The sequence below is a fragment of the Phyllobates terribilis genome, unplaced genomic scaffold, assembly GCF_046119375.1.
Source record: "Phyllobates terribilis strain yellow unplaced genomic scaffold, ASM4611937v1 Scaffold_5__5_contigs__length_657084704, whole genome shotgun sequence".
NCBI lineage: Eukaryota > Metazoa > Chordata > Amphibia > Anura > Dendrobatidae > Phyllobates > Phyllobates terribilis.
The window spans coordinates 114,532,620-114,676,798 of NW_027362765.1; the positions used below are offsets into that span (position 1 = coordinate 114,532,620).

Sequence of the window (144,179 nt, forward strand, 5' to 3'; positions counted from 1 at the left end):
ACCTACTTTATATTATTTGTGTGCCAGGTGACTTGTGAACGATTCTCCCATTGTTGGTATAGCAATGAAACGTGGTTGGATGTGCCCTTGAGGTTGCCCATGGCCCTTACTATGGACTGTGGGTGATGCCACAGCGTCCACCATTGGGGTAGGTCCAGGAATCAGCCGGCGGTCAGGAAGTTGCACATATCCGCTGGTGTCAGCTGCATGCTTCTCTTTCCTCTTTTTTTGCTTTTGTCATTTTTTTTTTAATTTTATTTTTAGAGAACCACAACATAAGCGAACACGACGGGGGGCAGGAAGTCTGCGCTCAGAAGCCCCTCACGCATCGGAGCGACTCGGTGTTTAGTTGTTTTTTTTTCCTTTACAGTAACCTAAACTGAACTGGTTGCTATGGACACACTGTCTGACAACCCCATGTAACTTCCATAGCAACCAGATTGTCAGGCATTTCCACTGAAAGCTGGGCTGTCTACGGGAATTTGTCAAGCCAGCACCCGTCCCAAGCGGCATTACCAAAAACAAATTTAGATAGACATCCCCTTTAAGATCTTAAAACTATGATCACCATATATGATCCATGTAGACTACATGTACGGACTGTCTGGTGTAGACAACCCTTTATCGGGGCTAGACTAGCCTCACCAGCAGATCACAGGGGAGTCTAGCCAAGCACAACATCTCCAGGGAGCTTGTATGTTCTCCTCATGTTCACGCAAACCCTGTAGGAAATCATAGTGATGTTGCCCTCATGCCCTACAACAAGGTATAACTGCTTTTTGTACACATACCGGTCCAGGAGATGTTTAGATTCTCACAATCTATAAATTGTGAATTTTCATCATCAGCATTCTGCCAGTATAATAGGTCCTGGAACTTCCTTTTCTTCACTTCCCAGCATGCATTGTGTCTTAATATCCCCAGACTGGAAATGTTACATCTCTGTTGTGCCTGTATACAGTAGAGCAGGAGCAAAGACTTCCTATAATCCGTCTCCTGTCTCTTTGCTGGTAGTAATGGATTACACTTGGTTACAGGCAGTGGACAGCAAGTTACACAGGAGGGAGAGGGTCTTTTGTGGGGTGAGACAACATAATTATTAAAGTGATAGGCAGATTGGCCATTAACCACATTATTTATGAAATGGGACCAAGTCTGAAAGTAGAGCGACCATTAAAAATGAGCATATATCGATCAATATAATTGGTTAGAATGTGGCTAGTGAATCATGCAAATGAGCTGACCATCATCATGTCATCAGATTTTACAATGCAAACTGTATCTTGGACCTGACAATGTTGGTGTATTTACTTTGAAAATCCATATCAGTATAACACTGCTATAACAATAAACATTTTATGAGTCCCAAGTAGTGAGAGAGCTCAGGAGCCCCAGGTCCCGATTCATTAAGATTGAAGTTTCATACCCCAGTCATAATGACGGACGTACAGGAGTAAAACGCATCAAGAGGTGCGCACCACTAAATGAGTTTGGCGCATCTTACCAGCTGCTTGTGCCTCACAAGATCTGTTACTCTAGTTAGGGATTGGAGTAATATTTTTGAAGTAAGACCCCGGCACTATTGATGAATTTGACCGGCAGGTGTAGCTACACACCAAGCCGCCCTGGCTCCTACTCCTCTCCACTCATTTTGGCAGAGCTGCTTGCAACTGTCATGAAAATGTAAACAAATATCGACTTTTCCAAGTGTTTTATTTCAGTTTTCTGCCCCAAAAAAGGCTTTGATAAATCAACGACCAAAGTGTTTTCAGTCTCTGCCTACCAAGCCTGACAGCTGCAGCTTCTCCTGAGCAGTGTGAGGTTTCAACAGGGAGGAGGATCCCTGAGGGGTTTGTTTGTCTTTCTAAATCCATGTCAGAATGGTTGAATAAATCTTTGTGAAATAAGTGCACAAGCCTCATCAGGTCCAAATGAACTATCTAATAATGTATGCAATTTCTATTGTGAAATCTGGTGACAGATCCATTTTAATGTGACAGTGTAAAACACGTCAGCTAAAAAGTTGAACCTGACATTTCACATTTTTAGCAGATAGTACGTCCTCCGTCAGCGTGAAATGGTAAAAATCGGTCATCTTCTTATATCGGTGGTGGCCGTGCCCTCCTACTTTTAGGACCACACTTGAGTTTGCAGCGTCCGTCACCAGTAGAGGATAAATGTTATGGACCTTTTATTGAAGAGCCTCCCTCCACATTGTGGGCCTGAGGTGTAGAGGCGCAGTTACAGCCCAAATTACAATGCCACCTTTGACCACAGTTTGGTTTACAAGGCTCCTCACCCCTAGATGAATCCTGTGGACCTTTTATGTTCACACCTCTATGGATCACAGTTGGTTTTCTCGTCTTCATCGTAGACTGCAGTGACATTAAAAATCAAGAGCGACTTCTGAATAACAGGAAAACAGAAGCTCGTCTTCTCTAAAACTGAAGCTAAAAAGGTGAAGAAATATTCCTGGGTGTGAGCGAGAACCTGAACGTCCTAACAGCAGATCAGCAAGACGGCTTTCTTGGAAAACCTTAGATGTCTCAGGAGGCGCCGCAGCCCTACCTTCCTGAGTGAGAAGTTTTACTTTTTTTTTGTATATGAATATTTTTGTAATATTCTGGTTGGTATTTTAAGCTTTTTTTTTTTTTTTTTTCTTGTCTTATCAGCGCTTGCACAGACCAGTCCACCTTGCCAAGAACTTCCTGGACTGTGAGCCAGATGTGCTGCAGCTGAGCGTGTGGTGACTGTGCAGAGCTCGCGGAGCTGGAGAGCAGTCAGCAGCGGTGAGAGGGGACGCTGGCACCGCTGCCCAGGCATGGAGGTGACCGTCCAGGGCCTCTCAAAAAAGGTAAGTCACACAACCGGAGACGTGGGACAGCTCTGTGGTGGCTGCTGGACAGAAGGTGGAGAGGGATACGGATTATCCGCACAGTCAGCGCGCCGTGTTCTCATCAGTCATTGGTAGAATTTTCATTAGTTATATTTAATAAAACAATTTCTGCATTATAATATATAATGTTTCATATGGGCTCCCTGGCGTAAGATTCACCCCCTAGAAGAAAACAAAACAGCAATACTGCAATGTACGGGGCAAATCATCTAAAGGTAACCGGCCCGATCACATAGAGCCACAAAGCTAAATGAGGCAGTGAATCTATGTATCCGTAAAAAAAGGGCGAGAGCTCCAAAAATGATGGGAAGAAACGTGGAGGTTTATCAGCCCATCTGGTGACCTTTCAGTATCCCAGAACCTTCCCAGAAAGGGTTATTCTCCTAATTTATTGGAGTGATATCCCCTTATTTCATCTTTATATTATTGCCACAGTTGGATTCTATTTCAGGCCATACACCCAAAGTTTCATTTTCTGGTGCTTTTCCATTGGTTATTTATCTATCGTATCTATGTATCTACAGTATCTATATCTATCTCATAGCTCTCTATCTACTTTATGTATCTGTGTCTACTGTATCTATCTACTGTATCTATGTATTTATCTATCTCTATATCTATCTACTGTATTTATCTATTTACTGTATTTATCTATCATATCTCTCTCATAGCTCTCTATCTACTTTATGTATCTGTGTCTACTATATCTACTGTATCTATCTATGGATCTATTTATCTACTGTATCTACTGTATCTATGTATTTATCTCTATATCTATCTCCTGTATCTATTTACTGTATTTATCTATCTATTGTATCTATCTATTATCTATCTCATAGCTCTCTATCTACTTTATGTATCTGTGTCTACTGTATGGATCTATCTACTGGATCTATCTATTTATCTATCTATGTATCTATTTATGTATCTATTATCTATCTATGGATCTATCTATGGATCTATCTATTTATCTATCTATGGATCTATCTATGTATCTATTATCTATCTATTTATGTATCTATGTATCTATTTATGTATCTATTATCTATCTATGGATCTATCTATTTATCTATCTATCTATCTATCTATGGATCTATCTATGGATCTATCTATGGATCTATCTATGGATCTATCTATGTATCTATTATCTATCTATCTATCTATCTATGGATCTATCTATGGATCTATTATCTATCTATGTATCTATCTATTTATGTATCTATCTATTTATCTATCTATGGATCTATCTATGTATCTATTATCTATCTATGGATCTATCTATTTATGTATCTATTTATCTATCTATGTATGGATCTATCTATCTTGGAGCAGCTACAACTTTAGAAAGAGTGACTATAGGATAAAGTGTATATAGTGACACCTTACTGATGCTGGTGGCGCGGTTGTACGTGGTTGGTTATTACTATGTATGTCACATAGGGTATGTTCTGTTATACACATTATACAATGTTACTTGTGACTTGGAGCAGCAGATGTCATTTTCCCTCTAAACCTAGTGAAGGCCGAGAGGAGATTTGTGGTAACTGCGGAAAAGTACGACCTATCGAAACCTGATCACCTCTGTCTATAGTCTATACTGCGCCGAAACCTTCTGTCCGCTGCTGATAGAGACTGATATCAGTCACACATCTATCTAACACTCTCAATTTCAATCAGACTGCCGCTTTCATTTTACAAGAGCTGTTTAATCTCTTAAAGGGGTTTTCTGGTTAAAAAAGGAAAAGTTCCCCAGGGGCTTGCAGCTATAAAAATAATAAACCAAGTAATAATCACCTACTGTCACCCACCTTGATCCAGCACAAACTGCTCGGTGGCAATTCGACAGGAAGAGGAGAGAAACGTCAGCGTTTCAACAGTAGGACCGCTGCTGCGTGTGATTGGCTGCAGTGGTCAGGTGACTTGAGTAGCGCATTATTGTTTTTCTGATGTCGTGTTGCAGCCAGTTACCCAGCTGCAGCGATTTTTCTGCTGGTGATTGCTGATGTTCGCTATTGCCTGGATCCCGATGGGTGCCAGTAGGTATCACTTAGGGCTCATCCAGACGTCTGTGAAGCATGGTACGAGCACGGACCCCAAAGCACAGACTGGCTGCAGATACAACAGATTGTATCGTCCTATTCCAAGCCTAAAATAGCTAATATCAGGGAGCAATGGACTGTATTCACCCGTCCTGCAGACATCATCTCACCGGGCTGAAAAGGCTGATAACAGAAAGTAATAGATTGTGTTCACTTACGCTGGAAATGGAGAGAATACATTCTGCAGGGTAACTATTTTTCGGCTTGTTGTCACCTCTTCTCTTTCTTGCCATGATGGGCCACATACCTCATCTGGACACTTCTGGCTGATCTCCTGAGCTAGGAGAGAACTGGCCGTCTGTGGTTTATTACTCGCAGACTTCACTCCATGTGGTGGTGATAGAAAGCAGCAGTAATATTCCCCACAGTGCCAACGCCACATCCAACAAAATCCTATTACTTCTTGGACGGAGCTTTCATTTAACACAAGTGTGAGGCCGACAAGCGAAAATATCCAAATGCAGAAATCGGTGCGGAAAATCTGGGAACACGTCCGAAGAATATCTCCAGCAGGAGCATCGGGAGGTCCAGTGCCTCCACTAGGGAACAGACAGTAGCAGAGGCGGCCATTCATCATCCAGGAAAATACAAAACTGTGTCTATTAAAGGGATCATCACAATCCCTAGAGTGGTCTAAACCTGAAATACATTGTCCCCCATCTGTAATTCTTGCTGTGATTAATTTCCCCACAGCAGCACAAGAGGGGATCCTGATCAGAAGACCCCCTTCTATCAACATAGAATTCCCTAAAAGGGTCATGAAAATTTGTTTAAAGCGCACCTGTCAGCAGTAAACTACATACACTGTCAGTTTGGCAATGTTACACTGATTAAAATGATGCCTTGGTTGATGAAATCCTTCCTTTGGTTCTTAAGTAATCTTTACTTTCAGTTTGGAGATAATGATATGCTCGTGCTTCGGGGCGGCCCGTGGGGTGGGCTCTATCTGGTGCTCTGCTTACATATTCATCTGTATGCTCTTATGACAGGCCGCCCCAAAGCACAAGTATATCATTATCTCCAAACTGAAAGTAAAGATTACACAACAACCACAGGACTGATTTCATCAGCCAAGGTATAATTTTATTCAGTGTAATGTCACCCACCTGACAGTGTATATAGTTTGCTGAGTACAATCCTGCTGACAGGTGCGCTTTAATCGAGACAATATCTTTAGGCTATGTGCCCACGCTGCTGAAATGAAGCAGAAAATTTCTGCTTCATTTCTGCATGTCCTCTCCCGGATAAATACATGCGGAATTCCGCACGCGTTTATAGTGCGTTTATCGCGCGATTTCCACATGCGGAATTGCCTTGTGTTTTTTCTTGCATTGCAAAGGCAATTCCGCTTGCGGAAACGCAAAATTAATTGACATGCTGCGGATTTTTCCCCGCATCATAAACGCTGCGGAAAAATCCGCAGCATGTGCATAGAACTTGCGGAATCCCCTTGGGGAACATGGGGGGCGGATTACCTAGCGTTTCACAAGCATTTACGCTGCGGAAATTCCGTAGCATATACGCTTGAAAAACGCTACATGGGCACATACCCTTAGGCTGGATGCACCTAATGGCCTCATACATTTTAAGAGCTACACCAGGAATTTCAACTACCAGTTCCAATCTATAGAGCAACATTATAGTATTCTTGTACATAGGGGGCAGTATTATAGTAGTTATATTCTTGTACATAGGAGCAGTATTATAGTAGTTATATTCTTGTATATAGAGGCAGTATTATAGTAGTTATGTTCTTGTACATAGAGGCCAGTATTATAGTAGTTATATTCTTGTACATAGGGGGCAGTATTATAGTAGTTATATTCTTGTATATAGAGGCAGTATTATAGTAGTTATGTTCTTGTACATAGAGGCCAGTATTATAGTAGTTATATTCTTGTACATAGGGGGCAGTATTATAGTAGTTATATTCTTGTACATAGGGGGCAGTATTATAGTAGTTATATTCTTGTACATAGGGGTCAGTATTATAGTAGTTATATTCTTGTACATAGAGGTCAGTATTATAGTAGTTATATTCTTGTACATAGGAGCAGTATTATAGTAGTTATATTCTTGTACATAGGGGGCAGTATTATAGTAGTTATATTATTGTACATAGAGGCCAGTATTATAGTAGTTATATTCTTCTACATAGAGGCTAGTATTATAGTAGTTATATTCTTGTACATAGGGGGAAGTATTTTAGTAGTTATATTTATGTAGGAGACAGTATTATAGTAGTTATATCTTTGTACATAGGAGCAGTATTATAGTAGTTATATTCTTGTACATAGGGGACAGTATTATAGTAATTATATTCTTGTACATAGGGGCCAGTATTATAGTAGTTATATTCTTGTACATAGGGGGAAGTATTATAGTAGTTATATTCTTGTACATAGGGGCAGTATTGTAGTAGTTATATTTATGTAGAGACAGTATTATAGTAATATTTTTGTACGTAGGAGACAGTATTACAGATGCATCTCACTAAATTAGAATATCATCAAAAAGTTAATTTATTTCAGTTCTTCAATACAAAAAGTGAAATTCGTATACAGTGGGTACGGAAAGTATTCAGACCCCTTCAATTTTTTCACTCTTTGTTTCATTGCAGCCATTTGGTAAATTCTAAAAAGTTCATTTTTTTCTCATTAAAGTACACTCTGCACCCCATCTTGACTGAAAAAAACAGAAATGTAGAAATTTTTGCAAATTTATTAAAAAAGAAAAACTGAAATATCACATGGTCATAAGTATTCAGACCCTTTACTCAGACACTCATATTTAAGTCGCATGCTGAATTTTGGTCCACTCCTCTTTGCAGATCATCTCTAAATCATTCAGATTTTGAGGCAGTCGCTTGGCAACTCGGAGCTTCAACTCCCTCCATAAGTTTTCTATGGGATTAAGATCTGGAGACCGGCTAGGCCACTCCATGACCTTAATGTGCTTCTTTTTGAGCCACTCCTTTGTTGCCTTGGCTGTATGTTTTGGGTCATTGTCTTGCTAGAAGACCCAGCCACGACCCATCTTCAATGCTCTTACTGAGGGAAGGAGGTTGTCACTCAGGATTTTACGGTACATGACTCCATCCATTCTCCCATTGATGCGGTGAAGTAGTCCTGTGCCCTTAGCAGAGAAACACCCCCAAAACATAATGTTTCCACCTCCATGCTTGACAGTGGGGATGGTGTTCTTTGGGTCATAGGCAGCATTTCTCTTCCTCCAAACATGGCGAGTTGAGTTAATGCAAAGAGCTCAATTTTTGTCTCATGTGACCACAGCACCTTCTCCAAATAACTCACAGAATCATCCAGATGTTCATTGGCAAACTTCAGATGGATCTGCACATGTGCCTTCTTGAGCAGGGGGACCTTGTGGGCACTGCAGGACTTTAAACCTTTAAAGCATAATGTCTTACCAATGGTTTTCTTGGTGACTGCGGTCCCAGCCGCCTTGAGATCATTAACAAGTTAGTGTAGTTTTCGGCTGATCTCTCACCTTCCTCATGATCAAGGATACCCCACAAGGTGAGATTTTGCATGGTGCCCCAGATCAATGTCGATTGCCGACATTTTGTATTTCTTCCATTTTCTTACTATTGCACCAACAGTTGTCTCCTTCTCACCCATCGTTTTACTTACGGTTTTGTAGCGCATTCCAGCTTTGTGCAGGTCTATGATCTTGTCCCTGACATTCTTAGAAAGCTTTTTGGTCTTGCCCATGTTGTAGAGGTTAGAGTCTGACTGATTAATTGAGTCTGTGGACAGGAGTCTTTTATACAGGTGACTATGTAAGACAGCTGTCTTTAATGCAGGTAACGAGTTGATTAGGAGCGTCTAACTGGTCTGTAGGAGCCAGAACTCATAATGGTTTCTAGGGGATCAAATACTTATTTCTCACTGCAAAATGCAAATAAATTTATCTAATTTATACAATGTGATTTTCTATCTCTCAATGTTAAAATTAACCTATCCTTAAAATTATAGACTGTTCATGTCTTTGTCAGTGGGCAAACTTACAAAAACAGCAAGGGATCAAATAATTATTTCCTTCACTGTACATAGGGGCAGTATTATAATAGTTATATTTTTGTACATAGGGGGCAGTAGTATAGTAGTTATATTCTTGTACATAGGGGTCAGTATTATACTAGCTATATTCTTGAACATAGGAGCAGTATTATAGTAGTTATATTCTTGTACGTAGGGGTCAGTATTATAGTAATATTCTTGTACACAAGTGTCAATATAATAGTAGTTATATTTTTGCACAGAGGGGACCGTATTATAGTGGTTATATTTTTGTCCATAAGGGGCAGTATTATAGTAGTTATATTCTTGTACGTAGGAGCAGTATTATAGTAGTTGTATTCTTATACATAGGGGAGCAGTATTATAGTGGTTATAGTCCTGTACATAGGGGGCAGTATTATAGTAGTTATATTCTTGTACATAGGGGCAGTATTATAGTAGTTATAGTCATGTACATAGGGGGCAGTATTATAGTAGTTATATTCTTGTACATAGGGGGCAGTATTATAGTAGTTATATTCTTGTACATAGGAGGCAGTATTATACTAGCTATATTCTTGAACATAGGAGCAGTATTATAGTAGTTATATTCTTGTACGTAGGGGTCAGTATTATAGTAATATTCTTGTACACAAGTGTCAATATAATAGTAGTTATATTTTTGCACAGAGGGGACCGTATTATAGTGGTTATATTTTTGTCCATAAGGGGCAGTATTATAGTAGTTATATTCTTGTACGTAGGAGCAGTATTATAGTAGTTGTATTCTTATACATAGGGGAGCAGTATTATAGTGGTTATAGTCCTGTACATAGGGGGCAGTATTATAGTAGTTATATTCTTGTACATAGGGGCAGTATTATAGTAGTTATAGTCATGTACATAGGGGGCAGTATTATAGTAGTTATATTCTTGTACATAGGGGGCAGTATTATAGTAGTTATATTCTTGTACATAGGGGGCAGTATTATAGTAGTTATATTCTTGTACATAGGGGGCAGTATTATAGTAGTTATATTCTTGTACATAGGGGCTGTATTATAGTAGTAATATTCTTGTACATAGGGGGCAGTAGTATAGTAGTGATATTCTTGTACATAGGGGTCAGTATAATTGTAGCTATATCCTTGTACAGAGGGGACAGTATTATACTAGCTATATTCTTGAACATAGGAGCAGTATTATAGTAGTTATATTCTTGTACGTAGGGGTCAGTATTATAGTAATATTCTTGTACACAGGTGTCAGTATAATAGTGGTTATATTCTTGCACAGAGGGGACAGTATTATAGTGCCTGTATTTTTGGCCATAAGGGCAGTATTATAGTAGTTATATTCTTGTACGTAGGAGCAGTATTGTAGTAGTTTATACATAGGGGAACAGTATTATAGTAGTTATATTCTTTTACATTTGTACATAGGGGGCAGTATTATAGTAGTTATATTCTTGTACACAGCGTCAGTATAATAATAGTTATATTCTTGTACAGAGGGGACAGTATTATAGTGGTTATATTTTTGTCCATAAGGGCAGTATTATAGTAGTCCTATTTTTGTACATAGGGGCAGTATTATAGTAGTTATATTCTTGTACATAGGGGCAGTATTATAGTAGTTATATTCTTTTACATAGGGGGCGGTATTATAGTAGTTATATTCCTGTACATAGGGGCAATATTATAGTAGTTATATTCCTGTACATAGGAGCAGTATTATAGTAGTTATATTCTTGTACATAGGGGGCAGTATTATAGTAGTTATATTTTTGTACATAGGGGCAGTATTATAGTAGTTATATTCTTGTACATAGGCGGCAGCATTATAGTAGTTATATTCTTGTACATAGGGGGCAGTATTATAGTAGTTATATTCTTGTACATAGGGGGCGGTATTATAGTAGTTATATTCCTGTACATAGGGGCAGTATTACAGCAGTTATTGTAGTCCCAGATATTCTACTTCGTTTATCAGAACTTAATAGTGTAAAGCAATAAATCATCACAGGCAACCTTGCTACACAGGAATGTGCTCAGTAGTAATTTCTTACTCCATTCTTCTTGGCAGCTCATTCAAAGTGCCATACCCAGCAGGGGGTGACACAGAGCAATGTACTATGCTTTGCTCAGGTTAAACAATCAATGTTGCATGAAATATAATTAATACAATTCTGCCTTTTTGTAAATATCATCTCTTCAGTTGAAGATTTTTGTGTATATATACACACCCTGTTTGTGGTGTACCTTACACGCTATGGTATATACAGACATTTCCTCCTGTTGCATTTTACGCTACTTTGTTACTTTCAAAACCTCCTACTTTAAAACCACAATAAAAGTTGTTGCCAAGGTAGAATCACTGCTTATACCTGAGACTCAACTAATATTGGGGAAATGCAAATCCTGCCTCTACGTACAAGAATATAACTACTATAATGCTGCCCCTATATACAAGAATATAACTACTATAATACTGCCCACTATATACAGGAATATAACTACTATAATACTGCCCCCTATGTACAAGAATATAACTACTATAATACTGCCCCCTATGTACAAGAATATAACTACTATAATACTGCTCCTATGTACAAGAATATAACTACTATAATACTGCTTCCTATGTACAAGAATATAACTACTATGATACTGCCCCCATGTGCAAGAATATAATTACTATAATACTGCTCCTATGTACAGGAATATAACTACTATAATACTGCTTCCTATGTACAAGAATATAACTACTATGATACTGCCCCCATGTGCAAGAATATAATTACTATAATACTGCTCCTATGTACAGGAATATAACTACTATAATACTGCACCCTATGTACAAGAATATAACTATTATAATACTGCCCCCATGTGCAAGAATATAATTACTATAATACTGCCCCTATGTACATCCCCTTGACAAAGGAAGGAGCGCCGAAACGCGCGTCGGGGAGCCACACAGCGTGCAGCCTCTACGTTTAAACAAGGTGAATCATGTTTTCTCTCTTTTTTTGATATGTCTTCTGTGAGCTATTTACATCTATGGCGGGTGGATTTTAGGTTTAGGTTTATATGTGAGGCTCAATTTGTGGCCATGTTTACCTTGTCATGATACCTCCTTCCAGCCCCCATATATATGCATATACATGCAATCCTCACATGGTCCCCTTCTGCGACACAAATGTAATTGAATATAATGATATATAATGGATGTGATATCTGCACCCTGTGGCGACACCTGGTGTTTGTTCTTAATTATGTTTTAATTATCTATGTGTAATTCCTTTTGACATATGTTGTGCCACCGTAGTCCTGTATGACTATAATGATCTTTTTAAAAAAAGTTTTCCTTAATAAAGTGATTTTCTATTTTTTCAATATATTGGCCATACATTCGTAGTATTTCTTACTTGGGCACCTCGTTATATATGTTCTTTATACGAATGGCCCGAGATGTACGGTTCTAAGAGTAGGTTGTAGTATGGAGATTATTCAGATATTTATGATATATATACAAAGCCACCTTATACTCGGTTCTAATCTTCCTTCTGAAGAATATAACTACTATAATACTACCCCTATGTACAAGAATATAACTACTATAATACTGCCCCCTATGTACAAGAATATAACTACTATAATACTGCCCCCTATGTACAAGAATATAACTACTATAATACTGCCTCCTATGTACAAGAATATAACTAATAAAATACTGCCCTCTATGTACAAGAATATAACTACTAAAATACTGCCCTCTATGTACAAGAATATAACTACTATAATACTACCCCTATGTACAAGAATATAACTACTATAATACTGCCCCTATGTACAAGAATATAACTACTATAATACTGCCCCTATGTACAAGAATATAACTACTATAATACTGTCCCTATGTACAAGAATATAACTACTATAATACTGCCCCTATGTACAAGAATATAACTACTATAATACTGCTCCTATGTACAAGAATATAACTAATATAGTACTGTTCCTATGTACAAGAATATAACTACTATACTACTGCCCCCTATGTACAAGAATATAACTACTATAATACTGCCCCTATATACAAGAATATAACTACTATAATACTGCCCACTATATACAGGAATATAACTACTATAATACTGACCCCTATGTACAAGAATATAACTACTATAATACTGCCCCCTATGTACAAGAATATAACTACTATAATACTGCCCCCTATGTACAAGAATATAACTACTATAATACTGCCCCTATGTACAAGAATATAACTACTATAATACTGCCCCTATGTACAAGAATATAACTACTATAATACTGCCCCTATGTACAGGAATATAACTACTATAATACTGCCCCTATGTACAAGAATATAACTAATATAATACTGCCCCTATGTACAAGAATATAACTACTATAATACTGCCCCTATGTACAAGAATATAACTACTACAATACTGTCCCCTATGTACAAGAATATAACTACTATAATGCTGCCCCTATGTACAAGAATATAACTACTATAATACTGCCCCTATGTACAAGAATATAACTAATATAATACTGCCCCTATGTACAAGAATATAACTACTATAATACTGCCCCTATGTACAAGAATATAACTACTATAATACTGTCCCCTATGTACAAGAATATAACTACTATAATACTGCTCCTATGTACAAGAATATAGCTAATATAATACTGCCCCCTATGTACAAGAATATAACTACTATAATACTGCCCACTATATACAGGAATATAACTACTATAATACTGCCCCCTATGTACAAGAATATAACTACTATAATACTGCCCCTATGTACAAGAATATAACTACTAACTACCACACGCACAGGTTTTATCTTTCTCTGTTTTTATCTGCCCTCGATGTGGATCAGTAGTGCTGCCAGTACATTCCTATACATTAGGACCATAAACTAACATTTGGCTCCTCCAGCCTGATAGCTTCTGTGCTGTCCCAGTGCAGTTTTAGTTAGGTCTGTAAACTGGACCTGCAGTCTCTGATCCTGGCACTGCTCACACAGCTGATGTGGTTGTTGCAGTATATCAGTCTGGGTGATCCTACAAACTGCACAGTGCCATAAATCTCTCCCTTCCTGATAGCGCCTACATATACCTATTTGTGTCTGGTTTGTGTCTGGTATCTCAGCTTGGCTTCTTGAAGTGAGTGAAGCTTAACTGCAATACCACACACAACCTGTGGACAGATGTCGCGATTTTTATTGATGAAAAATAGCTATCCCTCTTAATTGTATGGCAGAATGAGGCTCCCACAAGCTAGAGCGAAGATCTTAAGGAAGTAACTAAAGGGAAGAGTGGCAGAAAGTCTTCATAATAAGTGAGTGTAATGGGAATCTGCGTTCACCAGAACTTCCAATGAATTTATTTTTCAGTTTTCCTTTGAAGGAGGAAACCCCCAAGTGACATCACTAAGATAAACCTCCTTTATATTAGTGTCCTTTTAAGATGATACATTGTGGTTTGGTTGCCATGTCACAATGTACCAGGTTGATTTTGTCGTCGGTGCTTCTTACGCATTTTATCCCAGAACCAGCCGAGTCCAAATGTAAAGATTATACCCAGATCCGACAATTATTGCAATATTTTATGCAAGTCAGGATAAAAAAATGGTTCATACAATATGCCATAACTTTATGGGTCTGGATCAGACATTTTTAGTACCAGGGACAAAACGATTATTGTGGCATCCTGGATAAGAGATACCAGTCCATTGGTTCCATTTGTGTAAGTTCGGTCAGACTGAAAAAGTAGGTCCAGACCTGAGCTTTCATTTCAGTAAAATCCCGTACAGCAGTGATTAAAGCCCTAGAGCCAGCCAAAATCAACTAAACTGCTTCCTACAATGCCAACAAGAGACTGAGGGGGCGCCACAGAGCCAACCAATTGACCAGGCGACCAGTTAGAGGGCTTTTGTGAAACTCTTCTTCCTTACTTTTCCTTATTTAAAAAGTCTGTGGGGCAAAAGACTGAGTGTGCGCATATGTTTAGAATGGGGAGAGAAGAGTAGGCCATGTCTGGCGGCTTTTCTGTCCGGAGTACAAAATTATCGGACGTGTTGAAATCCAACAACCCAAACCTTCTTTACCCCCATACATATTAGATGGTCGTCCTTTCCGCTTTAGTGTTACACACCTGTCCTGAGCATCCCGGGCTCTGCTTCCTTCCTCTAGGTCGATTACCCTCTGCTGTGCTACGCCTCAGATTTTGCAAGTTGCCCGGCGTGGATCAATGACATCATCTCCCTAGACCTATTTAAGGCCCATTGATACACACCCCTGTATCTTGTGATTGAGACTGTAGACCTGTATGTTTGGTGTGCTTCACCCTCTGTGCATACGGTGCTTTACTTCCATCTCTAATGGGTTCTACTTCATCCATCCTGCTGCTCCTGAGATTCCTGTGCGTGCCTTCTGCCTAGTCCTCACTGCCCTTGTGCCTTCCAGCTTGCTGCATCAACGCCCAGGGTCCGTGTGCCCACCCGGACCTGAGGCTTAGAGGTTCCACCTCACCTGGTGAGCCAATCATTTAGTCAGATGTTTCCTCAGATCACCTATGAGTGTTCTCCACTTAGCCATCAAGCAGAATAAACTGGGCATCAACAAAAGGCTGGGTGGCATACAGGGATCAGAGCCTCCAGTAAGCGACGTGTGCTGAGGTGGCTACATTGGCACATGAGGCGTTAGAGTGTGACCCCTGGGAGATAGGTCCAGTGTCCACATGGCGGTGGCATCACACCCCGGACTTGCCTCAGGTCCTCACAACCCTGGCTGTCTGTGTACATGTCCTCAGCTGTAATGTGATTTCCTGATTACCAGCAGCGAGTATTTTGGGGTCTCCGACCTCACTTATATCAGTCTGTGGTTAAATAATTCAGAAATTGCCATGATGTGAGACGCTGCTGTGTGGTGCGGAGAGGAGCACTGGGGAATATCATCAAGAAACTGTTTTATAAGTTGGAAGATTCAGGCAAAACATACACAAACCATAGGGTCATAATTCAGGTTCTCTGATAAATTTATTAAGGGGTCTTCTTAAAGGGATCCCTGGCTGGAATCACGAGTAACATATTATTTTTTTCTGCTATGAGAATCTATTCATTTTAATGGACACCAACAGCCCTTAGGAGCTGTGGTTTATCTCAACAGATTTGGTCAGAAAGTATGGGTGGTGGAGGTCCTCCATGTGGTCCCTTTCTATAATCCATCCTTATAATTTCCATTAGCAGTCCTCCAGACCTATGGTTTATCTCAACAGATTTGGTCAGAAAGTATGGGTGGTGGAGGTCCTCCAGGTGGTCCCTTTCTATAATCCATCCTTATAATTTCCATTAGCAGTCCTCCAGACCTATGGTTTATCTCAACAGATTTGGTCAGAAAGTATGGGTGGTGGAGGTCCTCCAGGTGGTCCCTTTCTATAATTCACCCGTATAATTACCATATACATTAGCAGTCCTCCAGAGTTGTGGTTCAGATGAACAGGTCTGAGATCTGTTGAGATCAACAGGTCTGGTCAGAAAGTATGGGTGGCTCCTGGTGGTCCCTTTCTATAATCCACCCTTATAATTTCCATGTACACTAGCAGTCCTCCAGCACAGAGCGCAATGCGATGAACAGTCCATAAGGGATGTTATATTTCATGCCATTCTTAATCTTTAAAGGGGTCAATTAGAAACTCCTATAGACCAATGTGTTCTTGAGGTTGAACATGCGCTTATCAGGGCTGCCATAGAAGGGCATCAGCAGGCATCACAACCTGGATGGTTCAGACCCTGGACTGATAAATCCTTCAGCTCTCATTGATGACCCTGCCCATCCCTTTACTGTTGATCATTATCCCATTGACCAGTGCTACATGAAAGCTGAGCATTGCAGACTTCCTATGATAAGCCCCTCTCCCAATTCTCTCCAGGGCTGAGGAGGGCTCCTCTGGAGGCCTGGTCTATTTACTTAGTATTTCTTTCCTCCCCATACCAGGAATTCTTGTATCCTCCAGCATAAGCATTGCAGTGCCTCCTTATCTCCAGCAGCCCTATCATACATTACATGAAAGCTACTGCTCAGAGGCAGCAATCTGCCCAGATAAGGTGGCCGGAGTCAGTCTGCTGGAATGAAATGCGTGGGGTGCAACCGAACCAATCTGATACATAGTTATGTGACAGCCGCCCGCAATCCATCAACTTCTGCTGATGGTGGAAGGAAAATGGCCATCCAGACCACGTGTGTGGGGATATTAGGGGAGGGTTTATTAATTCACACATAAAGGATACATGGCAAGCTGAGATACACCCACCCATGACTGTACCACCCATGATTGGATTAGATATACTGATTTCCTACTTTGTCACACCAAGCCCTGATTGTATCACATGAATGGGTTAGATACACCGGCACATGACAGTATCACGTATGAATGGATTAGATACACAGGCACATGACCGTATCACATATGAATGGATTAGATACACAGGCATATGACAGTATCACGTATGAATGGATTAGATATACCGGCACATGACAGTATCACATATGAGTGGATTAGATACACAGGCATATGACAGTATCACGTATGAATGGATTAGATACACAGGCACATGACCGTATCACATATGAATGGATTAGATACACAGGCATATGACAGTATCACGTATGAATGGATTAGATATACCGGCACATGACAGTATCACATATGAATGGATTAGATACACAGGCATATGACAGTATCACGTATGAATGGATTAGATATACCGGCACATGACAGTATCACATATGAGTGGATTAGATACACTGGCACATGACAGTATCACATATGAGTGGATTAGATACACCAGCACATGACAGTATCACATATGAGTGGATTAGATACGCCAGTCCATGACTGTTTAACACAATGATTAAATAGACTGGCTTGGCAGACAATTTCATGGATGATTGACTTAGATACAGCTTCTGTATAGGCTGTATCACACATGATAGGATTAGATACACTGGCCCATGACCATATCGCACCTGATAGGATTAGATGCATAGTATAATACTCTTAGAAATATGATTCTGCAGATAGTATCAAAAATGGCAGGAAGACTTAGATACTTTTTTCAGAAACCGTTCTGTGTATCTACACCAGTTGTGTGATACTATGACACGGAAAGAAGTATCGCATATGAAAGGTTTAGATAGAGAGGCTCAGCAAACAATGTCATATGATAAGTTTAGATACTCCAAACACTATCCCACATAGATACAGCGGATCAGCAGACAGTATGCCATATGGTATACTTAGATACAGTGGCAGTACCTCCGCAAACAATATGACTCAGAAACTCCGTTTTGTGAAATAATCTTACTCAAAACTTAGATACCGTGCTTCTGGATAATGTATAATAATAGGTTCAGATACAGTGTGTCTCAGCAGACAGTATCCCATCTCATGGGCTTAGATACAGACCAGCATATGTCAGTGGTAACTTTTGCTTCAGTTCACTGTACACTCGTCATGTTCCAGTTCTACGTTTCCACCATAATGAAATTATTGCCGTATACAGACGTATTTGGATTTTTCACAATAATTTAGCCACTAGGTGGAGGTAGTTTATGGGTGTACCAGGATAATACTGAACTTCTGTAACCAAAAAATATTACAACTACTACCAAGAACTAGTCGTAAATGGCTGAAAAAGGAGGTCTGGACACTGAGACGATGCACAAACCCGCTACCCTCCAGATCTCAGGATTGTGCAGGAAAAGCAGTTAGATTTGGGAGATAGGGAGTAAATCCTGCTTACACAGGTCAGGGGTGCATGCAGATTTGTACATTTTTTGGGGGGAGGAAGGGCAGCTCATTGTGACAGATTTAATGGCAAACAGAAGACCCTGGACTAGGAAATGATTAATATGGGAATCCTAGGAAACAGCCGCATGGGAAAAGATCATTGACCTAGGGAGGCTTAAGAAGCAGGCCCACCTAGATCCTGAGGACTCCGGTCAATGATCATTTACATTATGCCACCTGACAGCGTTCTTAGCGCACATACCTGTTCCACATTGCTACAGAGATCTAATGTGCATCCATTATAACACACTGACATCATGAAGGGTGCATAGACTTCTGCAACCAGTTAGTGCATCGAAAAGAAAAAAATAAATTGAAAATCTCCTGCCATTCCTCCTTCAACTTCTCTGCAGACTTATGTGTCTCCATGGTTACAGACTACAAACAAACCCTATATGTAGTCAGATGACCTAAAGATGGCCATACAAATTAGATGGCTTCCTGATACACAATGCTTTGGCCAATAGCCATCTCAGCCGACTCTCCCATACACAGTAATGCTCTGCTGAATGAGTGCTCCTGTGTTTTCTATGAAAAGGCCACCCAACTGAGATGTCTTGGGGGGAACAATGGGATCGGCAGTCTGAAATCAGACATGTCCGATCAACATCTCTCACGACCATCAGTCGACCAGCGCCCCCATACAAATCGGAACATCAGCTCAACCTGTTGATATTGGTGAGTTCAGCTGACAATTAGTCTAGTGTGTATGGGGTCCTTAAATTCGGCGGCATCGGACGACAGCTCACTGTATGGGGCCATGCTGATTTTTCCTCAACCCACAGAGTCCGGGAAAAGAAGGATCTGGCGAATCAAGTTTTCAAGTTCTTAGTATGGGGAACTCGAAAGATAGCAGTCAGCCAAACGTTCGTTCAGCCAGCTATTATGTCATGTGTATGGTGGGCTTTACAGTCATGTTCTACTCCACACCTTCTGTCCCTCAGAGACCGTAAAGGATGGGGGACATAAACTGCAGGGTCTAGTCATGGAGACACACAGGATTGGCTTTGCATAGGAGCGGTATATCCAAAAAGGTAGGAGATTTTCCTCTAAGTCTATCTGTGGGGGCATTGGAGTAATAATAAAATTGGTTATAAAGGTCTACACAACAACTAAAAAATATCAGAAACATGGCAAAACTACATCTACTGGAAAACTCAGATCTGGTCATTTCTTTTTGAGCATTGTAGGAAGGGCAGAGGTCATCTTTGCTTTGCGAAAATTTGACTTTTGGAACGATAAAGATTAGAACTGGGGGCGCTCTTGCATTACTAGTTATGGAAATTAAGGGGGATGAGCACTGTGGTGAAAAATGGTACTGCAAGCAACAAATGTTAGCGTAACAAACTGCATTCAGAATTGAAGTAAATGTCTCCTAAAAATTGCAAATGTTTCATTGTAATCAAAATAAGGGCCTCTAAAAATGTAATGATCCTTATTAAATAGGATTACATTAGATCCCTTTAAGAATGGAAGAATGCACATGAGTTATCAGTGACTACAGGACCCGGACTTGCTGTCTCCTCTATTAAAAGATTTATCAGTGATTGACAGGTTACAGGTACCATCAAAGCAATGTAATAGAGTTCTCACACTGAGCCTGAGACATCAAAGCCTCGCACCCAGCATTTATCAGGCGCATCCTGGGCTCACAATGCACCATAGCCTTGTCTGATGGACAGTAAATAAGCCGCCATGATTACCCTGATTGTAATGTCCTCAGCCGTCTGTCTCGAAATCTAATTACAGAAGATTGAATTTAATATATTAACATCTCATTAGTGCCCCTTGTTCTGCGGTGATTAACCCTTATACCTAGAGAGTAGTTATTGTAATAAACTGATTAGTGATCGCTGGATGATTAGAGGCCAGAAACGCGTGGAAAGCTACAGAAGGTAAACATGAATTCGCATTGTTAAAAGTTTTCTTGTGCTGTGTTCAGATTAGCATTTTGAGTCTAACTTTAGCTGGAGTGATAAAGCTGCTCATTTTTGTATCAAGTTTATTCAGCCAATCTCACGTGGATTTTCATCTGTACTCTATGCCTGAAACGCGTATGGCTCCAGTGTAGGACCGCTGTTTGCATAGGGATTAAGTACTTTCAATTATGCAGTGTTAAGAAGAGTGATTATGATTTGAATATCACAAGATGTAGCTAACATGCTGATTACTGGTCTCTGGATAATTGGAGGCCTGAAACGCGTGTATAGAGTTTTATTAAGAACTTATAATGAATGTGAAGAGCTGAAATCATTGTGAATGCTCTGAAATACATGCATGTATGGATCTATTTAATGTTTATTGTGTATGCCATTAATGTCTGAAACGTGTATGGATTCTGTGTAGGTTAATTTTGTCTATAGGGAGTTAAGTACTTAAAAGCGTATACTGAACTAGCAAGTGTGACTATTAATAACCCTAAATGCATTTAATAAGCTGATTAGTGGTCTTTAGATGATTGGAGGTATGAAATATGTGTAGGCTTTTTAATATAGATTTATTAGGCATATACCAATTTTAAATTATTATAAATGCTCTGAAACGCGTGTGTTGGATTTGTTTAATGTGTATGCTATGATTTTCTGAAACGCATATGGCTCATGTGTGGGTTAGCTGTATGTATAGGGATATAGTAGGTACTTTCATTGCATAAGAGATGTAGGTGAGAGTGCCCATGAACACCTCAACACACTTGTAATGAGCTGATTAGCAATCCCTAGATTATTGGAGGCCTGAAAAGCGTGTAGGCATTTATATAGGGATTTAATAAATTCTTTTACTGTACAAAGTTGACATTCATAATCATGAATGCCCAAAATGTTGAGCATAGGATTTTTTTTTGTGTGTAGGTTATGAATGCCTGAAACGCGTTTGGTTTCCGTGTACTTCTGCCTATTATATGTATGGTCTATTACAGAGCTATTTCAACGTGTACACACAGTTTTCATGGTTGATCATGAACAGTTGATTAGCACGTGTCTGCTATTCAGCGTTGTACTGCGTATAAGGACTTCAATGTACACGCACAATTTGCATGATGATTGTTAATTCCCAAAACGCATTTGGATATGGTGTGCTGTTTCCTTCTTTTGTGGATTTACCAGTTTACAATAATGTTATGAAAACCCCAAAATGCATATGGTTACTTCCTAGTGTAAGGATGTGATATGTGTGGTTTTATTGAATAATTTAAAGGTGTGTGCACCATTTACCTGGGTGGGCATCAATGGCCAAAACGCGTTAAACATCTTCCTTGACTGGGGATTTACTGGGGTTTTTCAAAGAGAATAAGTAATTTGCAGAGATGATGGATGCCAAAAATTAGATGACTACCACTTGGCAGAGAACTGTGTACAGGAAATTATGGAGTATTTACAACAAGTGTGCATTGTTTGCATGGACAAATGCGTGAAACGCGTTTCACTACTGATTTTACTAAGCTCTTTAAACAAATGATCATTGTGTGGCTACAACCAACTTGGCCAATATTGAACGATTTTGGCAGGTTATGGTCACCTGATATAGTCAATTACATCCCAAAAATGTGCTGACCAGTTAAAACTTTCATTCTACACCAGTGATGGCTATATTATTTTAAGGCATCTGTCCTAGTGATTAAAGCTCTGTTATAGTGACTTAAGGAGTGTCAATACTTCTTGTGCACTTATCAACTGACTTTATTTATATAGTGGTGAACCCCTTTAAGGGAATTGGCTTGTTCATAGTAATTTCTTCACTTTGGGGGCAGTGAAGTAGGGAGCCGGGGACAGGACCCATGGCGATCGGCTGGTCGCTTAGCTGCCTCTTTCTGAAAACAGTTGTTTCTGAAGAGATCATCCCTTTAACTTTTAGGCTGCCAGAGATCAACTGTTGCATTTAGTATAGCCACTAGGGGCAGGAGTGAGTAGGGCCTATGCATTTCTATGAAGTGCAGGTGACTCTGTGACTAAATTATAGCTTTGTAGTTTCTAAAAATGGCCGCTGTGATAGAATGCCCTTGGGAAGGAAGGATGCAAGATAATTTCTCAGCTCATGAATCTCAGACGATGCAAGAATTAGAAGGAATGGTAAAGTTATGGGGGTTATCCTGGATTATTCCCTAATGGTAATATACGGGTACGGTGCTCACTTCCGCCACCCTCTGTTTGCCCTTGTTGCCATACACCAGCTATATTTCTATGGGTCATCTTAAATTAGCCTGTAAATTATAAATCCTCCAGTGAGGCCACGACTTTCCATCATCTGTCCAGCTCTGGCCGCCACCTATATATAGTGGAGTATGGGGGTCAGGAAATAGAGGCCGGCCTCATCTATATATGACAAGGAACGCACCAGGCGGATTATCACAGACCAGGTGGCGTATATTCCTGCCCCTCCATGACACAGTCAGCTATTCATGTGGCTATGATGGTGTATCTAAGCGTATCCTGTGTGAGTATGGTATCCATCCCAGCTCATCATGTGGGATACCGTCTGCTGAGCTGCTTTTATCTAAGCCCTTAATGTGTATTACTGTCTGCTCAGACGAAGTATCCAAGCTAATCGTGTGCGACACGGTCTGATTAGCTGCTGTATCTAACTCTTAATGTGTGCTATTGTCTTCTGACCAGCTGTATCCAAACCTGTCATGTGTGATACTGTCTGCACAGCTTTGCATCCAAACCCATCATGCTTGATGCTGTTTGCTGAGGTGCTGTCTCTAAGCCTATCATGTGTGATACTGACTGCTGAGCTGCTGCATCTAAATATGTGTGGTACGGTCTGCTGAGATATCCAAGCCATTATTGTGTGATTGTCTGCCCAGCTGATGTATCCAAGCAATTAATGTGTGCTATGTCTGCTCTGCTGCTGTATCTAAGCCATTAATCTGTGATACTGTTTGCTCTGCTGCTGTATCTAAGCCACTAATGTGTGCTACTGTCTGCTTAGCTGCTGTATCTAAGCCACTAATGTGTGATACTGTCTGCTCAGCTGCTGCATCTAAGCCACTAATGCTGAGCTAATACAGCTAAGCCTATCCAGGCCCATTTATAAGCACAAAACCTAAGACCTGGGATGATCCTGGACTTGGGGGACATCTGGTCGCTCAGTGGGGGCTGTGAAGGGTTACCTGCAGGTTACTTGTCAGAGAGGTGATGATGAGCATTTACTTCAAAGACAAACAACTTGTCAGGGGTGAAATATAGCAAATGGCCACAGGGGAAGGAGAGGGAACAGACGCCTCTCCTTCCCCTGTGGCCTCAGGGACAGATCTAGTCTCCCTCACATTACGCCTGCAGCCCGGGATTCTGGGAAGATTTGGGGTGACACCAACCACAGCGGGAAGAGTGGTTATAGGAAGTTTCACCCCCAGGTACATTTCGCCCCCAGGTACATTTCGCCCCTATCATTTTGCCCCCAGGAAGATTCGCCCCCGCACATTTCGCCCCCACACGTTTTGCCCCCGGATCGGGGCGAACTGGGGGTGATATGTGCGGGGGTGAAATGTGCGGGGGCAAAACATCCTGGGGGTCAAATGCTGGGGACGAAATGTACCCGGGGGCCAAATGTACCCGGGGGCGAACTGCTGGGGGCGAAACATCCAATTCCCGGGAAGAGTAACCCCTAAAATCTGCAGCATCCATATATTTCTAAAGGGGCACATGATCCACCACACCAGCTGACGGCAATGGTCAGCTAACTAGCGCCCAGTTTTAACCCTAATAAAGGTGTGACCTCACAATGCCCCCAAATGTCATCATTAAGGAGGGCCGATCACTTGCAATAGATATGTAATATTGTACCTGCTGTAAATCCCCGCTGTTCTCCGGATTTCGGCGTTGCTTTTCTTTCCGCACCTCTCCGTTCCTGAGATATGGCCCCATCCCCTCTGTATGTAAATCTAATCTTGTTATTCAAGTGGGCGTGTCCCTCAAGAAGACATCCACAGGAGAATTGAGAAGCACGCCCTCTTGGCTATCAAGACTAGATTTATATACAGGGAAGAGGGGGCCATATTTCAGGAACGGAGAGGCTCAAGAACAAAAGAAAAACAATGCAGGATTCAGGAGTACAGCGGCTTTTATACCAGGTAAAATCATTGCATTTTATGGCAGGTGACTGGTCCGCTTTACCATTGATCCAAGAGGGATGTGACTATGCGCCGTCCTTCTGTCACCATTGTATGCATGGTAATATAAATGGTACTATTGTATGTGCACAAGAATTGATCGTGCCATTACATGATTAAAGCAACAAAACTTTTATATAGATACTAATATAACTGGTACTACTATTATTGGTTAGTACTGCTACATGGGCACTGCTATGTATAGTGCTATTATATAAATGTTAATATGGAGGCACTAGCATATGGCAAATGATAAAAGCAGCGTTATTAAATATAAACTGCTAGGAGTGGTCCTAAAAGATGGTCACTGATATGACTGGTACTTTTACATGGACACTGCTACACCGGCACTGTTCTTGGACACTAATATGGTAGGTGCAATTATCTGGACCCGGATAAGACTGGTACTATAATACAGGTGATTTAGCTAAACCATATGTTGCAAACTATTACATTGGCACTGCTATAACTATTGGCACTACTATATGGACACTAATACGGATCCTTACTGTATATGCTATTATACAAGAACTAGTAGAGATGGCACTATTACACACACGTGTATACGACTGAGACATGAGCTGGTAGTGACATAGGGATACTGTTAGGACTGGCACTTATATATAGATACAAATATGTTTGTGCCAACAAGTAATATATGGACAATAATATGTAACTGGAAATGTTTTATGGGCATTTCTATATGGGTACTACCACTATTGCTTGCGTAGCTTTATGACAGAGTCTCCAAATTGACAACAGCCAGCCATACATAATAGATGGCTTTTGGTCAAATGAAGCTTTGGCAGCCATCTCAACCGTATGTCCCATACACAGGAGCGCTCGCTCGGCCAAATATTTTTTACGAGAAAGCCGACAACAGTCTCTGCCGGAACAAAGTGATCGTAGGTTTGAAATAGGACATGCCCGATCGACATATAACCCCGATGATCATTTGGCTGGTGCCCTCATACACATTAGAGTGTCAGCTCAACCCGCCGATATTGGTGGGTTCATCTGACATTAATCTAATGTGTACGAGCGGGCTTAAGAATATCCTTCCTTCCATAAAGTCTTGGCAAAACAGTCCTGTGTTTTCAATGGGGAGAGGGAAGCAGGCCGTTGGCAGCTGCTTATCTTCCATGGAAGCAAAAGGATCAACCATTGAAATTCCATTTGCCCAATCCTTCCCCCCACATCATCTGGAAAGGACTAGTCAGGGAAGTCCCTCAAATCAGATGGTCGGCGAGTTTGTCTTAACCTCATGGTACAGTTGGCAACCTTCAAGCAGTGGCACCTCACATGGTAGGAGCATGGAGGAGAACAGAGCAGCACTCTACAAGGCCTAACAGTCAGCAGTGCATGGAGGACTACCACTGCAGGAACCTTGCACACCGAGAGTAAGGACCACCAGGACTCACCCTTAAAGACAGCCAGTGGCAGTAGCCTTCAGTTACTTGGCATCAGGGCTGATTCTCTCAGGCACCATGTCGCCTACCAGTTAGACTACTATACCGCCCTTTAAGGGAATCTATCAGCAGGTTTTTGCTACCTCATCTTAGAGCAGCATAATGTAGGATAATAGACCCTGATACCAGCGATGTATCACTTAGATTACTGGGTGCAGCAATTGTGTCACAATCAGTGTTCTTAGATGTAGCATAAAGCAGAGCTCAGAAAGCTAACCCCACCCACATCAGGCTCTCCATGTACAATGACGTGAAAACGTTTTTGCCCCTTCCTGATTTCTTATTCTTTTGCATGTTTATCACACTTAAATGTTTCAGATCACAAAACAAATTTAGGTATTAGACAAAGATAACACAAAATGCAGTTTTTAAATGAAGGTCTTTATTATTAAGGGAAAAAGAAATCCAAACCTACAGGGCCCTGTGTGAAAAAGTGATTGCTGCGGCCCCCTGCCCCTTAAAACATAAATTAACTGTGGTTTATCACATCTTTGGGAAGCTGAGTTCAATTTCCCTAGCCACACACAGGCCTGATTACGGCCACACCTGTTTTCAATCAAGAAATCACTTAAATAGGTCCTGCCTGACAAAGTGAAGTGGATCAAAAGATCCTCCAAAGCTACACATCATGCTGCGATCCAAAGAAATTCAGGAACAAATGAGAAACAAAGTAATTGAGATCTATCAGTCTGGAAAAGGTTATAAAACCATTTCTAAAGCTTTGGGACTCCATCGAACCACAGTGAGAGCCACTATCCACAAATGGCGAAAACATGGAACAGTGGTGAACCTTCCCAGGAGTGGTCTGCCGACCAAAATTAACCCAAGAGCGTAGCGACGTCTCATCCAAGAGGTCACAAAAGACCCCACAACAACATCCAAAGAACTGCAGGCCTCACTTGCTTCAGTTAAGGTCAGTGTTCATGACTCCACCATAAGAAAGAGACTGGCCAAAAATGGCATGCATGGCAGAGTTTCAAGATGAAAACCACTGCTGAGCAAAAAGAACATAAAGGCTCGCCTCAGTTTTGCCAGAAAACATCTTGATGATCACCAAGACTTTTGAGAGAATACTCTGTGGACTGATGAGACAAAAGTTTAACTTTTTGGAAGTTCTATGTCTCAGTACATCTGGCGCAGAAGTAACACAGCATTTCAGAAAAGGAACATCATACCAACAGTAAAATATGGTGGTGGTAGTGTGATGGTCTGGGTCTGTTTTGCTTCTTCAGGATCTGGAAGACTTGCTGTGGTAAATGAAACCATGAATTCTGCCGTCTACCAAAAAATTCTGAAGGAGAATGTCCGGCCATCTGTTCATGACCTCGAGCTGAAACGCACTTGAGTTATGCAGCAGGACAATGATCCAAAACACACCAGCAAGTCCACCTCTGAATGGCTTAAGGAAAACAAAATTAAGACTTTGGAGTGGCCTGATCAAAATCCTGACCTTAATCCGATTGAGATGCTGTGGCATGACCTTTAAAAGGCAGTTCATGCTTGGAAACCCTCCAATGTAGCTGAATTACAACAATGTTGCAAAAGATGAGTGGGCTACAATTCCTCCAGAACGTTGTAATGGATTCATTGCCAGTTATCGCAAATGCTTCATTGCAGTTGTTGCTGCTAAGGGTGGCCCAACCAGTTATTAGGTTTAGGGGGCAATCACTTCTTCACACAGGACCCTGTCGGTTTGGATTTCTTTTTCCCTTAATAAAGACCTTCATTTAAAAGCTGCATTTTGTGTTTACTTGTGTTATCTTTGTCTAATATTTACATTTGTTTTGTGATCTGAAACATTTCAGTGTGACAAACATACAAAAGAATAAGAAATCGGGAAGGGGGCAAACACTTTTTTACACCACTGTACATTGCCTATTGACAGTGAGCTGCTTATCAGAGGAGGGGGCATGGTTGGACCACTTGGCACTTAGTCTGGGCAATGATAATCTCCTGGTGATAAAACCTTCATTGTAAGTAAACAGCACACAGCCTAATAAATGACACATCACTGGAATCAGTATCCCAGCCCCTACCTCATGTTGTACTCATATTACATAGTAAAACCTGCTAACAGGCAAACATTATTTCAATAAGTCATGTGCATAAATATAATTTATCTCAATGTCACTTGCCCAATATAAAACATGGCAACATTTATTAATATATTTTCTGCAAATGACAACAAGCAAGACAGAAGGCACAACATAGTTTCTATACCTTACAAAGTATTGATGTCCATACACACCCAACATGACACCTTTTATACAGTGCCGCCTCTTTACTTGGTGCCCAGCTTCCTAGAGTAGAACATGAATAAATGATTAGATAACATATTTTCTTCCTAAGCTGATTTATCTCCCCTTGTACACAACTGCCTCAGCTTTATTATTAGCTTCTGTAACTTCCTGTGTGAGTCTGCATCCAACAGCAGCGTGCGTCCGAGCAGAGATCTCCAGGGTGCAAGCAAAAATACTGAATGTTCTGTGGGTGTGCGGAGACCCAAAGAAGGAAAAGAACAGATGAGCCAATGTAAAAAGCCCATTATGCGTATTCAGTCTAGTTGTAATCTTGTACATAGGAGCAGTATTATAGTAGTTATATTCTTGTACTTAGGGGCAGTATTATAGTAGTTATATTCTTGTACATAGGGGGCAGTATTATAGTAGTTATATTTTTGTACATAGGAGCAGTATTATAGTAGTTATATTCTTGTAAATAGGGGGCAGTATTATAGTAGTTATATTCTTGTATATAGGAGCAGTATTATAGTAGTTATATTCTTGTACATAGTGGGCAGTATTATAGTAGTTATATTGTTGTACATAGGGGCGGTATTATAGTAGTTATATTCTTGTACATAGGAGCAGTATTATAGTAGTTATATTCTTGTATATAGGAGCAGTATTATAGTAGTTATATTCTTGTACATAGTGGGCAGTATTATAGTAATTATATTTTTGTTCATGGGGCAGTATTATAGTAGTTATATTCTTGTGTATAGGGGCAGTATTATAGTAGTTATATTCTTGTATATAGGGGCAGTATTATAGTAGTTATATTCTTGTATATAGGGGCAGTATTATAGTAGTTATATTCTTGTATATAGGGGCAGTATTATAGTAGTTATATTCTTGTATATAGGAGCAGTATTATAGTAGTTATATTCTTGTACATAGTGGGCAGTATTATAGTAATTATATTTTTGTTCATGGGGCAGTACAGTAGTTATACTCTCTTACATAAGAGCAAAATTTTGCTTTACATTTATATATAATTATGGTAGGGTATGAGATATATTTTTGTCTTGCTTCTTTTTTGCTAGTGTGAACATGCCTCTGTTTCTTGTATGTCTGCCATCTTAGACCTCAGTTCACATTGTCTGGTTTTTTGACTTGTTTGCATTCTGTGCAATTTAAGGGTGTGGCATGCCCTTTGTTGAGCTGATTGGTATATATGTAGCTTACCACGGGCCTAGGTGGTCTGGAGTTGGGACCCGGTCCTATTTGTCTACCCTTTTATATGCATTACTTCAACTTTGATATACAGTAAGGTTTTTAATATAGGCAGTATAGGTACCGTCCCAATTTAGGGTCACCTTGCCGCTGGTGGGACGGCTTGTATACTTTTTTTGATCAAAAATAGTTCACTAAGTACCCTATATTTATTATGCAATTTTGCTTTACATTTATATATAATTATGGTAGGGTATGAGATATATTTTTGTCTTGCTTCTTTTTTGCTAGTGTGAACATGCCTCTGTTTCTTGTATGTCTGCCATCTTAGACCTCAGTTCACATTGTCTGGTTCTCTTACATAAGAGACAGAAGTTTAGTTTTCTTCATTATGACCACCATTTCTGGGACGTAGAGAAATATGCTCAGAATTGTCACTTTCTCCGCTCCTCTTTGCATCATACGCAGCATATTGCTCATCAGCGGGTGACACTGGACAATGAAATATATGCTTCCTCCTGAGGCATGATGACAGTTAGAAACCCCTGCAAAAAAACACAATAGAGGAACTATTTGTGATTGTACTTTTTCTTAGTTTGTTTTTTACCTCTTCTGAGTTGCTTCATCCCCCAGGAGTTGTATTTTCCAAGGTGCTGTGCTCTCCTACATGGGTTTCGGGTCAGTGAATAGCCTCCTGGTTGGAGGTTTGTGTCAGGGGACATTCCTGGAAGTGAGACCCTCCATTACCTCGGCTTAGCTTCCCCTCACTTCCAGGAATGCCTGTAACCTGTCAATCTGCAGCCATGTGTTTGTGCTTAGCTGGGAATTAGTGAGGTGTGGGGAAGCTGTATACTGCTCCCCTTTACCCCTGTGATTGTGAATACCAATCCTGGTGCTTGGAAACCAAAGAATCCGCGATCACACGATCAGCCTGCAATTTCTTACTTACATTTTATTCTCACAGATGATGTGTTGTGTAATGTCATTTTTGTGGGGCTGCAATGATTACGGGGGGCCTTTTCCTCTGATTTATTTTTTTTTTTTATAAAAACATAACTATAATGAATATTATATTTAAATATATTTATTTTATGGATAGATTAAAATATGACCGCAAAATATTAGTAGTTATTTTATTGCCTATTCTAAGGGTATTTTATTTTGTCAGTCCCTCTAAGGCGATATAAAGTAGACGTGGCACTGCTGGTAGATGGTGCACAAGTAGGATCCAATCCCATATGTAGCCATATGAAAAACTCGTTACTCAATTTGTGATCAATAAAGATTGCATTTTATTTGTAGTGTTTTCCAGACGAGACGTTTCGGTCTACACCTCGACCTTCATCAGTCAGCTGGAATTGAAAAAACTGCTGGAGACAATGTCCTACCATTGGGACTCCCGCACATCAGACCTTCCTTTCCATATGACTGGCAGGCAACAATCCTCTATTGTAACGCCCAGCCGTCACGAGGGGGGTGACAACTTTATTACTGCACACCTGTGTACAGTAGACACCATTCACCTTCATGTTTGTTTATTCGGGATAATTATAAGGGTCTTACGTCTCCTCTGGCCCTATACATGGGGTAGTAGCAAACAGTGGTCTACGTTCTTGTATAATGGGCAGGTTGTTTTAAAATGTGCGCCCTCCAGCTCCACTTTATGGTCTGGAGTGAAGGTGTCAAGTCTTGTTGTCAAACCTAATTGAATTATTAGAAGAAACGCTAAGCATGGAGGACACAGGAAATAATGTTCTTCATCCCTTTAAGCCCCCACATCCATTGTCACCTGGCTTTCTAGGGTTCTGATTGGCCGGATGATTAAGTACACAGTTAGATAAATCCCATAAAAATCCCATTATACGGTCCACAGTTGGTCCGCTGCTTGACTACACATCTATTTTGAGTCTTGAATCTTCGTTGGATCGGTCATGATGGTTATCAGCTTTCCCAGATACAGATAAAATACATAATCAACTTTCTTATGGGAATGTGATTATTTGTGCAATCGGACATATGCTGTAAGTAGAAGTTATTATTGGAGGAGCAGAGCAATAATAAAGTATAAAGAACATGGATCCAAAGTGTCTAATGCCAAACAGATGTGGACTGAGGACGACCGAGAATGGAGCAAGGTGCTGTGTGGGGTGTCTAGGTATCTGTCCCCCCTATGTGTAGCTCCTGCACTGTATGGACACATATATTGGGACGCTCCTCTTAATCATTGAATTCAGGCTTTTCGCTCAGTCCCATTGCCCCTGGTATATAATATCCAGCCCCTCGCCATGCCGTCAGCCATCACTAACATGTAACAGAACAACTGATGGTGCAGAGCTTACTGATACCAGCGCGGTCCTGTATTAGGAACCACAGGTGTAACAGGTCAGTACATCACATTTCTTCCTCCTAAATATTCCCCCATCACCTGTGAATGATATTATTAAGAAGTGGAAGGAATCGCAGCGACTCAGCCACGAAGTGGAGACCCTGTAACATTACAGATTGGGGTCACCGAGTGCTGAGGGGCAGAGGGCAGAAATATCTCCAACTCCATAACTGCAGAGTCCAGACCTCCTCTGGCATCAGACCAAAAACTGTCCCCCGGCTGCTTCATGACCGAGCAGCTGCATGCAGCCTTACATCACCAAGCACAATGCCAAGTGACCGATGAAATGGTGCAAAGCTGTCACCAGACTTTGGAGCAGTGGAGACGTGTTCTGTACAGTGACGGATCACACTTATATCTGGCATCTGATGGAGTCTGGGTTTGGTGAATACCAGGAGAACGTTACCTGCCTGACTGCATTGTGCCAGCTGTAGAGTTTGGAGGAGAAAGGATAATGTTGTGGGGTTATTTTTTAACAGTTGGTCAATGCCCCTTAGTTCCAGTCAGTGGCGTACCGCGAATGGCGGCAGGCCACGCGACTGATATGGGGCCCGTGAGCTGGGGGGGCCCCATAGCAGTCGCCCCCCCTCCTGCACTCCCCACTCAGCTGCTTGATTGCCGCAGACATCCACCGGTTGTGTGTTATAGTAATGACACGGCAGGGGCGACACTGCGCCTTTAATTGTGCTTGTGTCGCCCCTGCCGTCATTACTAGCAGACACAGCGCACTGCGCGTGGCCATGCCTGAAAACAGTGCCGGGGGGCAGCGACGTCAATCAAGCAGCGGAGAGGGGGGCCCCGATGAAGAAGGGGTCCTGATGAAGGGAGGCCCTGACGAAGGGAGGCCCCGAGGGGGGCCCTGATGAAGTGCCGTCAATTAAGCAGCGCCGGTGGAGCAGGAGGGGGGCCCTGGTGAAGTGCCGGCAATCAAACACCGCCAGAGGTCCTCCCTGCGGAGATGCTGGGGAAGCGGTGTGGGCCCCAATGGCGAGTGGGCCCCTCTGATGGTCCAGGGCCTGTGATGGCCATCAGACAAGCCGGCGGCCCTGCACAGCTGGACCGGACACAGGCCAAGGGGCAGGTGAGTGAGGCTTGTCGCCAGATTCCCCAATCTCCATATTAAATATATTTCTAATGTTTCTTATGTGTATGTCAGTGTGTATGACTGCGTACTGTGTGTGTGTGCATGTCTGCGTCCTTTGTGCGCGCGCACGTGACTGTGTGTGTGCATGTCTGCGTACTGTGTGTGTGCATGTCTGCGTACTGTGTGTGTGCATGTCTGCGTACTGTGTGTGTGCGCGTGTCTGCGTACTGTGTGTGTACGCACGCGTGTCTGCGTACTGTGTGTGTGCGCGTGTCCGCGTACTGTGTGTGCGTGTCTGGGTACTGTGTGTGTGCATGTCTGCATACTGTGTGCACGCATCTGCGTACTGTGTGTGCACGCATCTGCGTACTGTGTGTGTGTGCGTGTCTGCATACTGTGTGTGCGTCTGCGTACTGTGTGTGCGCGCGTCTGCGTACTGTGTGCGTATGTCTGCATACTGTGTGCGCGTGCGTGTCTGCATACTGTGTGCGTATGTCTGTGTACTGTGTGTGCGCGTGTGTCTGCGTACTGTGTGTGCGTGTCTGCGTACTGTGTGTGTGCGTGTCTGCGTACTGTGTGTGTGCGCGCGTGTCTGCGTACTGTGTGTGTGCGTGTCTGCCTACTGTGCATGTCTGCGTACTGTGTGTGTGCGCGTGTCTGCGTACTGTGTGTGTGCGTGTCTGCGTACTGTGTGCGTGCGTGTCTGCGTACTGTGTGTGTGTGTGCGTGTCTGCGTACTGTGTGTGTGTGTGTGTGTGTGCGTGTCTGCGTACTGTGTGTGCGTACTGTGTGTGTGTGTCTGCGTACTGTGTGTGTGCATGTCTGCATACTGTGTGCGTATGTCTGCGTACTGTGTGCGCGTGCGTGTCTGCATACTGTGTGCGTATGTCTGCGTACTGTGTGTGCGCGTGTCTGCGTACTGTGTGTGTGTGCGCGTGTCTGCGTACTGTGTGTGTGCGTGTCTGCGTACTGTGTGTGCATGTCTGCGTACTGTGTGTGCGCGTGTCTGCGTACTGTGTGTGTGCGTGTCTGCGTACTGTGCATGTCTGCGTACTGTGTGTGTGCGCGTGTCTGCATACGGTGTGTGTGTGCGCGTGTCTGCGTACTGTGTGTGTGTGCGTGTCTGCGTACTGTGTGCGCATGTCTGCGTACTGTGTGCGTGCTTGTCTGCGTACTGTGTGTGTGTGCGTGTCTGCGTACTGTGTGTGTGTGCGTGTCTGTGTACTGTGTGTGTGTGTGTGCGTGCGTGTCTGTGTACTGTGTGTGTGTGTGTCTGCGTACTGTGTGTGTGCGTACGTGTCTGCGCGTACTGTGTGTGTCTGCGTACTGTGTGTGTGTGCGTGTCTGCTTACTGTGTGTGTGTGCGTGCGTGTCTGCGTACTGTGTGCGCGTGTCTGCGTACTGTGTGTGTGTGTGCATGTCTGCGTACTGTGTGTGCGTGTCTGCATACTGTGTGTGCGTGCGTGCGTGCGTGTCTGCGTACTGTGTGCGCGTGTCTGCGTACTGTGTGCGTGCGTGTCTGCGTACTGTGTGTGTGTGTGTGTGCGTGTCTGCGTACTGTGTGTGTGTGCGTGTCTGTGTACTGTGTGTGTGTGTGCGTACTGTGTGTGTGTGCGTGCATGCGTGTCTGCGTACTGTGTGTGTGTGCGCGTGGCTGTGTGCGTGTCTGCGTACTGTGTGTGTGTGTGCATGTTTGCATATGTGAAGGATGAGAGGACAGCCTGGGCCCTGTGTTGTATACCTATATTTCTCTGCCATATCTGTGCATCATGAATGCTGTAGGTATTAAAGGGGCCACTGAGACTCTTTCGCCCAGGGCCCACGAAAACCTGGAGTCGGCCCTGGTTGAAATCAATGATGGAGTAGGGCATGTCATGTGACACTCCCTTTCCTATCATTCCTCCTCTGCGTCTGATGCAGCGGCATGATGATGCGCCACGCTGGGTCAGACAGTGGAGCTGGCTGCTGCTGAGGTGATGACAGAGACGCGCTGCCCAGACTGAAGCAGCGGGGAACGAGGAGCGGTAAGTATGTATTTATTTATAAATCAGTGAGTACTGATAAAACTGGAGGACTGGGGGCTGCATTTTACCCTATGGTGGGGGGAGCTGCATTTTACCCTATGGGGGGCTGCATTATACTGCGTACAGGACCATGGGGTGCATTATACTGTGTGGAGGATCATAGGGAGCGCATTATACTGTGTTGAGGACTATTGGGAGTGCATTATACTGCGTGGAGGACCATGGGGAGTACATTATACTGTGTGGAGGACCATGGCAAATGCATTATACTGCATACAGGACCATGGAGAGAGCATTATACTGCGTAGACAACCATGGCGAGTGCATTATACTGCGTGGAGGACCATGGCGAGTGCATTATACTGTATGGAGGACCATGGCGAGTGCATTATACTGTGTGGAGGACCATGACGAGTGTCTTATACCGTGTGGAGGACCATGACGAGTGTCTTATACCGTGTGGAGGACCATGGCGAGTGTCTTATACCGTGTGGAGGACCATGGCGAGTGTCTTATACCGTGTGGAGGACCATGGCGAATGCATTATACTGTGTGGAGGACCATGGCGAGTGCATTATACTGCATACAGAACCATGGGGAGAACATTATACTACGTGGAGGACCATGGGGAGTTCATTATACTGCGTGGAGAACCATGGCGAGTGAATTATACTGTGTAGAGGACCATGGCGAGTGCATTATACTGTGTGGAGGACCATGGCGAGTGCATTATAGTGTGGTGAGGACCATGGCGAGTGTCTTTTACTGTGTGGAGGACCATAGCGAGTGTCTTATACTGTGTGGAGGACCATGGCGAGTGCATTATATTGTGTGGAGGACCATGGTGAGTGTCTTATACTACGTGGAGGACCATGGGGAGTTCATTATACTGAGTGGAGGACCATGGTGAGTGCCTTATACTGTATGGAGGATCATGGCGAGTGCATTATACTGTGTGGAGGACCATGGCGAGTGCCTTATACTGTATGGAGGACCATGGCGAGTGCATTATACTCTGTGGAGTGTGGAGAGGTGTGGGGCCATTATATTGTATGTAAGCCCATTATACTGCATGGAGGGCTGTGTGGGGGTCACAGTTGGGGGATCATACTGTGTTGGGGTCACCATACTTTGCCTTGGGAGTTGAGGTGGGGTACAATAGGGTCATTATACTGTGAATGTAGAGGAATTCACCATGGGGGTATCATACTGTGTTTGGGGGGCACTTTTGTTGGCATCATACTTTATGGGGCTATGAAAAAGGAATCTAGGACTTCAGCAGGTGGAAAATTACTATGTAAAGGCTGGAAAGTTGTGAGATCTGCTCTTCTGTGACCCCGACAATTATTTACTATTTTTTTGGGGGGGTAGGTGTTGGGGGGTAATTAGAACTTCTGCTATGGGGCCCCATGATTTCTATGTACGCCCCTGGTTCCAGTGACGTGGAAACAATGTTTACAACATATTTTGAACAATTGTAGCATCCAACTTTCTGGGAACAGTTTGGGAAGGCCCTTTTTCTGTTCCCCATGACTGTGCCACAGTGAGAAAACGAGGTCCATAAAAACATGGCTGGGGGAGCTTGGTGGGAAGAACATGACCGGCTGTACAGAGCTCCGATCTCAACCCCATCCAACACCTTTGAAAGGAACTATAATAGAGACTGTGAGCCCGGCTTCTGCTACAACATCAGTGTCTGACCTCAAAAACTTCTTTTGGATGCATGGGCAAAATTGTAAAATCTTGTACAACTTTTCATAGAAGCGTGCAACCTGCAAAGGGACCAACTCCATAATAATGTCTATGGATGTGGAATCGGAGATCCTAAAAGCTCCAGTAGGTGTAATGTGGAGGGGGCACAATACATTTGTAGATACATTGTATCTGTTGATAAAGAATAATCGTATTGGAAAAACTGTAAAGTTTTCTCTCCTGACTCCCAGATGCATGCATTCTCTGCCGGGCATGCATGTGTTTTCAATGGGGAGAGAGAAGTAAGCTGCTGCTAGAGACCCCTATCCCTTCCAGACACCTTTAGGGGTGTTGCATACACATGCACAACCCATACATACCAGTTGATCGGTCACCTTCTCTGAAAATAGCAGGTGCAACTAACTTTTCCAATAAGTTTGGAAGCATTCACTTCCTAAGAGTAGTTTCCTGGTGCTAGGTGCTACTTTATTTGTTAGTTATATATGGAGATGGCTACTCTTAGTAAGCACCTGTACACACCAGTTTTCTGTTTTGGATGTGATGGTCAGTTTTTTCTGTTTATATGTATAGGCCTTCTGACTGAGCACTCCGCCTCTAGGCCACAGGCAGTTTTAATTGCAGCAGGATCTTATTATCCCACAAACATGCAGACTTTAGTCTCTAAGAAAGGAGTTCACATTGATAGGGTACTGGTATTTTAAGAAATGCCTTAACGTGGCTACCAGGTCCACATGAATTGACCAATTGATGCGCTAAGATTTCTCAGTTATTTCTATTCTCTACAGCAGTAATACTATTCATATTTCATATATTTCATGTTCGCATACTTAGCGTTGCAGAGTGCTACTTTGTTTGTTAGTCTTTGGTTCAGTCCTACAGTTCTATGATGGAAACATATTAGATTTACTGTATTAGGAGATGCTGGATTGAAATAGGCCGTGCGAACAAATCAAGCACAATAGCACATCCAATATGCAGTTTGGAAGGTGACAGTGCGGTTTATTCTCAACGTGTTTCGAAGTTCTCAGACTTATTCAGGAGAAGCACAAGGATTGAGGCCATATGCCCACGTAGTGTTCTTGTAGCGTTTTTGCGGCGTTTTTACGGCCGCGAAAACGCTTGTAAAACATTCTGCAATGCAAAGCAATGTGAATTCGGATCTGCTGTGCACATGATGTGCCGAATTCGCATTGCGTTGCAAAACGCAGCATTACCCTTTTCTACCGCGATTACGCCGCAAATTCGCAGCAATTGAGGAACATTGAAACGCAGCAAACCCGCAGGTATATGTGGATTTGCTGCATTTCAATTAAATTAAATGCCCGCGAATTTGCAGCGTAATCGCGGTGCATGTGGTACCCGGGATGAAGAGGAGACCACAATTCCTCTTCATCCTGGCTACCACGCGGTGAAAAAAAGAAACAAAAAAGTTAAAAATAAAAAAAAAACTTTATACTCACCTCTCCGGTCTGCTCCAGGCGGCGTCCTCTCTCCTCGACGTCCCGCGGTGTACTGTCAGGACCTGCGGTGACGTCATTTAATCAGCTGATGGTCAGCATCTGAAACAACGGATACTGGAAGCCTGTGCTAGCATTTCTTCTGCAGTGTTGCTATCATTGTGTCAAGAGTGGGAGAAGAGGGTTGCATTGACAATCCAACACAATGGGCAGCACGTTGAACACATTTTATAAGTGGTCAGAAACTTGTAATAAACTCATGAAATAATAAAGTTACGTTAAAACCAAGCACACCATTGTTTTTCTTATGAAATTCTCAATAAGTTTGATGTGTCACATGACCCTCTTCCCATTGAAAAATATAAAGTTGGATCCAAAATGGCCGACTTCAGAATGACTGCCATGGTCACCACTGATCTGGAAAAGTTTTCCCCTCCCATATACTAATGTGCCACAAACAGGAAGTTGATATCACCAACCATTCCCATTTAATTTAGGTGTATCCATATAAATGGCCCACCCTGTATATACCAGGATGTGGGATATATATACCAGGATGGTGCACATAAATACCAAGATGGGGGACATATATACCAGGATGGAGATATATACCAGGATGGTGAACATACATACCAAGATGGAGGACATATATACCAGTATGGGGGATATATATACCAGAATGGGGTCCAGGATAGGGGACACATATACCAGGATGAGGCCAGGATAAGGTACATATATACCAGGATAAGGGACAGATATACCAGGATGGTGAACATGCATACCAGGATGGGGGACATATATACCAGTATGGGGGATATATATACCAGAATGGGGCCCAGGATAGGGGACACATATATACCAGGATATGGTACATATATACCAGGATAAGGGACATATATACCAGGAAGGGGAACATATATACCAGGATAAGGGACATATATACTAGGAAGGGGAACATATATACCAGGATGGAGGACATATATATTTATCAGGATGAGGGACATCTATACTAGGATGGTAAAAATACATACCAAGATGGGGGACATATATACCAGGATGGGGGATATATATACCAGGATGGTTAACATACATACCAAGATGGGGGACATATATGCCAGGATAAGGGACATATATACCAGGATGGGGGAAATATATACCAGAATGGAGGACATATATATACCAGGATGAGGAACATATATACCAGGATGAGGCCAGGATAAGGGACATATATACTAGGATGGGCCCAGGATAAGGGTCAGATATACCAGGATGGGGCCCAGGATAAAGGGCATATATACCAGGACAGAGGACATACTGTATATATACAAGGATGAGGGACATCTATACTACAACCCCTGGCAAAAATTATGGAATCACCGAGCTCGGAGAATGTTCATTCAGTTGTTTAATGTTGTTGAAAAAAAGCAGATCACAGACATGGCACAAAACTAAAGTCATTTCAAATGGCAACTTTAGGGCTTTAAGAAACACTAAAAGAAATCAAGATTAAAAATGTGGTACTCAGTAAGGGTAATTTTTTTCAGACCAAGCAGAGAGAAAAAATTATGGAATCATGAAAAACAAACACACAAAAGAACACTCCAATACATCACTAGTATTTTGTTGCACCACCTCTGGCTTTAATAACAGCTTGCAGTCTCTGAGGCATGGACTTAATGAGTGACAAACAGTACTCTTCATCAATCTGGCTCCAACTTTCTCTGATTGCTGTTGCCAGATCAGTTTTGCAGGTTGGAGCCTTGTCATGGACCATTTTCTTCAACTTCCACCAAAGATTTTCAATTGGATTGAGATCCGGACTATTTGCAGGCCATGATATTGACCTTATGTGTCTTCTTTCAAGGAATGTTTTCACAGTTTTTGCTCTATGGCAGGATGCATTATCATCTTGAAAAATGATGTCATCATCCCCAAACATCCTTTCAATTGATGGGATAAGAAAACTGTCCAAAATATCAATGTAAACTTGGGCATTTATTGAAGATGTAATGACAGCCATCTCTCCAGTGCCTTTACCTGACATGCAGCCCCATATCATCAATGACTGTGGAAATTTGCATGCTCTCTTTATGCAGTCATCTTTATAAATCTCATTGGAACGACACCAAACAAAAGTTCCAGCATCATCACCTTGCCCAATGCAGATTCACGATTCATCACTGAATATGACTTTCATCCAGTCATCCACAGTCCACGATTGCTTTTCCTTAGCCCATTGTAACATTGCTTTTTTTCTGTTTAGGTGTTAATGGTGGCTTATGTTTAGCTTTTCTGTATCTAAATCCCATTTCCTTTAGGCCATGTGCACACGATGCAGAAATGCTCCAGATTTTTCCTGAGCGTTTCTGCATCTCCCTGGCAGAAAAAACGCATGCGGATTGTACATGCGGATTGTACATGCGGATTGTACATGCGGATTGTGCATGCGTTTTTCCTGCCAGGGAGATGCGGAAATGAAGCGTTCTTCACATGCATTTCCTCATGTGGGTTGTCAAGCGCTTTCCAAGCGGTTTTAGCATCACTTGGAAAGTGCTTGTCAACTTGGTCACACTATATAAATCCATGCAACCGGCATGAATTTATATAGTGTGACCGTAAAAGAATGATAAAAAATAAAAAAATAAATCTATACTTATCTTCTGATGGCCCCCACAGTCTTGCTTTGCTCCGTTCTCCCTTGCCGGCATATCGCGGTACACTACACTGAAGGACCTGCCGTCACATGACTAAATGACGTCAGCGCAGGTCCTTCAGTCCACCGCGATCTGCCGGCAAGGGAGGACGAGCGCAGCGGGGGCCATCAGAAGGTAAATATAATATTTATTTTTTATCTTATTCTTTTTTTCACAGGTTCTATGGTACCCGGGTCCGGAGGAGAGTCTCCTGTCCTCCACGCCCGGGTACCATCCGCACATTGAAACGCATGGAATGCGCATCCACAGATGCAGTGGTGCGTAATCCATGCGTTTCAATGCAAGTCAATGGCGGCGAAAACGCAGCATTTCCGCAAAATAATTGGTAGTGCTGCGTTTTTTTCCGCAATGATAATCCGCAGTGGAAATTTCCGCAGCATGTGCACAGCACATGCGGATTATCATTGGGGACCATGGCAGGCCTTCTACCATGCGTTTTTTAAGTGTTTTTGCAGCGTTTTTGCCGCTGTGGAAACGCTTAAAAAACGCATCGTGGGCACACAGCCTTAGGCGGTTTCTTACAGTTTGGTCACAGACATTGACATTGATGATTTACCTTCTTTTAAGAGTTTGATAATCCTGTCCTTTGTTTCAATTTACATCTCTCGTGTTGGAGCCATGATTCATGTCAGTCCACTTGGTGCAACAGCTCTCCAAGGTGTGGTCACTCCTTTTTAGATGCAGACTAACGAGCAGATCTAATTTGATGCAGGTGTTAGTTTTGGAAATGAAAATTTACAGGGTGATTCCATAATTTTTTCCTCAGAACTCACATGTAAAGCGCCATGGAATAAATGGCACTCTAATAATAAATAATAATAAATAATAATTGAGTGATTCCATAAATTTTTTCCTCTGCTTGGTCTGAAAAAAATTACCCTTACTGAATACCACATTTTTAATCTTGATTTCTTTTAGTGTTTCTTAGAGCCCTAAAGTTGCCATTTGAAATGACTTTAGTTTTGTGCCATGTCTGTGATCTGCATTTTTTCAACAACATTAAACAACTGAATGAACATCCTCCGAGCCCAGTGATTCCATAATTTTTGCCAGGGGTTGTATAATGAGCCAAGGATGAGGAACATATATACCAGGAAGGAGCCCAAGATTAGGGACATTATTTCATAATGGGGGAGGAGGTAAGGGGGCCACATCTATCTCCAAAGCAGGTTCAGTTGTGCATTATGATGAGCTATTGAATTGCAAAGGGACCATATATTGTTCTTGCACAGGGGCCCTCTTTTCTCTTTGTCCGCCAGTGCTTCAGCTGTTATATTCTGGGAGTTGTAGTTTTGCAACAGTTGATGAGCTACAGGTTGGAGATGTTTAGCAGTCATAGGCTACCTAGGATTTCCTAGATCACTGGGGGTAGATATGGTTGCTATACAGGTAAAGTTCAATGCTTTCTTATAGCATGGTGGCTCAGTGGTTAGCACTATAGCCTTGCAGCGCTGGGGTCCCGAGTTCAAATCCCACCAAGAACAACATGCTTAAGGAGTCGGTATTTTCTCCCCGTGTTTGCGTGGGTTTCCTCTGGGTTCTCCGACTTCCTCCCACATTCCAAAGACATAGTATGGGGAAAGTAGATTGTGATCCCCAATGGGGAAAGTGCTGATAATGTAGGTAAAGTGTTGCGGAATTAATGGTGTTATATAAGTGAGTAAAATAAAAGTCTAACATATAGCTCAGCATGGCATTGTGTGTGTGTGTGTGTGTGTGTGTGTGTGTGTGTGTGTGTGTGTGTGTGTGTGTGTGTGTGTGTGTGTGAGCCCGGTGGCCAGTGTCCACAGGCCGGGGCTTTCATCTACATTATAATGCAGGGGTCTGGGCCAATAGCTGGCGGTGGGAGGGGGGATGCTGGAACTCTATCCCATTCATCTCTGAGTGAGTCTCAGTCAGGACAAAGCTGCAGCTCCAAACACTTCCCACAACCTCACACTGGATACTATTACCTCCCCTGGCATGGACTATTAAACCCCTGGGCAGAAGATGAAGGTTACAGTAAGTGCTGAACTTTCTGATTCCTATCAATATCCTGCGGCCTCTAGAAAAAGGAAGAAACAATAATCAGGACAGGGGTCTACTAGTTTTGGAGGATTTTTCCTTCAGGGTGGCAGAATTGTGCAAAGGAAGTTTATTTCATTGACTTTTGTGCATTGTAACATTTATTCTTTTTATATCTTTTTTTTTGCAAACTTTTTGTACTTCTAAATATTGTTTTTATTTATGCATTTATTTTTACTGTGATGGCTTTTTTTTACGTTTACTTGATTTGATTTTCATTTTCTTTATTAGATTTATTATTATTTTCACTTTTGAAGCAACATCCATGTCGATTTTTTTTTATCTTACTCTATACTATATCCCCTCTATGTATTTCCCTGGATCTCCTGACAGTCAGAGCATCCTGGGGGTTGTAGTTGCCCAACCTCGGAGAGCCACAGGTTACACATTACTGATCTAATAGTATCAGGTTGAAATTATATGGACCTGGGCAATGGCACAGGAATGTTGCAATGTGTATTCCGTACTGTCAATATATTAAGACCAGAAGGTTTGGTATAGGTTTTTTTGGAAAATCCTATTGATTGTAGTGCAATGGAAAAATTTGTGCCAGGAATCAAGAAACAGATTCCCATTGGTTGCAATAATTATATTGTCTCTATCGTGCAACTTTGTATTGTCCACCTCAGTCTCATTGCTACAAGGTGACTTGTAAGGCAAAGGGGTCCCTAAGGTGATTGGTCCCTATAACAGGGCAGCAGCACTATAAATAATATGTAAAATTTGGAAGTGAATTTATATAAGGGTCAGGGTTCCCCTATGCTTTTTTTTCTTGCATTTTATATATATATATATATATATATATATATGTGTGTGTGTGTGTGTGTATATATTATATATTTGCATTGCATGACAGAGAAGGGTTAAACACCATACCGAAGGGAAAGAACTGATGGACCCGATCCCACATTCCATTTTCCTGCAAGAAAAATGTGTAGTTTTTTTTCCCTTTTCTGTTGCACAATGTTTGAAAATGAAGATTTCAGATTTTCTTGAAAAAAAAATAAAAAGGGAAAAGGTCATTTCAATACTTTATTTATGCAAGTGAAGCAGTAAGGTCTTTATATTTAGAGCTGAGGAATGAGAGAAGATCGGTGACACATGCAGCTAGTTCCTGGAGGAACTGCCACATACCTGACTGGTGAGTACAAAGGCTGACTCACTGGAGGGTGACGGTGCCGCTGGGCACACTGAATAAATGTCATCGGCCAGGCTAATGCATTTTTATATTCTCTGAGCAGTGGGGCTTGCAATCAAATCCATTACGTGGCAGTGATGTGTGAATTTGAATAAGACACGTAGGATAGTTTCTAGATGAGTTCTTCGCTTTGGAGAAGATGGGACAATGGCCCTTTAAATGGTCACATGTTTTGTATCAGGCATGCTCTATAACATAACATGTGTCACCCATGTACAGCTGTCATATTTAAAGGGCCGCGGTCTGGGTCAGATGATCTCACTCTCCCTGCGTCAGACCAGGTGGACATGGAAAGTCGGCACAGCAGGAAACCATTACTAGATGATTAGATGAAGAACTTTATCTTTTTCCCCATAATGTCAGGGTGCGGGTTGCAATATTAGTTCAAGGCATGACTGGGGATGGCAGGATCTTCATAAGGTGGAGGGATTTTGTGTGCCTGATACTGAACCGTAAGGGTTAATTCACATGATCTATATTAGCCATATCACAGCCACAATTTCTGACCCGGTCAAAGATCCGTTGACCCGAATGATCATCATCGTATCCACCCAGTAGACCAAAATGAGGTCCATCAGTTCAGAATGGCTGCCAACAGGTTTATGGGAGCAGAACAGTTGGCATTGTGGACTTTATGGTCCTGGCAGTGGGGTTGACGTGTTGGGGCTTCGCAGGGTTTACAACTGGCAATGGAGTATTGTTGGGACAAGAGCAGTTTAGTGCATGATGAGAACATTCAGATGGTAATGGTGTCTATGAACTATGTATAGTTTGGAAATTATATGCACTTTGACTGCTCCAAGATGTCCATTCATGGTGACGTCTTGGAACAAGTAGCCACAGTGACTATATGGAGAATGAGGTATGAGCATTGCAGCCATGATGAACTGGCAATGTGTGTCTGTAAAATCATTTTAAGGGGTTGTCAATGAGACTGCAATGTGGATACATGGTGCCACGAAGCTGAGACTGGATTATAAGAAGAGGGCAATTATGTTTTTGTATATTGTGTCTAGGATCTGTACGTTGTGGCCAGATGGAAACGGTACTGTGTGACCTAGACCAATTTGCTAATTTTAGGAATTCACGAGGCACTTGATGGCCTCGTATTTCCGTTTGCGGGTCTTCATAATTAATGATTATCTGATCTCAGTACAATAATTTTCTCAGACTTTTAGTTCTGTTTTCCGGCAATTAATTATGAAGTCCCTCCCTGAGTATGAGGAAACCTCTGCACTCCTTTCAGTTGGTCTCTGTGATCTTTAAGAGGGCTTCCTGGTCACCCCTGGGGCACCATAAATTATGGCAGAAAGCTATTGTTTCCAGCAGACACAACAGACTGTAAAGTCCTCTATGCCTGGATGGTGCACAGGTGTAATGAAGGGTACTTTATGCTAAAATCCAAAAATCCATCTGTTTGCTCAAAGTTATTAAGAACATGGTTCCTGTAAAGGAAAATCGAGTAACAACCAATATGGCCGCACTGACGGATCCTACAGAGGCATTTCAGCTTTCCTAGTGTCCTTGAAAGCATTATGTTGGTGGAGGAGGTACTTTTAACATGGTTTTGTGTCAGTTTCGATTTTAGGAAATATTCTTATGGCTCTCAGCACTGAAAATTGTGATAAAAACTGATATTATGTTTTTGTTTTTTTCCTTATATCAACGGGTTTGACCATCTAATTTGTATGGGACCCCCAACAATTATCTATCCAACATGTCCAATTTCAGACTGATGATACTTTGTCCTCTAGAGGTGAGCAGCTATCTCAAAACAATCACTCCTAGCTATGGAAGATTCGGATGTGAACTCATGACCGAATGATCGTTCTGTTCCTTGGCCAACAGCCATCTTAAGTGTATGGGGGGACCTTAATCATCACACTGCATAGATAAAGGTGACACCAGAGCTGTTAATGGCTACCTTGGCTGAGTGATGTCCGGATCTGTCCTGTGGTGACCTCAGGTGACCAGGACTAGTTGCCACCAGCTTCTACAAGGGATTTGGGGGAAGGGAAAGGGTGAAGTGACTTCTGAAACAAAATGCCTTTATGACCTAAATGAGCTAATACTGAGTACAATGCAGCTACAAACATCCGGATATAGGAGCAATGAGGGCACATTGCAACAATTTTGGTAGGATCAGTCAACAGTCTAATATCTATGAAGCCTAGGGGACAGGTGGGGGATGTGTGGATCTCAGACCTTGGAATTTTCCCAATAAGACCAGTTTCAAAAGTCACAACCATTCATAGTCCAAGTATGGACTATAATGTCCAGACCGGCCGTGGGTTTCCTGTCTCCAACTCAATAACCCCATAGACATATACATTGAACAAAAATATAAACACAACACTTTTGTTTTTGCTCCCGTTTTTCATGGGCTGAACTCAAAGATCTAAGACTTTTTCTCACAAATATTGTTCAGAAATTTGCCTTAATCTGTGTTAGTGAGCACTTCTCCTTTGCGGAGATAATCCGTCCACCTCACAGGTGTGGCATATCAAGATGCTGATAAGACAGCAGATCATTGCACAGGTGAGCCTTAGGGTGGCCACAATAAAAGACCACTCTAAAATGTGCAATTTTGCAGTATTCGGAGGGTCTGGGGTGAGAAAACCAGTCAGGATCTGGTGTGACCACCATTTTCCTCACTCAGTGCAACACTTCTCCTTCGCATAGAGTTGATCAGGTTGTTGATCGTGGCCTGAGGATTTTTGATCCACTCCTCTTTAATGACTGTGAGAAGTTGCTGGCTATTGGCAGGAACTTGAACATGGTGTCGTATACGCTGATCCAGAGCATGCCAAACATGCTCAATGGGTGACATGCATGCTGGCCATACAAGAACTTCACACAGCCATTGAAGAGGAGCGGAGCAACATTCCACAGGCCACAATCAACAACCTGATCCAACTCTAAACGAAGGAGATGTGTTGTACTGCGTGAGCCAAATGGTGGTCACACCAGATTACTGACTGGTTTTCTGATACCCCCCACTCCTCCCCAGACCCCCTAATACTGTAAAACGGCACATTTAAGAGTGGCCTTTTATTGTGGCCACCTGTGCTAACTTCTATAGGTGCCATACCTTTAGTGGTATTCCCACTTTCTAGACGCACTGTATCATGTATATAGTTTCAGCATTGAGTCCTATATTCTTCTATGGCAATCTGTATACCTGAAGAAGGTCTAAACTGAGACCGAAACGTCATATGTTCACTGTGGATTGCAAATAAATTGTCTTTTTTCTACATCAACTGAGTGCCAAGTTCTTCATAGATAATTGCTATGGGTAAGTGATCTCTAATGGCTCTTTAAATTGGTTGCTATGTGTTACAGAACATGGATACTGATATATCACTATGGACATCTGCTTCTCATTAATCTGTGTTACCAGAATGCTATGTAGCAGGATGCGGCACATTAGTTAATATGGAGGCCTCCTCCTCTTCCTTATTAACTTTGCATTGGTGGCTGCAGCACTCAGGGCTTGGGGTCATGGAGGGATGGCCACATTCATATGTAGATAGCCACTCTTGTAGACAGGGAATCTTCAATTGTTCCTCTCCATGTGGGGGCTGACTGGTGGTGATGGTGCTGATTACCATCTGAAACACAGATGTTCTACTTCCTCTCACAGGACTCCATAAAAAAAGTATAAAAATCTTTTTTTGGGGAGAAACAATACAACCATACAACCAATATGGCTGCCTTTACAGCTGCCATGTTCATATGAGAGCAGGAGGTGTATGGATATGTGGGCATAGAGAATACAGAGTCAGCACTCCTCTCTCTATGGGAAAGTCAGATGAGATAGCTGCCAGCCGAATGATTATTCATCCAACAGCCATTTATTATGTATGCAGGTCCGACTGCTGTCTCCCAACTTCGCCACACACAGGAACACTTGGCCGAGCACACCTGTGGCCTCTTTGAGGTCGCACACAGTGTTACCTCTTTGAACACTGATAATGTAATAGGAATTGTACAATTATTTCAGAAGATTACAAAATCTACACAGATTACACAGTATACCGAGTTAGGACTCCCATCTTTCATGCACTCTCCCCCACAACCCCACCAAATACAAAGGTCTAATGCTCCTAGCGTAAATACAGATGTAGCAATCTTTATCTTTTCACGTGGCACACTACTTTATTAACAAAGAACGGAATCTGATAAGTTATATATTGCTATATCAGTACACAATCAAAACCAATAATAGTACATGAATATAGCAGCAGAGCCATCATTAGTACATGAATACATCACCGGAACAATCCTTAGTACATTAATACAGCATCAGAACCATCATCAGTACAGGAATTCACCACTGGAATAATCATCGATACACTAGTACAGCACCAGAACCACCAATAGTACAGGACTACAGAAGCAAGCTTAATACAGCGATTAACTGAAATGTCAGGTCAGCCCCCACCATATGGATTTGTATGGCATGAACTATAACTCCCATTATGGCCTTAACAGTGTTAAGGTGATGCAGGGAGTTGTTTTTACTAGCTATCATCAGACTGAGGACCACACATGAACCACAATACTGATTTAGGTTCAGCCAGAATCACAAATATTTACATCCAGATATCTTATAGGTGACGTCTTCTCTGATTAGGAGTGATTCTTATCCCTTTCTTTTCTATTTTGATCAGACGCCATAATGAATTTTCAAATCCACTGCTCCTCTTTGCAGACTTTCCTTTTCACCTTATGTTTCACATCACAACATGGTGCTCTTAAAAATGTTGTGTCATTATTGTGCCCCCTGAATTAAAATATCTGCCCATCCTGTGCCCCTAAATAAATAATTCTACCTCACTGTGCTCTATGCACAAAGGATGTCTCCACACTATCCTCTCCTATAAAATATTTCCTTCACACTTTCCCCCCTTATGAACTACAACCGCCATACTTTATTAACTTTAACAGCCATGCTTTACCCCTAATTAACTATAACCACCCCACTGTCCACCCTTATAAGCTATAGCTGCCATACTGTCTCCTTGAATTAACTATAACTGCCACTGTCTTCTATAAAATATTGCCTCCAGACTGTCCTCCCTTATTAACTACAACCGCCATACTGTTTTGACTACTGAACTATAACAGCAAAACTGTTCTTATGAACTACTGTACAGACCAAAAGTTTGGACACACCTTCTCATTTAAAGATTTTTCTGTATTTTCATGACTTTGAAAATTGTACATTCACACTGAAGGCATCAAAACTATAAATTAACACATGTGGAATTATATACTTAACAAAAAAGTGTGAAACAACTGAAAATATGTCTTATATTCCAGGTTCTTCAAAGTAGCCACCTTTTGCTTTGATAACTGCTTTGCACACTCTTGGCATTCTCTTGATGAGCTTCAAGGGGTAGTCACCGGAAATGGTTTTCACTTCACAGGTGTGCCCTGTCAGGTTTAATAAGTGGGATTTCTTGCCTTATAAATGGGGTTGGGACCATCAGTTGTGTTGTGCAGAAGTCTGGTGGATACACAGCTGATAGTCCTACTGAATAGACTGTTGGAATTTGTATTATGGCAAGAAAAAAGCAGCTAAGTAAAAAAAAAACGAGTGGCCATCATTACTTTAAGAAATGAAGGTAAGTCAGTCCGAAAAATTGGGCAAACTTTGAAAGTGTCCCCAAGTGCAGTTGCAAAAACCATCAAGCGCTACAAAGAAACTGGCTCACATGAGGACCGCCCCAGGAAAGGAAGACCAAGAGTCACCTCTGCTTCCGAGGATAAGTTTATCCGAGTCACCAGCCTCAGAAATCGCAGGTTAACAGCAGCTCAGATTAGAGACCAGGTCAATGCCACACAGAGTTCTAGCAGCAGACACATCTCTACAACAACTGTTAAGAGGAGACTTTGTGCAGCAGGCCTTCATGATAAAATAGCTGCTAGGAAACCACTGCTAAGGACAGGCAACAAGCAGAAGAGACTTGTTTGGACTAAAGAACACGAGGAATGGACATTAGACCAGTGGAAATCTGTGCTTTGGTCCGATGAGTCCAAATTTGAGATCTTTGGTTCCAACCACCGTGTCTTTGTGCGACGCAGAAAAGGTGAACAGATGGACTCTACATGCCTGGTTCGCACCGTGAAGCATGGAGGAGGAGGTGTGATGGTGTGGGGGTGCTTTGCTGGTGACACTGTTGGGGATTTATTCAAAATTGAAGGCATACTGAACCAGCATGGCTACCACAGCATCTTGCAGCGGCATGCTATTCCATCCGGTTTGCGTTTAGTTGGACCATCATTTATTTTTCAACAGGACAATGACCCCAAACACACCTCCAGGCTGTGTAAGGGCTATTTGACCAAGAAGGAGAGTGATGGGGTGCTACGCCAGATGACCTGGCCTCCACAGTCACCAGACCTGAACCCAATCGAGATGGTTTGGGGTGAGCTGTACCGCAGAGCGAAGGAAAAAGGGCCAACATGTGCTAAGCATCTCTGGGAACTCCTTCAAGATTGTTGGAAGACCATTTCCGGTGTCTACCTCTTGAAGCTCATCAAGAAAATGCCAAGAGTGTGCAAAGCAGTCATCAAAGCAAAAGGTGGCTACTTTGAAGAACCTAGAATATAAGACATATTTTCAGCTGTTTCATACTTTTTTTGTTAAGTATATAATTCCACATGTGTTAATTCATAGTTTTGATGCCTTCAGTGTGAATGAACAATTTTCAGTCATGAAAATACAGAAAAATCTTTAAATGAGGTGTGTCCAAACTTTTGGTCTGTACTGTATATTCACTACTCTGTACCCCCTTATGAACTCTATAACCGTGGTACTGTACCTAGTTATGATCTATAACCGCCACATCCTCTCCTATAAATTTGCCTCCACACCATCTTCCCTTATGAACTGTGTTCTCTATTTTGGAACCACTTCATGTTGTCTCTTCTTTCCCATCATAGTATCCCTGTCTCCACGTTGCCCCCTGCTCCACACTGTCCCAATCTTACCAGTGTCCCCCCACATTGCCCCTCTTCATACTTTGCCCTCAAACTGCCCCCACGCTGCTATCTCTCCATACTGTGCCCCCATTTACACTGCCCCTCTCTATATTGTTTCTCTTCTTCACACTTTCCCCCTTTGCATACTGTCCTTCCGTACTGTACAACAATAAAAGTCCCTTGAATCTTCAACTCCATATGGAGCACTTATCATTGCCCTCGTCTTCGCTGCAGCACTGTAGCAATGTTAGCAGTGTGATGATGTGGCAGCATCATGGCACGGCATATTAGGATAGGGAAACGACTAGCACTCCTCTACCCCTGCAGTGTCGGTGCTCATATCTGCAATGGTATTCGCGCCTTAAATACGCAATTACAATTGAATGCAGAAAGCAGGTAACCAGCGTAGGCAAACAGCTCAGAACCTGCCACCCCCCCTCCCAACCTTGGGTTTGTCCGACATTAGTCTAATGTGTATGGGGCCTTTTACAATTTAGAAGGACCACCCTCAAATGCTACCTTGCCCTGTACTGATACTGGAGGACTATCAATACATCACCATACGCCCAAAAATAGCATATATATGGCTTGTCAAAAGCAGATCTACCCTTTCAATTTTTGTGCCTCTATCTTACAAGTCCTCTCTCGTCCAATCAGGCTGCAGCTTTTATGTCTCGTTAGGTTTTAATTTAGCAAATTGGGGGCTGATTAAGTCATTTTACAGATGTAAATCTTAGTAGGGAGAGTAGTGACTGTGCATGACAATGAGATTAAAGGATAATTAATGAGAACAACTGCTCAGTAATGAGGCAGCGTGTAGGGACCGGAGCCCGGGGTGGTCACCAGCATAAAGTCACTGATTGTTACATTTCATCCGGCCCGGAGGGATGTGTGACCTGCTGAGTCCTAGGTGTTCATTATGCCTGGCACATGAGGGCCGCGGACACATGTTTTCTACAAAGAGCATGTAATTACTGCTAATCGTGCTGGTTCTATTAATCAGCTCAGATTCATGGCTGACTATCCTAGATACCAGTGAAGGAACATGAATTTTGTGAGTCGCAATGCAAAACCTCCAACAGGCCCCCAACATTCACAGCCGGGTCTAGTATTGGTCTTTTTCAACTGCGCCAAAGTGACCCTTTGGGACCCACTATAGTTACACCCCTGCTGGTTATACATGGAATAGATGTGGAGATAAGTGACCTCTTCCCTGGCACTTCTGAAAACCCACCCTGACCCCAAGTCTGCTCACAGCTGAGGGTTTGGTACAGCTATAGCTGGTCTAGATCTAGACAAAGCTCTGTGAGATACTGGAAAGACCTGAACTCCAGATAATTGCGCTGATACATTGTAACAAACTATCAGGCCAGGAGAGAGAATTTGTGCTGCTGACCTGTTCAGCTCAAAGAGGATTGTCTAACTGGATACAAATGTAACAAACCCTCAGTTATGAGAAGTGTTAGGTTTGGAGAGGATTTCAGCCTTTGGATGTAAGCAAGAATGTTCCCTTTCAGACCTAGCCAAATCAGTTCTCATACTTTGCACTGATGAGGGCTAATAGCCCGAAACACCCTGTCTGCAAATTGAGATTCTGATTTGGCTTTTATCCTAAGTCATATTGCACGACTCGTTAAAGGGCCTATTGTGACTTGTAGGATTGCTGCTTCCAATAGGTGGCGCTATAGAGTTCAAGTCCTGTTTCTCTCTGTAGAGACAATTTGCCCATTCAGACAGAAAGTAGAAACTGGTGATAACGCCCTGGCCTAGAGCTGGCCATACATATCAGATGGCTGTCAGTTAGTTCGTTCGGCCACCAAATAACTCTCCTGACCCGGTCGGTTCAGCCTTAGCGTGCATGTGCACTCAATAGTGGGCATGGAGTCATCCGCTGTCACTAAAAAGGATCAAGCACTAAAATTCAACATGTCTGATCCTTTTTCAGAGATTCGGTAGCCCCCATACACATAAGGCCATGTTGGAAGAAAGCTGATGACTATTTTCCATAGATTTCAATGTTAAAAAAAACTAATCCAGTTGAAATCCATTTTTGTAGCCGGACAAAAAAAAAGTTGTGCAGATGGATTGCTGCTGGATCCGTTCTAACAGATGATTACTGGACACGTGAACATAACCTAAGCCAGTGGATGGGTTCGTCCGACGTTAATCCAATGTGTATGGTCAGCTGAACAGTGGACATCCTCTACCCAGGAATGGGTGAATCTCCCCCTTATATTTCATTACTACAATAGACGCGTTTTAAGTTTCTGGTTATGACACATTTTGCAGCTGTGGGGCGCAGAGTCAGGATCTGCGGGGCACTCTGACTGTGGGATTGTCAGGGTGAGCGGAGTTTCACACAGGACCCCGGGAACTTAATATTTGTGGTAAGAGGTCGCAGGAAGTAGCCAGGATTCTTCCCAGCCTCGGAGTCCTGTGAGAGCCGGGATATTTACACAAACACACATGTTTTCTGGAGATGTCAGCTGCGCGCTCCGCTCTAAGGACCACTCACCATCTGATGACCCCCAGCATATGCAAGAATTTTTAGTTTTTATATATTTTTGGGGGGTGGAGAATGTTTTTTTTTTAAGGGAGAATTGCACATAAATAAAGTAAATGGGAAGGATCAGAAACAACATGGTGATAAATGTGTGATCGCTGGCAGTGGTCACGCATGTGCAATACTGCTCCATCCATTGTCTACGGGACAGACAGATCTGAGCACTGTGACTGGCCAGCGCCATCAGTCCCAGAGTCAATCAGTGGAACAGTAGTAGACATGCACAACCACCACTCCTCTCAAATAAAGGACACAACCTCCCCTTCTTGTATTGGTGGGGCCTCAAAGGTCATACATTTATCACTCCATGAATTTCAGAGACTTCCCAAAGTCTTTGAGAATATCGTAGTGAACAGAACCCTTTAATATGGTCCTTAATTTTTGAGTCTTTGACCTAGTTTTATAGCACTTTGGTCATGAAAATTAGTGAATGTCCAAACCCACGGTCCTCCTCCAACGTGTTCTTAAATGCGAATAAATTATTAAAGGGCATCTGTCAGTAGGATCAACCCTCCTAAGCTGTCTATATGGGCATGTAGGCCATAGAAAGCTGAATAAAATGATACCTTCATATCTGCGATCCCATGTTTTATTCCAGAGAAATCCACATTTTTCTTAATATGTAAATTAGCTGTCCGGCCCATAGAGCTTAAGAGCTAATTTACATATTAAGAAAAATGTGGATTTCTCTGGTGATTTTTCATCATATTGCAGATATCAAGGTATAATTTTATTCAACTTTTTATGACCTGCATGCCCATATAGAAGGCTTAGGAGGGTTTATCCTATCGATGGATTCCCTTTAAAAGTGGAGTTTCCCCCTTTAAATTTGTATACTGAAACTTGACAGTCTATGACTCCTCTGCTGATAGTGCTGGTAACATAACCAGATACCTTCTTGAAATCACTCTTTTCCTGGGGTGACAATTTCCATGAAAGCTGTAATGGCGGCTACATCGGTTGGGTCACCTATACAAAATGGATGTAACTCTGTATCTCTAGACTCAAAAGGCCGACTTGAGAACTTATTTTCATTGTTGATTTCTTAATTTTAGAACAACCATTTTGTTAATATGCTTTTAAGAAAGCAAACAGGGAAAGTTTTATTATTGGTGGAGTTACCCTTTAAGGAGGTGTCCTCAGAGGAGGCCGATGTAAAAATCCCACTGTTGTGTTATGTCAGACTACACTTACAGTTTATGTATAAGACTAAAACATTTCTCTGACACATCCAGAAGAATGTGACCCCAGGGCCCAGAACAAACAGGGATGTTTAGATTGCAGAGGATTTTGGGATGGGACAGCCCCTCTTTGTGGGTACAGGCAGAGGGCTTCTCCCCTCATACTTGTGCCCAGCTACCTCCCTTTGTAGTCGGTTTCCTTCAGCAGTTTTCTATGGCTGCAGGACATTGTATTCCTGCTCTGTTTACCAGAGAACTGGCGGAAAGTTTCCAAAGTTTCCTTATATTTCTTGGATCTGTCAAGTCTTAAGGAGGACTGGAAGAATTCAGAGAAAACCATCTGCCCGAGCAGCGGAAAATATATCTGGAGAAATTATTAATAGCTGCCTGACAACTACTGTAGGCAACATCACAGCCCCAACAGGTTGTCACTCAGAATTATTAGACAGACTGATCATTTAGAACGTGGATACACCAGCTCTACAGACAGTATCACACAGGATAGGCTTAGATACACAGCTCTGCAGACAGTATCACACAGGATAGGCTTAGATACACAGCTCTACAGACAGTATCACACAGGATAGGCTTAGATACACAGCTCTACAGACAGTATCACACAGGATAGGCTTAGATACACAGCTCTACAGACAGTATCACACAGGATAGGCTTAGATACACAGCTCTACAGACAGTATCACACAGGATAGGCTTAGATACACAGCTCTGCAGACAGTATCACACAGGATAGGCTTAGATACACAGCTCTGCAGACAGTATCACACAGGATAGCCTTAGATACACAGCTCTACAGACAGTATCACACAGGATAGGCTTAGATACACAGCTCTACAGACAGTATCACACAGGATAGGCTTAGATACACAGCTATACAGACAGTATCACACAGGATAGGCTTAGATACACAGCTCTACAGACAGTATCACACAGGATAGGCTTAGATACACAGCTCTGCAGACAGTATCACACAGGATAGGCTTAGATACACAGCTCTGCAGACAGTATCACACAGGATAGCCTTAGATACACAGCTCTACAGACAGTATCACACAGGATAGGCTTAGATACACAGCTCTACAGACAGTATCACACAGGATAGGCTTAGATACACAGCTATACAGACAGTATCACACAGGATAGGCTTAGATACACAGCTCTACAGACAGTATCACACAGGATAGGCTTAGATACACAGCTCTGCAGACAGTATCACACAGGATAGGCTTAGATACACAGCTCTGCAGACAGTATCACACAGGATAGGCTTAGATACACAGCTATACAGACAGTATCACACAGGATAGGCTTAGATACACAGCTCTGCAGACAGTATCACACAGGATAGGCTTAGATACACAGCTCTACAGACAGTATCACACAGGATAGGCTTAGACACACAGCTCTACAGACAGTATCACACAGGATAGGCTTAGATACACAGCTCTACAGACAGTATTACACATAATATGCTTAGATACACAGCTCTACAGACAGTATCACACAGGATAGACTTAGATACACAGCTCTGCAGACAGTATCACACAGTATAGGCTTAGATACACAGCTCTACAGACAGTATCACACAGGATAGGCTTAGACACACAGCTCTACAGACAGTATCACACAGGATAGGCTTAGATACACAGCTCTGCAGACAGTATCACACAGGATAGGCTTAGATACACAGCTCTACAGACAGTATCACACAGTATAGGCTTAGATACACAGTTCTACAGACAGTATCCCACATTAAAAGGCTTAGATACAGAGGCTCAGCAGACAGTATCACACATGATAGGCTTAGATACACAACTCTGCAGACAGTATCACACATGATAGGCTTAGATACACAGCTCTGCAGACAATATCACACATGATAGGCTTAGATACACAGCTCTGCAGACAATATCACACATAGTAGGCTTAGATACACAGCTCTGCAGACAGTATCACACAGGATAGGCTTAGATACACAGCTCTGCAGACAGTATCACACATGATAGGCTTAGATACACAGCTCTGCAGACAATATCACACATGATAGGCTTAGATACACAGCTCTGCAGACAGTATTACACATGATAGGCTTAGATACACAATTCTGTAGTTAGTATTACACATGATGGGCTTAGATACACAATTCTTTAGTTAGTATTACACATGATGGGCTTAGATACACAGCTTTGCAGATAGTATAACAAATTAGCTGATTAGATATACCGTTTAGCAGGCAATTTTAGGCTGAGATACACTGGCTCAGCAATTGTATGCTGAAATATAGCAGTTTACCAAGAAGTAGGTTAAGTACACAGTTCAACAACAGTAGCACACATGAGAGGCTTGGATACAGCAGTGCAGGTGATAGTATCCCTTAGATAGAGTTAGATACACTGCTTAGCAGACCGTATCACACATGAGCTTAGATACACAGGCCAGGCATCAATTATTCCTGGATAACATTTTATGATGACATTCAGTGACATTACATGATGGGGGTAGTAATTGTCAGTTCTTGTAGTGTGGGTGTCAGGGCCGTACATAGCACAGTGAGGGTCCTGCCAGTCATCACATCGGTGGCACTGTTTCTGTATGTGACAGCTGTGGCTATAGGACCTGTGCTGGCCCTGTGGCCTCTATGAAAGGCTCATTGTTCTCCCTGGGATGCACACACCATGTTATCAGCTGAGCTGACATGTCCATGTCCCTTTAAACCAGCTGCTCCTTCCAGCAAATGCTCAGGATATAAATACTCAGGCTCCAGTTACCTTCCGCGTGTCCGAAAACAACTTTCATTTTATTTTTGCTTTTGGTGACAGGAAGACGTCACCTATTTCCCAAATAGGAAATTATCAGCGGACTTTTATTATTGGCAGAGGAACAGTTTGTAGCAAGTCCAAAACTTTTTCCCAGCCACATTCTGAATTGGTTGGTAACAGGGAACAACAGATTACAATTACCAATATTAGCAAATTGAGAGTAGACTTTAGGGGTGCTGTCCCTTTAATTAGCCCCAGTAATAAATGCAAAGTGCCCCCATTAAATGGAACACGCCAAACTGTCAACAAAAAGAAAAGGGGGCTGTTATGGGACAAAGGGATCTGGATCTAAAACTCTTTGATGGCTGCGGAGGATGTTCTAAGATTCTTCCCATTTCTACTTGCAGCTTTTCCAAAAATATAACTATGGGATTGCTGCATAAATCATATTCTAATAAAATTGCTCTTTCCCTTTGTATAAAAGGCAGATAAGTCTCTCTACTGTAGTAGTAGCATCTTTCTATCACAAATCCACTTCTTTTACTAATTATAACATAATAACACTGAACTTCACAGCAGGCTGTAAAACGGGATGGCCTGGCTTTACTACTATGCTGACCCCTAGTGGACAATATGAAAAATGCCAAATGTAATGACTTTATTCTGCATATAATTTTTATTATATCACAGACTTAAAAACTGCAATGTAGCAAAGAGAGGAAAAGTCAAACCAATTTCTAGTAATTCATAATTCTAGTTTTTATCCCAGCACTGGGCCCTCTAGGGGCTAGTATTTGTCACTGCAGGTGAGTGAAATTTGACGATGACGATTCTTGCGTAACCTTTGAGATGGGATTGCTTTTCTCTCCATCGTGCAGGAAGCCTGTTAATAATTATTCATTTCTTCAGTGCATGAGACGGGTTTCAGTAGGATGCTCACGTGTGTCCACACATTGTATGTCTGCTTTCATTTATCTTACCCTTTGGTCATGGAATTCATGGTTGGGGTCTTCCTATATTAATAACATAAGGCCATATCTTTGTGTTATATATTGTTTTTCCTGCAGTGAGCTGTAACATATTCCTCTAGCGGTTATGTCAATGATTATAGAAGAGAGTTTACCAAGAAGGAGGTGGGGGAAAGATTCGGGTGTAGATAGTAGGGGGTTTTAGCAGGGATGCAGGTTTTTTTTTATTCTCAGTACTATCTCTACATTCTGAAACATACACGTACAAGAATATAGCTACTATAATACTGCCCCCTATATACAAGAATATAACTACTATAATACTGCTCCCTATGTACAAGAATATAACTACTATAATACTGCCTCCTATGTACAAGAATATAACTACTATAATACTGCCCCTATGTACAAGAATATACTATAATACTGCCCCTATGTACAAGTATATAACTACTATAATACTGCCCATATGTGCAAGAATAAAACTACTATAATACTGCTCATATGTACAAGCATATAACTACTATAATACTGCCCCTATGTACAAGCATATCACTACTATAATACTGCCCCTATGTACAAGAATATAACTACTATAATACTGCCTCCTATATATAACAATATAAGTACTATAATACTGCCTCCTATGTATAACAATATAACCACTATAATACTGACGCCTATGTACACCAATATAACTTCTATAATACTGCCCCTATGTACAAGAATATAACTACTATAATACTGCCTCCTATATATAACAATATAAGTACTATAATACTGCCTCCTATGTATAACAATATAACCACTATAATACTGACGCCTATGTACACCAATATAACTTCTATAATACTGCCTTCTATGTACGAGAATATAACTGCTATAATACTGTAAAAAAAACTAAAAAATTCCAGCGCATAAGCTTCCAGGAAATACCTTTATTGGATCACGGTGAGTAGAGCAGGATAAAAAACATCTAGATAGTCGCAGCTATCTGAGGTAAATCATTAAAAACATCTTCAGACGCGTTTCTGCTAACAAGTAGCCTTAGTCATTGAACACACACATTTAAAATGAAGGTGAGAAGGTGTGTCCAAACTTTTGGTCTGTACTGTATAACAATATAACCATTATAATACTGCCTTCTATGTACAAGAATATAACTACTATAATATTGCACCCTATGTTCAAGAATATAACTACTATAATACTGCTCCTATGTACAAGAATATAACTACTATAATACAGCTCCCTATGTACAAGAATATAACTGCTATAATACTGCTCCCTATGTACAAGAATATAACTACTATAATACTGTCCCCTATGTACAAGAATATAACTACTATAATACTGCCCCTATGTACAAGAATATACCTACTATAATACTGTCCCCTATGTACAAGAATATAACTACTATAATACTGCTTCCTATGTACAAGAATATAACTACAATAATACTGCCCCCTATGTACAAGAATATAACTACTATAATACTGCTCCTATGTACAAGAATATAACTACTATAATACTGCCCTATGTACAAGAATATAACTACTATAATACTGTCCCCTATGTACAAGAATATAACTACTATAATACTGCCTCCTATGTACAAGAATATAACTACTATAATACTACCTCCTATGTACAAGAATATAAGAATATAACTACTATAATACTGTCCCTATGTACAAGAATATAACTACTATAATACTGCTCCTATGTACAAGAATATAACTACTATAATACTGCTTCCTATGTACAAGAATATAACTACAATAATACTGCTCCCTATGTACAAGAATATAACTACTATAATACTGCTCCCTATGTACAAGAATATAACTACTATAACACTACCTCCTTTGTATACACAAATATCTACTATAATACTGCTCTTTACTGATGTGAATATGAATTATGGTCGTTAAAGGGACAATCCATGATGGTAAAACAGTAAAAGAAAGCATATTCACGCCTAGACTCCACTATCTGCTCTAGCAGCAACAACTTCACTGACCACGAGTGATCTGAATGTCTGGTTGCTGATTGGCAGCAGTGGTCAGGTCACTAGTGGTTGGTGAAGCCATTGCTTTAGGACTGGCGGGCAGCGGAGTCCAGGGGTGACCATGCCTTCTTTTATTATTTTATCATCATGACTTACTACTCTCAAATTTAATAACAGAGCAGAGAACCACATTACAATAATTATGGGACTAAATGTTTTCTGGTCCACTGTGGTTTCCAGTTTCACATACAGGAAAACATTAACCTCAAGACGACTGACCATGTGTACTACCTTATAAGATATGCCCTAATCTTCATGTCGTCTTTTGCTTTGTAGAACATGTTGGCCAAGGCACTGTATGACAACAAGGCAGAATGCCCAGACGAGCTGGCCTTCCGAAAGGGTGACATCCTGACCGTGCTAGATCAGAATATCTTGGGTAGCGAGGGCTGGTGGAGGTGCTATCTACATGGAAGACAAGGTCTGGCTCCAGCCAACCGATTACAACTGTTGACCATACCCCAGAATGAGTCTCCAGTAGCACAGTCCAACTATAACTCCCTGGGCAGGCAACAATCCCCTCAGAACATCTACCAAGTGCCTTCTGCACCCAAGACTGAGGTGGCAACCATGTACGAGAGGATGGAAAACCTATACATCACTCCGGAAACAAAGAAGCCTATACCTGGGGACATCTATCAGACTCCTACTTGTTCTCCTGCTCAAGTCTTCTATGAAAGGACCAACAGCTCCTCCAGCCAGGTAAATAATCATCGAGAACATGAAGAGTCCCAGTCACTAGAAGTTCTTGAGTCATCCCCATTCTCTTCAGTCTCGGTATCTTTTTTTTTTTCTTTTAAGTTTGGACAACCAATATAACCACTCTGGAAATCTGCATTCATGGATTTTTCTATTTTTACCATCTCAGTTCATGAAGATTGTTTCTCAGAAAAAAAACATAAAAGTATGTAGGAATTGTGCAATTTCCTACAAATGTACAGAGCAGGGACTGGAGATAGGGTGTGGAGGGGGGAAGTTGTACATAAGTGTGCTCTCTTTCCCCCCAACATTTTAAAAATCGTGAGAGAACCTTTAGCAAATCAGCAAGGCAGTACTGGTAGTCAGACGGTCATTCTGTTGGCATGATTAAAAATTGTGATGATCATTATAAGGAAGAAATTTCAACAACTTTATGGAGAATTACAGAAGTCATAATCTTAAAGGGCATCTGTCAGTAAGATCCGCCCTCCTACACCCAGAGTCTATATGGGCATGCAGGTAATTGAAGTAAAATGATGCCTTGATATCTGCAATCCAATGTTTTATTCCAGAGAAATCCCAATTTTTCTTAATAGGTAAATCAGCTATTAAGATCTATGGGCCGGACATAGATCTCCCTGAGAATCTGCCTCCAGAGATTACTTTAAATGTAAAGGGGCGTTACCAGTGTGAGACTGTAGATTAGGGGAGCAGACTGTCAGTCATTACATAACGCCCCCTTTCATTTAAAATCAGCTCTGGAGGCAGATTCTCAGGGAGTTCTACCTCCGGCCCATAGATCTTAACAGCTAAACTACATATTAAGAAAAAGGTGGATTTCTCAGAAACCATTCAGTGGATCGTAGATGTCAATATATCTTTTTATTCAACTTTCTATGACCTACATGTCCATATAGATTCCTTAGGAAGGTTGATCCCACTGATAGATTCCCTTTAAAGGCAAAATAGCAGTATGCTCAACCTCACCCTCCCTCCCACAAACCACATATTTGGGCATACAGCTCCTTGAAATGTAAATCCAGCAACAGCTTTATATTTTCTATCTGTTGCTGCTTTCCTGAGAAATTAATGTTTAAATTCATATGCAAATGAGGCATGAAGTGCCTTGGGTATAAGACAAGCCTCTGCCTCTTTAGGTTGTTTCCTCGCCTAGCATCAGTCTCTTTAGCTTGATAGATCACTGTCTGATTTCCTTGCCTTTCGCTTAATGTCACACAGACAGTGAGCTAAAAACGGTGGTGCTGGACGAGGAACAAACTCTGGAGGCAGTGGCACGTTAAGTGCTCTGTCACGCCCAGAGAACGTAATGCATCATTTGCATATGATTGAAAACGCTAATTTGTGGGAATGCAGCAACAGATAGAAGAAATAAAGTTGTCAATGGATTTACACTTCAAAGACCTGCATGTCCATTTATGTAGTTTGGGGTAGGGGAGGCTGAACCTACTGACAACTTCAAAAAGAAAATACAAAAATTGGTGCCCCATTTTTGATAACTACACACTGAAAAATGACAACACGCTTTAAGTAGACTTATTTATTTATTTTTTTATTGAAAAAGGATTTAATAAAACAGCATTCACACTGGGCGCCGAGTTAATGTTTTTGAAAATAGACATTTTTTTTTAAATTTGGGGCCGCAATATGAAAGTGCTCTTAGGCAGCTTATTGCCCAATTAGGCCATGTTCACATGTTCAGTATTTGGTCAGTATTTTACATCAGTATTTGTAAGCCAAAAACCAGGAGTGAGTGATAAATACAGAAGTGGTGACGTGTTTCTGTTATACTTTTCCTCTGATTGTTACACTCCTTCTTTTGGGTTAGAAATACTGATGTAAAATACTGACCAAATACTCAACGTATGAACGTGGCCTTACTGTGATTTCTGGAGTTCACACGTTCAGTATTTGGTCAGTATATCATCTCAGTATTTGTAACCCAAAACCAGGAGTGGGTGATAAATACAGAAGTGGTGACGTGTTTCTACTTTTCCTCTGATTTGTTCCACTTCTGATTTTGACTTAAAGATACTGATGTAAAATGCTGACCTCGAGTTCCAGAGTCTGAATCGTGAAAATTCAGAATGATCTGCTGATCCAGATTAACACGATCAGGGTTTTTCAAGGGATGTCGGATAAAAAGAAGTTCCAGACCACAGAGTGATTGACTTAAAAATACTGATGTAAAATGCTGATCAAATACTGAATGTGTGAACGTGGCCTCATGCTGACCTCGAGTTCCAGAGTCTGAATCGTGAAAATTCAGAATTATCTGTTAATCCAGGTTAAAACGGTCAGGGTTTCCCAAAGGATGTCGGATAAAAAGAAGTTCCAGACCACAGGGTGATGCATTATAGGACTTGTACTGCGTTCTGTATTTACACCAGTAATGCAATGTTCTGCAGATTCAGAAAATGAAAAAAAGATGCAGCGCTAGGTCGTAAATACTCATCTCAGTTCTCTTCCTTTTATTTACCCTCTGGAATATTGTGCAACACAAATGTTTAAGCTCTCAACATAGTCAGCTGTTACCAGCAGCTGGTTGATGTCCCCGGCAGAGCGAAAGAGGGGACAGTATGCAGAGTGCTCTGCTTCATAGGCTGCAGGTCCAGCTTGCATTCCAAGGACTGTCATGTTTTCTATCAGTCAGCAAAATGTGGTATTTATAGATGTCTCTGTTTTTTTTCTTCTGTAAAGACTAATAGCTCAGAAAAGAAAAGCTTTGTGTTACGTAGAAGTAAAATTAGTGCAGTCCATCAAAAAAAACCTGGTTACTTAAAGGGGAATTCCATTATGATCTTCCTCTTAACTCCAGAATGGATGGTCACTTCAGAAGTCCAAGCCAACAAGATTAAGATGCTTGAGTACTTTAGCTCCTTCATGTTGTAAGTCATTAGTTCTTGTTCACTCCCATTAGTGGCCCAATCTCATTGTCTAAGATGACTTTTGGCCAACAGTTAAGTGTAGTTCAGACAATAAGACTTGGTCACATAATTTTACATCAAACCTTGAACTGGCTGTTTTAAATAGAAGACGTAATATCTATGTCATTTGTCCTACAGCATCTCTTGACCCTCCCAAGAGCGTCACGTGCTTCGAACGTCACCAACATATCCCAATCAGAAGTCTATGACGTCCCACCTTCTATGCTGAATGTTTCAGTTGTCTCCCCAGTGAGTACATTCTAGATAATTCACCTTCACCTTACATTTTCCTCTTGAAAGTAAGATGTCCTTCTGACAATGCTTCACCTAAATCCCACTCCTATTTGTACACATGCTTATGTTGCTGATGGTACACCTTAACGTCCAGTTATTTTTATATTAACTTGTATACTGATTTTTAGCGAGGTACCACACCATCTCCAGTCAATGGACGTTCTCCATTTCTCACACCGTCTGAACAGCAAATTTACGACATCCCATCCAGTCCAGACACTCCAGGAAGAAGCAATGTCATGACTCCTAAAGGTTCAAATGTACGTCTGGTATCTTTAAACTATACATGGTACATGTATCCATAATATCATCTGTGTTACTTTGCTGACCACTTTGTACCTATTACAGGTATATGATATCCCCCCAACGGGAACATTGGTTCACCAAAAGAACAGAAGTGAAACTCCGCCTGCGAGTCCTCATTACAACACTCTACCAAACCCCCGGAAGTCAGACTGGATTTATGACTACCCGCTATCCCCTGAAAGAAATCATTTAAAAGGTGGATGTAGAAAGATATCCATAGACAGAGGTATGGTGTATGACGTGCCTCCAACACGGTATGGACCAGTTCATTCCCACTGTGCATCAGGTCAAATATATGATGTCCCACCACAGCAAAGTAAGCCATCATCAATGGGTAATCAAACTCTCTACGATGTTCCTGCATCCCGAGATATTTCTGTTCCACATCAAAATGGAAGCTTAAGGAAAGGCTCATCAACTTTAGGGATGCAAGGGTTGAATCACATAGATTCCAAGGAAAATGTTTATGACATCCCACGAGGATCATCTGCTGGATCTCCCCCAAAGTTTGAGATGAGTAGCCAATCATACAATGAGAGAATATATGATGTTCCACCACCACTCCCAAGGAATTCTAAACCTTCTCTATACAGACTTGACAAAGATAGGTTATCTGTGTCCAGCTCAGAAAGTCGAACCAGCACCTTGTCTACTTCATCCAGTGCTTCTAGTGAATCCTTTACGCTGTCCCTTCCAGACGAAAGCACCGCCAAGGTAACTCTAGAACCAGAAGTGGCCATCAAGAGGATTACTGAACTTCAAGAACGGGTGTCGAGCTCCATAGCGAGCCTTATGATCTTTGTCAGCAGCAAATGGAGGCTTCAGGAAAACATGGAAGCCAATCTGGAGGACATTCACAGAGCTGTAGACAGTATTATCCTCTCATTAGAAAAGTTCATAGACTTTGCCCAGAGCGTCAAGGTCAATGCTTCTCACTTGACAGATACAAACATCCAAACGAGGATTAATACCCAGCTACAAACACTTACAGACTCCTTCCAGACCCTCTCTCAAAATCAGGAAGCTATAAATCTGTGCAACTGGTCGTTTCAGGCTTTGGTCATTAACAAACCTCATACGACACCTGATGACCTTGACCAGTTTGTCATGGTGGCCAGGACAATTCCAGATGATATCAAGCGCTTTGTGTCTATTATTATAGCCAATGGAAAACTTTTATTTAAAAAGCCAGAGAATGAGAAGAAGCTGAAACCTGTGAAGGAACATGTGGTGAGCCGAAAGCCACAGGTTCCCCTCCGCAAAGAAACCCAAGTTCTTCAGAAGTCATGTGTCAATAAAACCATTGAAAGACGCAAGGATGAAAATCGCCAGCTCTTCGGGCAGAAAGCTATGGAAGATAACGGTTATGTCTACCTTCAGGTAAATTTCCACAGTTACTTAAGCTCTTTTTATTTTATAAATTCCATCATGTCATCTGTTCCTATTGAAGAGCTTGAATGTATTGTATTGTATAAGATGGTTTAAAGGGTTTTAGTGTTAAAAGGGATGTCCAGGATGAGGAATCAAGTTTGTTGTTCTTTTTCTTCCTAGAAACAGCGCCATACTTGTCTGCAGGTTGTTTCTGGTATTGCATCATAGCTCTAGTCATTTCAATAGGGCTTAGCTGCAATATTAGATACAACCAATAACAAGTATGACAGCCATGCTTTTCTACTCCTGTACATTCATTAATCAAAATATTGTTGGTGCAGCAATCAATTGATCACAATGGATCCAGCATTGCTCTAAACCATAAGGATAAGCTGTAGTCATTGAGTGAAGTGTCAGCCAGCCACACAATGTAAACCTAGCATTACATGATACAGGTGAGTCCTGAATTGGGATCCGCGTCTATAACATCCATATGCCCTAACAGGCAGTACGGACATGGGCTGTGGCTAGCTGATATTGAAATTGTTCCCCCAACATTTATAGTCATAGGATCATCTTTAGGGATCAAATCACTGATTAAAGCATATTAGATCATATTTTAAAGGAGTTTTCCACTTTAGGAAAACTGAACCCCAAACTCTTTTCTCTACATAGCATAACAAACAAAGCAGATAGTCACCCTCCCCAGGTCCAGTGCCGACTCTCTTCTGCTGTTCTGCTTTTATTTTTTATTGGGTGCAACGGTGACATCTAATCGACAGCTAACGTCCCCACTGCAGCTCATCAGTGAGCTCAGCAGCTTTGCTGGCAAAGAGGTAAGAGTCACTGAGCTCAGTGATTGGCTGCAGTGCTGACGTGAGCAGTTGACATGACATTACCACTGTGGCCGGAGTAGCAGCAGAGAGCAGGCGATGGACTTTGGGGAGGTTGACTATCTGCTTTGTTATGTCTATTAAACTGTTTGGAGTCCACTTTTCTTAAAGGGAAATCTTCTTTAATGTATTCTTTCCCTTCTTCTACAGAAAAAAGAGGATTTTGAGAAAATGCAGAACTTATCTCCAATTCAACAGCTGGAAAATAAGACAAGTCCTGAAGAAAAGGTAAAGATCAGTTTCAACTTGTAGTTATTATATTCACAATAAAGGGTCTTTCTTCACAGCGAAATCAAGCGCTGAGTGATTTATTTTTGCAAATCTTTGTAATTAATGCTGCAGTACCACTAATATCCAGTTGGCGGTGATGGGTCCTTACATTAGCGTTATTTTAAGTCATGTGACATAAGTGACCACAACTATACCGATATGGCTTGTGTCAATGATTCCCTGAAAAAAAAAACCTTTGGATATAAATTTTAATAAAACGCCTGCCCCTGTTGGATAATATAATGTGAAAATAGCATACATTTCACATATGGATATTTATGTCAATCTTTTTTATGGAATAATTGATCTTGACGATATTCTATTTTATTTTAGAGGAAAGGATGGCTGAAGCCTGATTCCAGGATATATTCATGCAGTCGAATTGCTAGTGGGAGATAGGATATTGGCCAATGTGATCATTCAATGACCATGATTTCCCTGGACTACCCTATTAAAATGTATGCTTAGTGGGCATACTATTCCCATAGTGGAAATAAGGGGCTTACAAGCAACTTCTCTGATGCACATCTAGTTATAGTTAAAATCATCAACATTTTGATGTCTATATGCTCATCCCGAAGATCCTCATTATTCAGGAGGACAGTGTATCTCTAATGTAGTTATGATAAAAACAGAACATTGATTCCTTCTTTTTTTCCTTTAGAACCCCCCAGTCCTTACAACGAAGCCAGAAGCCCCTAGATCAACAGAACCAGTCAAGAAGATCGCACTCTCCGAGAGCTGCTACCTTTACTTCGGCGCTCTCCAGAAGGCGATCCGTGTTTTTGAAGACAGCCTCAACAAAAACGAGACACCAGAAGTCTTCATCACCCATGGAAAACTGATCATAATGGTCGGACAGAAACTGGTGGACCTTCTCTGCCAAGACGTCAAGACCAACGAAGCCCGCAATGACATTTTATTCAAGAGTAGTGAGCTTTGTAGTCTACTCAAAAACTTGGCCATGGCAACCAAGACGGCTGCCATTCAGTACCCAAGCATGGCCACCATGCAGGAGCTTCAATGTAGGACAAATGAGCTGTCCAACTATACACAATTATTTCGGGCAATGATGGAATGATAGTAAAAATGGTCAAGGAGATACAAAATTGATTGTCATGTACTGTGGATAAAAATGACCCAAGGTCAAAGACAAGGATACCAGTGAAGCCAAAGAAGATGGAGAACTTATTGCTACCATTGATTAAGTGTCTCTCCCGCTTCCAATACCCTGTGCTGGAGAGAACATCTTGGTGTCCCTTATTTTGCTTTCTACTGGTGTGTCGCTTTTAAAGAAAGGAGTATATGCATTGACTCGTAGAGTAGATACCTTATGGTCACACTCAAGATGATTTACTTCCTTTTGGAGGACTGCTCATTTACATACCTTTTTTCCCAAGAAGTATTGCTTCATTTGTATTAATTCCCAGCCTAGTCTGCTATCGCCAAAAAAAAAAACAGTAACAAAATAGAACATGTTCTCACCATTAATCGGGGAGACTGTTGACAACCTCCGAGTTGAAAGGAACCTCATTCACATGAAGATTTCAGTCTTTCAGCAAACGACTATCAATATACACAAGGGATTCACAGAATATGTTCCGTTTTCTCCTCATTTTGGGCTGAACACAAAGGCGATGAGAGCATCCTTATACTGTAAATTTATTTCCAAATGGACATTTGTACAGACTCGCTCCTCTTTTTATGTGTATTTTGAAAAAATTTGTATTTAATACAAAAGAATATTTAAATTACGCTTTATTCTTCATCCCTGGTTTCCTTTGATTTCTCATAGTTTGTCAACATATTCTAAACTGCTGTACATCATTTCCATACATCCCTTGTCCCCAATGGCACTTGCAATCTATAATTTCCCTAGAAAGGCCACTTAATCAGTATGTTTCTGTAGAGCAAGACAAGACAACCCTAGAGGACAAGAGAACATACTAACTGAATGCAGATGTTGTCCTTGGTCAGATCCAAATCCAGTACTCCATAGCTGCAGGACATCTACAATAATGAGAGCATTCTATAGACTAGTCTACAATAATGAGAGCATTCTATAGACTTGTCTACCATAATGAGAGCATTCTATAGACTAGTCTACAATAATGAGAACATTCTATAGACTAGTCTACAATAACGAGCATTCTGTAGACTAGTCTACAATAATGAGAGCATTCTATAGACTAGTCTACAATAATGAGAGCATTCTATAGACTAGTCTACAATAATGAGAGCATTCTATAGACTAGTCTACGATAATGAGAGCATTCTATAGACTAGTCTACCATAATGAGAGCATTCTATAGACTAGTCTACAATAATGAGAACATTCTATAGACTAATCTACAATAACGAGCATTCTGTAGACTAGTCTACAATAATGAGAGCATTCTATAGACTAGTCTACAATAATGAGAGCATTCTATAGACTAGTCTACCATAATGAGAGCATTCTATAGACTAGTCTACAATAATGAGAACATTCTATAGACTAATCTACAATAACGAGCATTCTGTAGACTAGTCTACAATAATGAGAGCATTCTATAAACTAGTCTACGATAATGAGAGCATTCTATAGACTAGTCTACCATAATGAGAGCATTCTATAGACTAGTCTACAATAATGAGAACATTCTATAGACTAGTCTACAATAACGAGCATTCTGTAGACTAGTCTACAATAATGAGAGCATTCTATAGACTAGTCTACAATAATGAGAGCATTCTATAGACTAGTCTACCATAATGAGAGCATTCTATAGACTAGTCTACAATAATGAGAACATTCTATAGACTAATCTACAATAACGAGCATTCTGTAGACTACTCTACAATAATGAGAGCATTCTATAGACTAGTCTACAATAATGAGAACATTCTATAGACTAATCTACAATAACGAGCATTCTGTAGACTAGTCTACAATAATGAGAGCATTATGTAGACTAGTCTATAGAATGCTCTCATTATTGTAGACTAATCTAAAATAAAGAAAGAATTCTATAGATTAATCTACAATAAATTAAGTATTTATAGACTAATCTACAGTAAGTAGAGCATTTTATAGACTAATCTACAATAAGAAGAGTATTCTATAATCTACAATAAGGAGAGCATTCTATAGATCAATCTACAGTGAGGATACCAGTCTGTAGTCTAACCTACAATAAGGAGAGCATTCTATATACTAAACTAAAATAAGGAGAGAAATATATAGACTAATCTACAATAAGGATAGCATTATATATATTTATCTATAATAAGGACAGCATTCTATAGACTAATTACAATAAGGAGAGCATTCTATAGACTAATCTACAAAAAGGAGACCATTCTATAGAGTAGTCTACAATAAGGAGAGCATTCTATAGACTAGTCTACATTAAGGAAAGCATTCTATAATCTACAATAAGAACATTTTATAGACCAATCTACAATGAGGATATCAGTCTAGTTTAATCTACAATAAGGCGAGCATTCTATAAAGTAATCTAAAAGGCTCTATCATGGTAGCAAAAAAAAGGTCCATCCCCAATTATCCTGGTCTCAGCTCAAAAAAACAACCTGAACGTACTGTGAAAAGAAAAAAATCAAAGAACTAGTCATTATATTTAACCACATACTGTACCTTTTTTAGGGTAAATTTCAGGTGTCCGTAGAGACTTCCTTTACTCTTTTATGTATGGACCATGTCCTTCTACTGGTGTATATTGCCCCCTAGTGTACACATAAATACAATCAGCATGTCATTTGTTACGCTGAGCGGTTCACATTGCTTACCCCTTTTGCTGTTAGGTGGTCGGGCTCAGTTTGTCGGCAGTTGGAGAGTCACATGGCTTTGATATAACTGAAATAAAAGGACCTTGCGAATCAGAAACATCTACCCACCTGAGGTGCACAGTGGCAGCTATGGGTAAACATTGATGTGGATGGTGACCAGGATAAAGTCTCTATAACAATACTGCAAAAAATCAGAAGAAGGAACAGCCTCAGGCTTTGGGCCTCTCACTTTAAATTTCTGTATAGAATTATTAATTTAAAAAAATAACATTTGAAGTCCATCTTGTCATTGGTGCTCAGAGCTTGTTCTGGTGATTTATAATCTGGGATGTGTCGATTTTACAAAAGACTTCTGGTGTGAGAAAACCATCTGCTCCCTACTTTGTAGTGGCTCAGTTACACTGCTAGGGGTTACTACAGCAAGCTTGCTGACTGGTTCAAAAAACAATACGTGAAATAATAAGTCAGGATAAGTAATGTAATGTATATACACAGTGACTCTACCAGCAGAATAGTGAGTGCAGCTCTGGAGTATAATACAGGATGTAACTTAGGATCAGTACAGGTAAGGAATGTAATGTATGTACACAGCGACTACACCAGCAGAATAGTGAGTGCAGCTCTGGAATATAATACAGGATGTAACTCAGGATCAGTACAGGATAAGTAATGTAATGTATGTACACAGTGACTCCACCAGCAGAATAGTGAGTGCAGCTCTGGAGTATAATACAGGATGTAACTCAGGATCAGTACAGGATAAGTAATGTAATGTATGTACACAGTGACTCCACCAGCAGAATAGTGAGTGCAGCTCTGGAGTATAATACAGGATGTAACTCAGGATCAGTACAGGATAAGTAATGTAATGTATGTACACAGTGACTCCACCAGCAGAATAGTGAGTGCAGCTCTGGAGTATAATACAGGATGTAACTCAGGATCAGTACAGGATAAGTAATGTAATGTATGTACACAGTGACTCCACCAGCAGAATAGTGAGTGCAGCTCTGGAGTATAATACAGGATGTAACTCAGGATCAGTACAGGATAAGTAATGTAATGTATGTACACAGTGACTCCACCAGCAGAATAGTGAGTGCAGCTCTGGAATATAATACAGGATGTAACTCAGGATCAGTACAGGATAAGTAATGTAATGTATGTACACAGTGACTCCACCAGCAGAATAGTGAGTGCAGCTCTGGAGTATAGTACAGGATGTAACTCAGGATCAGTACAGTTTAAGTAATGTAATGTATGTACACAGTGACTCCACCAGCAGAATAGTGAGTGCAGCTCTGGAGTATAATACAGGATGTAACTCAGGATCAGTACAGGATAAGTAATGTAATGTATGTACACAGTGACTCCACCAGCAGAATAGTGAGTGCAGCTCTGGAGTATAATACAGGATGTAACTCAGGATCAGTACAGGATAAGTAATGTAATGTATGTACACAGTGACTCCACCAGCAGAATAGTGAGTGCAGCTCTGGAATATAATACAGGATGTAACTCAGGATCAGTACAGGATAAGTAATGTAATGTATGTACACAGTGACTCCACCAGCAGAATAGTGAGTGCAGCTCTGGAGTATAGTACAGGATGTAACTCAGGATCAGTACAGTTTAAGTAATGTAATGTATGTACACAGTGACTCCACCAGCAGAATAGTGAGTGCAGCTCTGGAGTATAATACAGGATGTAACTCAGGATCAGTACAGGATAAGTAATGTAATGTATGTACACAGTCACTCCACCAGCAGAATAGTGAGTGCAGCTCTGGAGTATAATACAGGATGTAACTCAGGATCAGTACAGGATAAGTAATGTAATGTATGTACACAGTGACTCCACCAGCAGAATAGTGAGTGCAGCTCTGGAATATAATACAGGATGTAACTCAGGATCAGTACAGGGTAAGTAATGTAATGTATGTACACAGTGACTCCACCAGCAGAATAGTGAGTGCAGCTCTGGAGTATAATACAGGATGTAACTTAGGATCAGTACAGGATAAGTAATATAATGTATGTGCACAGTGACTCCACCAGCAGAATAGTGAGTGCAGCTCTGGAGTATAATACAGGATGTAACTCAGGATCAGTACAGGATAAGTAATGTAATGTATGTACACAGTGACTCCACCAGCAGAATAGTGAGTGCAGCTCTGGAGTATAATACAGGATGTAACTTAGGATCAGTACAGGATAAGTAATATAATGTATGTGCACAGTGACTCCACCAGCAGAATAGTGAGTGCAGCTCTGGAGTATAATACAGATGTAACTCAGGATCAGCACAGGATAAGTAATGTAATGTATGTACACAGTGACTCCACCAGCAGAATAGTGAGTGCAGCTCTGGAGTATAATACAGGATGTAACTTAGGATCAGTACAGGATAAGTAATATAATGTATGTGCACAGTGACTCCACCAGCAGAATAGTGAGTGCAGCTCTGGAGTATAATACAGGATGTAACTCAGGATCAGTACAGGATAAGTAATGTAATGTATATACACAGTGACTCTACCAGCAGAATAGTGAGTGCAGCTCTGGAATATAATACAGGATGTAACTCAGGATCAGTACAGGATAAGTAATGTAATGTATGTACACAGTGACTCCACCAGCAGAATAGTGAGTGCAGCTCTGGAGTATAATACAGGATGTAACTTAGGATCAGTACAGGATAAGTAATATAATGTATGTGCACAGTGACTCCACCAGCAGAATAGTGAGTGCAGCTCTGGAGTATAATACAGGATGTAACTCAGGATCAGTACAGGATAAGTAATGTAATGCATGTACACAGTGACTCCACCAGCAGAATAGAGAGTGCAGCTCTGGAGTGTAATACAGGATGTAACTCAGGGTCAGTACAGGATAAGTAATGTAATGTATGTATACAGTGACTGCACCAGCAGAATAGTGAGTGCAGCTCTGGAGTATAATACAGGATGTAACTCAGGGTCAGTACAGGATAAGTAATGTAATGTATGTATACAGTGACTCCACCAGCAGAATAGTGAGTGCAGCTCTGGAGTGTAATACAGGATGTATCTCAGGGTCAGTACAGGATAAGTAATGTAATGTATGTATACAGTGACTGCACCAGCAGAATAGTGAGTGCAGCTCTGGAGTATAATACAGGATATAACTCAGGATCAGTACAGGATAAGTAATGTAATGTATGTACACAGTGACTGCACCAGCAGAATAGTGAGTGCAGCTCTGCAGTATAATACAGGATGTAACTCGGGATCAGTATAGGATAAGTAATGTAATGTATGTACACAGTGACTGCACCAGCAGAATAGTGAGTGCAGCTCTGGAGTATAATAGAGGATGTAACTCAGGATCAGTACAGGATAAGTAATGTATGTACAGTACACAGTGACTCCACCAGCAGAATAGTGAGTGCAGCTCTGGAGTATAATAGAGGATGTAACTCAGGATCAGTACAGGATAAGTAATGTAATGTATGTACACAGTGACTCCACCAGCAGAATAGTGAGTGCAGCTCTGGAGTATAATACAGGATGAAACTCAGGATCAGTACTGGATAAGTAATGTAATGTATGTACACAGTGACTCCACCAGCAGAATAGTGAGTGCAGCTCTGGAGTATAATACAGGATGTAACTCAGGATCAGTACAGGATAAGTAATGTAATGTATATACACAGTGACTCCACCAGCAGGATAGTGAGGGCAGCTCTGGAGTATAATACAGGATGTAACTGAGGATCAGCACAGGATAAGTAATGTAATGTAATGTATGTACACAGTGACTGCACCAGCAGAATAGTGAGTGCAGCTCTGGAGTATAATACAGGATGTAACTCAGGATCAGTACAGGATAAGTAATGTAATGTATGTACACAGTGACTCCACCAGCAGAATAGTGAGTGCAGCTCTGGAGTATAATACAGGATGTAACTCAGGATCAGTACAGGATAAGTAATGTAATGTATGTACACAGTCACTCCACCAGCAGAATAGTGAGTGCAGCTCTGGAGTATAATACAGGATGTAACTCAGGATCAGTACAGGATAAGTAATGTAATGTATGTACACAGTGACTCCACCAGCAGAATAGTGAGTGCAGCTCTGGAATATAATACAGGATGTAACTCAGGATCAGTACAGGATAAGTAATGTAATGTATGTACACAGTGACTCCACCAGCAGAATAGTGAGTGCAGCTCTGGAGTATAATACAGGATGTAACTTAGGATCAGTACAGGATAAGTAATATAATGTATGTGCACAGTGACTCCACCAGCAGAATAGTGAGTGCAGCTCTGGAGTATAATACAGGATGTAACTCAGGATCAGTACAGGATAAGTAATGTAATGTATATACACAGTGACTCTACCAGCAGAATAGTGAGTGCAGCTCTGGAATATAATACAGGATGTAACTCAGGATCAGTACAGGATAAGTAATGTAATGTATGTACACAGTGACTCCACCAGCAGAATAGTGAGTGCAGCTCTGGAGTATAATACAGGATGTAACTTAGGATCAGTACAGGATAAGTAATATAATGTATGTGCACAGTGACTCCACCAGCAGAATAGTGAGTGCAGCTCTGGAGTATAATACAGGATGTAACTCAGGATCAGTACAGGATAAGTAATGTAATGCATGTACACAGTGACTCCACCAGCAGAATAGAGAGTGCAGCTCTGGAGTGTAATACAGGATGTAACTCAGGGTCAGTACAGGATAAGTAATGTAATGTATGTATACAGTGACTGCACCAGCAGAATAGTGAGTGCAGCTCTGGAGTATAATACAGGATGTAACTCAGGGTCAGTACAGGATAAGTAATGTAATGTATGTATACAGTGACTCCACCAGCAGAATAGTGAGTGCAGCTCTGGAGTGTAATACAGGATGTAACTCAGGGTCAGTACAGGATAAGTAATGTAATGTATGTATACAGTGACTGCACCAGCAGAATAGTGAGTGCAGCTCTGGAGTATAATACAGGATATAACTCAGGATCAGTACAGGATAAGTAATGTAATGTATGTACACAGTGACTGCACCAGCAGAATAGTGAGTGCAGCTCTGCAGTATAATACAGGATGTAACTCGGGATCAGTATAGGATAAGTAATGTAATGTATGTACACAGTGACTGCACCAGCAGAATAGTGAGTGCAGCTCTGGAGTATAATAGAGGATGTAACTCAGGATCAGTACAGGATAAGTAATGTATGTACAGTACACAGTGACTCCACCAGCAGAATAGTGAGTGCAGCTCTGGAGTATAATAGAGGATGTAACTCAGGATCAGTACAGGATAAGTAATGTAATGTATGTACACAGTGACTCCACCAGCAGAATAGTGAGTGCAGCTCTGGAGTATAATACAGGATGAAACTCAGGATCAGTACTGGATAAGTAATGTAATGTATGTACACAGTGACTCCACCAGCAGAATAGTGAGTGCAGCTCTGGAGTATAATACAGGATGTAACTCAGGATCAGTACAGGATAAGTAATGTAATGTATATACACAGTGACTCCACCAGCAGGATAGTGAGGGCAGCTCTGGAGTATAATACAGGATGTAACTGAGGATCAGCACAGGATAAGTAATGTAATGTAATGTATGTACACAGTGACTGCACCAGCAGAATAGTGAGTGCAGCTCTGGAGTATAATACAGGATGTAACTCAGGATCAGTACAGGATAAGTAATGTAATGTATGTACACAGTGACTCCACCAGCAGAATAGTGAGTGCAGCTCTGGAGTATAATACAGGATGTAACTCAGGATCAGTACAGGATAAGTAATGTAATGTATGTACACAGTCACTCCACCAGCAGAATAGTGAGTGCAGCTCTGGAGTATAATACAGGATGTAACTCAGGATCAGTACAGGATAAGTAATGTAATGCATGTACACAGTGACTCCACCAGCAGAATAGTGAGTGCAGCTCTGGAATATAATACAGGATGTAACTCAGGATCAGTACAGGATAAGTAATGTAATGTATGTACACAGTGACTCCACCAGCAGAATAGTGAGTGCAGCTCTGGAGTATAATACAGGATGTAACTTAGGATCAGTACAGGATAAGTAATATAATGTATGTGCACAGTGACTCCACCAGCAGAATAGTGAGTGCAGCTCTGGAGTATAATACAGGATGTAACTCAGGATCAGTACAGGATAAGTAATGTAATGTATATACACAGTGACTCTACCAGCAGAATAGTGAGTGCAGCTCTGGAATATAATACAGGATGTAACTCAGGATCAGTACAGGATAAGTAATGTAATGTATGTACACAGTGACTCCACCAGCAGAATAGTGAGTGCAGCTCTGGAGTATAATACAGGATGTAACTTAGGATCAGTACAGGATAAGTAATATAATGTATGTGCACAGTGACTCCACCAGCAGAATAGTGAGTGCAGCTCTGGAGTATAATACAGGATGTAACTCAGGATCAGTACAGGATAAGTAATGTAATGCATGTACACAGTGACTCCACCAGCAGAATAGAGAGTGCAGCTCTGGAGTGTAATACAGGATGTAACTCAGGGTCAGTACAGGATAAGTAATGTAATGTATGTATACAGTGACTGCACCAGCAGAATAGTGAGTGCAGCTCTGGAGTATAATACAGGATGTAACTCAGGGTCAGTACAGGATAAGTAATGTAATGTATGTATACAGTGACTCCACCAGCAGAATAGTGAGTGCAGCTCTGGAGTGTAATACAGGATGTAACTCAGGGTCAGTACAGGATAAGTAATGTAATGTATGTATACAGTGACTGCACCAGCAGAATAGTGAGTGCAGCTCTGGAGTATAATACAGGATATAACTCAGGATCAGTACAGGATAAGTAATGTAATGTATGTACACAGTGACTGCACCAGCAGAATAGTGAGTGCAGCTCTGCAGTATAATACAGGATGTAACTCGGGATCAGTATAGGATAAGTAATGTAATGTATGTACACAGTGACTGCACCAGCAGAATAGTGAGTGCAGCTCTGGAGTATAATAGAGGATGTAACTCAGGATCAGTACAGGATAAGTAATGTATGTACAGTACACAGTGACTCCACCAGCAGAATAGTGAGTGCAGCTCTGGAGTATAATAGAGGATGTAACTCAGGATCAGTACAGGATAAGTAATGTAATGTATGTACACAGTGACTCCACCAGCAGAATAGTGAGTGCAGCTCTGGAGTATAATACAGGATGAAACTCAGGATCAGTACTGGATAAGTAATGTAATGTATGTACACAGTGACTCCACCAGCAGAATAGTGAGTGCAGCTCTGGAGTATAATACAGGATATAACTCAGGATCAGTACAGGATAAATAATGTAATATATGTACACAGTGACTCCACCAGCAGAATAGTGAGTGCAGCTCTGGAGTATAATACTGGATATAACTCATGATCAGTACAGGATAAGTAATGTAATGTATGTACATAGTGACTCCATCAGCAGAATAGTGAGTGCAGCTCTGCAGCATAATACAAGATGTAACTCATGATCAGTACAGGATAAGTAATGTAATGTATGTACACAGTGACTCCACCAGCAGAATAGTGAGTGCAGCTCTGGAGTATAATAGAGGATGTAACTCAGGATCAGTACAGGATAAGTAATGTAATGTATGTACACAGTGACTCCACCAGCAGAATAGTGAGTGCAGCTCTGGAGTATAATACAGGATGAAACTCAGGATCAGTACTGGATAAGTAATGTAATGTATGTACACAGTGACTCCACCAGCAGAATAGTGAGTGCAGCTCTGGAGTATAATACAGGATGTAACTCAGGATCAGTACAGGATAAGTAATGTAATGTATATACACAGTGACTCCACCAGCAGGATAGTGAGGGCAGCTCTGGAGTATAATACAGGATGTAACTGAGGATCAGCACAGGATAAGTAATGTAATGTAATGTATGTACACAGTGACTGCACCAGCAGAATAGTGAGTGCAGCTCTGGAGTATAATACAGGATGTAACTCAGGATCAGTACAGGATAAGTAATGTAATGTATGTACACAGTGACTCCACCAGCAGAATAGTGAGTGCAGCTCTGGAGTATAATACAGGATGTAACTCAGGATCAGTACAGGATAAGTAATGTAATGTATGTACACAGTCACTCCACCAGCAGAATAGTGAGTGCAGCTCTGGAGTATAATACAGGATGTAACTCAGGATCAGTACAGGATAAGTAATGTAATGTATGTACACAGTGACTCCACCAGCAGAATAGTGAGTGCAGCTCTGGAATATAATACAGGATGTAACTCAGGATCAGTACAGGATAAGTAATGTAATGTATGTACACAGTGACTCCACCAGCAGAATAGTGAGTGCAGCTCTGGAGTATAATACAGGATGTAACTTAGGATCAGTACAGGATAAGTAATATAATGTATGTGCACAGTGACTCCACCAGCAGAATAGTGAGTGCAGCTCTGGAGTATAATACAGGATGTAACTCAGGATCAGTACAGGATAAGTAATGTAATGTATATACACAGTGACTCTACCAGCAGAATAGTGAGTGCAGCTCTGGAATATAATACAGGATGTAACTCAGGATCAGTACAGGATAAGTAATGTAATGTATGTACACAGTGACTCCACCAGCAGAATAGTGAGTGCAGCTCTGGAGTATAATACAGGATGTAACTTAGGATCAGTACAGGATAAGTAATATAATGTATGTGCACAGTGACTCCACCAGCAGAATAGTGAGTGCAGCTCTGGAGTATAATACAGGATGTAACTCAGGATCAGTACAGGATAAGTAATGTAATGCATGTACACAGTGACTCCACCAGCAGAATAGAGAGTGCAGCTCTGGAGTGTAATACAGGATGTAACTCAGGGTCAGTACAGGATAAGTAATGTAATGTATGTATACAGTGACTGCACCAGCAGAATAGTGAGTGCAGCTCTGGAGTATAATACAGGATGTAACTCAGGGTCAGTACAGGATAAGTAATGTAATGTATGTATACAGTGACTCCACCAGCAGAATAGTGAGTGCAGCTCTGGAGTGTAATACAGGATGTAACTCAGGGTCAGTACAGGATAAGTAATGTAATGTATGTATACAGTGACTGCACCAGCAGAATAGTGAGTGCAGCTCTGGAGTATAATACAGGATATAACTCAGGATCAGTACAGGATAAGTAATGTAATGTATGTACACAGTGACTGCACCAGCAGAATAGTGAGTGCAGCTCTGCAGTATAATACAGGATGTAACTCGGGATCAGTATAGGATAAGTAATGTAATGTATGTACACAGTGACTGCACCAGCAGAATAGTGAGTGCAGCTCTGGAGTATAATAGAGGATGTAACTCAGGATCAGTACAGGATAAGTAATGTATGTACAGTACACAGTGACTCCACCAGCAGAATAGTGAGTGCAGCTCTGGAGTATAATAGAGGATGTAACTCAGGATCAGTACAGGATAAGTAATGTAATGTATGTACACAGTGACTCCACCAGCAGAATAGTGAGTGCAGCTCTGGAGTATAATACAGGATGAAACTCAGGATCAGTACTGGATAAGTAATGTAATGTATGTACACAGTGACTCCACCAGCAGAATAGTGAGTGCAGCTCTGGAGTATAATACAGGATGTAACTCAGGATCAGTACAGGATAAGTAATGTAATGTATATACACAGTGACTCCACCAGCAGGATAGTGAGGGCAGCTCTGGAGTATAATACAGGATGTAACTGAGGATCAGCACAGGATAAGTAATGTAATGTAATGTATGTACACAGTGACTGCACCAGCAGAATAGTGAGTGCAGCTCTGGAGTATAATACAGGATGTAACTCAGGATCAGTACAGGATAAGTAATGTAATGTATGTACACAGTGACTCCACCAGCAGAATAGTGAGTGCAGCTCTGGAGTATAATACAGGATGTAACTCAGGATCAGTACAGGATAAGTAATGTAATGTATGTACACAGTCACTCCACCAGCAGAATAGTGAGTGCAGCTCTGGAGTATAATACAGGATGTAACTCAGGATCAGTACAGGATAAGTAATGTAATGCATGTACACAGTGACTCCACCAGCAGAATAGTGAGTGCAGCTCTGGAATATAATACAGGATGTAACTCAGGATCAGTACAGGATAAGTAATGTAATGTATGTACACAGTGACTCCACCAGCAGAATAGTGAGTGCAGCTCTGGAGTATAATACAGGATGTAACTTAGGATCAGTACAGGATAAGTAATATAATGTATGTGCACAGTGACTCCACCAGCAGAATAGTGAGTGCAGCTCTGGAGTATAATACAGGATGTAACTCAGGATCAGTACAGGATAAGTAATGTAATGTATATACACAGTGACTCTACCAGCAGAATAGTGAGTGCAGCTCTGGAATATAATACAGGATGTAACTCAGGATCAGTACAGGATAAGTAATGTAATGTATGTACACAGTGACTCCACCAGCAGAATAGTGAGTGCAGCTCTGGAGTATAATACAGGATGTAACTTAGGATCAGTACAGGATAAGTAATATAATGTATGTGCACAGTGACTCCACCAGCAGAATAGTGAGTGCAGCTCTGGAGTATAATACAGGATGTAACTCAGGATCAGTACAGGATAAGTAATGTAATGCATGTACACAGTGACTCCACCAGCAGAATAGAGAGTGCAGCTCTGGAGTGTAATACAGGATGTAACTCAGGGTCAGTACAGGATAAGTAATGTAATGTATGTATACAGTGACTGCACCAGCAGAATAGTGAGTGCAGCTCTGGAGTATAATACAGGATGTAACTCAGGGTCAGTACAGGATAAGTAATGTAATGTATGTATACAGTGACTCCACCAGCAGAATAGTGAGTGCAGCTCTGGAGTGTAATACAGGATGTAACTCAGGGTCAGTACAGGATAAGTAATGTAATGTATGTATACAGTGACTGCACCAGCAGAATAGTGAGTGCAGCTCTGGAGTATAATACAGGATATAACTCAGGATTAGTACAGGATAAGTAATGTAATGTATGTACACAGTGACTGCACCAGCAGAATAGTGAGTGCAGCTCTGCAGTATAATACAGGATGTAACTCGGGATCAGTATAGGATAAGTAATGTAATGTATGTACACAGTGACTGCACCAGCAGAATAGTGAGTGCAGCTCTGGAGTATAATAGAGGATGTAACTCAGGATCAGTACAGGATAAGTAATGTATGTACAGTACACAGTGACTCCACCAGCAGAATAGTGAGTGCAGCTCTGGAGTATAATAGAGGATGTAACTCAGGATCAGTACAGGATAAGTAATGTAATGTATGTACACAGTGACTCCACCAGCAGAATAGTGAGTGCAGCTCTGGAGTATAATACAGGATGAAACTCAGGATCAGTACTGGATAAGTAATGTAATGTATGTACACAGTGACTCCACCAGCAGAATAGTGAGTGCAGCTCTGGAGTATAATACAGGATATAACTCAGGATCAGTACAGGATAAATAATGTAATATATGTACACAGTGACTCCACCAGCAGAATAGTGAGTGCAGCTCTGGAGTATAATACTGGATATAACTCATGATCAGTACAGGATAAGTAATGTAATGTATGTACATAGTGACTCCATCAGCAGAATAGTGAGTGCAGCTCTGCAGCATAATACAAGATGTAACTCATGATCAGTACAGGATAAGTAATGTAATGTATGTACACAGTGACTCCACCAGCAGAATAGTGAGTGCAGCTCAGGAGTATAATATAGGATGTAACTCAGGATCAGTACAGGATAAGTAATGTAATGAAATGTATGTACACAGTGACGGAACAAGCAGAATAGTGAGTGCAGCTCTGGAGTATAATATAGAATGTAACTCAGGATCAGTACAGGATAAGTAATGTAATGTATGTACACACTGACTCCACCAGCAGAATAGTGAGGGCAGCTCTGGAGTATAATATAGGATATAACTCAGGATCAGTACAGGATAAGTAATGTAATGTATGTACACAGTGACTCCACCAGCAGAATAGTGAGTGCAGCTCTGGAGTATAATACCGGATGTAACTCAGGATCAGTACAGTATAAGTAAAGTAATGTATGTACACAGCTCAGTTACACTGCTAGGGGTTACTGCAGCAAGCTTGCTGACTGGTTCAAAAAACAATACGTGAAATAATAAGTCAGGATAAGTAATGTAATGTATATACACAGTGACTCTACCAGCAGAATAGTGAGTGCAGCTCTGGAGTATAATACAGGATGTAACTTAGGATCAGTACAGGATAAGTAATATAATGTATGTGCACAGTGACTCCACCAGCAGAATAGTGAGTGCAGCTCTGGAGTATAATACAGGATGTAACTCAGGATCAGTACAGGATAAGTAATGTAATGCATGTACACAGTGACTCCACCAGCAGAATAGAGAGTGCAGCTCTGGAGTGTAATACAGGATGTAACTCAGGGTCAGTACAGGATAAGTAATGTAATGTATGTATACAGTGACTGCACCAGCAGAATAGTGAGTGCAGCTCTGGAGTATAATACAGGATGTAACTCAGGGTCAGTACAGGATAAGTAATGTAATGTATGTATACAGTGACTCCACCAGCAGAATAGTGAGTGCAGCTCTGGAGTGTAATACAGGATGTAACTCAGGGTCAGTACAGGATAAGTAATGTAATGTATGTATACAGTGACTGCACCAGCAGAATAGTGAGTGCAGCTCTGGAGTATAATACAGGATGTAACTCAGGATCAGTACAGGATAAGTAATGTAATGTATGTACACAGTGACTGCACCAGCAGAATAGTGAGTGCAGCTCTGGAGTATAATACAGGATATAACTCAGGATCAGTACAGGATAAGTAATGTAATGTATATACACAATTCTCCACCAGCAGAATAGTGAGTGCAGCTCTGGAGTATAATACAGGATGTAACTCAGGATCAGTACAGGATAAGTAATGTAATGTATGCACACAGTGACTCCACCAGCAGAATAGTGAGTGCAGCTCTGGAGTATAATACAGGATATAACTCAGGATCAGTACAGGACAAGTAATGTAATTTATGGACACAGTGACTGCACCAGCAGAATAGTGAGTGCAGCTCTGGAATATAATACACGATGTAACTCAGGATCAGTACAGGATAAGTAATGTAATGTACGCACACAGTCACTCCACCAGCAGAAAAGTGAGTGCAGCTCTGGAGTATAATACACGATGTAACTCAGGATCAGTACAGGATAAGTAATGTAATGTATGCACACAGTCACTCCACCAGCAGAATAGTGAGTGCAGCTCTGGAGTATAATATAGGATGTAACTCAGGATCAATACAGGATAAGTAATGTAATGTATGTACACAGTGACTGCACCAGCAGAATAGTGAGTGCAGCTCTGGGCTATAATACAGGATGTAACTCAGGATCAGTACAGGATAAGTAATGTAATGTATGTACACAGTGACTCCACCAGCAGAATAGTGAGTGCAGCTCTGGGATATAATACAAGATGTAACTCAGGATCAGTACAGGATAAGTAATGTAATGTATGTACACAGTGACTCCACCAGCAGAATAGTGAGTGCAGCTCTGGGATATAATACAGGATATAACTCAGGATCAGTACAGTATAAGTAATGTAATGTATGTACACAGTGACTCCACCAGCAGAATAGTGAGTGCAGCTCTGGAGTATAATATAGGATGTAACTCAGGATCAATACAGGATAAGTAATGTAATGTATGTACACAGTGACTGCACCAGCAGAATAGTGAGTGCAGCTCTGGGCTATAATACAGGATGTAACTCAGGATCAGTACAGGATAAGTAATGTAATGTATGTACACAGTGACTCCACCAGCAGAAGTGAGTGCAGCTCTGGGATATAATACAAGATGTAACTCAGGATCAGTACAGGATAAGTAATGTAATGTATGTACACAGTGACTCCACCAGCAGAATAGTGAGTGCAGCTCTGGGATATAATACAGGATATAACTCAGGATCAGTACAGTATAAGTAATGTAATGTATGTACACAGTGACTCCACCAGCAGAATAGTGAGGGCAGCTCTGGAGAATAATATAGGATGTAACTCAGGATCAGTACAGGATAAGTAATGTAATGTATGTACACAGTGACTGCACCAGCAGAATAGTGAGTGCAGCTCTGGGCTATAATACAGGATGTAACTCAGGATCAGTACAGGATAAGTAATGTAATGAAATGTATGTACACAGTGACGGAACAAGCAGAATAGTGAGTGCAGCTCTGGAGTATAATATAGAATGTAACTCAGGATCAGTACAGGATAAGTAATGCATATACACAATTCTCCACCAGCAGAATAGTGAGTGCAGCTCTGGAGTAAAATACATGATGTAACTAAGGATCAGTACAGGATAAGTAATGTAATGTATGTACACAGTGACTCCACCAGCAGAATAGTGAGTGCAGCTCTGGAGTATAATACAGGATGAAACTCAGGATCAGTACTGGATAAGTAATGTAATGTATGTACACAGTGACTCCACCAGCAGAATAGTGAGTGCAGCTCTGGAGTATAATACAGGATGTAACTCAGGATCAGTACAGGATAAGTAATGTAATGTATATACACAGTGACTCCACCAGCAGGATAGTGAGGGCAGCTCTGGAGTATAATACAGGATGTAACTGAGGATCAGCACAGGATAAGTAATGTAATGTAATGTATGTACACAGTGACTGCACCAGCAGAATAGTGAGTGCAGCTCTGGAGTATAATACAGGATGTAACTCAGGATCAGTACAGGATAAGTAATGTAATGTATGTACACAGTGACTCCACCAGCAGAATAGTGAGTGCAGCTCTGGAGTATAATACAGGATGTAACTCAGGATCAGTACAGGATAAGTAATGTAATGTATGTACACAGTCACTCCACCAGCAGAATAGTGAGTGCAGCTCTGGAGTATAATACAGGATGTAACTCAGGATCAGTACAGGATAAGTAATGTAATGTATGTACACAGTGACTCCACCAGCAGAATAGTGAGTGCAGCTCTGGAATATAATACAGGATGTAACTCAGGATCAGTACAGGATAAGTAATGTAATGTATGTACACAGTGACTCCACCAGCAGAATAGTGAGTGCAGCTCTGGAGTATAATACAGGATGTAACTTAGGATCAGTACAGGATAAGTAATATAATGTATGTGCACAGTGACTCCACCAGCAGAATAGTGAGTGCAGCTCTGGAGTATAATACAGGATGTAACTCAGGATCAGTACAGGATAAGTAATGTAATGTATATACACAGTGACTCTACCAGCAGAATAGTGAGTGCAGCTCTGGAATATAATACAGGATGTAACTCAGGATCAGTACAGGATAAGTAATGTAATGTATGTACACAGTGACTCCACCAGCAGAATAGTGAGTGCAGCTCTGGAGTATAATACAGGATGTAACTTAGGATCAGTACAGGATAAGTAATATAATGTATGTGCACAGTGACTCCACCAGCAGAATAGTGAGTGCAGCTCTGGAGTATAATACAGGATGTAACTCAGGATCAGTACAGGATAAGTAATGTAATGCATGTACACAGTGACTCCACCAGCAGAATAGAGAGTGCAGCTCTGGAGTGTAATACAGGATGTAACTCAGGGTCAGTACAGGATAAGTAATGTAATGTATGTATACAGTGACTCCACCAGCAGAATAGTGAGTGCAGCTCTGGAGTGTAATACAGGATGTAACTCAGGGTCAGTACAGGATAAGTAATGTAATGTATGTATACAGTGACTGCACCAGCAGAATAGTGAGTGCAGCTCTGGAGTATAATACAGGATATAACTCAGGATCAGTACAGGATAAGTAATGTAATGTATGTACACAGTGACTGCACCAGCAGAATAGTGAGTGCAGCTCTGCAGTATAATACAGGATGTAACTCGGGATCAGTATAGGATAAGTAATGTAATGTATGTACACAGTGACTGCACCAGCAGAATAGTGAGTGCAGCTCTGGAGTATAATAGAGGATGTAACTCAGGATCAGTACAGGATAAGTAATGTATGTACAGTACACAGTGACTCCACCAGCAGAATAGTGAGTGCAGCTCTGGAGTATAATAGAGGATGTAACTCAGGATCAGTACAGGATAAGTAATGTAATGTATGTACACAGTGACTCCACCAGCAGAATAGTGAGTGCAGCTCTGGAGTATAATACAGGATGAAACTCAGGATCAGTACTGGATAAGTAATGTAATGTATGTACACAGTGACTCCACCAGCAGAATAGTGAGTGCAGCTCTGGAGTATAATACAGGATATAACTCAGGATCAGTACAGGATAAATAATGTAATATATGTACACAGTGACTCCACCAGCAGAATAGTGAGTGCAGCTCTGGAGTATAATACTGGATATAACTCATGATCAGTACAGGATAAGTAATGTAATGTATGTACATAGTGACTCCATCAGCAGAATAGTGAGTGCAGCTCTGCAGCATAATACAAGATGTAACTCATGATCAGTACAGGATAAGTAATGTAATGTATGTACACAGTGACTCCACCAGCAGAATAGTGAGTGCAGCTCAGGAGTATAATATAGGATGTAACTCAGGATCAGTACAGGATAAGTAATGTAATGAAATGTATGTACACAGTGACGGAACAAGCAGAATAGTGAGTGCAGCTCTGGAGTATAATATAGAATGTAACTCAGGATCAGTACAGGATAAGTAATGTAATGTATGTACACACTGACTCCACCAGCAGAATAGTGAGGGCAGCTCTGGAGTATAATATAGGATATAACTCAGGATCAGTACAGGATAAGTAATGTAATGTATGTACACAGTGACTCCACCAGCAGAATAGTGAGTGCAGCTCTGGAGTATAATACCGGATGTAACTCAGGATCAGTACAGTATAAGTAAAGTAATGTATGTACACAGCTCAGTTACACTGCTAGGGGTTACTGCAGCAAGCTTGCTGACTGGTTCAAAAAACAATACGTGAAATAATAAGTCAGGATAAGTAATGTAATGTATATACACAGTGACTCTACCAGCAGAATAGTGAGTGCAGCTCTGGAGTATAATACAGGATGTAACTTAGGATCAGTACAGGATAAGTAATATAATGTATGTGCACAGTGACTCCACCAGCAGAATAGTGAGTGCAGCTCTGGAGTATAATACAGGATGTAACTCAGGATCAGTACAGGATAAGTAATGTAATGCATGTACACAGTGACTCCACCAGCAGAATAGAGAGTGCAGCTCTGGAGTGTAATACAGGATGTAACTCAGGGTCAGTACAGGATAAGTAATGTAATGTATGTATACAGTGACTGCACCAGCAGAATAGTGAGTGCAGCTCTGGAGTATAATACAGGATGTAACTCAGGGTCAGTACAGGATAAGTAATGTAATGTATGTATACAGTGACTCCACCAGCAGAATAGTGAGTGCAGCTCTGGAGTGTAATACAGGATGTAACTCAGGGTCAGTACAGGATAAGTAATGTAATGTATGTATACAGTGACTGCACCAGCAGAATAGTGAGTGCAGCTCTGGAGTATAATACAGGATGTAACTCAGGATCAGTACAGGATAAGTAATGTAATGTATGTACACAGTGACTGCACCAGCAGAATAGTGAGTGCAGCTCTGGAGTATAATACAGGATATAACTCAGGATCAGTACAGGATAAGTAATGTAATGTATATACACAATTCTCCACCAGCAGAATAGTGAGTGCAGCTCTGGAGTATAATACAGGATGTAACTCAGGATCAGTACAGGATAAGTAATGTAATGTATGCACACAGTGACTCCACCAGCAGAATAGTGAGTGCAGCTTTGGAGTATAATACAGGATATAACTCAGGATCAGTACAGGACAAGTAATGTAATTTATGGACACAGTGACTGCACCAGCAGAATAGTGAGTGCAGCTCTGGAATATAATACACGATGTAACTCAGGATCAGTACAGGATAAGGAATGTAATGTACGCACACAGTCACTCCACCAGCAGAAAAGTGAGTGCAGCTCTGGAGTATAATACACGATGTAACTCAGGATCAGTACAGGATAAGTAATGTAATGTATGCACACAGTCACTCCACCAGCAGAATAGTGAGTGCAGCTCTGGAGTATAATATAGGATGTAACTCAGGATCAATACAGGATAAGTAATGTAATGTATGTACACAGTGACTGCACCAGCAGAATAGTGAGTGCAGCTCTGGGCTATAATACAGGATGTAACTCAGGATCAGTACAGGATAAGTAATGTAATGTATGTACACAGTGACTCCACCAGCAGAATAGTGAGTGCAGCTCTGGGATATAATACAAGATGTAACTCAGGATCAGTACAGGATAAGTAATGTAATGTATGTACACAGTGACTCCACCAGCAGAATAGTGAGTGCAGCTCTGGGATATAATACAGGATATAACTCAGGATCAGTACAGTATAAGTAATGTAATGTATGTACACAGTGACTCCACCAGCAGAATAGTGAGTGCAGCTCTGGAGTATAATATAGGATGTAACTCAGGATCAATACAGGATAAGTAATGTAATGTATGTACACAGTGACTGCACCAGCAGAATAGTGAGTGCAGCTCTGGGCTATAATACAGGATGTAACTCAGGATCAGTACAGGATAAGTAATGTAATGTATGTACACAGTGACTCCACCAGCAGAAGTGAGTGCAGCTCTGGGATATAATACAAGATGTAACTCAGGATCAGTACAGGATAAGTAATGTAATGTATGTACACAGTGACTCCACCAGCAGAATAGTGAGTGCAGCTCTGGGATATAATACAGGATATAACTCAGGATCAGTACAGTATAAGTAATGTAATGTATGTACACAGTGACTCCACCAGCAGAATAGTGAGGGCAGCTCTGGAGAATAATATAGGATGTAACTCAGGATCAGTACAGGATAAGTAATGTAATGTATGTACACAGTGACTGCACCAGCAGAATAGTGAGTGCAGCTCTGGGCTATAATACAGGATGTAACTCAGGATCAGTACAGGATAAGTAATGTAATGAAATGTATGTACACAGTGACGGAACAAGCAGAATAGTGAGTGCAGCTCTGGAGTATAATATAGAATGTAACTCAGGATCAGTACAGGATAAGTAATGCATATACACAATTCTCCACCAGCAGAATAGTGAGTGCAGCTCTGGAGTAAAATACATGATGTAACTAAGGATCAGTACAGGATAAGTAATGTAATGTATGTACACACTGACTCCACCAGCAGAATAGTGAGTGCAACTCTGGAGTATAATACAGGATGTAACTAAGGATCAGTACAGGATAAGTAATGTAATGTATGTACACACTGACTCCACCAGCAGAATAGTGAGTGCAGCTCTGGAGTAAAATACATGATGTAACTAAGGATCAGTACAGGATAAGTAATGTAACGTATGTACACACTGACTCCACCAGCAGAATAGTGAGTGCAGCTCTGGAGTATAATACAGGATGTAACTCAGGATCAGTACAGGATAAGTAATGTAATGTATGTACACAGTGACTCCACCAGCAGAATAGTGAGTGCAGCTCTGGAGTATAATACCGGATGTAACTCAGGATCAGTACAGTATAAGTAAAGTAATGTATGTACACAGTGACTCCAACAGCAGAATAGTGAGTGCAGCTCTTGGATATAATACAGGATGTAACTCAGGATCAGTACAGGATAAGTAATGTAATGTATGTACACAGTGACTGCACCAGCAGAATAGTGAGTGCAGCTCTGGAGTATAATATAGGATGTAACTCAGGATTAGTACAGGATAAGTAATGTAATGTGTGTACACAGTGACTGAACCAGCAGAATAGTGAGCGCAGCTCTGGAGTATAATACAGGATGTAACTCAGGATCAGTACAGGATAAATAATGTAATATATGTACACAGTGACTCCACCAGCAGAATAGTGAGTGCAGCTCTGGAGTATAATACTGGATATAACTCATGATCAGTACAGGATAAGTAATGTAATGTATGTACACAGTGACTCCACCAGCAGAATAGTGAGTGCAGCTCTGCAGCATAATACAAGATGTAACTCATGATCAGTACAGGATAAGTAATGTAATGTATGTACACAGTGACTCCACCAGCAGAACAGTGAGTGCAGCTCTGGAGTATAATATAGGATGTAACTCAGGATCAGTACAGGATAAGTAATGTAATGAAATGTATGTACACAGTGACGGAACAAGCAGAATAGTGAGTGCAGCTCTGGAGTATAATATAGAATGTAACTCAGGATCAGTACAGGATAAGTAATGCATATACACAATTCTCCACCAGCAGAATAGTGAGTGCAGCTCTGGAGTAAAATACATGATGTAACTAAGGATCAGTACAGGATAAGTAATGTAATGTATGTACACACTGACTCCACCAGCAGAATAGTGAGTGCAACTCTGGAGTATAATACAGGATGTAACTAAGGATCAGTACAGGATAAGTAATGTAATGTATGTACACACTGACTCCACCAGCAGAATAGTGAGTGCAGCTCTGGAGTAAAATACATGATGTAACTAAGGATCAGTACAGGATAAGTAATGTAACGTATGTACACACTGACTCCACCAGCAGAATAGTGAGTGCAGCTCTGGAGTATAATACAGGATGTAACTCAGGATCAGTACAGGATAAGTAATGTAATGTATGTACACAGTGACTCCACCAGCAGAATAGTGAGTGCAGCTCTGGAGTATAATACCGGATGTAACTCAGGATCAGTACAGTATAAGTAAAGTAATGTATGTACACAGTGACTCCAACAGCAGAATAGTGAGTGCAGCTCTTGGATATAATACAGGATGTAACTCAGGATCAGTACAGGATAAGTAATGTAATGTATGTACACAATGACTCCACCAGCAGAATAGTGAGTGCAGCTCTGCAGCATAATACAAGATGTAACTCAGGATCAGTACAGGATAAGTAATGTATGTACACAGTGACTGAACAAGCAGAATAGTGAGCGCAACTCTGGAGTATAATACAGGATGTAACTCAGGATCAGTACAGGATAAGTAATGTAATGTATGTACACAGTCACTGCACCAGCAGAATAGTGAGTGCAGCTCAGTAGCATAATATAACCAATCCAAAGGGCTGTAAAATTTTTTAAAAGGGTACTTGCATGAATACATCACCAGAACCACCATCTGTACATTAATACATCACCAGATCGCCAGGTTTTGAGTATTTGAGGAGGATTTGGAGAGTTTCTGCTCAGTTTCTGCTCCAAAAAAATTCAGTGTCAACACAAGTTAACTTAAACCGAGGTATTGTAGCAGAAACTCGCTCATCAAATCTAATCTCAAATCTCTTAAGTTTTGAGGATTTTTAAGTTTTAAGATAGCCATGAAACATGTTATGGATTGATACATGTGTACAAGATCAAAACCACTGTCAGCACAAGAGTGAGCTCCAGAACCACTATTATTAGATGAATGCATCACCAGAAACACCGTCAGTACATAAATGCAGCATCAGAAACACAATTAGTACATGCATGCAGTACCAAAACTACATTCAATATGTGAATACATCACCAGAATCACTATCAGTGCATGAATGCAACACCAGAACCACTCTCAGTACATAATTGCATCAGGACCACCGTCCATACATGAATGCAGTGCCAGAATCACCGTCAGTACATGAATGCAGCGCCAGAACCATCAACAGTACATGAATATAGCGCCAGAACCACCAACAGTACATATGTACAACACCAAGCTTAGTACCGTGATCAATTGTAATGTCAGGTCAGCCCCATAAATAATTTTATCGCATGAACCTACAACTCCCAGTATATCCTTAACAACGGTAAGGCGATACTGAGAGTTGTTGTTACCAGCCATTATAAGACTGCGGACCATACAGGAACCACAGTACTGATGAAATGCAAGCAGTATCACAAATAAACATTTACACCCAGGTAACTTATAGATGACATCATCTCTAATTGAAGTCATTCCCATCCCTTTTGTCTCCACATAGTACAGACACCATGATGAGATTTCATGGCTAGAGTTCGTCTCTGCAGATTTTCTTCTTCCCCGTCTTCAGAAGCACTTCCCAAATAGTAGCCCTGAAAAATAAAAGTATCATTATACTGCCCCATAAATAAAAATATCTCCCATGCTCGAGGATGGACTGGGGTGTCTACAACTACACTAAAACTATATGCAAATACCTGTTAGCCGGTATCCCTGTTATAGGGCAACTTAGTGGCTCTGTTATGTGCTTCGCAGAGGAACACAGCAAGACTGGCACCAAAACAGCAAAGGTGAAGCCACAGATGCAATTAGGCACTAGATGTCCAGCTAGGCGAGCCCTTGAGGGCCGGGAATACTCTTCACCCAGCTCCCAGTAAATGGAAGGGGAACTTTAGCAGAGCCCTTCCCAGGCCCACTGTCGCCGGACACCTGGCGTCTGGTGATGCGCCTGGTGCCTAGTCAAGAACCAGGTGAGTACCTCTGCAAGAACCTCAGGAAGTGAAACCAGAAGAGAAAATGAGAAAACCCATGAAATGATAGCAAGACTAATGCTAGCACCACTCATCACCAAGCACACAGAAACTGCAATAAACAGCAAACGACTGAGCAGGGAGCAGGATTAAATAGCCTGCCTAATGATTAGGTGTTGAATACCTCCCAATCATCCCAAGACAGCCACTCCCTGCTAGCTTCAACAGCAGACTGAATAAAATCCCACCATTGCTTAGTGTCAGACAAAGCAGTGTGTTAGAACCTTGCTCTTAGGTTTTTTTTTCCTTTGCTGGTCACATGACCTTGTTGGCCTATTTAATCCTGCTCCGCCCTTCTGGCTTTGCTGGACTTCATTGTATATCTACTTTCTAGCTAGCCTGTGCTCTGTGTCTTGCTCTGTTAGTTTGCTTGGTCTACTGACCTCTATGTTCTATATATTTTGTTTGTTCGTCTGTCTGCTACTATTTCTGTTAGGAGGTGTCCCATATTCCTCCCAGTCCTTAGTACTTGTAGGGATTCCTTCCCCACATCTATAGGTCTCCGTACAGACTAGCTTAGGACTTTAGCAGGTCTGATCGCAGGATCAGGTTCCCTGTTACATCGTAGGGATTAAGCTGAGTTCTATCGTAGGGACAGATCTCCTCTCTTTCCTTAGCTCTGGTAGCAGAACATAACAGTAAGTCCAGCCTGCAAATTCTCTAAGGAAAGATTTTTCTGTTCCATCATGGTGTCGGTTCAGGATTTGGTTCATCGCCTGCAGGGACTCTCTCTGGAGGTGGCCGAGCTCCGTCAGCACGTGAGTAACTGTCCTGGAGCACATTTCTTGGAGCCTAAGGTATGTTTGCCGGATTTATTTTTTGGTGGACACCGAGAATTTTTTTCATTCAAAAATGCTTGCTTATTGTATTTTCGTTTGAGACCTAAGTCCTCTGGGGATGAATCCCAGCACGTAGGGTTCATAATGTCACTTTTGCGCAAAGAGCCTCAGGAGTGGGCCTTTTCTTTGCAACCTAGTGATACATGCTTCAGATCAGTGGATAGTTTTTTTTCTGCTTTGGGACTATTATATGATGATCCTGACCGTGTCGCATCAGCTGAGACTGAGTTGAGACGTTTAAAACAAGGATCAGGTAATGTGGAAAAATATTGTACTCATTTCCGTCGTTGGTCTACTCAAACAGGGTGGAACGATTCTGCTCTGAAAAGTCTATTTCTTGCTGGGCTCAGTGAAAGGGTTAAAGACCTGCTAATTGCTTATCCTACACCTGAAGATTTGCAACAGGCTATGCAATTAGCTATACGGGTGGATAGAAGACTGCGTGCAAGGGTTAATGAGAGCAAATCCTCTGCTATGTCAGTTTCTGGTTATGAGAATGTGTGTACTAACAGTGGTGAACCGATGGAGATTGGATCGGTGGCACCTCGCTCTCAAGAAAAAGACCGTCGATTTTTTGAAGGCTTGTGTTTCTATTGAGGAAAATCTGGTCATTTGATTAAAGGCTGTGAGCTTCGTATGAAGAAAGAAAAAAAAATGGTCAGTCATGCCCGTATTGCCTGTTTAAATTCCAAGGGTGTATTTTTAGCTGCTTCCACGATTGCTCAGGAAAAATTAATGGAATTTCGGGTGTTTGTCGATTGTGGGTCTACTCTGAATGTTATTGATGGGGGATTCGTGGAAAGACTCAATTTAAAACCTGAACCTTTATCATCCCCCATTGCTGTGGTTTCTGTGGATGGTTCCCCTTTGAAGAATATTACTCTCAAGGTCTGTGAATTTCCTCTCACTATTAATGGTGTTCACCATGAGAAATTGGATTTGGTAGTGTTGAATAACTTGCCTTCTCCAGTAATATTGGGATTGCCCTGGTTAAAATTTCACAATCCTGTACTGGATTGGTCTACCAGTGAAATTAAATCCTGGAGCCATAAATGTTATGACAAGTGTTGTAATGGGCGTATTGCAGCTTTGGATAGGGGAGAATTGCCTGTTCCTATTCAGGATTTTTGGAGAGTTTTTTCTGAGAAGGAATCGCAGGTTTTGCCTCCCCATAGAGACTATGATTGTTCTATTGAATTTGTCCCTGGAGCGACTCTTCCTAAAAGTAGTTTATTTAACCTTACTATTCCTGAGAGGAAGGCTTTGGAGGAATACATACAGACAAGTTTGGCCGCCGGTCACATTAGGCCTTCTAAGTCTCCTGTGGCGGTTGGATTTTTTTTTGTAAAAAAAAAAGGACGGCGGTTTACGTCCTTGTCTGGATTTTCGTGAGATTAACAAAATTACTGTACGCAATCCTTACCCACTACCATTGATTCCTGATCTGTTTAACCAGTTAATGGGGGCCAAGTGGTTCTCTAAAATTGACCTTAAGGGGGCATACAATCTGTTGCGCATGAAGGAGGGTGACGAATGGAAGACTGCTTTTAACACTCCTGTGGGTCATTTTGAGAATCTGGTTATGCCTTTTGGTCTTACTAATGCTCCTGCATTTTTTCAGAATCTGATTAATGACATCCTTAGACCTTTGATCGGTAAAAATGTGGTTGTGTATTTGGATGACATTTTGATTTATTCGCCGGATCTGGAGTCTCATTGGCGGAGCGTGCGTGAGGTATTACAGTTATTAATGGACAATTCGCTTTTTGCTAAGCTGGAGAAATGTGAGTTCGCTGTACAGAGAATTAGTTTTTTGGGCTACATTATCTCCAGCAAAGGTTTTGAGATGGATCCGGTTAAGGTTCAGGCTGTGCAGGAATGGCCTAGGCCTATTGGTTTGAAATCGATACAGAGGTTTTTGGGTTTCGCCAATTACTATAGAAAATTCATAAAAAAATTTTCTAGTATTGTCAAACCTCTGACTGATCTCACCAGGAAAGGTGCTGATGCGGTTCAGTGGTCTTCTGAGGCCATTGAAGCTTTTGTGTATCTCAAGGAGAGGTTCACCTCTGCTCCCATCCTTATGCAGCCTGATGTTACTAGGTCGTTTTTGGTTGAGGTTGATGCTTCCTCTGTGGGGGTTGGCGCTGTATTGTCTCAGGATAACGGGGATGGATTACATCCCTGTGCCTTTTTTTCAAAAAAATTTTCGGAGACTGAACTGAATTACGATATTGGTAATCGGGAATTATTGGCTATTAAACTCGCATTTGAACACTGGCGCCACTTCTTGGAAGGTGCGGAATTTCCCGTTCAGGTTCTTACGGATCATAAAAATCTGATATATCTTGATGCTGCCAAGCGCCTGAATGCCCGTCAGGCTAGGTGGGCACTGTTTTTCTCGCGGTTTAATTTCTCCGTTACTTACATCCCTGGTACTAAGAATGTTAAGGCGGATGCCTTGTCTCGCAGTTTTTCTCCCATAGTCGGTGCTGAGAAAGAGGAGAACATTTTACAAGAAGGTGTTGTGATAGCTGCTTTGGACTCCGTTTTGAAAAATGAGATTCTTAAAGCACAGGAGAATGCCCCTTCTAACACTCCTCATGGGAGGTTGTTTGTGCCTGGGACCTTTAGGAGAGATTTGTTTGTTGAGTGTCACGAATCTCGGTTGGCAGGTCATCCCGGAATCTCTGAGACCAAGAGACTGGTGGGTCACAGTTTTTGGTGGCCTGGATGGCAGAAGGAAGTCATTAAGTGGGTGCGTCAATGTACTATATGTGCTAGATCTAAGTCCTCACATACTCCTGCTGCAGGGTTGCTTTGTCCTTTGGAGGTTCCCAGTGCTCCTTGGACACATTTGGCTATGGACTTTATAACTGACCTTCCCCCCTCTGACGGTTTTACTGTCATCTGGGTGGTCGTGGACCGTTTTAGCAAGATGTGTCACTTGGTTCCTTTCGTCAAACTGCCCTGCGCTAAAACTCTCGCTAAGGCCTTTGTCAAGGAAATTGTCAGACTTCATGGCGTTCCTACTGACATTGTTTCTGATAGGGGTCCTCAGTTCGTGGCTCGTTTTTGGCGTGCCTTTTGTGATAGGTTGGGAGTTCATTTGTCGTTCTCGTCCGGATATCATCCTGAATCTAATGGCCAGACAGAAAGGAAAAACCAGGATGTTGAGCAGTTCTTGCGTTGTTTTGTGGCAGACAATCAAGAGGGGTGGTCTGAGTTTCTGCCACTTGCTGAATTTGCTCTGAGCAATCATACATCTTCTTCTGCTGGTTGTTCGCCTTTTTTTTGCTGTTCTGGGAGACATCCGTCGTTTGGGTCGTTCTCCAAGTTGGGATCTGCCGTGCCTGAGGAGGAGAATTTTTCCGGTGATTTGGAGAGAGTTTGGACGGATGTGCGTGGTAATCTTCAGGAGGCCAACAGAAAATCTAAAGACTACTTTGATAGGAAACGACAGGAGGTTTTGTTCGCTGTTGGTGACATGGTTTGGTTGTCCTCTAGGAATCTGCGGTTGAGGATTCCTTCAAAGAAATTGGGTCCCAAGTTTGTAGGGCCCTTTAAGGTGCTTCAGGTTGTCAACCAATCTGCTGTTAGGTTGGAGGTTCCTACCTCCTGGAGAATTAATCCGGTATTTCATGTCTCTCTGTTGAAAAAAGCTGTTGTATCGGATTGTGACGCCTCTGCCTCTGTTCCTCCGGTGGTGGAGGACGGGGAATATGAAATTTCTCGCATCCTTAACTCTAGACGGTATAGAGGTAGTTTGCAGTATCTTGTGGCCTGGAAAGGTTTCGGTCCCGAGGATAACTCTTGGGTGAGGTCGGATGATGTTTCCGCGTCCAGACTTATCAGAGCGTTTCACAGGAGATTTCCTGATAAGCCTGGTCCTAGGGGATCCGGAGGATCCTCTTAGAAGGGGGGGTACTGTTAGAACCTTGCTCTTAGGTTTTTTTCCTTTGCTGGTCACATGACCTTGTTGGCCTATTTAATCCTGCTCCGCCCTTCTGGCTTTGCTGGACTTCATTGTATATCTACTTTCTAGCTAGCCTGTGCTCTGTGTCTTGCTCTGTTAGTTTGCTTGGTCTACTGACCTCTATGTTCTATATATTTTGTTTGTTCGTCTGTCTGCTACTATTTCTGTTAGGAGGTGTCCCATATTCCTCCCAGTCCTTAGTACTTGTAGGGATTCCTTCCCCACATCTATAGGTCTCCGTACAGACTAGATTAGGACTTTAGCAGGTCTGATCGCAGGATCAGGTTCCCTGTTACATCGTAGGGATTCAGCTGAGTTCTATCGTAGGGACAGATCTCCTCTCTTTCCTTAGCTCTGGTAGCAGAACATAACACAGTGTCCTGCATTGCCTGGCAACCGGGGAAGACAGCGTCCCATCTTCCCCGGGCAGAGAAATCAGTGAGAGAAACAGCGTCCCTCATCCTCACACATCCCACAACACCAAAACGCAACGCTCCACAAGATTGGAACAGTTTCCCTGCATGTGTAGTAATTACGCCTCCAGGGTCAGGAGATTGGCGGCGCTTGCGACCGAAGTAGCGTAGCACCGGACCTGCTGCATTCCCAGGTGGGAGCACAGAACCATGTAACAGGCTCATTGGTTAGCACTGCAGCCTTATAGCACTGGGTTCCTGGGTTCAAATCCCCCAAGGACAACATCAGCAAGCTTATCTGCTTATATGTTCTCCCCGTGTTTGCATGGGTTTCCACCAGATTCTCTGGTTTCCTCTCACACTCTAAAGGCATACTGATTGAGATTGTGAGCCCCAATGGGGATAGTGATGATGTCTGTAAAGCGCTTTGAAAATAATGGTGCTATATAAGTGAGTAAAATAAATAGATAGTGGAGAATTGACTGTAAAATACAGGAGTTTCCTGCACATATACTGTGCGCACACCATAACTGTGATCTACAATTACGGTAGTTTGTATTGGGGTTCTTTGGTGAAGTTATCACCTATTCATTCACAGGATCGGTGATAACTTACTGATCGGTGGAATCCGATCAGTTGATCGGAAGAATAGGGAACTTTTATCCCTAACAGTCCCTTTTATCCCCATTTTAAAATGCAGCAGCAGGTGGGACGTGTGACCGCAGATCCATTCATCCTCTTTGGGGCTTCCAGAAAAAGCCAAGTGTAGCCACTAAAGGAATGAATGGATCAGTGGTTGAGTCATACATGCCGTGCCATACTAATGAGGATAAAATTTCTACATTCTGACAATCGGCTGGGTACCAGCAGTCGGACCCCCACAACTCAATAAGTTATCACTTATCCTTTGTCCACTTTCACACGTTCAGTATTTGGTCAGTATTTTATATCAGTATTTGTAAGCCCAAATCGGCTGTGGAGAAGTCAGAGACACATGCACCACTTCTGTACACGTGGTGACCAAATAATATCACATATACAAGGAAGAAATACCGCCACACCATGACCAGACTACATATTACCACTACATAGTCACCAAATAATACCACATACAAGGGACAAACACTGGCACTCCATTAACAGGCAACATATTGTCACCACATAGTCACTGAATACTACAATAAAGATTATGAATAAAAACCACAATACTAATAATACTAATATTACCACTGGTGACATTATACACAGGGACTTTGTATATAGTATACAGTTAATACAGGGATCACCAGTGACCGTATACACAGGAGTTATGTATATAGTAACAGTGTACAGTAATACAGTAATACAAGAATTACCAGTGACATTATACACAGGAGCTCTGTATACATGTTACACGCACGCCGCTAGGTTCAGATAGGGCGAGACGGGTTTCATGAATTCATTGGAATCCTGGGAGAACCGTTACTCAGGGCGACCATAGGCTGCAGCTTTTCTCAGTCAAACAATAGATTCAGTTGCTTACCAGACACATCTGACAAGAGTCTTTTTCAACAGTTTAACAGTGCAATTTAATCTGAAGTACAGGCAGTGCAATTCATGGATATTACAGCAACAATCTTCATTACAGTACAGTCTCATAAATCAGGCTCAGCAACGTCAGTCTCTTCAGTAGCATAATTCAGCACAGATTAGATCTCTTGGCAGCAGACTTCTATGCATAAATATCAGGCTTTTCCTTCACAAGGACTCACTAGTACACAGCATTCTTTATCTTGCATGGAGATGGATGGGGGGTTTGATGAGGGAGAAGATCCCATGAGACGATTCCTTCCAGTCTTTTAGTTGCTGGATACTTTTGAAGCAACAGCACAACTTCTGCATGTCACACTCTTCCCTCCTTTTTGAATGTCGTCCTCGACATTCGTCTTAATTGGTCAATCTGACCAATTCTGAGACAGTGGTAAAAGTTGAATAACTTTATATACAAATTGGCATTGTCAAATTGGCATAACATTTACAAACATCAATAGCAACCTATTCTTACGAGCTTTTGATGGTAGAACTCCTGTAAGAAATACACAATTAAAACAATCAGCATCTCTTCCGCTGGAGCTTTTCATACGTCTTCACCAGCTTTCTCTCTCACTAGGCCAAAACAAGTCTTTCCACCAAGTAACATTGTCCATACTGTCGGTGGTGAATACCACTCAAATGAACTTACCAGGTCTGTGGGCAGAGATACCTGTTTCCAATCGACAGTCCTTGGCACTTGGCTCGGTTCACCAAGTGTCTCATACGTCAGCATCACAGGCCTCCTCACTTCTCGAGTCGACATCCTCCTGGTAGGTTGTTCCTCAGATACCATGGGTTCCTCGGTTGCAGGAGTTTCATCTGCCGCACTCATTTCTCGTACTTCCTCAGATGATCTTGGAACTGCCTCTATAAGTTCCTGTACTTCTCTTGAATCGTCCGTTTCCACCTGGTCTGGTAATTCTGCTACTCCTAAGTGTCGATCGGTCTGTTCAGTGACCGGTGTTCAATCATCAGATCTGAATTGGACTTCATCTGTACTCCTTGGAACAAACTCTGGAGCCTCAGAACTTAGTTCACTCTCCTGAGGATGGTACATCCCTCTCCTTGCCGGGCCGAGAAATACAACGGTGTGTTTTTCATCTGAACTTTCAAGGTCACTATCCACCTTCGGAGCTTCAGTCTGTGGTGGTCCCTTAGTTGATCTCGGACGATGTCGGTATACTTCTGGGAAGTCTTGTTGAGGTGGGTGATAATCACAGGGTAGTAGTAAATTCCGATTGACTATTCTGGTTTTCTTGTCTCCTGTTTCCAATCGGATTCATACACTGGGCTGTCATCGGATTTCCTCCTTACGACCACATACACCTTGTCTTCCCTGTACGAACTAAGTTTTCCTGGACCACCTTTCTCACATATGTTCTTGACTAGCACCTAGCTTTCCGTTGCCAATTCTGCTCCATAACATTTTCGATCATAGTACTCCTTGCTTTTGCTCTGTCCTTGTGTAACCACTTTGGACGCTATGTTGTATGCCTCTGCCATCCGTTCCTTCCATTTCCGAACGTACTCCGGATACGTTCTGGAAGTCTCTGACATCGGAGTAACGAACATGATGTCGATTGGCAGTCTTGGCGATCGTCCATACAATAGAAAGAAGGGTGAGTAACCCGTTGCATCGCTCTTTGTACAGTTATAGGAATGTACCACTTTTGACAGAGAACTCTTCCAGTCTTTCTTCTCGTCAGCTGTTAAAGTGCGTCAACGGACACCACAATGGTGTGTCTTCCTCTTGATAAGCTTGTACTGCTTGGGTGTGCTCTCAATTGCTTCCAAACTGACTTCCTTCAAGCATTCTTGCATGAACTCCCCAGGTTCTAGTGGCATTCTCGACAATCCGTCACTATCCGCATTGCATTTTCCTGGCCTGTACTTGATGCTGACATTAAAGTCAGCTAGTTCAGCAACACATCTCTGACCCGTTGCATTCAGTTTGGCTGCAGAGAGGACATAGGTCAAAGGGTTGTTGTCAGTGTATACCTCAAACTTTCAACACCAGGAACTCCAATTTTCCGGAATGTAGATAGTAATTCTTCTCGGCGTCTGTCAACGTTCTAGAACCGTAACCGATGACTCTCAATTTTCCATCTTGATGCTGATACAGGGCAACTCCCAGTCCAACTTGAGAAGCGTCACAATGAAGAACTAACGGTAAGTTGAAATCAGGGTATCCCAAGATGGGTGGCTTTACCAGGTAGTCTACTAGTTCTTCCAATACCTCCTGGTTGTCTGCTGTCCAGAGAATGGGCTGTTGGGACGAAACGGCGTTGTTTCTTTTAAGCCCGGTCCTACCCACATTCTTCTTTTTCTCAGTGGGTGTTGTTGACTCTGTCGTCCCCCCACTCCCCAAGAGGAAGTATAGTGGGGCGGAAACCCTGGAGAAGTTCCGAACATAAGTGCAATAGTAGGAGAGGAATCCTAATATCTGCCTCAACTCCCCGACAGTAGAGGGCCGCTTGTCTTTTAAGGCCAGTACCGGAGCGATTTCTGCTGAGTCCATGGTATATCCTTCTCCGTACACAATTTTCCCTAGAAATTGGACTTGCCTTTTGAACAGTTCACACTTCTTTGGGGTCAACTTAACTCCATTTTGTTGATACCGCTGTAATACGGTCCTCACGTGCTCAACATGCTCCCGGAAGGTTTCGCTGTGTACCACATTGTCATCCAAGTACGGCTGGCAGATATCGTCCCTCAATCCTTCTAAACATGTCTCCATGCTCCTCTGGAATTCTTCTGGAGCTGAACTGAGCCCAAACGGTATGCGGATCCACTCGTATAACCCCCACGGTGTGATGAATGCTGTCAAAGGTCTACTGGACTCTTCAACAAACCCTTGATGGTATGCTTTACCCTGATCGAGGACAGAGAACCAGGTACTTCCTGATAGGCTATCCAGCATATCTTGAATCTTTGGTATCGGGTGCCGATTAGGTACTGACTTTCGGTTTAGTTCCCAGTAATCACAGCAGAGTCTCAACGTACTGTCCTTGTTCCTAACACAAATAATAGGAGAGGACTAAGACGACTTTGATTTTTGGACCCAACCTGTGTTGATTAGGTCTTGTAAATACTCTTTCACTTCACGGTGTAATGGTTTCAGCACAGATATGTAACTTCTGTTTACTGGGGTCGTGTCTTTCAAATTGATTTTCAACTGCAACAACGGGATACAGCCTATATCAGAGTCATCTTTAGAGAATGCATGACACTCTTATCTCAGCATCTGTTTTGCTACCGCTTGATCTTCAGCACACAAGTGTTCCAGGGGTACTGGGGGATCCCAGGACCCCGAGGTGGATCGTGCAATTTTCTCCCCTGGGCAACTCATATTCCTTGGTGGGGAGACTGAATTCACGGTAGACCCCTGGGCGGGTCTCACACTGGCTGGATATACAGTTTTAATGATTTCGATGTGACCTAACACAGTCTTTGGATCCAGTCTAATTTCGTGTTTCATAGTATTCATCACCGGTACTGTCACTCGAGCAAACCCAATAGTAGAAATTGTAAGCACAGTCTCACCTTGAACTAGGCCTTCTGGAAGTTCTGAGGAGTCTTTTGGCACAAACAGTCTTTTCTGGACTTTTCTTCCCTGTTCTACCCGGACTCCACACCTCACCCCCACCATTTGGTTTGCAGGGATGATGGTTGGGCGCCAGTCTATCTTGACTTCTTTTAGGTCCATTGTATTCCGTGCTTTCTTTACTCTATGAATCACATTTTCCGCCACGGCGTTGGGTATGGCAAGCGATGTTGCAATTGCATCCACCACCAGCGTCCCTGACTTGTGCTTCGTGATGACCTCACTGATTACATTATAACCCAGGATAGGATCCTCTGCCACGTTCTGATCACTGGTCAGGAGAAAAGGTACCAAAAGCTCAATGGTGTTGCTGTTTTTCGCGGCCCCCAAGTTGGAAAGTCACTTCCACCCAGCCTATGAAAGCGATTTATGTCTGCTTGACGGGTTTGTAGGGGAGTTCCACTGGTCCTAAGAGTTCTTTTAACGACCGAAGGCAGGTATGTGGCAGGTAGCAACTTCTTCATTCTTCATTTAAAAGGCTCGCTTGGGCTCCTGTGTCCCACATTGCTTTTACCAGGAGTCCATCTAGCTGGCACTGTATAAAGCATCTTTCACCGATTAGGCTGATGAGGCTATCTTTACTGACTGAGGAATCCTCCTCCCAGGAGTACATCAATTGACCTCCGCACTGGGCATTAAGTAACAGATGCCCCTATCTCTCTTGCAGCTGTTGTAGACGGGAACACACTTGGGGAAAGTACTGACGCAGACGTTTTACCTCATGCACCGTTCTGGGGTTTGGTTAGATTTGGATTTGCTTCTGGGGCCTCCTCCGTGTCGCGATTACCAGTCGCCCCGCACTGACAACCTCCTGTCTTTTAACCCGAAACGACCGTGACCATTGGCATTCCTTGGCATAATGTCCTTCCTCACCACATCTTAGACAGTGGACACACACCGTATTCTGATTTGATGAATGGCACACTTCACAAGCCGGGTATCTTCTGTTTTGGAACCCACTCCTAGGTCTGAGGGATACAGGTTCTGGCCTGGAAAGAATCAACTATTTGACCTCAATCAACTCGGCTCGCAGTTCTCCTATTACTTCCTCCCAGTCAGAACTGGTGGTCCTCTTTTTTGTTGGTGCTTTAAGGTTCCCTCTCGGAGGTGGCACTGGAGGGTCTCCATGATTATCTTCGGACTGGCCACCGGGGGTCTCCAACTTCAGCTGACTCATTTTGGTGATTTTAGAAGCAGAGTCTTTCTTTAACTTTTGTTCACTCTCTGACTCCAAACTAGCGGCCTCATTTATTTCTGCAATTAGGACTTCATCCAGAATGCCAGGATCTTCTAGGTACTGTTTCAGCTGCAACTTGGTGTCTTTGCTGATTAACCCCATTCCCAATGATCTCAAGAACTTCTTCTGGACTAGTCCAGCATCAAACCTCTTCTCCGCTTCTACATCTCGGGATGCAAACAACAGTCTATCCTTCAGTTCAATTGCTCTGAATACCAAACTTTGGGGTGATTCATTATTTTTCTGTGAGAGGTTAATGAGTTGGTGGAACAATTCTGAAGTACTCTCTTCTTTATAGTGCCCTTTTAAAATCATCTTCAGCTGTTGCAAGGTCAATTTACTCTTCATTTCTAGCATAATACAGAGGTTCAATCCTGGGCTGATCGCTTTCACCAGCCCCTCAATGATCTCATCTGGCTGGTAGCCTTTCTGTAAGCCTGCATCGATCTGGTGCAACAAGTTCATATAAGACACTTTCTCTTTCTGTTCACTCTCTCCAATCTGTCCCAGAATCTTGAATTTTTTTCCTTATGGTGATTTGTGGTGTTAGAGAGGACTGTCTTCCTGATTTATCTAACCCGAGCAGGTTAAAGGTTCTGTCTGAGTCTGTCACCCGTTCAGAGGTTTTAGTTGAATCCTGCAGGGTTGTTTTTAGGACTTTGAGTTGTTCTTTCAATTCCTGTAGTTCAGTCTGCGGACGGAGATTCCCACTTTTGGTAATTGGTGCCGCCCCTCCATCCTCCAACTTCAACCTGGTTAGAAACTGTGTTAGCTCCTGGAGGAACGTTCCCATGACTTCTTCAGCTTCTTTCTCCCCCAGCTCATCCATTTTTGCATTAATGGCAGCTAACAGTTGCCTGCAGTTGTGTGCTTTAGAAATCTGTTCTTCTGACATCCTTATATGTTCTGCTACTGTTCTCAATTCTTCAAAGGTTAACTGAAGAAAGAGCTCACTAATTCTGTCCATTTCTATTTCCACATCCATTGCTGCTAGTGAGTTTTCTTTAGGGCTGGTCCCCTTTAACCGGTGTAGCAGAGTTGAGTTGTGGTGCTGTGCTGCTGTGTTTTTCCAGACGCTTTTCCTCTTCTCCTTCTACACACTAATTCCCGCTCAGGACTCCCCGTACGGGCCACCAATGTTACAAGCACGCCGCTAGGTTCAGATAGGGCGAGACGGGTTTCATGAATTCATTGGAATCCTGGGGGAACCGTTACTCAGGGCAACCATAGGCTGCAGCTTCTCTCAGGCACACGATAGATTCAGTTGCTGACCAGACACATCTGACAAGAGTCTTTTTTAACAGTTTAATAGTGGAATTTAATCTGAAGCACGGCCAGTACAATTCAGGGATATTACAGCAACAATCTTCATTACAGTACAGTCTCATAAAGCAGGCACAGTAACGTCAGTCTCTTCAGTAGCACAATTCAGCACAGATTAGATCTATTGGCAGCACACTTCTATGCATAAACAGCAGGCTTTTCCTTCACAAGGACTTACTATTACACAGACTTCTTTATCCAGCAAGGAGATGGAGGGGGGGGGGTTGATGAGGGAGATGATCCCTATGACACGATTCCTTCCAGTCCTTATCTTTCTGCCCGATAATACTCCACACTGTTAGCTCAGGGAGTTTATCTGACCTGTGTTTAGCTTCCCTCCTGACCTGAATTCTGTACCCTTGCCTTCTATGATATACAGATCACACACCACCTTTCTCTATGGCTCCAGCCAGAACAATAAACAACTCTCCCACAATCCCCCTGGTGTTCTGCTAACCACTCCCTGTCTCCTGTGACTGTGTTAACCTCTCTAATTGCTGGATGATTCTGAAGCACAACACTTCCTGTCGCCTGTGATTGTGTTAACTCTTATAGTTGCTGGATGCTTTTGAAGCAACAGCACTACTTCAGCATGTCACATATAGTGTCAGTGTACAGTAATACAGGGATCACCAGTGACATGTGTTGTCACTGCAAAGTACTGGCACATGATTTCTTCCTTCCAAAGACAATACTAAGGACCAGGGGGCACTCATTACGGGTGGCAGAAAGGCGATTTCGGCAGCTTAATAGGAAATAGTTCTTTACAGTCAGAGCAGTCGGACTGTGGAATGCCGACCACAAGAGGTAGTAATGGCAGATACTATAACAGCTTTTAAAAAAGGGCTTGATGATTTCCTCGATACACATAACATTGTGGGTTATAGTTAAAGGAGTTGTCCAGTACTTTTTACTATCTCCCCAATGTATTCACCCTGTGCCCATAAGGGTTTTTGTAAATATCTTTGGTTGTCCTTCTTGCCTGTGAGAAGCGCTATTGCTGGCCGCTCACAGGCATCACGTGACCCCCGGCTGCAGCCAGCTCTGACATCCGCTGATGTCACGTTAAGTTTCGGCTGCAGCCGGGCGTGACTCAGTGCTGCGTTCCATGGTGAGTGATGGGCTGTGGGCGGGGTTACCCCGAGCGTCACACCCAGCATCCACCGCGCGCTTTTCCTCTCCTCATTCATTGTGAAAGCGCGCTGTGGATGCTGGGTGTGACGTGCGGAGAACCCCGCCCACGACCCAGCATCCACCGCGGGGACCGCGTCCCTGATGTCATGCCTCACTTGACGTGACATCAGCGGAAGAAAAAGCCGGCTGCAGCCGGGGGTCTTGTGATGCCTGTGAACGGCCAGTGATAGCACCGCTCACAGGCAAGAAGGACAACCAAAGGTATTTACAAAAACACTTATGGGCACAGGATGAATACATTGTGGAGATAATAAAAAGTACTGGACAACTTTTTTAAATCAGTGACAAAATGTATAATTGGTGATAATTGGTGGAAGAAGGTTGAACTTGATGGACCTAGGTCTTTATTCAACCTACTGTATAAGGGGTTCTCTTTCAATAATTTATTCAAAAACTTTATTCAAATAGAATGTGACCAATTCAATAAAGTAACATATGTATATATATATATATATATATATATATATATATATATATATATATATATATATACAGTACAGACCAAAATTTTGGACACACCTTCTCATTTAAAGATTTTTCTGTATTTTCATGACTCTGAAAATTGTACATGCACACTGAAGGCATCAAAACTATGAATTAACACATGTGGAATTATATGCTTAACAAAAAAGTGTGAAACAACTGAAAATATGTCTTATATTCTAGGTTCTTCAAAGTAGCCACCTTTTGCTTTTATGACTGCTTTGCACACTCTTGGCATTCTCTTGATGAGCTTCAAGAGGTAATCACTGGAAATGGTCTTCCAACAATCTTGAAGGAGTTCCCAGAGATGGTTAGCACTTGTTGGCCCTTTTGCCTTCACTCTGCGGTCCAGCTCACCCCAAACCATCTCGATTGGGTTCAGGTCTGGTGACTGTGGAGGCCAGGTCATCTGGCGTAGCACCCCATCACTCTCCTCCTTGGTCAAATAGCCCTTACACAGCCTGGAGGTGTGTTTGGGGTCATTGTCCTGTTGAAAAATAAATGATGTTCCAACTAAACGCAAACCGGATGGAATAGCATGCCGCTGAAAGATGCTGTGGTAGCCATTCTGATTCAGTATGCCTTCAATTTTGAATAAATCCCCAACAGTGTCACCAGCAAAGCACCCCCACACCATCACACCTCCTCCTCCATGCTTCACGGTGGGAACCAGGCATGTAGAGTCCATCCGTTCACCTTTTCTGTGTCGCACAAAGACATGGTGGTTGGAAACAAAGATCTCAAATTTGGACTCATTAGACCAAAGCACAGATTTCCACTGGTCTAATGTCCATTCCTCGTGTTCTTTAGTCCAAACAAGTCTCTTCTGCTTGTTGCCTGTCCTTAGCAGTGGTTTCCTAGCAGCTATTTTACCATGAAGGCCTGCTGCACAAAGTCTCCTCTTAACAGTTGCTGTAGAGATGTGTCTGCTGCTAGAACTCTGTGTGGCATTGACCTGGTCTCTAATCTGAGCTGCTGTGAACCTGCGATTTCTGAGGCTGGTGACTCGGATAAACTTATCCTCAGAAGCAGAGGTGACTCTTGGTCTTCCTTTCCTGGGGCGGTCCTCATGTGAGACAGTTTCTTTGTAGCGCTTGATGGTTTTTGCAACTGCACTTGGGGACACTTTCAAAGTTTGCCCAATTTTTCGGACTGACTGACCTTCATTTCTTAAAGTAATGATGGCCACTCGTTTTTCTTTACTTAGCTGCTTTTTTCTTGCCATAATACAAATTCTAACAGTCTATTCAGTAGGACTATAAGCTGTGTATCCACCAGACTCCTGCACAACACAACTGATGGTCCCAACCTTATTTATAAGGCAAGAAATCCCACTTATTAAACCTGACAGGGCAGACCTGTGAAGTGAAAACCATTTCCGGTGACTAACTCTTGAAGCTCATCAAGAGAATGCCAAGAAGGTCTTTTCAGACCTACAGATCACTACCCATTCCTGCTAATACATGTGGGGACAAATTACACCGCAAAAAAGGACCTGGAAACCATCTGCAGTGACTTTGAAGACTTAGGCAAGAAAGTGAAAGAATTGGGAGCGCAGGTGGTCTTCTCATCCATCCTCCCAGTGGATGGCCATGGAACAATGAGGTGGAATAAGATTCTACAGGTGAACAACTGGCTACATCGATGGTGCCGTCAACAAGGATTTGGATTTCTGGATCACGGAATGAATTACCTATACGATGGACTACTTGCTAGAGATGGGGTGCACCTTACGAAGACTGGAAAACATGTATTTGGAAGTCGCCTTGCTACACTCATCAGGAGAGCTTTAAACTAGAACAATGTGGGAAGGGAAGCAAAAGGCCAGAAAAAGCCATACAGCTGACAAATACTATTGAGATCTCTGCTACTGGAAGCGGAAAAGAAGAACAAAGACAAAACAATTTAAATAATAAAAATATGGGAGGAAGAGAAACCAATCACAAACTAAAATGTTTTTATACAAATGCACAAAGCATGGGCAACAAACAAGGAGAATTGGAACTACTAATGCAGGAAAAGGAATATGATGTCATTGGAATCACTGAAACTTGGTGGGACGATACACATGATTGGAATAAAAGGCTAAAAGGATACAACTTATTTGCAAGAAACAGACTTGATAAACGAGGAGGAGGTGTTGCATTGTATGTTAGAAAAGCGTATATCTGCACAGAGATTGAAGCTTCAGAGACTGGGAGTTCTGTGGAAACTGTTTGGGTAAGAATACAAGGAGAGAACAACGGAAAGGACACCATTGTAGGCATTTACTACAGGCCACCTGGGCAAGCTGAAGATATGGATGAACTCTTTATGTATCAAATGACCAAGTTCTCCAAAAAATATGACGTAGTGGTCATGGGAGATTTCAACTATCCAGACATTTGTTGGGAATCTCTCTCGAGTAAAACTAACAGGTCAAGCAAATTCTTATCCTCTCTTGCTGACAACTTTATCTTCCAAAAGGTAGGGGAGAAAACAAGGGGATCTGCTACTTTGGATCTAATCCTTATAAACAGGGAGGAAATGGTTGAGGAGGTAAAGGTGGCTGGGACCCTAGGAGGCAGCGATCATGCTATTATAGAATTTTGGATAACTAGAGGAGGAAGACATCTGAAGACTCAAACTTCAAGGTTAGATTTTAGAAAGGCAGATTTTAAGAGACTCAGAAAGAGAATAGGAGGGATCCAATGGCTGGATGTCCTTAAGGACAAAAATGTCCAGGAAGGATGGGAAATTTTTAAAAATAAGATTCTCAAAGCACAATCGTTAACAATCCCGAAAAGTAGGAAGAATGGGAAGCATTTAAGGAAACCAGGATGGATGAACACAGAACTTAAACACATGCTAAAAAGAAAGAAAGAAATGTTTATTAAATGGAAAGAGGGAGGCATATCTAAAGAAGATTATAATGCAGTCTGCATATCCTGCAGGGCACGTATCAGGTTAGCTAAAGCTGACAATGAATTAAGGCTTGCAAGAGATGTCAAAAGCAATAAAAAAGGATTTTGGGGGTATGTCAAAAGTAAAAGAAAAGTCAAAGATGCTATAAGATTTTTACAGGATGAAAATGGAGAAATGGTAAGAGAGGATGTTGAGAAGGCCGAACTTTTTAATTCCTATTTTGCATCTGTTTTCTCTCAGAAAGAAAATGTAACATCAACTGATCTTCACTGTCCTTTTAAAGGAATAGAGGAATCCAAGTTATCTGTAAACAGAAAGATTGTGAGGGAATATTTAGCTAACATAAATGAGTTCAAGTCTCCAGGTCCAGATGAATTACACCCCAGAGTACTGAAGGAGATCGTAGAAGAAATTTTAGAACCACTCTCCATAATCTTTGAAAATTCTTGGAGAACAGGAGAAGTCCCAGAAGACTGGAGAAGAGCAAATGTTGTTCCTATCTTCAAAAAGGGGAAGAAGGTGGACCCAGGGAACTATAGGCCGGTGAGTCTGACTTCTATTCCAGGAAAGATCTTTGAACAAATTATTAAACAACATGTATGTAAGTACATGGATAAGAATGAAGTGATTAACCAGAGTCAGCATGGGTTTGTAACTAACAAGTCATGTCAGACTAACTTAATTTCCTTCTATGACAGAATCACTGACTGGGTGGATCAGGGAAATGCTGTAGATATAGTATATCTTGACTTCAGCAAAGCATTTGACAAAGTATCTCACACCATCCTTATTGAAAAAAATGACCAAGTATGCAATGGACCAGGCAACTGTTAGGTGGATTCATAACTGGCTTAGTGATCGGACTCAAAGGGTGGTTCTAAATGGCTTCACATCCAGCTGGATGAATGTCTCAAGTGGGGTACCACAGGGCTCCGTCCTGGGACCTGTATTGTTCAACATCTTTATCAATGATTTAGATGAAGGAATTGAGGGTAAACTGATTAAATTTGCTGATGACACAAAGCTAGGAGGGATAGCTAATACTAGAGAAGAGAGAGAGAGGATTCAAAAAGACCTAAATAAACTGGAGCAGTGGGCAGCAACCAACAGAATGGTTTTTAACAGGGAAAAATGCAAAGTACTACATCTGGGCAATAAAAATGAAAAAAGCATATACAGAATGGGAGGAATAGAGCTAAGCAAAAGTACATGTGAAAAAGACTTAGGTATACTAATAGATCATAGACTGAACATGAGTCAACAGTGTGATGCAGCAGCAAAAAAGGCAAATACAATTCTGGGATGTATTAACAGAAGCATACAGTCTAGATCACGTGAAGTCATTATCGGTCTTTACTCCTCTTTGGTCAGACCTCATCTGGAATACTGTGTACAGTTTTGGGCACCACATTTTAAAAAAGACATAGACAAACTGGAGCAAGTTCAGAGAAGAGCGACCAGAATGGTGACTGGTCTGCAAACCATGTCCTATGAGGAACGGTTGCAGGATTTGGGAATGTTTAGCTTGCAAAAAAGAAGACTGAGAGGAGACTTAATAGCTGTCTACAAATATGTCAAGGGCTGTCACATTGTAGAAGGATCATCTTTATTCTCATTTGCACAAGGAAAGACTAGAAGCAATGGGATGAAACTAAATGGGAGGAGACACAGATTAGATATTAGAAAAAACTTTTTGACAGTTAGGGTGATTAATGAGTGGAACAGGCTGCCACGAGAGGTGGTGAGTTCCCCTTCAATGGACGTCTTCAAACAGAGGCTGGACAGACATCTGTCTGAGATGATCTAGTGAATCCTGCTTTGAGCAGGGGGTTGGACCAGATGACCCAGGAGGTCCCTTCCAACTCTACCATTCTATGATTCTATGAATGTGCAAAGCAGTCATCAAAGCAACAGGTGGCTACTTTGAAGAAACTAGAATATAAGACATATTTTCAGTTGTTTCGTTCTTTTTTGTTAAGTATATAATTCCACATGTCTTAATTCAAAGTTTTGATGCCTTTAGTGTGAATGTACAATTTTCAAAGTCATGAAAATACAGAAAAATCTTTAAATGAGAAGGTGTGTCCAAACTTTTGGTCTGTACTGTATATATATATATATATATATATATATATATATATATATATATATATATGACAAACAGCAAGTAAGTTAGAGGGAACCACCAACAGTGAGTGCCTAGTATTTTTTCTGAGTGCCGAGTATTTATGAATATATGAGTAACAGAGTGGAACCTTTACTTGTGCACCACTTCATTTCCTGAGTGCCATACACCTACTTTATTTATTAATGTCCCCATCCTGGCCCCCTTTGTTTAAAAATGTCCACCATCCTGGTCCCCTATGCTGCCACATCCTGGGCCCCAATGTTGGCCTATCTTGGCCCCCTATGTTACCCCATCCTGGGCCTCTATTTTTCCCCATCTTGGGCCCCTATGTTGCCCCATCCTGGGCCACTATGTTGTCCCATCTTGGGCCCAATGTTGCCCCATCCAGGGTCTCTATTTCCTCCGTCTTGGGCCACTGTGTCCACTATCCTGCCGCATCCGCAGAAGAAAAAAAATTATTCTTACCTTCCCGCGCTTCCTCTGTTTCATCTTGCTGCTTCATATCCGGAGCGGAAAATTAAAATGGCTGTCAGCCTATCAGAGGCCGCACGCTGAGATCAGCAAGCGGCACATGGCAGTGACGTCACTGCCATGCACCCGTGCTGCGCGCTAAAGTCAGCTGCCGGCCTCTGATAAGCTCGTGGACACTTTTACTATTGTGGTACTGGAGGGGCCCCTCTACGTCCTGCTTGGGGGCCCACTGGAGCATCATCTGGTGTTTTCCCTGGGCCAGTCCGACCCTGCCCATGCTATGAATAAATAATTGTTCCTCAATGTGCTTCCTGCACAATATATCCCCCACACTGCCCATCTCCATAACATCCCCCCACACTGCCCATCTCCATCATATCCCCCCACACTGCCCATCTCCATAACATCCCCCCACACTGCCCATCTCCATAATATCCCCTTCATACTGCTACTCTCCACAATATCTCCCAAACACTGGCCCTCTCCATAATATCCCTCCACACTGCCCCTCTCCATAATATCCGCCCCATAAAATGGTGATCTGGGACCATGATACTGATGACTGATCCTAATGCTGGGTCTCCCCCAACATATTTGCTGATCAGCAGTCATTTAAAAGTAAACAGGTTAACTGCATTTAATATGCGCACAGAACTATCAGTGAAAGATTGTTTGGTGCACATACACTGTCATTGTTGTCGGCAGCACAGGTGGACAATGTGCTGCCGAGAATGATGTTAAAACCATTTCACCCGACGAACGAGCGTTTTGCTGGTGACTGGCAGCCCGTTTCCAATGCACGATTATTGAGAAACAAGTGTTGCTATTAAGGCTCTCGCCCCCAATAACAAAAAACATATTCGATATATAAAAGTTGTTGCAAAAGAAGGAACACAATTAAAAATGTATTTTTGATCATAAAAAAATGTGAAAAACAAATGGACAGGTATTTCCTTTTTTTCATCACTCCCCCTCACCCGCTATCAACGAAAAAAATAAAAAAGAATATAACTATAGTGTAAAAAGCCCCGAAGATTACAGAAAAAAAGAGGCAAGAATTGTTTTACTTTTAGAGACTTGAAAACCACATGGATGGGGGAGGGGGGTATGCCTGGCGATGAAATGGTTAAAGCAAATTAATGTAATGGTCTGCACACTGTGATGCCAAGAACCACTTTGGACCAGGATTCATCTAATTTATGTGCGACCTCCCTGTCTGTGGGAGCGAAATGCATGTCTATGGCTCAAGTCATCACACACTTTAAAGGGGTAATTTCATGTCCCCTTTAAGTCACAAGATTGGTTGCCCACTTTGAAGCCACTTATTCCTTTTGAGGCTGTTTTCACCTCAGGAAACCTCAGCAGCAGAACCACATCTCCTGCGAAAGAAACCCAAAATCAGCATCTTTTTATCAAGTATTTGTGACTGCCCAGAAGCCAAACTACAGTTCCCAGCATGCCTTGCTACATCCAAGCTGCTTATCGGAGTCATAGCATGGAGCAAGGAATGCCGGGACGTGTAGTTCACAGGAGCGCAGAAAAGACACAACCAATTTAATGTTTCTGTCACCTGACTTTGATTTTTTTTTTTTTTTTTTTTTAATGTCGCAGTCACAAAACTCCCGCTTTTTCGTGATATAAAGACAATCATTCTGCGGTGATCGCTACACAAACGTCATATGTAAGGTGTAGCAAGATGGCCGATCGGCTGAGGCGCAGCATGTTCAGGAAATGACGTCACCCGGCGACGGAAGCGGAAGAAGTTCGGTTTCCGGGCAGAGTTTGTTGTGGTCGACGAGAGCTGTAAGATGGGTTGTGATGGAGGAACCATCCCCAAGCGCCATGAACTGGTGAAAGGGCCCAAGAAAGTGGAGAAGGTGAGGACGGGGTGAGGGGTCTTGCTCCTGAGCTGTGTTGGTCCTGGCGAGGCGAGGAGCAGACGGCTGACACTGCAGGGTATCCAATATACAGTATATGGCTATTAGTGCCCCCCTCCTTTGTGCCTCCCCAAGGTACCCCCATATTTTGTGTCTCCCCCCGCTCGTGCCACTGCCCCCTGCCTTCGCCGCTTGTACCCCCTCCTCCGCCAGGTTCTCTCTGACTACTGAGCCGCTCACCTGAGTTGTGCCGCTATATGTGAGCGCTGAGGGTGATTTTATGGAGTCAGGAATGCTTGTGAGGACTTCACTATGCAGCAGGTGTAGTAGTGGACATGTCCTTTCCGGCTCGGCTGTCCCAGGACGAAAAGGAACTGAGAAACAGCTTAATTAATGTTTAATTGACGAGCATGTTCTCCGATCTGATGTCCTTCTTGTCTCTTGCAGATTGATAAGAATGCGGAGCTGGTCGCCCGCTGGTATTACTGTACCCTGAGCCAGGAGAAGCTGAAGAGGCCCATCGTGACCTGTGAGCTGGGAAGGTGCGGACCACCAAGGTCTAACACTTGCGTATTGGATCTTTTTGTTTCCATTAATTACCAGATCTCTGCTTGCTGTTAGTAATGGCCTCCGTACACATAAGATAAAAATTGGCCATAGAGATTGATCGTCATCTTCTTTTCCTCCAGCGGCTTAGAATCGCATCCAGCTCTAACTTCTGCTGGTTTGTCGCATACAATCCTTTTTACCTGATACAATGCATCAGTGGAGGAAAAATGTAAGACATGATCAGAAAGGCAGAGAGATTTTCTGTCTTTCTTTGCTGCTAAATGTCTTCTCATCATTTAGAATAGCGCCAGGTTCCGTAATGTGATTATAGCTTGATAAAGAGTTGTCGCGTTAAAATATGCCTTTATGCTAATTGTAAACAGTGGGCGCTTCATCTTCTTGTGTCTTTTCAGGTTGTATAATAAAGACGCTGTAATTGAATTCTTACTGGACAAATCTCCTGACAAACCGCACGCAGACTCTGCTGCCCACATCAAAAGCATCAAGGTACCACACCTGCTCCTTATTGTACAGGCTCTAGTTACATGTATTGTAGGAGAAGTTAGCTATTTCCTGACTCATCCCTAATGGAGACTCTTTGTGCTATTGCTGTACATTCCCTCTTTGTTCCTCTGACTTTGTCACAAGCCTCCCCCTGTGTGCCCTGAGTACTTAGTGCCGGAAAGGTAAATCTGTATATAATATTGGGTAATTAAAATGTTCTATTAATTTTAATAATTCAGCTGATTGGCTGTTGCAGTCACATGACATTGATAGGTAGGAGATAAGGGTACTGTTTTGTAGTTTTGTTCTGCACAGCTGAGCCGCTAAGAAGACACCCCTGCCGGCTGAGCATTGGATATTTTAGGCTACTTCATGAATTCCCATTCCTGTTTTTTTTTTTTTTTTGTAGCCCTGTTTACTATAGTGGGGTCTGCCAGGTTTCTGTCATGATGTCCATCATTTACCAGAAGTAATAGTGAAGCAAGTAGAATTATTTTTTTATTTAAATAGCGTAACCTGCGATGGAGGCTGCAAAGCCGATGTGAACAAAGCCTGAGAGATGACTCTACAGCATCTGACCTGAGCACTGCACCTGCTGCAATGCTGACCAGATCAGTGCTATTATATTACATTATATAACAATCATTTGTTGTTTCCTGGTAGAACGTGATTGCTCTCAATCTCAGCGACAACCCTGCTTGGACAGGCGACAAAGGCAACACGAAAGGCGACCAATATGACGAGCAGCGGGCACAGTTCATCTGCCCTGTTGTGGGTCTGGAAATGAATGGCAAACACCGGTATGTGAGCCGTGAAATATTGGTTTTATGTGCATCCCAAATACTCACTATAGTCATTTCTGTTTATATCAACCGGATAAAAACCTATCCTTGTCTAATATTTCTCCCTGATAAGGGTTTTCTACAAAGTATCCAGCTGATCATCGTGGACTCCAGACTGATACATTGGATATTCTTCCTAGAAATTATGAATGAATTGACAACTGGCTGTTAACATTCTCTTGTGTAAGGGGAGTGTGTCTACATCGTCTGCTGTGGTTGTTTAGGAGAAATATCAGAGGAACGACAAAGCACAGAGGACTAAGGAAAGATGTTCCAGAATTATTTAATTAATAATTCAAGTATTTACTTAACCCCTTACCAACATCCACCGTACATGTACCGCGCAAGTCGGTAGCAGGTGTATGGAGTAGGATCCCGCTATGAGCTTACACCATACTCGGCAGGTAATGGTTGTGTATTACAGCCTGCGGGTGGTGTGACACGTGTTAAATGCAGCTGTCAATCTCTGACTGTGACATTAACAGTGCACTTTCAGGGAGTGCTTCATTTTATATACCCAGAGGCGCACCTGTGATGTGATTGTGAGTCAGATTGGTTACTATGACAGCTAGGGGTCTGTTGAAGACCTCCATGCCTGTCATTACAGAGCTTCCTCGACACCCTGCCTGTGAGGAGACTGTGACTTTTGCTATATACAGCAATACTGTGGCATCGCCATATATAGCAGAAGCGATCAGACAATTGCAGTTTAAAGTCCCCTAAGGAGACTAACAAGAATAGTGAAAAAAAAAACAGTTTTAAAACAAAATTAAAAAACATAAGTTCAAATCACCACCCTCTTCCCCCATTTAAAAATAAGGATAATCAAAAAACACATACAAGTGCTATCACCACATTCAGAAATGTTTGATTTATTAAAATATAAAAATAATTAACCAGATCAATAAGCACTGTAAACGGAAAAGATTCCAGAACGCTGAAATTACTACTTTTTTTTTTTTTTTTTTTTTTTTATTTGTCGCTACAATGCCACAAAAAAGGCTGTAGCAAGCGATCAAAATGTCATATCTGTCCCAAATATCAATAAACACGTCATCTCGCCCTGCAAAAATAAGCCGTCGCACAGCTTCATTGCCTGAAAAAAAGAAAACGCTACGGGTCTCTGAAAATGGCGACACACCGAAAACCTGACACAACCCTTATTATTTTATGGTAAAAAAAAGTTAAATAAAAACTGGACATGTTTGCTGTAATTGTACTGATCAGCAGAATCTTATTGTGAGGTTATTTTTACCACAAAATGTACACCTTAAAAGCAATGTCAGAATTGCGTGTTTTTTTTTTTACAGTTTTTCCGTATATCATGTGGTAAAATGAATGATGTAATTCAAAAGTACAACTTGTCCCGTAAAAAAAAAACAAGGCCTCATATGTCCACGTGGACAGAAAGATAAAAAAAAGTTATGGCTCTGGGAGGAAAAAACGAAAACTGAAATTGGCCACGTCGGGAAGGGGTTAAACATTTCAGGAGAGCTGACAGATCCTCTCAATCACACAGGATTGCTTAGACTGGATACAATTGTAGCAAGTTGGTTTTGGGAAGTATGGCTGGATAGGTTTAGACTTCTGGATGGAAGCAGGAATATTCTCATTCACTGACTGCAAATAGAGATCTTAAACAGTGTGGATGTTTCAGTATGTGAGATGGAACAATGTATTACCGAATCCAAGCAGTTGGTGATAACCTTTAGATTGGTTGGGGTCCCACCACTGGAACCTGCACCGATTGGCAGAACGGGCAACTTTTATCCTCGTTCTAATGGAGCGGCAGTGCACACCGCCGAAAATAGCTGGATGCAGCACTCCGGCCGTCCCATAGGGAATGAATGGAGCCGCAGTCGGGCGTGTGCACCGTGTTCTGTTCTAACAGGGTTAAAAGTGTCCCAGCAGCTGGACCCCCATCAATCTAGCCTATGGATAGGCGATAACTTTTTCAACCAGAATGGTCTTATTCGCAGATAGCAAAAGTATATTAGAAAATTATCTACTGTTCCATTTCTTTACAATGGTTATTAGCTATGGTGCAAATTGATTTGCAGGACCCAGCTCCGTAATCTCTGGCCGCTGGACAGGAGCCCTGTGATCGGCCGCCTACTTCCAGGCTTCTGCGGCGCTTCTTATGATTAGTCGGCCTGTTGCAGCGTCATTGTATGTGATGTGGTGTCAGGCTGGCTAATCCAAAGAGAAACTGCGGATGAAATTAAGTTGGAGCTGGTTTTCAGGGCGGACGTCCAGCGGTCATAGATCACTGACTTGGCCATTGGACTGGGTCCTACGAATTGATTCACACTAAGTCTCATAATTGTTTAATTGAAACCCATTTACTTGGGGTATGTTATTGCACAGGTTCCCTTTGGATAGGGGCATGTAATTGATGGTGGAGAAATGCGCCATCTGTCAGCGACTCGCTTAGAATATAGCATCACCAAGAGCTGCTGATTGCTTCAGAGCCGCTGACAGGCTTTTCTAGTGCTGCCAGTCCATAGATAAATCATAGCTGGTGGGCTGATGTTTCTTTCTTCACCCTAAGGCTGCACTCAGACTGCTATATGTTCTCTCATGTGAGAGAATCCGGCCGATTATGCTAATGGCATCTTGGTGTGATCCGATTCTCTCTTATGGGAGAAGACTGAGACCAAGATTTCTCCATTCTGATTCTGTAAATATCAGACTGCACTTGGATGTCATCCGAGTGCAGTCCAATGATGTCCACGCACCCATAGACTTGTATGGGTGCGTATGGTCTGATAATTATCAGATGCACTTGCATCCGAATCGGCATGAGAAAAAAGCGCTAATCGGCACTGCCTCATAGTATAACTTTGGTCCGAGTGCTGTCTGGTGTTATACTCTGCTGTGAGCGAGCCCTAAAATGGGTTATGGTTGCCAGCTGTGGTTCGCTTTCACAGAGAAGCATCTCCAGACAAGAGCTCGGCATCAGTGACATCTACTGGTGATAACGTGTAATTACAGGCAATCACAAATTTGCGCCCGCTCCTTACACACTTTTTGATAAGACGGAGCTGAAACCGAGCTTAGCGTTATCTACAGTAGAGGGTGATCTAAATATTATGCAGGGCATGAGGCGTATTGATCGGAGTTAGTGTCCTGCCCCCTACCCCAGTGGTGGTAACAGACGGGGGGAGAGTAATGCAAAGAAGCTCATACATGGCAAAGTTGTTGCAGTAATCTCTCTGAATCTGCTATGTGTGAATATAGCCTAATGGAGCTCTGGGGCCTTATCAGGACTGGCTGGTCACATTTTCTTTAGGTGTTAGTATTTCCTGTAATGTGTCCTCATTCTCCCAGGTTCTGCGTGCTGAGACGGTGCGGCTGCGTATTCTCCGAGAGAGCGCTAAAAGAGATCAAGACTGACATATGCCATAAGGTAGGAGTCTTACTGTAATGTCTTCCCCCGCTGTCGGAAATGTGCTGCACATCCTTAAGTGTCAGCATGCTGTACTGTAGCAGCACAGAGTATTTCAGGGGATTAGTGTACTGCTCAACAAGGCAGTTGCAGGATAGTGATGCTGCTTTGATTCTATATTCCCTCGTTGTTCAGCGGTGTCCTCTTCCTTTACGGCCCTGTCACTGTACCAAGGTGAGATCATTATGGTAACACAAAGTGGTTTAGAAGCCGTGTAAACGGTGGGACGTCCCCCGGGGCCGTCGCTAAGGTTTCTTGTTACTAATCCTTTATTTATGTTCTGTCAGATCATTAGCAGCTCCTCCTCTGGGATCGCTCCCTGGCGGAGGCATCACAGCCCTGCACTGTTATTAGTCCAGGAGACTGATAGGATTCTCCTGTTACTATTCAGTGGACGCCTTCAGCACTCACAGATTTACCCAGAGTCTGTAAATGTAGAATTAATGTTTACACCGAATGCACAATGGTGGTTAAAAGCTATAATTATACAAGCAATATTATATAGCAGCACTAAGCACCTTGTTACATAATGATCCAGCTATATAATACACATGAACAGTGGAGTGCATACATACATGACTTTTCCTGTACTATACTCCAGAGCTACACTCACTATTCTGCTGGTGAAGTCACTGTGTACATACATTACTTACCCTGCACTGATCCTGAGTTACATCCTGTATTATACTCCAGAGCTGCACTCACTATTCTGCTGGTGCAGTCACTGTGTACATACATTACATTACTTATCCTGTACTGATCCTGAGTTGCATCCTGTATTATACTCCAGAGCTGCACTCACTATTCTGCTGGTGCAGTCACTGTGTACATACATTACATTACTTATCCTACTGATCCTGAGTTACATCCTGTATTATACTCCAGAGCTGCACTCACTATTCTGCTGGTGCAGTCTCTGTGTACACACATTACATTACTTATCCTATACTGATCCTGAGTTACATCCAGTATTATACTCCAGAGCTGCACTCACTATTCTGCTGGTGCAGTCATTGTGTACATACATTACTTATCCTGCACTGATCCTGAGTTACATCCTGTATTATACTCCAGAGCTGCACTCACTATTCTGCTGGTGCAGTGACTGTGTACATACATTACATTACTTATCCGATACTGATCCTGAGTTACATCCGGTATTATACTCCAGAGCTGCACTCACTATTCTCCTGGTGGAGCCACTATGTACATACATTACATTACTAATCCTGAACTGATCCTGAGTTACATCCTGTATTATACTCCAGAGCTGCACTCACTATTCTGCTGGTGCAGTCACTGTGTACATACATTACTTATCCTGTACTGATCCTGAGTTACATCCTGTATTATACTCCAGAGCTGCACTCACTATTCTGCTGGTGGAGTCACTGTGTACATACATTACTTATCCTGTACTGATCCTGAGTTACATCCTATATTATACTCCAGAGCTGCACTCACTATTCTGCTGGTGGAGTCACTGTGTACATACATTACTTATCCTGTACTGATCCTGAGTTACATCCTGTATTATACTCCATAGCTGCACTCACTATTCTGCTGGTGGAGTCACTGTGTACATACATTATATTACTTATCCTGTACTGATCCTGAGTTACATCCTGTATTATACTCCAGAGCTCCACTCACTATTCTGCTGGTGCAGTCACTGTGTACATACATTACTTATCCTGTACTGATCCTGAGTTACATCCTGTATTATACACCAGAGCTGCACTCACTATTCTGCTGGTGGAGTCACTGTGTACATACATTACATTACATTACTTATCTTACTGATCCTGACTTACATCCTGTATTATACTCCAGAGCTGCACTCACTATTCTGCTGGTGGAGTCACTGTGTACATACATTACATTACTTATCCTGTACTGATCCTGAGTTACATCCTGTATTATACTCCAGAGCTGCACTCACTATTCTGCTGGTGCAGTCACTGTGTACATACATTACATTACTTATCCTGTACTGATCCTGAGTTACATCCTGTATTATACTCCAGAGCTGCACTCACTATTCTGCTGGTGCAGTCACTGTGTATATACATTACATTACTTACCCTGTACTGATCCTGAGTTACATCCTGTATTATACTCCACAGCTGCACTCACTATTCTGCTGGTGCAGTCACTGTGTACATACATTACATTACTTATCCTATACTGATCCTGAGTTACATCCGGTATTATACTCCAGAGCTGCACTCACTATTCTGCTGGTGGAGTCAGTGTAGATACATTGCATTACTTATCCTGTACTGATCCTGAGTTATATCCAGTATTATACCCCAGAGCTGCACTCACTATTCTGCTGGTGCAGTCACTGTGTACATACTTTACATTACTTATCCTGTACTGATCCTGAGTTACATCCTGTATTATACTCCACAGCTGCACTCACTATTCTGCTGGTGCAGTCACTGTGTACATACATTACATTACTTGTCCTGTACTGATCCTGAGTTACATCCTGTATTATACTCCACAGCTGCACTCACTATTCTGCTGGTGCAGTCACTGTGTACATACATTACATTACTTACCCTGTACTGATCCTGAGTTATATCCTGTATTATACCCCAGAGCTGCACTCACTATTCTACTGGTGGAGTCACTGTGTACATACATTACATTACTTATCCTGTACTGATCTTTAGTTACATCCTGTATTATACTCCAGAGCTGCACTCACTATTGTGCTGGTGGAGTCACTGTGTACATACTATTCATTACTTATATTGTACTGATCCTGAGTTACATCCTGTATTATACTCCAGAGCTGCACTCACTAGTCTGCTGGTGGAGTCACTGTGTATATACATTACATTACTTATCCTGTACTGATCCTGAGTTACATCCTGTATTATACTCCAGAGCTGCACTCACTAGTCTGCTGGTGGAGTCACTGTGTATATACATTACATTACTTATCCTGTACTGATCCTGAGTTACATCCTGTATTATACTCCAGAGCTGCACTCACTATTCTGCTGGTGCAGTCACTGTGTACATACATTACATTACTTATCCTGTACTGATCCTGAGTTACATCCTGTATTATACTCCAGAGCTGCACTCACTATTCTGCTGGTGCAGTCACTGTGTACATACATTACATTACTTATCCTGTACTGATCCTGAGTTATATCCTGTATTATATTCCAGAGCTGCACTCACTATTCTGCTGGTGGAGTCACTGTGTACATACATTACATTACTTATCCTATACTGATCCTGAGTTACATCCTGTATTACACTCCAGAGCTGCACTCACTATTCTGCTGGTGCAGTCACTGTGTACATACATTACATTACTTATCCTATACTGATCCTAAGTTACATCCTGTATTATACTCCAGAGCTGCATTCACTATTCTGCTGGTGGAGTCACTGTGTACATACATTACATTACTTATCCTGTACTGATCCTGAGTTACATCCTGTATTATACTCCAGAGCTGCACTTACTATTCTGCTGGTGCAGTCACTGTGTACATACATTACATTACTTATCCTGTACTGATCCTGAGTTACATCCTGTATTATACTCCAGAGCTGCACTTACTATTCTGCTGGTGCAGTCACTGTGTACATACATTACATTACTTATCCTGTACTGATCCTGAGTTACATCCTGTATTATACTCCAGAGCTGCATTCACTATTCTGCTGGTGGAGTCACTGTGTACATACATTACATTACTTATCCTGTACTGATCCTGAGTTACATCCTGTATTATACTCCAGAGCTGCACTCACTATTCTGCTGGTGCAGTCACTGTGTACATACATTACATTACTTATCCTGTACTGATCCTGAGTTACATCCTGTATTATACTCCAGAGCTGCACTCACTATTCTGCTGGTGCAGTCACTGTGTACATACATTACATTACTTATCCTGTACTGATCCTGAGTTACATCCTGTATTATACTCCAGAGCTGCACTCACTATTCTGCTGGTGCAGTCACTGTGTACATACATTACATTACTTATCCTGTACTGATCCTGAGTTACATCCTGTATTATACTCCAGAGCTGCACTCACTATTCTGCTGGTGGAGTCACTGTGTACATACATTACATTACTTATCCTACTGATCCTGAGTTACATCCTGTATTATAGTCCAGAGCTGCACTCACTATTCTGCTGGTGGAGTCACTGTGTACATACATTACATAACTTATCCTGTACTGATCCTGAGTTACATTCTGTATTATACTCCAGAGCTGCACTCACTATTCTGCTGGTGGAGTCACTGTGTACATACATTACATTACTTATCCTGTACTGATCCTGAGTTACATCCTGTATTATACTCCAGAGCTGCACTCACTATTCTGCTGGTGCAGTCACTGTGTACATACATTACATTACTTATCCTACACTGATCCTGAGTTGCATCCTGTATTATACTCCACAGCTGCACTCACTATTCTGCTGGTGGAGTCACTGTGTACATACATTACTTATCCTGTACTGATCCTGAGTTACATCCTGTATTATACTCCAGAGCTGCACTCACTATTCTGCTGGTGCAGTCACTGTGTACATACATTACATTACTTATCCTGTACTGATCCTGAGTTACATCCAGTATTGTACTCCAGAGCTGCACTCACTATTCTGCTGTTGGAGTCACTGTGTACATACATTACATTATTTATCCTGTACTGATCCTGAGTTACATCCTGTATTATACTCCAGAGCTGCACTCACTATTCTGCTGGTGCAGTCACTGTGTACATACATTACATTACTTATCTTGTACTGATCCTGAGTTACATCCTGTATTATACTCCAGAGCTGCACTCACTATTCTGCTGGTGGAGTCACTGTGTACATACATTACATTACTTATCCTACTGATCCTGAGTTACATCCTGTATTATAGTCCAGAGCTGCACTCACTATTCTGCTGGTGGAGTCACTGTGTACATACATTACATAACTTATCCTGTACTGATCCTGAGTTACATTCTGTATTATACTCCAGAGCTGCTCTCACTATTCTGCTGGTGCAGTCACTGTGTACATACATTACATTACTTATCCTGTACTGATCCTGAGTTACATCCTGTATTATACTCCAGGGCTGCACTCACTATTCTGCTGGTGCAGTCACTGTGTACATACATTACATTACTTATCTTGTACTGATCCTGAGTTACATCCTGTATTATACTCCAGAGCTGCACTCACTATTCTGCTGGTGGAGTCACTGTGTACATACATTGCATTACTTATCCTGTACTGATCCTGAGTTACATCCTGTATTATACTCCAGAGCTGCACTCACTATTCTGCTGGTGGAGTCACTGTGTACATACATTACATTACTTATCCTGTACTGATCCTGAGTTACATCCTGTATTATACTCCAGAGCTGCACTCACTATTCTGCTGGTGCAGTCACTGTGTACATACATTACATTACTTATCCTGTACTGATCCTGAGTTACATCCTGTATTATACTCCAGAGCTGCACTCACTATTCTGCTGGTGGAGTCACTGTGTACATACATTACATTACTTATCTTGTACTTATCCTGAGTTACATCCTGTATTATACTCCAGAGCTGCACTCACTATTCTGCTGGTGCAGTCACTGTGTACATACATTACATTACTTATCCTACACTGATCCTGAGTTACATCCTGTATTATACTCCACAGCTGCACTCACTATTCTGCTGGTGGAGTCACTGTGTACATACATTACTTATCCTGTACTGATCCTGAGTTACATCCTGTATTATACTCCAGAGCTGCACTCACTATTCTGCTGGTGCAGTCACTGTGTACATACATTACATTACTTATCCTGTACTGATCCTGAGTTACATCCTGTATTATACTCCAGAGCTGCACTCACTATTCTGCTGGTGCAGTCACTGTGTACATACATTACATTACTTATCCTGTACTGATCCTGAGTTACATCCTGTATTACACTCCAGAGCTGCACTTACTATTCTGCTGGTGGAGTCACTGTGTATATACATTACATTACTTATCCTGTACTGATCCTGAGTTACATCCCATATTATACTCCAGAGCTGCACTCACTATTCTGCTGGTGCAGTCACTGTGTAAATACATTACATTACTTATCCTGTACTGATCCTGAGTTACATCCTGTATTATACTCCAGAGCTGCACTCACTATTCTGCTGGTGCAGTCACTGTGTACATACATTACTTGTTGGGGCCACAATAGATAGGATGTATAACATTATTATTTTTTTTTTTTTTTGGACAAGCGAAAATGGGGAAAAAAATATTAATATGAAAACTACTGTGGTGATATAACGATGTGGAGCTGGTGATGTCACTAATGCTGGTGGTTTATGGTTGTGCTCGTTTCTTGTTTCTCTAGGGTAGAAGAGTGGGGTAATGGTTTGTTCCAAGGTGGTGTAAGTGTAGGAAGGTTGTACAAGCAAATAAAGGGCATTATTTGCTGTCCCCAGCAGTTATCTGACAAGGGGCCAATACAGTTCACTTTTCTTGTACCAAAGTTCATAAAGAGCACCAGTCCATTTATTGTGGAATGAACTACATGTGTAATGTCTCTCATTTATGCCACTAACCTCATACATTATGTAGCCACCTGTACACTTAAGTAGGAGTTCTAACTTCTACACTATAAAGGGAGCTTTTTGCAGATTTTATTTTAATCAGTGTTGATTTTTTTTGTGCCTTTCATGACCACACATAAATGTGGGCACACAAGGATGGCATCACATATGTATCCTATATGGTGCACAGACAATGTAGCACGTGGAAATGCAGATTGGCTTTTCTCTGGGAGAGTGAGACTCTTCTGCTAAATGTAAATCAGCTTCTCTACATGTGAGTGTTATTTTTCTTCAGCCCAAGCTCCAGAGATCCATTCTATTAACCCTCGTGTGGATGTAAACTTTACCTAACCTGCTAGCAAGCTCCGCTCAGTCTCTTACTGAACATTAAAGGGGTTGTCCAGTCCAAACCGATAAATCTGCAGTCACTCGCTCAATACAAGTGCATGGAGTGAGCCCACACCTACTAGACGGGCTGTGGCCTGGAGTATGTATAACTTATACATACCCTCTGATCCCGGGCCAGAAACCAGCGAATCCCTGCCGTGTTCAGTGCGTGTGCTGGGGGGGATTCATAAGTCTGCAGCCACACAGAGTGGCTGCAGACTTGTCGATTTGGACCGGACAACCCCTTTAATTAGACAGCGTATGAGAAGACTGTGTGGCTGCTTAGTTTGACTGATGGGCACTTATCCATGCTCTTCCTTATGATTTAAGGACATGTTCCAGGAGCTCTGGCAGTGCTGACCTTACTTGTTGCTGGACTAAGAGTAGAGAGATGTGGTGAGCACTCGGTGCCTTGAGGAGGTGCTGGTTGAACTGGGAAACCCCAAGCAGTAGTCTATGAAAAACCAACCGCACTGACACGAAGACCATGGAATTTTAAATAATGCTGTTTTTATTGATGCAGAATAAATCACCTTGGCGCTGGGTAGGGGGGCAGAAAGCATCAGGCAATGCTCTTGACGTTTCGACCCATTCCGGGTGTTTTTCAAATGGTTGCTGTATCCAGAAGGCGAGGGAGGAGCGGTGAATAGCGCAGTATGCGCTCCAGTATCCGTGTCGCACACTGCTTCTAATTCCTCGTAAAAAACTGTGTGAATGAGCCCTAAAGAGGAAGAGGTGATGCACGCACATGGCTCTTTACAGTAGATCATTGGTTTTTTGCTTACTGCCTAATGAGTCACAACTCCTTTACAGTACAGTGGAGCCACAGGCATGGAGGCCACCATTCTAATTCACATACTCCTCCAAACAGGTTAGATGACCCCCATTCTCCTCGTGTATGAAGCATCCAGAGATGTCAACGCCGTGCACCATTAGTACTTGCCGGTCCCTGCTCCTATGCTGCTGCCACTACTTTTGTGTGTGTAGCTGCCTCCTAGTTAACCTGTCAGTCAAGCATTTTTCTGTCCATGTGGTTGGGGGGGCGCACAGAAGGGCATCTCGGGCCGCATGTGGCCCCCCGGGTTGCATGTTGTGCACCGCTGCTTTACGAATGTTTATTTTTTTGTGAGGGGAATTGCTGATTGGAACACACGACTCTTCCTGTCCCCTTCTGCGAACACAACCTGTGCCAGGACCTGTCTTCTTTGAAGGGTCTTCTCAGTTGGCAATCCTGGCGAAGGGTCTTGGAACCGAATCGTTGCTTAAAAATGATTATTGATACTTACGGTGTGTTTCGGATCTGGAATAACAGAATCTTAACTTTAAGTCTAATCAAAAAAGAATGCAGCACTGTTCGTTCTATGTATACACATACTGAGATCTGGATTCGTAGTGGTCCACTCCCCCTGACCATGTACCCTTACATAGTAAGTGCCAAACAGGGGCTGTGATGTTGCCTGTTGTATTCTTGTCCAATGTGATTGGCTTTTTCAGGACGCTGGACCCTTCATTACTCCTGACTGATTCCGTGGTTTGCATCCTTCATTAATTCTCTTGTCCGTGCTGCTTTTTATAACAGATGACCCATCCAGGGTTAATACATTTGAGGATTTTCTGAGATTTACCCGAACCCGGCAGCAGAGTGGTAAACTGGATTTGCATGTATTCAAAGGACATCTCGTTTCACCTCTGGGGGACGCTAGCTATCACTTTAAGGCCTTTGTTGAGTACTCATCTTGCAAATACCAGCTCTGCTCCACCGGGACGTCCGCCCCGTCCAGCACCCGCTGTCTGTAGTGTCTTTCTAGGCAGTCGGTGACCAGGCCGTAGCGACTTGGGTCAAACTTGTTCGCAAATAAGTGCGGAGAATTAATCAACCAGCGCAGATCTCCAAGGCCGAACACGCAGATATCCCGGACATAGTGCCCTGAGAGAGGAAGGGGACAAGGAGTTGAAAATGTCTGACTTCTGTAGTATTTCAGCTGGGGGTTTGTTACAGTTGTATTTAGTCCTCTGAGCTAAATGTTACAATGCGTCAGTGCAGGTAAAATGTGTGAAGGGTTGTCCAGACTGGATAGAACTGTGACAGACCCTCAGCTGGGAGAGGTATTGGATCCAGGGAGGTGGGGTGTAAATAGCCCAGTTTGGGCTATACAATGAGATATGGAGAGTTACAGAAGTTGTTAACGCAAGGCTCGGAGGGAGACTGATGCTCTGTGCTGTACCCGCTGCAGGCCCTGAGGAGCGTCACACATGGGATTCTCTCTGTCAGGCCTTGTACTAGGCACAGCACAGGGTGTCGTTCCTTTAAGCAAACCGTATGGCAGTCTAGCCTTGCCCTGACCTAAATATATCAGTCTCCCCTTTTATTGTCCAAAGTTAGATTATAAAGTTACCGCTGCAGCCAGAGTGTGAGATGCCCTCCTGGTCCCTCCATTTTACAGCTCGGATGTTCCCCTCCCAGCCAGCGTGAGGGGTCGATCCCGGAAAATCTGAAAAAATAAATACAGAACACTGCTTAAAGGGCCAGTAACCCAGAAGTTACATATTGAATAGATAGATACTTGCATATAGATTGTGAGATGTTCAAAGAGGGTGTTCTCTTTTTATTCCTATAAATATTGGGTAGCTTTCTTCCAGAAACAGCGCTTTAATAGGTTGCTAATCACAAACCATGGACAGGAGCAGAGCCAGTTCTGGAAGAAAGCAGCCACTTTTTTGTACTCCACGACAGCCCCTTTATTGATGCGTAGCATTTGTATTCCTTACCGTTTTCAAGCTCTCTGGCAATGGATATAAGCAGAGGCTTGCTTGTAGACCTGCTGCTTCTCATAGCTGAGGGTGTATCCAGTTTACATAACCCTCGGTAGGCTGAATACATCAGCATTATAAATCTTTGCTGCAATGTGTCAACGCAGGTAATGTATCAGTCTGGACTACTGACCATTTGTTGCAGATTGGATACAATATAACAAACCCTCAGCTGTGAGAAGTCTTAGGTCAGGACAATATTTGATCCTTATCTAGTGTGAACATCTCTGGTCTTGGTATTAAAGGGAGGGGCGCTTGGATTAGCTCATGAGACCCCCCTTTATGGCTGATGTGGAAATCTCACCCTCGATCCTGTTGAGAGTCACCCAGTAGTGCTCATCTGGACTATACGTGTTCTTTGACCACTCCAGAAGATCCTTCGCTCTTTGGTCCATTAACAAAAATTCTACAAAGTTCCTGGTGAGGGCGTAGTAGGCCGTCCCAAAGTAGAGGGTGATGTTGTATGGGGGGCCCGCCTTCTCCTCTTTAGTGGGGTAGACGTAAGACTTCCCCATATAGACAAACTCCTTGTAAGTAGCTTGTGTGCGGTATCGCATGTGCGGCGGCTGGATCACTCCTGGCGTCAAGTTCTTCCCGTTCCACCTGCTCTTGAGGTACTGGACGATCTCCCTGTTGGTTTTCATGGGAAAGTCCTGGCCACATAGGTTGATGACATGTCTCCATGGAAGGTCGGAGCGGACGAGGTCCTCCATGCAGTTGATGTCGGCGCGTAGCCGTGAAAACCCCGCGTAGACCACCGTCTCCTGTTGGGATGATAAGAACACGTTGTGGAAGCAGCTGGCGAGCCTCTGCACCGCCTGACCATACGTCTTGGAAGACTTTTGGTCAACGTGGATGCAGTACACGTTCTGTGGAACGTATATGGCGGCAAGCAACTTGATGAACATGTCCAGCTGTTTGTGTATGGTCATGATGTACGCCAAGGGATAGTCCGCCTCCTCCAGCGACAGCGGCGTTGTTATAAAGTGCAGCTCGTTTATCAGGTTGGTGCAGTTGGACTGCAGGGTGATCGGGACTTCTTCTCTGGATGGGGTCAGGGCTTCTTGACATATATTTCCCACCACCAGGGCGGCAGGCTTTCCATCGAATAAGGCTTTACACAGTTCTCCGGGATAGAAGCCACATTCCTTGATCTCCTCCTCGAAGCTCTGCCCGTCCTCCAGCTGGTTAATGTTGTTTATGATCAAAAGGACGATGGAAAGGCCAACACACAGCATGAACCCTGACTTGGTGCATCCAAGGAAGCTCATTGTCTGCTCTGCCGGGGTCTTGTCATCAGCATCATTGAGGCATTTACTTTGTGACCCTGCAGAAAAAGAAAAATCATTATACCAATAAGGAAACATTAAAGTATTATAGTAATACAAAATAGCTAACTCTCTATTTACAGCTGGAGCTGCATTCACAATTCTCCACATTGATCCCTGAAAGCTGATTCCATTTGTCTACATCAGGTATATTTCTCTCCAGTCCTATCTGTAGCTGCATAAAGCTTCTACTGGCTTCATTGGGAATCTGCCACCAGACACACACTACAGCTCTGTGCGACAGCTCATGTTCTTCCCACCAAACACCCCTGACCATGACTCTCTGGACCTTGGTTCGAATCTACAATTGCCCAAAAGTATCTTGTAAGCTGAAATGTAAAAGGGAACCTGTCATGTCCCCAAACCCTATTAACCTGCTGATATGGGGTCAATCTGCGGAATAATAGCGTCCTTAAGCCGTGCGGCACTGAAAGCGCCTCTACAGGGAGAAAATGAACTTTATTCCTTTTGGCAGTCTCCGACTTTCAGTCACAGATGCTCTGTCAGTGCGGCTTCAGTCATCGTTCAGTATATAGTGAGTGGCGACTATATACACACCCTGGCATTGACTGACAGCCGGCTGTGCACTGGTGCAACGCTGAGCTGGAGCCCCTGTTCACTATGCACTGAGCGTGACTGAAGCCGGAGACTGCTGGGAGGAACAAAGCTAATTAACTTTCAGTATGGTGGCAGCACTGCTTCACAACGCTATTAACATGCAGATTAACCCCCATATCTGCAGGTTATTAGTGTTTGGGGACATGACAGGTTCCTTTTAAGATCCCTTTTCACTGTAACAAAGTGGTAAAGATCAAGCCCATATAATCATCCCTCCACCACCAAACTTTTGGATGGGCACAACACAGTCAGGCAGGTAACTTTCTCCTGGAATTCACCAAACCCAGACTCCTCCATCAGATGCCAGAAGTGTTATCCGTCCCTGCACAAAACACATCTCCACTAGTGATGAGCGAGCATGCTCGCCACTGCTCGATACTCGCCCGAGCATCTCTAGATGCTCGCTGAGTACTTTCGAGATGCTCGGGCGGGAGCTCGGGTCCCCGTCCTGCATGTTTGGCGCTATTTAGAGCACCAATCATGCAGGGATTGTCTGCCACTCACTGTAATGCCACAGCCATGGTGGTTGTGGCATTACAGTGGTTGCCCAAATCGATGGGAACAGTGCTCACAGTGAAACATGAAAAGCTGGCAATTCATCAGCGGCATACACCAGTACTGACAATTTACAACAGAAAGAATAGAGCATCACACACAGATTAGATAGAAACATGTCAGTCACATATATAATAAGTACAGTGACAGTGTTGGTTACTGTACTTGTCATTTAGTGTTAAAATAAAGGATTTATTAAAAAAAAAAAATTGGCGTGGGGTTTCCCGTAATTTTAGTCTCTAGCGGAGGTTAAGCAGACGGCTGGGGCAGATGTTTGAAGCCTGAGAAGGGGGTAATACCCACGGAGCTTCCCAGGCTACTAATATCAGCCCCCAGCTGAATACCTAGCCTTTACTAGCTATTAAAATGGGGGACCCCCCCAAAAATGACGTGGGGTCCCCCCTATTTTAATAGCTAGCAAAGGCTAGGCAGACAGCTGGGGGCTGATATTAATAGCCCAGGAAGGGTGCCATCAATATTGGCCCCCTGCCAGGCTAGAAACACCACTGCAGGTAGCGCTTCAGAGACACTGCAGAGCTCAAGCATGCTTGCACTATGCAGTGTCTCTGAAGGATGACAAGCTGGATGGTAGCGCTCTGCTGCGATCCAGCCTGTCATCTCAATGCCATCCCAGCGTGGGAGAATTCTCCTGCTCAAGCGGTGAGCTCAGGAGAATTCTCCCACGCTGTCAGTGACGTGCATGAGGTGAGCTGAGTTCATTGGACATGAACTCTGCTCATCTGGATGCCGTCACAGCCAGACACTGAGGAGCTTCTCAGTGTCTGCGGCATGGCAAGCTGGATGGCAGCGTTCTGCTGCGCTCCAGCCTGTCATGTCAATGTAGCAGAGCTGAAGCTGTCCTGGGAACCATGGAAAGGTAAGGATGAGGTTGGTTTATTATTTTATTTTTATTGCAGGAGATCGTTGGCTTCAGCTGGAATGGGCGTGATGGTAAGTATGGTTTAATTTATAACATTAAAGGAATGTATTTAAATTAAAGGACTTTATTCTGGGTGTTTGTGTGTTTTTTTTTTAACTTTGACTATGGGGTTAGTAATGGGGGTGTCTTATAGACGCCTCTCCATTACTAACCTGGGCTTGATGTCAGCTGGCATTATAAGCTGACATCAACCCCAACCCTATTAGCCCACTGCCACCGCTACAGGGCAGTGGGAAGAGCGAGGCTAAGTGCCAGAATTGGCACATCCTATGGATGCGCCATTTCTGGGGCAGCTGACGGATAGTGTTTCTAGCCTGGGAGGGGGCCAATATTCATGGCACCCTTCCTGGGCTGTTAATATCCGCCCCAGCTGTCTGCCTAGCCTTTGCTAGCTATTAAAATAGGGGGGACCCCACGTCATTTTTTTTTTTTTTGGGTCCCCCATTTTAATAGCTAGTAAAGGCTAGGTATTCAGCTGGGGGCTGATATTAGTAGCCTGGGAAGCTCCGTGGGTATTACCCCCTTCCCAGGCTTCAAACATCTGCCCCAGCCGTCTGCTTAACCTCCGCTAGAGACTAAAATTATGGGGAACCCCACGCCAATTTTTTTTTTTTTTTAATAAATCCTTTATTTTAACACTAAATGACAAGTACAGTAACCAACACTATCACTGTACTTTCTGTTCTAAATTGTCGGGTACCGATGTATGTCGCTGATGAATTGCCGGCCGGCTTTTTTTAAAGAGACGGGTGCATGAAAATCGGAGGGCACTAGTGTGTTCCAAGTGCCCTGCTATGTTTTTCATGCACCCTCCTATATACCCTGATATACCCTGCCTGCCGTTTAATTGAGCACTGTTCCCATCGATTTGGGCAATTTTTGACCTTCTGCAGACCGCCGGTGGGGGACCGCCAGAAAAATGCTCGAGTTTCCCATAGACTTACACTGGGCTCGTTGCTCGGGTCGAGCACCCGAGTACTCCAATGTGCTCGACCCGAGCTTCGAGCACCCGAGCATTTTAGTGCTCACTCATCACTAATCTCCACCACTCCAGAGTCCAGTGGTGGCTGCTTTACACTACTCCATCCAACACATGGCATTGTGCTTGGTGATGTAAGGCTACATGCAGCTGCTCGGCCATGATGTTCCCTTTGCACAGTGTTTGTACTGATAATGATACGAGAGGAGGTTTGGACTCCACAGTTATGGAGTCAGTAGAGTGTTGGTGATTTTGATGTCTTCTGCTTTTCAGTACTCAGTGACCACATGTAACTTTACGTCGTTGGGTTGCTGCGGGCCCATCCTGGCAGTCTCTGTGACGGACCACGTTTTTCTGCATGTCTGAACAGGATGAACACTGCCAGAGCACAGTCCGTCAGTTTCACTCTGTTTCAATACAAGTTTTTTTTTTTTTTTGGAGGAGAGGAGTGGGATTCTGACAAAAACCCCAACGTTGTGCTCATGGGAGAGCACTATGTGAACCAAGATTTACGTTGTCTTTCATTATCTTCTATTTATTTCCACGCTCTCAGCCATAATAAATGGTAAATGAGTTTCCCACAATCATTACTTATGATATGTTCGGTGCACACATTATTTTCCTCCGATGTGGACAGATGCAGATCACTGATGACCTCCCTCCCCGTGGTCTATATCAGTGACCCCTCTAGGATATAATGACCGGAGCTCTTGGGGTCTCACTTACCCGCTCAGATTTCCTTGCGCCCCGGCCACAATCCTCCGCGCTGAGACGCTTCTGACGAGCCGTGCTGGTTGTTGTCAGGTATCGGCAGCTGAGATGGCGTTTCCAAGCGAGCTTTACATTTCTTATTCGCCGGTTCCTGGGGCTCCTGGGACCACGCCTGCGTCCTTTTGGGTTTCATTAAATGGAAAGTAATGCTGCAGCAAACCTCCCATCTTCAAGATGCTGCACATTAACGAGCATTTATCCCAGAGCACTCGTAGAAATCTCATTACTGACTCCACTAAATTACTTATATCCATGTTTTCAGTGCTGCAACAGCTTACCCCGTGTTCGTCCTGAGCTCCCTGGTTCATGAGTAGGATGCCAGTGTTACAGTAAAGACTGACACTTGAAGGACATATGTTTGTTATCAGCCAAACTATGCAACTATGGCTTCAATAGAAAGGGCAAGAGGATGGTGAAACTTAAAACTGGTTAGTATAGGCTGAATGCAATAGTTAAATGTCACATTGGAGGGCAGTTTAGGAAGTTTTCTGCATTTTAGGGGGATGTCCCATTAAATTGATGTGGGCTAGATGCCTGTGTCTTACCCTGTATGTGTGTCCTGCTATCGTCCTCTGCACCGGTGTCTTTTACCTGCTCCAGAGTTGCAGGTTTTTGTTAATAGGGTTTTGAATATTTTACCTATGCAAAACTGCCCAGCGTCACAAATGTAAAATCATCTGCACGAGTCCTCTGTTCTGCTCGTGCAGGGTGACATCCAGTAGGGACGACCTGGGCTACGACAGATGGCAAATAAAAATGCAAAAAAATATGTAAACAATGTCTAAACGTTACTTGCCTGTAATCAGGCAATGTGGACATTTGCACGGTGCCAGGTCACATCCAGAACAAAGGATGTCATCTATGATAACCAGGGCTGTGGAGTCGGAGCCCATTTTGGTGGAGTTGAGTCGGTATAAAATGGACCGACTCTTAAAATATATAATAAACTGGGTACAGTAGTTCAATGCAGTTTGTGGGAAATATTTTTTTCATAAGAATTTGGGAAAGTTATGAAATGTCCTATAAATGTCTGTCCTATTCCTGATCTAAGGGTCTAGACTTTTAGCTGAGATGAATCTGTGCTACAGTAAATTTATCACTTAAAAATGAGCCATGTATGAGTGTAAGGCAGCGCTAGTCATCATGTTGGGGGACACTCGCTGTACCGGGTCAATTAAAGCACACCAGCCACGTTTTCCAGTATTTCACAATCCAGCAGTTTATTAAACTTCACTACTGCTTATCAACTCAGTGGCTCGCCGACATACACATATAATGTGCAGGAGCCTTTCAAGTGGCAGACAGGCCCACTTGGCTCCAGTTACCGCCTCCAGCAAAGTCACTTACAGCAACGTCCATATAATGCAGTGTTTTACCTTTTCCGGGTTTTAGCTGCTACAGTCAGATTTGTTCTGCCACCACTGGCTTTACGGCATCCCAGATGGGGGTCTCCAGCCCTCGTTCCTTCAAAGGCTACTGGTATGTTGTCTCACCTAACATCCAGCTTTGCCTTCCAGGACTCTTGCCTTCCAAGCCTCTGGCCCTCCAAGGCTACTGGTATCACTTACACCTAAGGATCCAGCCTCTGCCTTTTTCAGGCTTCACCCGGCTTCACTAGGCCTTTCCAGGCTAACGGTGTCCCACTCGGGAACAGGCTTCACGCCTTTAACACCTGTTTCAAAACTACCAGGGTTTATATATCTTCCAGTGCACACAGGACCTGTGCTGATGTCACAGTCATGTGATCAGTCACCTGAGGGGGAGGTACATGGTCAGCCAAAACACATTCTGGACCATTACAGTAATGCCACAAGCCGCTGCATTACATATTCCCCCCCCCCCCCCTCTGTTCAAACTTGTGGGGTTGAACACATAATATACACAATCACATTATAACCCCCAGTTCACACAGAGACCATGTACTTGACAATTGCTCTGCTCAGCCCCTGGAACATTAGTCGACGACATTAGCCCATTCCTTAGGGACCTACCATCTGTCATTGTCACTGACTTCGTCAGGTCACATTTCCGGGTCGTAACCTTGTCAGACCTCCCCCGCTCCCAGCGGTCATTCTTAACCTTGTTGGACCTCTCCCCCTCCCAGCGGTCAATACAGCAGTGTGACTCGCATGCCCTGGTATCTAAGGTCCGGTTCGACTCCGTACTGTCCCGTACTCTATTGGGTCGTTTGTATGGGCCTCTTAAACCTGAGTTACTGGAGATCTCACTACCTCTAAACCCACGCCCACTACTCTCAGGACATCTTGAAAGGTCTCTAAATTCTACTGTAGCCGTTCTGTTATTTAGGGGGCCCTTTCTCTGTCTGGTCTCACAATTTCTAGACGGCTGCCACCTTCTGTCGCTCAGGCGATGCTGCCTTTCCATTTGCAGTCTGGCGAGATTCAACTGTTCTACCTCTCGCAGGTAGGTCACTCGGTACTCCATCAGCATGCGTATATATGCAAGATTTTCTTCCTTTCCTACAGTGGAGAATGACACCATGCCGTCTTCATCTGGTATCCAGTCCTGACGATCACGTGGACTGCTTACTTTCATCACGCCAGACTTCTTTACCATCAACTGCATGGCTCGGCCATTTGTCCCAATAAGCTTTCTTACCAGAGCCTGAGGCACCCCGATGACCTCTTCATGCAGACTTTGAGCTTTTCTCATAAGCTCCAGTTGTCTAACGGCTTGTTCCGTCTTCAACCGGAGAAACCGCTTTGTGTGAATACATCGCCAGTGTATGTCACTTAGGATCGCCACCCTCTTCACTGTAACTTCGGTTGTGGACAGGACCTGCAGCTGTTTAGCTTCTGAGGTCGAGTACACCTTATAGGCTCCCACGGCCTTCTTAAACTCTTCATGCACGGACTCACTAGTGCATTCTTCTCTCAAATCCTTGGGTACATCTATGAGGCACTTGTACCGAGAGGTTTCTGTCTCACCAGTGGTCTCCAAACAATCATCTAGCTCAGGTTTCAGGGGCAACTGACTTTCAGCTTCTTCACCCTGTATGCTTCCCCTGAGCTGACTCACAGCTACAAATTCAAGAATTTTCATCTTCACCACTTCCATCTCATACTTATCTTCCGTTAACACACTCTTAGCTCTCCTCAGGTCCACCTTCTCATGGTATAAAGGAGTAAGTGCAACCTTTTTTCCCTTTTCCTTCTCCAAGGAGGCCTCGTTCACTGAGTGATACTTTGCCAGGCGACCTTTGAGCTCGAAAACTTCTTCCTCTAGCTCAGCTACTCACCTCTCAGCAGCCCATCTCTGAAGCTCTTCCTGCTTCAACTGCTCCTTTAACAGTAGAGTTCTCTCAGACCTCTGTCTCCAATGCTCCCACTCAGCTCTCAGCCAGTCTCTCAAGCTTCTCTTGCTTCAAATGGGCTTGTAGCGACTCCTTGAGCTCCTTGATCTCAGCTCCTACATCCACCGAATCATCCGAGCTCGTATTATTCGAGTAGTTATTTTTTTCATACCTCCCATCTCCAGTGGCCAACTCCTGGCCCTGGTCTAGGGCTTCTCCGATAGACTTCTCCATCTTTTTCCGCTCAGCTTCCATCTTGCTGATTCTTTCCTTAAGGCACGTTTCTGCCCTCTGGAGATTATCACAGAACGTCTGCAGCTCCTTCACCTGAGCTTCCAGACCTAGGGTCTTTCTGCGGAGATCATCATTTTCATCATGGGTGTCCTGCAGAGTGGTCTCAACCACTTGGAGCATCAGCTCTGCATCCGCCTTATCATCCTCTAGTTTTTCTTTAACCCTGAGGAGATCCTCATAGTCTGTCTTAATTTGTTGCACTTCCCCACTGCGTTCACCATATTCCTTCTTGGATTCACACAGCTCCCGGTTGAACTGTTCGCGCAGTCGTTCTAGGTTTTGTTCACGCCCAGAAACTTCATCCTGCAGCGCCTCCTTCTCAAGCTACAACTGCAAAACCTCCTCCTTGGTTTTGCGGCGGTCCTCCTTAATTTCCTGGAACATTTCCTTCCATTGGTTAATTTCCTCGTTGCTTCCCTCCAGGTCTCGCTGTAAGTTCCTCACAACCTGGTATATTTTCTGCCGTTCAGACTCCAGGCTCTGCTGGTCTGGGGACCCGTTCTCCAGGTTTTCCCATAGTTGCTGCACATCATTCTGACACTGCTGCCTGATAGGCTCCAGCTCTTGGTCATGACTGGCCACCTCCTCTTTCAGGGCTGTCAGATCCTTCTGTCTCAGTACTGTACCGGAGGTTGCTACTGGCAACGTCACCTCCTCTTCTGCCTCTAAAGGAGGATCCACACTTGAAACAAAGGCACACAGTACTACATTTTCTTTATTTTCACTTTCAGCAAAGACTACAGGAGCAACCTTTTTTCGCCGTCGACGACGAGAGGGGGACTTTTTCTCCTCGTCTAGCTCCTCCTGACTGAACTCTCCTTCTACTTTCATAGTGTCACCGTCAGCTACGGGGTCTGTATCACTCCCCATGGTTTTGTGGACTAACAGGTCAACCCCTTCTACTGGAGCTACCCTGTTATCAACTGTCAAATTGTCGTTTTTAGGCGGTACCAACCCACAACCAGTAACAAATTTTGGTTTTCTATACTCCACGCTCTTGTGAAAATCCGCCCCCTTTTGAGACCCCGCCCCCTTTTGGACACCCACACCTGTAGGGGGATTTTTACAAAAAAAATCAGCAATAGTCTTAGGACTCAGTTCACAACATCTCTTACCACCTCCCCGGGCACTCTGGGACAATACTGGCGCCCCCGGAGAGTTCACAGAATGGTCCACTGCCGCTATTCTATACGGTGCCCATAGCTCCTGCCGTTCCTGCACCATGTCCTGTAGACTTTTCTCAAATACCTGCTGCGGTTTTAACCGACATTTTAATCACTCAATAGCATCATTTTCTTTTGCTGCTCCGTTCACAGCCATCGCGGTATACACTAGACACTTCACCGCTTTCCCCGGAAAAATTTTCGTGGCCCCGCCGAGCCACAGCAAACCAGGTTTGAGTGCGAGGACAATTTTCGTAACCCCGCCGAGTTACAGCCAGATGCCTGTATCCACACTCGTCGTCCTCTGCCGTTTGCCCCTAGCAACCGGGCTGCCGTTTGCCCCTAGCAACCGGGCTGCCGTTTGCCCCTAGCAACCGGGCTGCCGTTTGCCCCTAGCAACCGGGCTGCCGTTTGCCCCTAGCAACCGGGCTGCCGTTTGCCCCTAGCAACCGGGCTGCCGTTTGCCCCTAGCAACCGGGCTGCCGTTTGCCCCTAGCAACCGGGCTGCCGTTTGCCCCTAGCAACCGGGCTGCCGTTTGCCCCTAGCAACCGGGCTGCCGTTTGCCCCTAGCAACCGGGCTGCCGTTTGCCCCTAGCAACCGGGCTGCCGTTTGCCCCTAGCAACCGGGCTGCCGTTTGCCCCTAGCAACCGGGCTGCCGTTTGCCCGCATTCTCCAACCACATGTAAGGCAGCCCTAGTCATCATGCTGGGGGACACTCGCTGCATCGGGTCAATTAAAGCACACCAGCCACGTTTTCCAGTATTTCACAATCCAGCAGTTTATTAAACTTCACTACTGCTGATCACCGAGTCCAACTCAGTGGCTCGCCGACATACACATATAATGTCCAGGAGCCTTTCAAGTGGCAGACAGGCCCACTTGGCTCCAGTTACCGCCTCCAGCAAAGTCACTTACAGCAACGTCCATATAATGCAGTGTTTTACCTTTGCCGGGTTTTAGCTGCTTCAGTCAAATTTGTTCTGCCACTACTGTGGCTTTACGGCTTCCCAGATGGGGGTCTCCAGCCCTCGTTCCTTCAAAGGCTACTGGTATGTTGTCTCACCGAACATCCAGCTTTGCCTTCCAGGACTCTTGCTTTCCAAGCCTCTGGCCCTCCAAGGCTACTGGTATCACTTACACCTAAGGATCCAGCCTCTGCCTTTCAGGCTTCACTAGGCCTCACTAGGCCTCTCCAGGCTAACTGTATCCCACACGGGAACAGGCCTCACACCTTACACACCTGTTTCAAACCTACCAGGGTTTACATCTCTTCCAATGCACACAGGACCTGGGCTGATGTCAGTCATGTGATCAGACCTTCTGTGTGCACAGGCCTGTGCTGATGTCAGTCATGTGATCAGTCACCTGAGGGGGAGGTACATGGTCAGCCAAAACACATCCTGGACCATTACAGTAATGCCACAAGCCGCTGCATTACAGAGGGAGTCTGAGTTGGTGACATGGAAATTAAGGAGTCGGAGGTTTGGCTTATCGACTCCACAGCCCTGGTGATAACGAAACTCCATACATCCCTTCCCTAATCTACAATCCACAGCCTGTCCTCTCTGTGCATCCCTGCCCTAATCTACAATCCACAGTCTGTTCTCTCTGTGCATCCCTGCCCTAATCTGCAATCCACAGCCTGTCCTCTCCATGCATCCCTGCCCTAATCTACAATCCACAGCCTGCCCCCTCTATACATCCGTACCCTAATCTACAGTCCACAGCCTGCCCCCTTCATACATCCCTGCCCTAATCTACAATCCACAGCCTGTCCTCTCCATGCATCCCTGCCCTAATCTACAATCCACAGTCTGTCCTCTCCATGCATCCCTGCCTTAATCTACAGTCCACAGCCTGCCCCCTTCATACATCCCTGCCCTAATCTACAATACACAGCCTGTCCTCTCCATGCATCCCTGCCCTAATCTACAGTCCACAGCCTGCCCCCTTCATACATCCCTGCCCTAATCTACAATCCACAGCCTGTCCTCTCCATGCATCTGTGTGTGTACTCATGCTGTATATAGGGGACTGTGTGTGTACTCATGCTCTTTATAGGGGGCTGTGTGTGTGTGTGCTCATGCTGTATATAGGGGACTGTGTGTGTACTCATGCTGTATATAGGGGACTGTGTATGTACTCATGCTGTATATAGGGGACTGTGTGTGTACTCATGCTGTATATAGGGGACTGTGTATGTACTCATGCTGTATATAGGGGACTGTGTATGTACTCATGCTGTATATAGGGGACTGTGTGTGTACTCATGCTCTTTATAGGGGGCTGTGTGTGTGCTCATGCTGTATATAGGGGACTGTGTGTACTCATGCTGTATATAGGGGGCTGTGTGTGTACTCATGCTGTATATAGGGGGCTGTGTGTGCGCTCATGCTGTATATAGGGGCTGTGTGTGCGCTCATGCTGTATATAGGGGACTGTGTGTGTACTCATGCTGTCTATAGGGGACTGTGTGTGTACTCATGCTGTATATAGGGGACTGTGTGTGTACTCATGCTGTATATAGGGGACTGTGTGTGTACTCATGCTGTATATAGGGGACTGTGTGTGTACTCATGCTGTGTGTGTGCTCATGCTGTATATAGGGGACTGTGTGTGTACTCATGCTGTATATAGGGGACTGTGTGTGTACTCATGCTGTGTGTGTGCTCATGCTGT

The 144,179-nt window shown here is 42.6% G+C and overlaps 3 protein-coding genes across 8 annotated transcripts in view; 2 read left to right on the forward strand and 1 right to left on the reverse strand.

Annotated features, from left to right (window-relative positions):
- The first annotated feature begins 2,342 nt into the window (after positions 1 to 2,342).
- Positions 2,343 to 69,584, forward strand: CASS4 (Cas scaffold protein family member 4). 3 transcript variants are annotated; one of them, XM_073681011.1, is made up of 8 exons: positions 2,343 to 2,576; positions 2,673 to 2,854; positions 61,407 to 61,832; positions 64,913 to 65,023; positions 65,197 to 65,328; positions 65,417 to 66,754; positions 67,789 to 67,866; positions 68,573 to 69,584. In XM_073681011.1, the coding sequence occupies exons 2-8, from the start codon at positions 2,822 to 2,824 to the stop codon at positions 68,987 to 68,989; spliced, it is 2,535 nt and encodes an 844-aa protein (XP_073537112.1). In that variant the 5' UTR covers positions 2,343 to 2,576; positions 2,673 to 2,821; the 3' UTR covers positions 68,990 to 69,584. The 3 variants fall into 3 exon arrangements, with proteins under 3 accessions (XP_073537112.1, XP_073537113.1, XP_073537114.1); XM_073681012.1 differs by lacking the exons at positions 2,343 to 2,576; positions 2,673 to 2,854 and adding an exon at positions 43,201 to 43,319; XM_073681013.1 differs by lacking the exons at positions 2,343 to 2,576; positions 2,673 to 2,854 and adding an exon at positions 44,432 to 44,523.
- Positions 69,585 to 116,232: 46,648 nt separating this feature from the next.
- The window catches only part of RTF2 (replication termination factor 2), a 54,092-nt gene continuing 26,145 nt past the window's right edge, over positions 116,233 to 144,179 (forward strand). For 2 of the 4 annotated variants that reach the window (XM_073682769.1, XM_073682770.1), the window contains exons 1-5: positions 116,233 to 116,390; positions 116,838 to 116,947; positions 117,353 to 117,446; positions 118,107 to 118,243; positions 121,616 to 121,694. In XM_073682769.1, coding sequence (XP_073538870.1) covers positions 116,322 to 116,390; positions 116,838 to 116,947; positions 117,353 to 117,446; positions 118,107 to 118,243; positions 121,616 to 121,694 — 489 coding nt within the window. In that variant the 5' untranslated portion in view covers positions 116,233 to 116,321. The remainder of the gene's footprint in view (positions 116,391 to 116,837; positions 116,948 to 117,352; positions 117,447 to 118,106; positions 118,244 to 121,615; positions 121,695 to 144,179) is intronic. The other 2 variants (XM_073682771.1, XM_073682772.1) reach the window with 1 other exon arrangement.
- On the reverse strand, positions 129,217 to 137,339 carry LOC141270921 (beta-1,3-galactosyl-O-glycosyl-glycoprotein beta-1,6-N-acetylglucosaminyltransferase 7-like). The gene is made up of 4 exons (XM_073681014.1): positions 137,274 to 137,339; positions 131,842 to 132,864; positions 131,123 to 131,218; positions 129,217 to 130,653 (listed from the first exon to the last, which is right to left on the reverse strand). Exons 2-4 carry the CDS (start codon positions 132,806 to 132,808, stop codon positions 130,433 to 130,435), a joined length of 1,284 nt encoding a protein of 427 aa, XP_073537115.1. The 5' UTR covers positions 132,809 to 132,864; positions 137,274 to 137,339; the 3' UTR covers positions 129,217 to 130,432.

What these genes read in the sequence shown, in the direction of transcription:
- CASS4 (XM_073681011.1), top strand. Translation starts at nt 2,822, where the DNA reads ATGGAGGTGACCGTCCAGGGCCTCTCAAAAAAG. An exon ending in CCAACAGCTCCTCCAGCCAG is followed by an intron (nt 61,833 to 64,912) that starts GTAAATAATCAT and finishes TTTGTCCTACAG; the next exon opens with CATCTCTTGACCCTCCCAAG. An exon ending in AGACAAGTCCTGAAGAAAAG is followed by an intron (nt 67,867 to 68,572) that starts GTAAAGATCAGT and finishes TTTTTCCTTTAG; the next exon opens with AACCCCCCAGTCCTTACAAC.
- LOC141270921 (XM_073681014.1), bottom strand. Translation starts at nt 132,808, where the DNA reads ATGAGCTTCCTTGGATGCACCAAGTCAGGGTTCATGCTGTGTGTTGGC. An exon ending in GACTCTCAACAGGATCGAGG is followed by an intron (nt 131,219 to 131,841) that starts GTGAGATTTCCA and finishes TTATTTTTTCAG; the next exon opens with ATTTTCCGGGATCGACCCCT. An exon ending in CTCACACTCTGGCTGCAGCG is followed by an intron (nt 130,654 to 131,122) that starts GTAACTTTATAA and finishes TTCCTCTCTCAG; the next exon opens with GGCACTATGTCCGGGATATC.